Genomic DNA, 144,179 nt, shown 5'->3' with positions numbered 1-144,179 from the left:
ATATTGTGGGCTACCAAGGAAGTCCGTCCAGGACTAACTGAAATGAGGCCTGGGTACTGTTCTAGCAACTGCTCCAACTGTTGTTGTTGTTTTAGAGAGAGCTTAGACCCCATCAGGGGTTGTTCTCCCTTTTACCCATCCCCTAGACCCTTGGGTATTTCCAATGTTTTATGAATTGTTACATAATTTACCGTTTGGACCACACTCTGGCTCTGGGGTGGAGTGCTGGGTTCTTCCCATTTCTTAAGAAGATTGATGTGATAAGTTTGCCCGATTTTATTAGTGTCAGGGACTGTGACCCGATAAGAAACAGGAGTCACTTTTTGAGTCACCGTATATGGCCCTTGCCATGTGGGCAACAACTTCTTATCAGAGATGGGGAGAAGTATTAAAACCTTGTCCCCAACAGCCAATTCTCTCATGTGACAAGTACGGTCATACTGCTCTTTCTGTCTAGCTTGAGCTTTGTCCATGTTCTGGTGGACATTGTCTCATAGGGTGGCTAGCGTCTCCTTTAGTGTCTGCATGTACCCACAAGTGGTTTCCCCTCGCCTTCCTCTTCTATCCATTGTACGGCAGCCATCTCCAATAGAGTGCAGGGTTTCCTTCCCAACAAGAGCACAAAAGGACAGAATCCCGTGGATTTTTGCTCATGTGTTCAAATGGCAAACAGTACCAGAGGCAGTTTCTGATCCCAATCATTCCCTGTCTCTCCTATCAGTTTCTTTAAGATGGTTTTAATAGTCATATTGTACCTTTCCACCAGATCGTCCATCTGGGGGTGATACATGGCCGTCCAAATTTGGTGTACTCCTACAAGCTTACATGTCTCTTTCATAAGCTTAGCCATGAAAGGAGTTCCCTGGTCAGTTAGGAGCTCCAACGGAAAACCTACTCTAGAGAAAAAAAGACACCATTGACTGTGCTACTTCTACTGTGGTCATACTAGTGAGAGGTATAGCTTTGGGGTATCGGGTGGCATAGTCTACTAGAACCAATATGTATTGATGTCCCCGGGCTGACGGAAGTAATGGTCCTACAAGATCCATCCCTACGCATGAAACGGAACATCAATAATCAGCAGGTGTTCTAAGGGTACCTTTTTGTCTTTTGAGGGGTTGACCTTGGCAGTTTCTCGATACACCCCTGGCCAATAGAACCTTTCTAAAAGATACTTCAAAGTCCGTTCCTGTCCATAGCGACCCCCTCCCGCTTGGTAGAGGGCTAACTATGAGGCTTGTTCCCTAAAAGCCATTGGTACTAGTAACTGTTCAGTTCTACCACCCGTCCCTTCACTTGCTACATATAACAGTCCCTTTTGTATGAAAAAATAGGGTCCTACCTTCTCAGGCTCGACTTCCTGCACTTGATTTCAAGCATTCATAAAGGGTCTGTCATCTTTCTGTGCCGCGTGAAAACTCCGAGCTGGGGAAGAGAGCAGACATGAGGCAATAGACTGACAAGGATACGTGTATCTTTCTTTTTCTCTTTTCTTCTCATTTCTGGATTTCTTTTCCCTGTCTCTAGGGCTAGTTATACTCTCACTGGAAAAGAGTGCCTCTCGTAGCCACTCTACTTCAGAACCTTGTTTGGATACCTCTGTCAGGTACTCATGAAAATGGGGTAAATCGGTACCCAGGAGAATGTTTTCTGGGAGCGAAGGGACAACCCCCACCTTTCTCACTTGAGGATATCCGTCTATTTCAAGCAACACTTCTGCTAAGGGATATGACTTAACATCTCCGTGAACACATGAGACTAGAACTGTCTCTCCTTCGCATACAGAGTTTAACGGAACCAGTTCCTGGGCTACCACTGTATGGTTACAACCTTTGTCAAGTAGAGCCTCAATAGGTCGACCATTGAGTCTGATGGCCTTATTGTACCTCTGTCTATGAACTCCGGTTACAAACACCCTACCTCGGGACCAACCCACCTCCATTCGTTCTGAGCCGTCAGTGTTTAAAGGACAATTACGTGATATGTGTCCCTACTCTGTACACCTAAAACACTGGTGTTAGAATTGGGGGTCTTTGGTTGCCGCAGGTATGCACTTGTGACAAACAGGGATCCTTTCCTCTAGTCAGGGCAAGGGACTTACTCTAGTGAATAACCGCTGCTCATCCTCTAGGTTGCGTGGCACGAGCTGACAAGGCTAATCCCCGAGTGTTATAAGTTAAGCATTTATGACAGTACACAATAATCAAATGACCCCCACAAATGGAAACAAGTCTAGGTTTTATAAAAAATACGTATAGTTTATGTAAATATATATATATGCAGGAACAATACAAGACCATAACGTTTTAAAGGCACACAATACTGCTTGGGGTCAAGAGTGCTTGGCAAAATATGCTTAATGTTGAATTCTGTACTTAAGGTTCCGTTCGGTACGTCTCGCGCTACTGGTGTGACTCTCAGATGGTAAAATAAGCAAAACAATGAGTCAAACAACGGTGTGGACTCTCTGGTCCGAGACGTGCACCCTTTGGTGCGCTGCGCACAGTACCTTTGTGGAGGATTCGCTGCGGACAATGCGGGGAGAAGCGGCGTTCCTGGGACTGTGATCAGCAGTGCCTCTGAAGTTGGTCCGGCTCGTGGGGGGCGTCTAGACGTACGGCGCTGGAGCGGGAGCTCAGGGGGGCGCTGCGGAAGGTCTGGGTCGCTGGTGGAGTCCGGGGCGTAGGCGTCCCTTTGTGGCAGTTTGTACGTTTAGAAATGAGTTACCCCAATGTTGCGGATCACGCGGTCCGGTGCACACCAAGACTCAGTACGTGTCGTACTGTACTTTTAAACTTGTTGCCGGTGACACGCGGGATGCGTGGACAGGTGCATGTGGGCCCATGATGTGTCCGCGGCTTCCCTTGCTGGGTACAGCTCGTACAGACCTCAGGGTACGAGGCGTAGGAGCGGAACTCTGGGAGGCGGGGAGGGCAACCAGGGGCTCACGGTGCACTGGGGAGATCTTTACTGTGTGGCGTACAAGCTGATCCTCTCGTTGGGGCTGTAGACGGGCCTGGAGACCGGGCAGCATGTAGCGGCCAGTACGGTGCGTACGGGCACAGTCCTGTCAAGTATCAGGCAACCACCGTGACACTCACGCATTTCAGTGCGGTGTACCGCATCACCGCACTGAAATGCATTGTCACGCATTTTGCAACCCTCAGTTCGTGCCACCAGTGGCGCCTTTCCACAGGCTCTCTACTACTCCGACTAACATGCTGCTGCCTAGGCTGAGTTACTAAAGAGTTAAACAGATCTGCTCTCAGCTCTACGGAGTGGCTGAGAGCGCTACTCTGCCCGGCAGCGGCCTGCTGTGTTGCGTAGAAACAATGAATTCGGCAATTGGCTGTAGCGCCGGCGCGGCGCGCCACTTAACTCAGTCAGACTCACACTGCTCCAATTAGGGGGAGGGGGGCTGCTGCTGTCAATCACTGTGGCACACCATGGGGGCGGGGGGGCGGGATTAATCCGGATGTGCGGTAGAGCCGTCACGTCCGGAGGAAGAGGAACTAGTCAGAAAGCAGCACTCTAGTGCAGCACGAGATTCAACTTTCTCATGGCCGCTGGCAATCTGAAGCAGGGCACTGTCCCTCTCCCAGCAGACGTGATGGAAACCGGACAGCGTGCACCTACGTAACATTCATCAATTTCTCTGGTAGGAGGACCCTGACGTTAGTGCTTCATTTGGTGAAGAGCCTGGTTGAGCTTAAGTAATGGGACAATTTGGTTATTAAGTGAAGAATGGGTGGGTGGGTGTGCGTCTGTCTGATGCGCGAATAATATCCCCTGTCTGACTCACATCACATCATTGGGTTACTTTGACATGATCTCCTATTTACTATTTAGGGAAGAAAGAAAGTAGGACATTCTTATGTGGGGTCCTCGATTTTGAACTCCGTCTGGCTGTGCCGCACATATAATTAAGTGCTTTGTCAGGGACGTAGGAGACACTAAATTTCTGGGGGGACAGGGACAACCTTGTGGACTTTCCAGCGTCCCTATACAAATCGCCCATTGCACGAGACCGTACGCCCCGTAAACCAATATAAACGGATAGTTTTGAAGAAAAATATTGAGAAAGGCAGGAATATAGTCACATTATGCTTTACTGTTATTTGCATTTATAAAGTACTTAGACCAAATGTGGAAAAATCATGTCTATTGTTTATAGTGCTACTCATAGTTCACTCAGTTTTGTGATCTGCATGGTACATGTTCTTTGCAGCAGCCACATTAACCCTCCGCACTTCTTTACGATGAGCCAAAACTTTCACAGACAAAATTTCGAACTCTCACTAGTAAGAACATTAATCACTAGAGTTATCTTGAGATTTTGTTGCCTGAAAACTGCCTAATGCACAAGGAAGTTCATTTGCTTTTAAACCAAAAATTATTTTTAAACTCAGTGTCCCCCACCAAAGTCAACGCGAGGTGCGGCTGCAACAGGTCCCATCACCCTAAAGCCGGTCAAGCTCCCAGCAATAGGGCAGCACAAGCTTTTCCTGAAACGGGGTCAGACCTAACCTTATAGCCATTATATGAGGAAAAACATCCATGTAATTGGTGGGGTGGGATACTTTCCCCAGATTGCAGCAAGCAAAACAATTTACCAAGTTTCTTGTAGAAGATTTAAGGGAGAGTTGACTTCTTCCCTGACAATGTTATGAAATTTGTGGGATCAAATTTCTCAAATGTGGCAGACCCTTATGGGGCATTCTTGAAATATTCCAGTACTTTCAAGGTGCACCAAGGAGGCTTTTTTAGGAGTAAATCTGATTTTTTTCAAATGTCTTATGTCAGAAATACCTTCCACTATGCCAAGGTCCTAATTTTTTCATGGTCGAGCCCCATATGCCAATGAGTAAATTCAATATGACAGTGCCAAAAAGTTACCATGGATACTGCAGCAATAGTCTTGGGTACCTCTAAAAAATCCCTCTGTAGGCATAGCTCACACACACCGACATTCTCTCACACACTTTCTCACTATATCTCTTGCACTCTTGTACCTTTGTACTCCGTCACACTCGCTCACACACACACTGCCACTCACACTTCAATTAGTAAATTTGCTTTTATTGTGTTAGAAAAGCTTGCCCTGCTGCTACTGCTTTACCTGCCTTACCCTTTAGGGAAACTTAATGAAAACAGATTATCTATACATTAGTCAAAATACTAATATATTGCCTTGTCAATGTTTGTTACAAGTATGATATGAATGAAACATGCACTTCCTTAAAATAGCTCTGCAGGGCTTAAATTTGGTTTCACTTGTGGATCAAGCAGTTACAGTATTAACATGTAGTATGACAGCATCCAACTGACCTAATGAAATGCTTGACTTCTTCGACAACCATGGATTTCATCCAGTAACACTTTACATTTTTGTTTTTCTGAGACCCAACTTGCAATGTAAAAACAAACCGGCATGTCTCGGGATGGAGCATTGTAGTAAATGGAAAGCCAGGAATGGCTAAAGCTGTCACACTTTTTTCAATCCAGCACCATATCCCAAAGCCTCCGCCCTAGTCTCCCTCCTCGTGCCATCCCACATTGTCAGCCCACTCTCTGCTCTTGCACCAGCTCCTTTGATGTAGATGGAATTAATTAGGCATGTAGTACCACGGAAAGAGCAGGTATTCTTAAGGGTGCCTTGGTAGAAATATTTGTAGATTCATGAGAGTTGTAAAATTTTGTATATGTGTAGAGTTAGAGGTGTGCTCATGTAAGTGCTGGTTGATGGTGAATAGTGTGAGTGAATGTAGCATGAGTGGCGAGAGTGTAGGGTGAAACATTTGCCACTGTGAGTGTCAGATGAGCTGCATGCATGCAATGTGAGAGGAGGGCCCATGTGAGTGTCGGGTGGGAGGAGTGAGTGCAGTGATAGGAGCAGATGCAAGGTGGTGTGAGTACAGGATAAGTGGTGTGCCTGTGTGTGGTGCAGGGTGAGCGGCAAGGGTGACGGGTGATTTGTGAGAGTGTCTAGTGAGTGCATGTGGAGTGTAGTTAGTGCAGAGTAAGTGATGTGTTCCGGCAGACTATTGTCCCTGTGTGCACAAAGGATGAACAGGGTGCCTTGATGAATGTAGGCTGAGAGATTTGCCTGTGTGAGTGCAGGGTGAGAGGAGGAAGTGCAGGGTAAGTGGTGTGACTCCAGGGTGAGTGCTTTGTTTGTTTGTGTGATATGAGTTCAGGGTGAGTGTTGTGCCCATGGGAGCCAAGATGGGAGTCAAAATGTCATTGAAGATGTGTGTTAAGATGTGAGTAAAGGGTGAGCTGTGTAAGTGACAGGAATGCCTGTGAGTGCACAGTGAGCGATGTGACAGTGGAAGAGTAGGGTGAGAGGAGTGACTGCAGGGTAAGTGTTGTGAGATCTGAGTTTGGGTGCTGGTGAAAGTGCAGAGTGGGAGAAATTAATGCTTAGTGAGAAATGTGCTTGCTTGAGTGAGATTGCAAATTTAGCAGTGAGACTGACAGGTGATTGTGATTTAAGTGGCACATGATTGCAGGAGGAGTGGTGTGCTCATGTAAGTGCAGGGTGAAAAGCGTGAGTGGTGTGAGTGCAGCACGATCACTGTAAGTGCAGGGTAAAAGGGGTGTTCGTGTGACCACAGGGTAAGTGGAGGGAGAACAGCGTGAGGGACATGAGTGCAGTGTGGTCGCTGTGAGTACAAAGTGAGTGGTGTGCTTGTGTGAGCACAGGGTAAGAGGAGGATAAATGTGCGAGTAGACAGTAACAGCGTGAGTTTAGTGTGATGGCTGTGAGTGCAGGGTGAGCAGTGAAAGTGACAAGTGAGTGGAGTGTCATGTGCATGCAGGGTAAGAGGTATGCTTATGTGGGTGCAGGGTAGGAGGAGGGTGAATGGCGTTAGTGCATGGTGAGCAGGGGGATCGCTGTGAGTGCAAGGTGAGAGGTGAAAGTGGCACATGAGTGGAGTGTCATGTGTGTGCAGTGTGTGTGGTGTGCTCATGTGAGTTTAGGGTAGGGGATGGTGAATGGCGTGAGTGCAGGGTGAGCAGTGTGATCGCTGTGAGTGCAGGGTAAGCGTGAAAGTGAAGGGCGAGTGATGAGAATGAGGGGTGAGGTGTCTGAATGCAGGGTGTATACCCAGACACCCGTAGCAACTAAGCATTGTATTGACTTGTGGGTTGTATTTGCACAGTAGAGAGCCTGGCCACAGACTGAAGCCTTTTAGTTACATTTGTGCTAGTAGAAGGAGGGTCCACAAACTGATCTTTGGTGTGGTAATGTATTTAAATTACAGTTACAAAGGTGCTACATCTGTGACAAAAAAACTGTTCAGTTTGCAATTGCAAATTTTTCAGGAATCCCACGGCAATCAGAGGTTACCAGGCTCCGATTTTAACAATGATAGGCTTTTATCACTGATGTCCTGGGGCTTTACCTTTCTGTTGGGAACTAAGTTAACTACGAAAAGAGAGAAAGAGAAAGGGTGGGTTTGGTGTGTGTGTGAGTGTGGGTGGATGTGTGTGTGTGTGTTGGTGGGTGTTTACTTAGAGGAAAAATCACTTTATCTCAACACACAATTCAATACTGTACATAAATGTTAGAGAGCATTAATATGGCATGCAAATAGTAAGACATTTTTTCCATAAGCAGAGGGCAGCCATTACTGACTTGTGCTATTTAAAAGGCACTGGTATCAATTTACTCTTGCAGGAGGGACAGGCTGGTGAGTTGTACTCTTTTGACCCCTCGTGGTTCCCTCTAGACCCTCCCCAATGGATAGTGATATAGAGCGATGTGTTCCAAAGTTATTGCTGCAATGCCTCGCTTTTGCACTGTACCTTGTTTCCGTCTTCGCAGTCATCTGCAGGCCATGTCTGCTGTTTTCAAGCGAGGTTGAGAGCCATGCTGCTTTTAGTGGTGTGTCATCCACACAACACAAGGCAGTCCCACTCGGTGATTGTGCACTGACTTGGCCGAGACAGGCTAGGTTTCTGGTGCGCATACTTGTGCCTCTGAAGGAAGGCTGCCATGGTACTCTGGTAGATGAAGAGGCTCTGCTTCGCTGTATCTTATGATGATCGGGGGGTTTTCAGTGTGAGATATTGCTCAATCCCAAGCAGGAACCCAACACTCAAAGTGAAGATCCCACCTTGCCTCACAGAGGTGATCCAAAAGGGGGTCAAAGCAACCACTGATTGCTGTAAGAAATCTGGGTTTATGGCCAGATTTCTCAAGGTGTTTTGGTTTATTCTGTTGAGACTGACAAATGTTGTCAGACTTTCTAAACATCAAGCCTCCCTTTTGCATCCTGATACACTTCCACTGTCTGGGAAAACAACTTCACCCACGACTTGTGAACAGAAACATGCTTGGGACGTATAAATGGAATACATAGGCCTTCATCACTGCTTTGCATACACTTATACTGTATGTACTACAATAGTTACGCACAACATACACTTGGACGGGATTAGGTGATTAAACAGGGTATAAATATGTTTGCATACTGGAGAGACAATCTCAACCAGTGACAAAAAAATTATTTTTATTGAGTAAGTGAAAAAATCTATTTACAGAAGAGTGAAGAAAGACCTTTACATGAGAACTTCGCTTTTGTCTTTGCCAGCTCCCCTGTGCAGTGTACAGGCCATGTACAAGGTTGGGATACTCCAGACTATGCTTAAAAAGGCTGCCCGGGACTTGGCATTCAGCAGGATTGGACTCTTAATGTTTAAATGATGTCTGCACTCAGAATCGCATGTTTAAGCCGTCTTCCTCAGATATGGAGCGCTATGTATAATGTTGTTTCATGCTACAGCCTACATTCTCTGACTAATTGCTAACCCAGAAAGCCTTCTCCCACTATGTTCCCCAACCCTGCATGAAAAATTGACATTAAATGACTCTTGCTTGATTCCTCTCCTTTCTTTCCCCTGAGTGACCCTCTTCTGGCCGTGCATCCCCTGCATACCTTCTATTTCTGAGAATAGCCTCCTCTGTCTCATGCCCGTCGGTCTCAATCCTTCTTATTGTAATTCAGCAATTGGCGGATACCTCATGTCATCAATTACAACCTCTCCTCCTTAAGACCCTATCCCTGTATTGCAACATTAACTAATCTCTACCAGCCTATCTATCTCACCAACCATTCACCTAAAAGCACAGAGCCTCCTCTAATGAGAACACCACCTGGTATTAATACATCACAAAATAATTGGTGTAAATGCATGCACTTTTCCTTGAGAGCACACTATTAATCACAATAACTAACAATAACTACTGAACTAACCACTAACCTTGTGTTCCAGAGTAGCATTCTACTTGTCTTAAAGAACTCCACGCCTTGCCAGGGGGAGTAAGCGCTACATAAATCCAATTACAGCTACTGGTACGTTGGCTTTTATTGGAGAGGGTAAGGGGCGGAATCACAGGATGAAATGATTTTGTGAGTACTTAGCCGTCACAAACACTTCTGCTTCTGGGCACGTTGCAGGGGCACCAGTGTATCAAAACCTCACAACACAGCCTGAGAGTGGAGGTTGCAGAACTTTCCAGTCTCTGTTCCCAGCACCTAGCAAAGTGGAGTTGTCAGTCAGTGACTCCATACCGTGGAGCACAGAAGAGTTTCTCGTTCTCCACTGGTAAGGGACCTCAGATTCTGGTTCCAGGGAAAGCCTAGCACATTGGCTAGTGGTTTCTGCCCCATACTTTTAGCAAGTCAGAAGAAAAACTCAGCTCTGTGAGCTGTTTCAGACCGTTCCTGTCTTTGTATTCCTTACAGCCATAGTCTTTGCTTCAGTGCCAGCAGGAAGCAGGGTTATGTTGGGTGTTTCATATCAGGGAGGTTTCCTGTCGGAGAGGACCCAAAACTAAGGCTCATAAGATGAGGAGGCTTCTCCATTCAATTTCCATCAACCTGCTGTTGGTAACATTGTTAGGGAAGAATGCAGATGGAGGGGGAAAGGGTTTCTCAACATTACAAAAGGACCTTGGTCTCCTTCATTCCAATCCATAGTCTGGTCCACCTCAGGACTACAGCAATGCATCGATGTTGAGGCTCTCTCCAACCACTACCTTATCCACTTCCCCAGTACAGGACATCAAAATGGATCCCTGAGACCACAGTCTCCTGTAGAATTTAATCTCCACACACATCCTGCTTGACATACATGAGCTACACACTCATAAGTCATCCATGTCAAGGGTCCCAGCATCCTGAGACAATTTTGAGGAATACCTTCACAGGGGGGGACACGCACCTCTAAACGGGAGACCCCCCCAGAATTCCATCACTTGAATTCCTCCTCCATCTCAGCACATCGTCAGCAAAACGGCATCAGATCCAAATAACCCTCCACTCTGATAATGTCATGCTGAGTGCCTCACTGCCTTCGTTTGTTATTGTCTTCAAGCATCCTCTCGCATACCTTTTGCACCATTGGTTGTCTGGAGGTGCTTCTGAACACAATTCCTGAGTTTCAATTGGAGAGCACAGTATGAATCGTCCTAGTAGATTCTCCTTGCTTACTTCTGAATCTACATTTACTATGGATTTGTAATCGCTCTGCAGAGTTGGGGGTGCCTGTACACCATCTTCAGGGACAACGTGTTTTGTAACAGTCATCAACGACAGCACAACACAAAAAAGCTCTTCACTCTAGAGACACCAAAATGATGGGTCTTATCTTATTAATTGTTAGAAGGCTTAAAACAGAGTAAAAATCTCATCTGAATGCAAACCTAATGTGCACAGTGCGTGGAGCACTGCCTTATTGCCATAAGGAAATTACTGAACTTGTATATCTTATGAAAGCCGCTTCAGGTGTGACCTCCAATCCATTTGTCAGGAGTTCTCTCAACATGGCAGTGGATGCCAAAAAGGGAAATCAAAGGGTTCATTTACAACTTTTTTTTCTACTGTCCAGTCCCAACAGAGTCCTCCTTTTACCTGTTTCCTCTGCTCTCTCTGAGGACCATACCCCCGATGTTCAGTTTGGGGTGCCATCCTTTCCTCTCTCTGCTGTATCAGGTGGAGGATGGGACCTTCTCTCCGTTCCGTGCCACAGGAGAGGAGCCTCCATACAACTTCATACATAGACTGCTGACCTTGCACCCTTTCACCAGCAATCCCCCTCCATACTTTGCCTGCATTGAATCAGCAAAATCCTTTACTCTGTTATGCTGAGTGCCATAGAAATAGTCTTCTGGTCTCCCACATGTTACAGGCACTCTTGCCAGCTCCAGACGTTGTAACCCCTGCACTAGAAAACTGCAAAGCCGAACAGGAGTTCAAGCATCAATTGTAAGCTGGTCACCACTGTGGTAAATTACAAAAACATGGTTTCAGGTTCACATTTGCCTGGCTACATCCTGAGAAAATTGTTGGTCAATAAAGTTTTCCCCTTTGAATTTACAAAATGCAAGCCTTGCTAGCAACAGATATCCACTTAAGAACATATGTTGCACATAACTGAAAGTAATCAAACTTGTTTCAATGAAAAATGTACTGCATGTTTATAACTGCTCCACAAAAAAAATTCTGGTTTTGTAGAATCTTTTAACAGTGCTCACACATGCTTGTGGTCACTTCTGAGCAATTATCATCAACAAAGTGTGACTGAAGTCAGAAAAAACAAACCTTAACAGAGGTCAACAATGAGAGAAATTATCCTGATTCTAGCTCGTATTGGTGCAGAAGTTGTCAAGTCCCACCCCTTCCCCCCCACCCCTGGTTTCCACACTTTGAGACTGTAATGTCAAATTATTGGGGTATTACCAGAGTTTCATTAGTCAGGGTATGTACTCCAAGATGAAAATCCCAGAGAGAATGCCTGCACGTCTTTAAACTGCATTGTCTATAAGGCACTGAAAACCAACATAAAATGTGATAGCCCTTTGCATGTGGAAGAGTAAGCACTTCAACGCTGAACACTGATTTTGAGGCTAAGCAATAATGATCACAGTATACAAGTAAAACAAAAGTGTGTAAATTTTTAAAACAGTTAGAATTGCACTCAATGTTTAAAAATGAATGCCCCAATAGAAAAATAGTTTTTCAGGTTGAAAAGATTCCAACAAAGCAGTGTCATAGCTCTGAAAAACCAACATTAAAGACTAAATTACAAAAAAAAAAAAAATTAAGTAACAATATATTCTCAACAAAAATTTCTCTTGCGGACTCTGAAAACAACAAATGGTAGGTATTTTTCTTTTGGAAAGGTCGCATCCCTACTTGTGAGATGCCTTTTCATTAAGTGCATTCTCCTACTGTGACAGTAAAAATAAAATTAAGTAAGTAAGGAATAGAGAATAGGCGGAGTGGGGACACAGGGGGTTCTGGAATAAGTTAACAAAACAACAAAGCCTATTTAACCAGTTCCAAATGAATGTAAATGGTCTTTTAAAGACCTGTGAAAAACGTGTGTGTAGCAGAGACAGAGGCAGACACCAGACACTGTTCCGCCGAGCGCACAGCAACTCGAGCTGCAGCAGCCCCGGCTTGAGACACACAACGAGGGAGAAGGGGGTTGAAGGGAGGGGGGTATGTTAATCCCTTTTAGCCCTATCAGGCATGCAGCTGATCACAGGTAACTTGAGGAAGGTCACAAGTCAAGTGCAGGGCCATTATGCGCTTTAGCGTGCTAATGGCCCTGCGATTCACAGGAGACGGAAATTCCTTTGTCCCCTCGTCCCCCCCACCCTTGTCCCCTGTGTCCCCCCCACTACAAAATCTGGGGGGGATATGTCCCCCGCGTCCCCCACACTTCCTACGCCCATGCTCACACGAGCCCTTGTCACGGGCGGACAGGCCCTGAACATGCCCTCTGTCTCTACTGAACGTGGAATCCATGTGGCTTATTTTAAAATGACACGGCATTCAGGTAGAGCACTATAAACAGATGGGCGGATTTTCCCAACATAGAGATGCTGAGCAGCATGAAAAACTTTCACTAAGATTTGAAGTGTGTGTGGAGAGCAGCAGTTAGGTGAAAGGAAGATTGAGGGTATCGAAGGTGTAAGACCCAACAGTAAACTCCCCTATGGAATTCCCCCTTAGCCTCTCTGACTTCAGATGGGATCCAAGGAGCGCTGGCATTGGTAGAAGGATGGGGCATCGGCCAGTAGGGCATTCTTTGAGAAGATGGGAGGGGAACTCTGCAGTGTTAGTAGGTGAAACAGCATTGTGCTGAAAATTCACGATGCAGACTCCCTCATTGGTGTACAGATCCAAAGGGGTTCAGCGCAACAACAAATGCACTACAGTGCACAGCGTCTATTCTTTTAAACAACCCTGCCCCCAGTCCAAATTACACAAATGGAGCAACACATGGTATTGCAGACTCATCCCCACAGGCCACCCAGGCCTTCTCTCGGATCAGTGGTAATGTACCCACCTATTTTTGGACATTTACTGGCCTTAGTGACCTTGTGTTGTGTCACCTAATATCCCACGCACGCCGATGTGTCTGCCGCATTCCAATGGCACCAGACAGGTTTCCTGCACCCAGCAAGTTTTAGGAAACAATATAACATTTCAAGAGAACTCTGGTGACTAATGGACCTGCTGGGGATCGATTGAGTTTTCTCTAGTGGAAGTTTTGACTTACAAAGTAGCTCAGAGGGTCAATATGCCTGCTGCAAAGCACGTGCACCATGCATATCACAGAAATGCATATAATGTAAATAGTTCAGTGGGTTACTGCTTTTGTCAGAGAGATCCATTTATAATGTTGCAATTTAGAAATGAAAATCTTAATGTTGAACAGTGAACTATTATCCCTCATCAGAGAGCTGTGTGGAAACTCAAAGGTATAGGTTAGAGTTGATTTCTCTCATAGTTTTTTATTATCCTAATAATGCAAAAATGGTTAATCTGAGTAGAAATCAGTTCTTATTAGTAAAGACAACCCACAGCCACAATGGTACAATTTAAATTCTGAGTTTGCGCTTCTTACAATCAAGCACTCAAACTATATCCAGTAATGAATGCCCTATGACTCCTTTCCTACACCTCTTATGTAACATTTGCTATACACTGATTTATACACTTGAGATTCATTGTTTCTGTATGATGTTAAGTGCTCTGCCACCCTACAATGGTAAGAGTAGCGCTATAAAACAAAACAAAAGCATGTAAGAGAGTGGTACTGGAGACTTGAGGGTCACTGTTAAAGGGTGGTAAATCGCACTCGTTTAAATTGCTTGATTTTGTTTGCAAGAAAGTGTCACTCACAGTCGTTGAAATGTCACTCATAATTACACCGAAATTATGAAAATGTCACACATAGCAATCTGAAACCTTGGCAGCTATGCGGGCAGGCTCTACATGCAGCACGGACCCAGGTTACAAAGCGCTGGTGCAGTCCGAGCGTACGGCTGTACGGGACTCGCGGTGGCTGTTGAGTTGACCTCTGGCGGCGGGGGGCTTCAAATGACCACTGCGGCTCGGTGACAAAGGAGGGGGCAGGGTTCAGGCGGCCCAAGCGGGACGGGACAGACACGGCTCGACGGAGCGGAGTAACCCGTGGCGGGGTGTCCAGGCACGAGCTGCGCACTCAGGGGATGAGGCGCAAATGAGGGTCACAACTGCCGTCGGCACTGAGGCAGGTCAACACACGTCTAGGAGCTTTTCAGGAGAGGCAGCGATAGTCCAATGATCCCGGGACTCTGGTCAGGGGGTAAGCTCGATTCCAAGCCGTTGGAGATTGTTTCAGGCACAAGTTCTGCAAAGTATTTTCTAGTGTTTTCCTTTCCTTGTTGCAGCAAGGCACCCACTGCAGGCCAGTCCCCCAGGTCAGGGACAGTCTTCCTCCTTCAGCTTCTCCAGGTCCTTCTAGTTGAGCAGAGGTTCTTCGTGGTCAAAATAGGATCTGATGTTTAGGAGCAGGGCTCCTACTTTTATATGCAAAATCCTTTGTTCTTACAGGCCAGGGGGCCTGAGCCTGGTTCAACCCAGTTTTGGAGCACTTTGTTTTGGAGACTCTTGCTGCTTCTTTCAGGGTGCAGGGCAGAGACATCAGACGCTCCGCAGGAGGTGGAGCCAGCATTGTGGTGGCAGAGCACAGCCCTGTTCAGAGTCAAGGGGCACTCCTCCCACCCATCCTGGTGTAATCTCTCTATTCACCACCTGGCAGCCCAGACTGTCTCCTGGAATCCCCCAGCCCTGTCACTCACAGAAACCAGACAGCAGATACACATCCTAGCAGAGGCGGGCTGAAATAGTTAGGCAAGCAAAGGCTAACTTTCTAAAAGTAGCATTTGCAAACACGGGATATTAAAATAAACTTTACTAAAAGAAGTATTTTATTATTCTGAGTTCAGGCATACTAAACTTGACTTTCTACCATGCTCTCTGAGTCTGTTAGGATTATATAGTGTAATAATTCCAGCAGCCCATTCTGGCCTATTGAGAGCAGGTAGCCTTACAACAGTGAAAAACGAAAATTGCTGTAATTCACTATTAGGACATGCCACGCACACCAGGGCTTGTCCTACCTTATACTTAAAATGCACCCTGCCCTTGGGCCTACAATAGGGGTGACTAATATGAAGTTAAGGGAAGGTTTAGGGACTAGCAAGTAGGTGCACTTGCGCAGTCAGCATGACAGTACCAGACTGCACGCAGGTTCTGCAATGGCAGACCTTAGACATATTTTACTAGGCCGCTTCTGTGGGTGGCACAACCAGTGCTGCAATCCCACCAGCAGCATTCGTATTTACCAGCCCTGGCACTCCAGGTGCACTTTACTGGGGACTGGCAGTAAACTAAATAAGCCAATCATGGAAACCAATCAATGTATACACTTTATAGTAGGGACAGCATATGCACTTTAGCACTGGTCAGCAGTGGGAAAGTGCCCAGAGTCATTAAACCAACAAAAACAGGTCAGTGAGAATATTGGAGGAAGGCGCGGACAAACTCGCCCCACTGAGGACCCCGCCCAGCAGACCCGGCAGCAAGAAGGCCCCATGGTTCACCGACAAACTCAAGAGCTCCAAGAAGAACTGCCGAGCCCTCGAGAAAGCCTTGAGAAGGGAGCCAACACCAGACAACATGACCACCCTCAAGCTCGCCACCCGGAAGCACCATCAACTGATCCGCACCACCAAGAAAACAGCATTCAAGGACCGGCTGGACAACAACGCACACAACTGCAAGGAACTCTTCAACATCGTGAAAGAGCTCTCCAACCCCAACGCCGGAAACAACGACATCACCCCATCGCAAGACCTCTGCAACTCCCTCGCCTCCTACTTCCACAACAAGATCGCGGACATACACAACAGCTTCAGGACTCAACCGACGCACGCCCCGACCGAACCACCGCCCCCCACCACCACCCTCCGCGCCTGGACTCCGATCAGCACCGAAGACACCGTCCGCACGATGAACTCCATCCACTCCGGATCTCCGACCGACCCCTGCCCTCACCACGTCTTCAACAAGGCCGACGCTGTCATCGCACCCCACCTGCGGGACATCATCAACACCTCCTTTAACACCGCCACCTTCCCTAAGAGCTGGAAGCATGCCGAACTCAGCGCTCTACTAAAAAAACCAACAGCGGACCCCACCAAACTCAAGAATTACCGCCCCATCTCGCTCCTCCCGTTTCCAGCCAAAGTCATCGAGAAGACCATCAACAAACAGCTGGCCGCCTTCCTCGAGAAGAATGGATCCCTCGACCCCTCACAGTCTGGCTTCCGAGCCAACCACAGCACCGAGACCGCCCTCATCGCTGCCACCGATGACACCCGAGCCCTGATGGACAACGGAGAAACAGCGGCCCTCATCCTCCTAGACCTCTCCGCGGCATTCAACACTGTCTGCCACCGCACCCTAGTGCAGCGCCTCAGCAACGTCGGAATCCAGGAGAAGGCACTGGAATGGATCATCTCCTTCCTCGACGGAAGAACACAGAGAGTCCGCCTACCACCGTACAAGTCAGAGGCCACCAAAGTCATCTGTGGCGTCCCTCAAGGATCCTCGCTCAGCCCCACCCTCTTCAACGTCTACATGAGCCCCCTCGCGGCCATCGCACGCTAACACAACCTCAACATCATCTCCTACGCTGACGACACCCAGCTGATCCTCTCCCTGACCAACGACCCCGCCGCCGCCAGAGCCAACCTTCACAAAGGGATGAAAGACGTAGCCGAGTGGATGACGACCAGCCGCCTGAAACTGAACTCAGACAAGACGGAAGTCCTCATCCTGGGCTCCTCGCCCTCCGCCTGGGACGACTCCTGGTGGCCCCCCGCCCTGGGCACCGCACCCAAACCGACAGACCACGCACGCAACCTGGGCTTCATCCTGGACTCCTCCCTCTCCATGACCAGACAAGTCAACGCCGTTTCCTCGTCGTGCTTCAACATCCTGCGCATGCTATGGAAGATCTTCCGGTGGATCCCCACCGAGACCAGGAAGACGGTCACCCAGGCCCTCGTCACCAGCCGACTGGACTACGGCAACGCCCTCTACGCCGGAACCACTGCCAAGCTCCAGAAGAGACTCCAGCGGATCCAGAACGCCTCAGCCAGACTCACCCTCGACATCCCACGACACAGCCACATCTCCGGACATCTGAGAGACCTGCATTGGCTCCCCGTCAACAAGAGAATCACCTTCCGTCTCCTCACCCACGCACACAAAGCCCTACACTATCAAGGCCCGAGCTACCTCAACAACCGCCTCAACTTCTACGCTCCCAAACGCCATCTCCGATCAACCAGTCACGCCCTCGCCGCCGTCCCCCGCATCCGAAGAACGACAACAGGAGGAAGGTCCTTCTCCTACCTGGCCGCCAAGACCTGGAACTCCCTCCCTCCCGACCTGCACCTGACCCAAGACCACCTCTCCTTCAGGAAGAAGCTCAAGACCTGGCTGTTCGAGCAGTAGCAGCACCCCCCCCCCCCCCAAGCGCCTTGAGACCCTCCGGGTAAGTAGTGCGCTTTATAAATGTCTTTGATTGATTGATAGGCAAAAAGTTCAGGGATGATCCTGCAGAGAGGGCCAAGTCCAACAACTGGGGTCCCATTTGGGCTGGTTGGGCAATCTTTGGGAACGGTTTAGGCAGCCGGTCTAGGAGTAGAAAAGGATCCTTTTTCCCCTCCTGCTGAGGTTTTTGGGGTAGGTTTGGGGAAAAGAATAGGAGTTCTCCCTGTTGGGGCTTTGAAGTCGGATGATCTATGATATGCACAGGCTAATTCAATGGCGGATTCAGTAGTTACCTGTATACAATAATAATAACTGTGGGTCTAAAGAAACTCAGAACTCTGTGTTCAAAATGTGTCTAGTCCACTACATGATACGCTTGGACCCATCACTCCGTGAAATGGAATCCCATCAGTTACACTATCTGGACCGCCCTGTTTGTCATCATTTGGGCAAGTCTCACCAAGTGGTGTGTCCGCAACGTACAACCAGTACACTCAGACTTAAGTAACTGAAAAGCAGTGCACAAAAAATAATAAGTGAAAGTGAGTGATTAAAAATGGATAGTGGATGCGAAAATGACTTTAATGAAAAGCAAACCACTTCCAAGATTAAAAAACGTGAAGTGCAAAATAACAGTAGTTTTCAACAAATATCTACTGCATGTATAGAAAGGTCGACATGTTTCTGCAGTTGCAGATACTAATTGTATCACCTGCTTCTTCAGGACCAAGGTTATATTTTGCTACTGCTTCAAAAAAGTGCGTATGTGCATAATGAAAATCAAACAAATGTTAGGATATCACCTGAATAGGCCTTCTCAAAGCTCCTGTTTAGTAGAAGCTGATTGCCACAGGCGAGAGAAATCATGTGTAGACGACACATATGAAAGAAAACAGAGAAACAAACGGACAACACATTAGTGAAAGTTATCAATCCTGAGTTTCATCAACTAACATCATTTAAGTACTTGCAAGTTCCAAGTACAATCCCCAACCATTCTTCATTTACATGTGCCTCTCACTCACCTAGAGTTTGAGAGACCGGTGACGCTCCTCGGGCTATAACTGTGAATAGGTCTCTAAATATTTCCCCTGGACCCTACCCTCTCCGTATGTGTTGGATTCAGTAGTTAGCCCGGGATGCTGTTTTAGCCATGCTCATGTGTTGCTGGGTAATGCCTCCAAATATTGCTCTAAAAATATTTGATCGGTGACTTCTTCCATTGAGGAAGAATGAGGCTGAAGCCACCGGTTTCCCAAATCTCGAACCCGATAGAACAAAGCTCAGGAATTATCCCCAGTGACCGATTTTTCTTTCGGAAAACGGGTTCTATAGTACTCATGATCACATCCCAGTCTTTCTAAAATGGCTTTCTTTATGTCTTGATAGGGAGTTACTCCTGCCAGATTGGCAGCTTGGTAGGCCGCTTGTAACTCCCCTGATAACAATGGGGCTATATACTGACCCCATCTCTCAAGAGGCCAAGTAGCGGATCTTCACCTTCTTGAAACTTTTGTAGTACACTGCCTGGGATATTGAGATGCACTCTAGCATTAGAGATGGCATCTGTGAGGCGCAAAATCATTGTAGCTTGCACTTTCTGATTGTTAGTCAAGAGAACCGCTTGCTCCTTCATTGCAGCGTGGAAGGTTTGCCTTTTTTTTTGAGCATTCTGATTCATTTGCGCCAAAACCAATTGTAAATGTCTCTGTCCTTCCGCTAATTGATTATCATATCCTGCACTGTTACGGGTGGAGTCATCCTGTTTCAGATGATTGTATCCCACTTCTGACACCATTGTGATGGTTTTCCCCCTTTCTCACTGATCGGGAACCCTGAACTTAGAGCCTTACTGGGGATAAGACACGTGGTCTTTGGGAAGATTACAATGAATTAATTCATTCAACACCAACAGTCCGACCGTCTATGTGCTCCACCAATAATGTTAATACAATGAGAGGTATATAGGTCCTGAAGCATGGTTGTCTAGTGTAACGCCTTCTTTCTCAAGCCATAGCTCTCCAATACTTCAACCAGGGCCGGCGTCCCACAAAAGGAAAAACAGAAATAACAATACCGCGACTGTCTTGACTGCATTTTTACCACTCTATAATGTGCTCCCCGTCACCATCATTCCTGGGTCACAGATAAGTAGTGAATGAGAGGAATGAACAACTGAAAGGCAAGGGAAGTGACGTTCTGTGAGGGGGTTGCCACTAAGGAACTGCAAGTGCCCTATTTGTGCCAGAGACTCATTAGGGCCCCTCCCCACTAACCTCCTCCTCCAACCTTCCCTACAAGACACTTGCCTGGAGCTACGGTCCTCCAGGACCGTAGCGCCGGGTATCGCTGCGTCTTGTTCCCTCAGTGGACGTCCGGATACTTGCACTGTGTTTGTTGGGGAACTCTCCCTCTTCGGCGCTGGTCCGTCATCTTCCGCCGGTCTTCTCTGTCCTCCGGTCCTCTTCCTCGAACTTTCCACCTCCTCCTGTGTTTCTTCCCTCGCGCTGCTTCTTCGCCTCCACCTCTTAGTCTGTCGCTCTCTCACACCTGCTCTCCCAACCGTCTTTTCTCTCCTCCTTCTCTTTCCACAACGTCATTCCTCCTGCGTCCGGTGTCTCTAGACCGCTCACTTCCCTGTCGTGTCCACTCCGCCACCATCTTGCATTCCTCGGCCGCTCCGGTCTCGCCGCAGTCTATACGACAGTGCTCCTAGCATCTCAATGCCCATTTTGTGTCTGCTCGTGTCCCTCTCAGTTTGAAGACAGAATTGCACTATGATAATCTATGGAAATTCCTCTCCATAGCATTTGCTGAATTTCTTCAGTGGAATTGCTTGTTTGATGCTGCCACCTGTGTCTGTATGGACTTGGACATGAACTCAAAGCAGGTATGGTTACGTATGGATTCTATTGAAATAAAGTTACACTTTTATCTGTGGGGTAATACAATCCCTAAAGACATTGAATCACATACTTGATGTAGTTTTCTGAATAAGTTTTAAACTGCATTCAATATCACTCAGGGTAGGTAATGGATTTTGTTCTTTATGCATATGTCACCACAGCACATAAGTGTTAGATTTTAGACTAACATTTCATATGATATGTTGCAGGCAAATTATTTATGTTTTATAATTCACAGTATTTTAGAGAATCTAAGATAGTTCAGTTCAGAGGACTAAATGTTGATTTTTATACTTTTCAGTACTCAAATGCAAGAGTCAAATTCATAGCAATTACAAGAGAGGGTGCTACACAGTGAGCTGTACCTTTCCCAATTTCCATTTCCCTTGTGTTTTTAGGGATGACCTTATTAGCCTCCTCACAGTACAAAGTGGGTTAGATGGAGCAACATTGAAGTTCCAATATTCCCCCAGTGAAACCATGTGTCTGACACCTTGTCATAAATACAAACACTTCTCTGTTTTCTAAGAACAAGTGAATACATGTGTGGTACACAGATGGAATAACGTATAAGCCCAGCAGAAATGCTGCGAAAAGTCACTATTTATTGTGAAATACTATGCATTTTGTTGTGTATTGTAATGATTGATTTCTAACCACTAATTACATTTAAACGTGAATCTAATTTCAAAACTGAGACTAGGCATAAAGATGACAGCAGAAAGTTCCATTCTAATAAATTTTTCCCCCAAACTAGACTTATGCTTAGTGATGATGTTTAAGAAATCCACCAAGGCCTGACTGCAAAAAATGACTGTAGCACGAAAACACTGGATTTCTCACTCAATGAAGGCCAATATTTCATGAGCTGCATATCTTCAAAACCATTTAGGTGTCCCCTGCGATTATTATAAACCCCAAAGTTTCCTCTTTCTTTAAAATAAAATAGATACTTTTGACATCATGGTCCTGAATAAACATCATTTACGATCAGTGTGAACCAATATAAGACCAGAGGGTCCGATTCACAGAATTAACTTAAGACAAAATCCTAACCGACTACTGACTTTACGTCCGCACTCGGGCTGGAAAATCCGGCCTGAAGGCTGAAATCTCCGCCTCTTGGCTGGAAGCTCCGCTATCTTGGTCGCAAGCTCCGCCTCCAAACCAGAAGCTCCACCTCCGGGCAGGAAGCTCCACCTCCGGGTCGGAATTTCCAGCCCGAGTGCGGACGTAAAGTTAGTATTCGTAAATCCATTCTGTGAATACCAAAAGTAGTAAGTGCATTCTGTGAATACCAAAAGTAGTAAGTTTAGGATTTTGTCTGAAGTTAGTTCGGTGAATTGGGCCCAGAGAGAGGTAACACAAGAAACAGTCAGAACCATTTAAAAATGGAATGTCCATGTATAGAACAAATTACAATGTCATAACATTAAGAGCCAGGAACGACCAAGTAGAATCAGTCTGAACGAGTATAGATGCTGGGGCTACCATGTTGCAGCCATATGCCACCACTTGCAGAAGGCCCTGGGGAAATCATTTCTCATGTTCCTTGGTAGGCAATCATTTTACTTGCTCAGATAGATGAGAAACACACGTGAATGAATGTGCGCCCCAACATATTGACTTAGTGTCAAGTTGCAAACAAGGACTTCAGAGCAATGTGGGACGAGGTTTCTGCCCACCAGTTAAAAAGCAAACACGTGTGATTGGAAGCAAACACTCCATAATTTGCTTTTGCTTGTCAAAAGGAAGGAATCATATTTATCACTGTTGGGCTAACCCAGTGTTCCCTAGATAAATATATTGCAAAACGCAAGGAAGCCACACTGGGGAACAAAGGGAAGGATGCAGATACTCACTCAAGGTTCCTGATCATATTATAGAGATGTTGATGTCTAAGAGTGGTTAATCGGATTAAAGTGCTGTTCGATCCCATTCATATGGCAGAGAGCGGCTACTGGGCACCCACACTGAAGCATGAAGTTTTTTGCTATTAGTTTCTTGCAGTGCATCCTACTATGGCTCTGCAAAGTGGGTCAAGTAGACCATTTCTATAGTTGACTCTCAGGGTATTGAAGATGAACAATCAAAGTTTTCCTGGAGAGGTAGTTTGGTGGGCAGGAGCTCAGAACTCGACAATCAACTAACATACACAATACATTATTGCTCAGGGAAATGATTATCTGTTTCATAAAAAGAAAATACTTTAATTGCACACAAAAATTAAATACTGCACAATTTAAAAGAGAGTTTAGGTACAGGGTTGTAATCTCACCTGCAATCCTCTGCGAGGCACTGTACCCCACTCTTACCACTGTTGGAGCTCAGCAACGTCATAAGTCACTGGGATGAACTGGGTACAAGCTTTAATTAGGCCGAGATGGACAACCCCACGGGTATATTGTGTATTTAAGGTAAATCATTTTTGGCAATTTAAGTTTATCCAGGCAAAAGGCTTTATTTAATTTGCCAGACTTCTCTGGACACTCAGGGCTGATTTACCAAGTTTTGATAGAATATAGTAGAGCAAGACAATTTACTGGCTTCCATCAAATGGGGAAGGTAGGAATGCACCAGGGGCCATATCATAGCAGTGCTCTGGGGGAGCAACATACATTTGCGCCCGCTTTGTGCGCCCCCAGGGCACTTTGGTATTACAGAAGAGGCCACAGATGCTTGTGCGTTCCCATGCACCAGCGCTTCTCCAAGAGGCGTGGCCCCATGCAAATGAGGGAATCCATTTGCCTCTGCGCCTGCTCGGTATTACAGAAACGGCACAGAGGAGGCTAAAAACTCTCAGGAGGCTCACTGACAGTGTGCCACCTAGAAGGCGGTGCTCTGCCAGTGTGCCCCCTAATGGCAGCCCTCTGGTGGGGGTAAAGCTGGTCTCACGGACCCCCAGACATCCCCTTTCAGGCAGGTGCAGTCACTCACTGTACCCGCCTGCAAGGGGATCTCTAATCCCCTTTAAAAGTGCAGGCGGGTTGCCGCCTGCACTGTGAAAACACAGAGTGGCTTTACAGCAGCTTCTCCATTTTCCACATGAATGCACTACCCCCAAGCCAGCGCAAGTTTGCAGCTGGCCTAGGGGCAGCATATTCACCACAATGTGGTGCATTTTTCTAGTTAGTGCTGGGCGCACCTTTTGAAAGGTGCGCCTAGCGCTAACCGGGAAAATGCACAGCATACATAATACGGGCACAGATCTACAGATATGTGGTGCATTCCTGCTCTCTCTCTCTCTGTGCTGGTTCACTGAGTGCAGCTTAGCACCAAATCAGGCACCCTTGTGTAATGGTGCAAAGGTGCCTGTGTTACTGATAGGATTGTTCTGGTGCAGGGCTGGGCCCTTTATTCGACAGAAAAAGTCCTCTGAGGCATTTTCCTCTTTCTATGTGTGCTGCAGAATACAGCACACATAGAAAGAGGACATTTTCAGGAGAAATTAAGATATTTCTCCTTGCTATGCCTCAGCTGGGAAGGCATAACATTTTAACGGATTTCCACATTTACTAGTATGAGTAAATCTGGGAAAACACCAAAAAACATGAGTGAATGTATGGGAACCACTAAACTCCATCCAGGGAATGCCTTCCTGGCACAGAGTAATGCAAGGCAATAATTTGTGCTGCCTTGCATTACTCCTTATGTCATGCAGAGCCAGGCAAGGTGGATCTGTGTGGCATAGAACATCTGATTGAAAGGCTTGCGTCGCCTTGTGTAATGCACGTCAAATGCAAGCCCTTCATAAATCTGGCCCTCCGTCTTTTGTGCCAGTCACAGTAGGCCCACTTTAAACTACTAGGTGGAGCTGCAGTTTCAGTGGAACTGGCAGGGGCATGCACGGCAGGCATTCAACTTCAGTAGTTGTAGTCTCTCGGGCTGCCTGCATATGGGTACTCAGTGACAGTGGCTACAATCTCTGCTCCAAGTTCAGGCAGTGGTAACACCAGTCTCTTGATCCCTTTGCAGGATGCCGAATGGTCTGGTTCTAAAAGTCTTTGGGTAGTTCAGAATGGGAGCACAGATCACTCCTGACTTTGTTCTTGGTACATCTCACAACTGGACCAACTCAAGAGACATGGGAAACCTCTCACAACATGGGCGACTCTTGGTTTATCCTCCTGTCCCTGTCATCCTCCTCTTAGAACTTCTCATGCCAGGAACACACTGGGCTTCTCCTCCTGCAAGTCTCCTCCTGCTTGACCAATCCCAGTCTTTTCCTCTTTGAGGAGGCAGGTTTCTAGGCCTTTGGCAGAACCTCAGCTCCTCCAGCACTGTGTGCAGACTTCAGGTGATGCCCCTAACCTCTGAGAGGCTGACTGTCCTGCAGACACCAATACTGGTTTGCATGATTGGTCCTTTGAGCACTCTGTGGAGCACTGACTTCCCTGACCATGAGGAACATGTAACTGGAACAATGTAGAGGAGTTTGGATTCCACTTTGGACCCCACTTCCATCTTCATTTTCCAGACAGTGGATGTGATCCACTGTCTAAAGCTTCAGGACCAGTTTGGGTTGGATCTCGTTAAATTTCATCTTCAGGCTGCATTTTAGACAAGACCTTTGTGCAAGGTAGCAATGATGCTGTCTCCAAGCAGGTGAATCCAAAACAAGGACACAATGGAGTATGAGGTCTCTGCACATGACTGCTGCAATAGTCAGGGACAGACAAAAGAGCAGGCACAGCCGAGAAACTTTCTCCTTTTGATAAACACATACTGCAATCCAACCCCTCCACTCTACCATTGATCACATAGCAGTGCTCAGAATGAACTGATCAGAAAACCTCAGCAACAATAACCTAATTTGATTCCTATGGGTAGCTTATCTTCACTACTCTCTCACTACAGTGTTTGTGTCTCCATCCTCTAACTGTATGAATGCAGTCAGTACATTTTCTCTGCATGGGTTTGCTGAACCCACCCACCAGCTTGTGTCAGGCTAAGCCATGAGCCATTCAACATTCATCCCATTGGTCCTTGTACTCTGACTCTCACCGCACACAAAAGTCTTATTGCCACAGATGTGCTGCAGATCCACTACACATACACGCCTCCATCATGCAAACCGAATGTCAATGCAAGGGTCTGGGGTGTACATAAAAGTGGAGTCTGTAGACTACGTTCTCCTCTCACACAGGAATAAAGGCCTGGTACTGATTCACAAAAGCTCAGTAAGCCGCCAACATAGCTTTATGTGACCTATACTTGGCTTGGGCAGCAGTTCTATACTTGTTATGGAGGTATCCTGGCCCTCTCCTCACAGAACAGTTTCTGGGTGAAGACTCAAGTTGAGCGGCATGGGCAGTACAACTCCCATCTGGTGGCGGAAATGCTGGCTGGCTGATCACACTTTAAGGCACACTTCCCTCCACTTCCAGGATGCCGGCAGAGACGCTGTAATGCTACCTGTTCGACCGGAATGGCTGCAGCCGATTTTTTGAACAGGAGCAGGAGTCAGTGAGGCTCTGGTGCCTGCTACAAACTGAACATCGCTGGACGGCAGGAAGCGGCTGCAGGAGGAGAAGAAAACGGCAGTTCAGGGACAAAGCGAACAGCTGGAAAGCATTTTCATTTCATAATCGGTATTTAAAAACAGGCTAGTGAGAGCCTTACCACCAACCTAGCTCCCAATTGTTCCTGATCCCTGCTAGGCTGGTCTGGGACAAATTTGGAGGATATAAAGGACATTAAGGATGCATTGTTAAAAGAAAAATCATTTTGGAGCAGACAGTGGTACCTCCCAGTATTCAAGCAGGCTACCTCAGAGACTTGCTTTTATTGCGCCATCAGGGATCACCAGGTTTCTCTCCAAGGGGTAAGTGCATGTGCATGCTGCCTGTTAGTGCATGGGGATTTTGTGGTACTTGATAGAGGGTCGCTGGGGGAGTTCGATGGGCTAAGCCTTCTTTCTCCTTTCCTGGTATTTTCCAGTAATCCATCACTGTAAAGTAGTAAAAAAACTTTCGGGACTCTCAATATGCGAAAGGTCTCCAGAAATACAGCAGCATCCCATCTTGATTCTTGAAAAAGTGCACCGGACAAGCCGCAGCTCGTACTAGTCGCGCAGCAACTTTGAGAAAAGATCTGGGACTGCCCAGTAAAAACTCTGAGATGGCCACCTCAGAGCTCTCCCAGAAACACTATCTGAGGGGTCTCCGCTGATCTGGACATGAGTATCAGCCCAGTCCCTATTGTTTCTCCTGTGTCCGGTCCCTTAGCTGCGCAAAGCTTGGAGGATCCAGACGCAATGACTCCCGGGGGTGACGCTGTGGCTGGGAAACCTGAGGAACTTGGAAAATACCCTCTATTTTCCAGAGCTAAATCTGGGTTAACATCTGGCATAGAGGGAGAGGAAAGTGCTCCACCAACAGCTGAACAACTTGCAGATTCCATTAAGGTGTTGTCTCTCTGTAGTGGTAGCGTTATTTTTTTACAACCTCAAGTTCAATTCTCCTCTGGACGGAGCTTTTCAGATTTACCCACTCTTGAAGACAATGGGCAGGCAGTTCCTGATAATACTGTATCTTCTGTAGCATCTGCTGTAACATCTGCAGCGCAATCTAAAGCTGGGACTGAATCATTTCAGGAAATTTCTTCACAGGATGATAGATCTTTTTCTTTGCAATGTGATGCTAGAGCTTCCTCAACTTAAATCTGGAGGAGATTAGAGAGCTCAAAACCTCTCAATCCACAGAAATTGCGGCTATCCATGCTCGCCTCTCTAGAATCGAAGATAACATGGCTCGGGTTCCAGCGTGACTTCATGAACCGGAGACTGGAATCTTGCAGTTGGAGGACCAGGTCATTAATATGAATGACAATGTCGCTGCTTATCAGAGCCAAAAATCCACAATTGAGTTCAAATTGGAGGAATTGGAGAATCCTTCTAGGTACTCAATCTTTGTATTCTTGGTATCCCAGAAGGCCTCGAGGGGCAGCAGACACTACAATGGGTCGACACGTTCATTAAGTAAAATGTTCATGTGGAATTTAATGGGGACCTGACTATTATGAGGGCCCACCATGCGCATCTCCCTTTAACGCTAAATTCCCGTGAACAATCCTTGTTAACTTTGGGGATTACAGGGTCAAGGAACAAATTATATCTAAGGCCATGAAGCAACGATAGTTCACCTCCTCGGATGTCCCATTATGTTGCATTTTCTCTGACATGTCTGCCTCCGCAGCTAAAAGGCTGAAAGAATGTATCAAAATGCTGCAGTTATTTAAAGAACAGGGGGCACAGGCAATGATTGCACAACAAAGCAAACTAAGAGTGCTTGTTGAGGGTAGATTTCATGTATTTTACGATATCCCCAAAGCAGAGGAACTACTGCAACAAATCTCTTCAAGCAAGTCTTAGATTTCTTAGCTTAGGGCCTTTATAGCTGCTGTTATAATCAGTTTCTTTTCTTCCTTTTTTCTCTTCACGTCCTGGATGGGGAGGGGGAGTTTTAGGCCGGCAGCTCCTGGCGCAAGGTCAAGGTGCCAGTTTTGGAGAATTGGGAAAGCCTGTCAGGCGTAAGCAGGGGCGGTGCACTGCTCACTGCGGCTTTTCGAGGAGGGGGTCCACAGGGGTGGAATGGGCAGCTAGAGGGGAAAAAGAGATCCATTTGTAAATTCTAGGTTCATCCAAATTTTACCTATAAATGTATATCTTGTTAGGGCGAGTGGGGGAGTAATGACAGATCTTGTGTCCTTCCAGCTCACTTCAGCCCATCTTGCGTCCCCTTTAGGACCAGACCATGCAGTGTGTTAATGGATAGAAAGGAAATCATTAAGGTGGTCTCTTTTAATGTAAACATACTCAATAATAAAAAGAAAATGCAGGGCATTGAATCATGGATAAAGACAGAAAATCTGGCAGTTATTTTAATTCTAGAATCTCAAATGCCAGAGGGGAATCTAGCAGATTTGTCAATGTTTAGGTTCTGGGCAGCATGCCGGGGCGTCTCCTCCTCATCCGCATCACAGCACTGTACGGCGATTTTTTCTTAGGCAAAAAACCTTAAGCTGAGGTAGCTAATCTTGTAAGTGATCGTAGAGGTAGGTGGTGTTGGGCGACCTGAAATTGGGGAATAGATTTTTACCTTTACTAGCATCTATGCCCCAGTAGAGCATAATCCAGCATCATATCAATTACAAACTCCTGGGGAGATTTTAATTCCTAGAGAATCCAAAAATGGATTCCTCAACCATTTCTAAAAAAACAAATAAAACCTAAAACCTGTAGAATTATTCAAAATTATAGGAAAACTCTGGATATAAACTGAGGTTGCAAGATTTCGCACCTCCTCATGCACTGGTTTCTTTCTTATGTCTAAATCCTTGATTTTTAGTCAGCAGAAAATCCTCCCAAACGGATTTTCAGATCATGCAATGCTCATTTTAGAGTTTGAGTTAGGTAAAATCTCAGCTCATGCTAAGAGATGGACTCTAAATAGGCAATTTCTTTCAGAAGAAAGTTGGGTACTGCTCTGTAAAACAGAGATTAAGGAAGAAATCTTTAGACGGCTCCTCCCAACATTATCTGGGACGCTCTGAAGGCTTATATTAGAGGCCTAGCTATTGAGAAGGCCGCCGAAAGTTCTAGAAAAAAGAAGGGAAAAAGCTAAATTTAGAACAGGAGGCACAGAGGTGCTATGGTATTTTTCTCAGTAACCCCTCGGCCCCCAATCAACCAAAAATCGATAAGGCCAAAGAGGATCTTACCAAATCTTTATGATTTGTCGAGCCCTGCATGGATTGTTAAACAGTACATAGTAATCATAGGTAAAAGGTATATGTAGAGAGCAATTTCACCGGGAGATTCCTTGCATGGCAGGCCTGGGAGCAGGCAGCAAGTAACTAGATTAATACTTTGAGATGCCTTGTAACTGCTCCCAAAGTGAAGATCTTGCGGTTATAGGGGACATAATGCTTCAACACTATAAGAATATTTATGGTCACAGCAACTCATTGATAAGGCATCCCTTGAAAATATTTTCCAGGAACAGGAAATTCTGGTACTTTCCAAGCCGATAAAAGTAGAGTTATGTGCCCTTTCTCCAGAGAAGAGTTGGGAAATACCATAAAAACCTCCCGAATGGCAAAGCCTGTGGACCGGACGGTCTCTCGAATGAGTTTTTGAAAACATTTTCAGATGTTGTTTTAGAATATTTTTTGCTGGTTGCTAATTCAATCTTGGAGGAAGGCCTGATTCCGCCTTCATTCCTAAAAGGGAATGTAGTTAGATTTTTTTTTAAAGGGAAAAGACTGCAAAGATCCCAATTCATATCACCCAATCACACATTTAAACTCATACCATAAGATCATCACCAAACTTTTAGTTAACAGATTTAATGTTATAGCCCCAAATTTGATACACTCAGACAAAAATGGGTTTATAGCAGGGAGACAGCTTGGGACTAACACTCATTACCTAGCAGAAGCATTGGATTATTATGAGACCAAGAAAATACTAGCCTTGGTCCTTCTGTTAGATGCCGGTAAGGAGTTCAACCTCATGTTCTGGGAGGCTTTATTCCACATTCTCTCCAGTTTTGGTATACCTCCTAAGATCACAGGGTTGATTCAGAGAATATATCTTAATGCAGAAGCCAATATTGTTGTGAATGCTTCTGAGGCTGGACAAATCAGTGTAAAATGAAGGACCAGACAAGGTTGTCCATTGTCCCCCATTTTATTGCTTTTTGTATTGAACCTTTGTCTATCACTATTTGAAACAATGCAGATATTCACCCCCACTTACCTACTATGGGAAAACTAAAGTTATATGCGGACAATATCATGCTTATAATCAAAGGTGATAAGGGTAACCAAGCAAACTCATCGAGGTTTTTGAGCAGTTTGAATTGCTCAGAGGGTATGAAATCAACAAACAGAAAACTGAAGTGATCCAGTGTGGATGCATGCGCGATGTGTTACATTCTGACTTTTTGTCCTGTCTAAATACTAAACCAAAAAGATATCTGGGGGTTTATTTCTTGTCTCGAATCATTGACTTGTTTGATATAAATTTACTGCTTAAATGGAACTTGCTCCCGTTATCCATTATAGGAAGGGTCTCACTGATTAAGATGTCTATTCTCTCTCTATTTAATTTTTTTCCCGGCAATTCCGTGGGTTTTAACAGTACCTTTTTTTTGCCAAATTAGAGTCTATGTTTAAATCATTTCTTTGGTGAAAGAATACACCCAGAATTCCACTAAGCACTTTATATGACACAGTGGAGAATGGTGATTTAGCTCTCCCTAATCTCAGGGATTATAATTTTGCAAATTTTGCAAAATATATGTCCAGGTTTATGTCAGATTTGAATACAGGACTACATTATTTTATGAATTTAATCTGTAAAGAGCATCAAATATGCTGTCCATTAAAAAGTTAAAAAATCCCCTAAATTGGTTCATTATAAGTGCATGCAGTGGTTCTTTTATAAATGCCAGGACATTTATAGAAGATATACAATTCCAGTTATTAACTCTTCATCCCTTTAATGAACTCACTTCAGTATTTGGGGCTAGAGATTCGAACGAAATCATTTAAAAATGGGCTAAGGCCGATTCCCGGAAGATCTCAGATTTTATAAGGATCGATAGGGGGCTTAACTTTCTGAAATGTGAGACCCAGTTCCGAATGATTTCCTTCTTGTCGGGTCATTTAATATTCTTATCAGGTTCCCTTAACAATCTGGATCTGATACAGATTAATGAACATAAAAATCTGGTATATGCTCTTTTTGAGGAAATCACAGTCAGGAAACCAGGGGAGTGGAAAATATTTTAGCCCCTATCAGGGGTTTGGATCTATCTGAGAAAGCAATTACAAAATTGGAAAAACATGAAGTCTTAGAGGTTACAGCGAATATGTGGTCCGAATTAAATAAACGTAACGTTACAACATTCAGTGGAGCAAATTGGCGCTGGATGCTATTTTTCAGCAAATGGCTTCTATATAAATCCCACATTTAAGGTTTACCCTATCCAATACAGTCAGTGTTTTTCTCCATCTGGAGGCTGAATGTTTTATAATAATAGACTCCAATAATTGGCTGAAAGTCCTTGGCTATGACCCTTCTTTACATCTCTCTGATAACTAATTATTATATATTTCAATGGCAGTCACCAGGTCATTCTTGCTTCAGAGATGGCGATATGACCTGGTACCAACAAAATGTGATTGGGCCCATAAAATGAAACAGGTCAGGAATGGCGAGCACTTGTATGCATTACGAATTGGAGGGATTAAGAACTTTGAAAAAGTCTGGACGGCTCATTACAACTGAATTTTAAATAAGGGCTTAAATCTTTAAAGGTTGCCTTAATATGCAGACATTTTAACTATTGCTGTAAGTGTTGATATATTTGTATACTCGTTAGCACTTTATTGCACTATAGACACCTATTTTACAGCACTTTATTAAAAAAGTGGTTTAAGGCAACAGGAGAAACAAAAAAAGGAAACAAACATTAAATATGACCTATATGTTGATATTTAGCCTAATTTATTGGACCTAATGCACTATAGACACCTTAGCTCATTTTAGATATGGCAGGCGACGTTGGATTTGATCTTTAGTATGCCAAATCACCATTAGTAGCCTTAATTTCCGCAATATTTTAAGCTTTATCCAAACTTATATTTTCCTGCTTTATGGACACTCTAGTGATTATCTAGTTATTGATGAAAGAACACTGTATCTGATCTCTAATGTTTTGTCTAATCCAATGTTATTCTTTTATTTTCTTCTGACTATGAAACCTGATTTCAACTTACTTTTTATGATCAATATGGCTATTGTGTAGGGTTTTATTATTAGATATTTGTATTGTGTTATTTTTATGAATGTTTAAACTCTTGATGGATCCCACAAAAAAAAAATAATAATAAAAAAGAACAGTATCTGGGCATAGCATTACCAGCTACAAGCAGAGGCCTTTGCACACACATTAGATTAGCATTATGGCAAGACCAAAATAAACGCCAGTACATGCCCATTTAACATCCAGTGGCCATTTCCATCAAAACACGTGCAAACAAGCATTAGGGTGAACCCAAAAAAAAAACTGTCTACAACAAACACATTTGTTGAAAGGAAATAAAAATCAGCATTGCTATTTATGAGAATCTTTTGTATTATATTAGAACCACAATACACAGATTAATGGATATGCTTTTGATTGTACATGAATATAAAAGCAACACAACTAATTAATAAGAATCATACTTGCTTGTTGTTACGAATAATTACACAATTGATGCAGGAAACCAGAAGACAAAACAAGACACGGTAAGGCATATAGGGGATACAAAGCTAGAGAAGTATTTGTTAATGATGGTTTGATATTAGATAAAACCGCAAAACTGTTTTAAACAAGTACTTTCTGTTTTCAGGTGGGAGCATGTTTTTTGTCACGTAATACTTTTAATGTATTACTTGTTACCTCCATTCCACTGTCTTCTACCCATCATAGCCTGCTCTCCATAAGGTGGGGTGCTACCCCCATGCTTCCTCACAAGAGGTGGTAATGGATGTATGACGTTACAACGCATACTTTTACAACGCCTACCTTTACAACACATTTTTTACACCGCAACATCCATTACAATGCATACCATTACAACGCATGCCATTACAACGAATTCTTTGAAACTACCTTTACAATGCATTCCACTACAACGCATACTACATTTACAAAGCATACCATTACAACGCATTACATTACATTGCATGTAAGGTAAGTATTGGATGGTGTAGGGGTAAAAATTACTATTCTAACTCCAGGGGATGCAACAGTAGGGTAAGTGTTGGATAGTGTAGGGGTTAAAATGACTATTCTAACTCCAGGGGGTGCAACGGTAGGGTAAGTGTTGGATAGTAATGCTATGCATTGTAATGGTATGCGTTGTAATGGCATGCATTGTAGTGGTGTGCGTTGTAGTGTCATGCGTTGTAGTGTCATGCGTTGTAATGACTGCATTGTAAAAGCATGCGTTGTAATGGATGTTGCGTTGTAAAAGTTTTGTTGTAATGGTAGTGCGTTGTAAAAGTTGCGTTGTAAAGGTTGTTCCCCGGTGGTAAATCAGTCAGTCGGTCAAATAGCTTTATTTCAATATCAAGTATCATAAAAGCATCATCATTCTGACAATCCATCAATAAAAGATACAAGCTATCATAAAGACATTAATAAAAGCTAGCTATGAAAATTCCATGTGGGCATAGTATAATAGCATTTATTCATTTTGTTAATGATTATGAACAATAACAGGCTAATTCCAAATTCAAGATAGAAAATTAATTCATACTTCCAATAAATAGTAAAATCTGATCGATATATAAATAAAGTAAAAATGCATTTAATTTTATTTAACCTATTTGAAGACAATTATGAAATATAATAAAAAGACCACAATGTAATATCAGACCTCCCTGCATAAGAATTTGGACCTGACAAGCCAAATGTAACTAAGGCACTTTGCCACACCACAAGCAAAGAGGGTTCTTGGGTCTGAATTCAGAATTCGCAGAGCAGCATAATGATCAGAAGTGCCCTTCTGTTTACAGATGGGTTTTAGCCATCTGGATCTAGCTCGGGTATATGCTGGGCATGCACACATAAGGTGGGCCACACTCTCTTTTGGTGCCTCACAACAGGGGCAGCCGGCAATTATCTGATAAGGAAGGGGCTCCTCTTTGCAGGTAGTTTGCGAACCAAGAGGGAGCCAAACCTAAACTGTATATAGAGCGCCCAATCTCTTGGTCTCTGGATAAAATCTAAATATGGTTCCAGAAGTATGTGCTGCTTATGCTGATAAAAATCTTCTGTCAGCCTTCCTGCTTTGGGATTACTGAGTTCCTGTGTGTCAACCCATGCCCAATATGTTTTTTAAGTTCAACCTTACTCGGTGGGTTCTGGCTTTCCCAGGATTCCTTAAGGCCTAGGGCGAATACTAATTTCTTAACATTGTTTATCCAGATGACCCTGTGATTACCGTCAAAATTATTTCCCTCTGTAAATGCGGCAGCCTATTTGGTGAGTTCAGCAGTCCGCAGTAGACGTCCCCATAAAAATCAGAGGTCATAGTCTAGCAATATCTCTATAAGAGCGTCTGCCCATATCACTCATCCGGGGCGTGAGTGGTGCGTTTCGAGGACGGATCTCTAATTCTCTAAGAAACTTGTGTTCGGATCTACAGATCTCTTCTACGTTGTTGAAACCCCACAGTTCGACATCATAACGGGCCAAACTAACTGCCTTTGCAGCATAGATCGTGAGCGCCAGGGCAACAGGTATGCTCTGCGATGTTCTCTACTTATTGCCCCAGCCACACGTTTATGGTTCAGTAGCATCTTGTTAATGTGGGATTTCCAGTGCATTGTTTCGGAGAGTCGAATACCCAGGTAATCGAATGTGCGGACTCTCTCCAACTGTGTTCCACCCAGGGTAAAATTGTGCCTAAAAGGCTTATAGAGGTTGAATGTCATCAATTTGCTCTTAGTGGTATTGATAATCAGCCCCCTGGAGTTGCAGAAGAGCTGAAACCTATCCAGGAGTCTTTGTAACCCTCCGGGGTCTTAGAAATCAACAGTGTATCGTCTGCAAACATGAGGATAGGTACCCTATCTACTGCCAGAGCAGGGGCATCAGCTGGAATTTCCTGAAGAAAGCTAACCACCCCATTCACATATAAGGAGAACATGATGGGTGCCATAACACAGCGCTGGCATACTCCCCTATTCACAGGAATCCTCTTAGTTTATTTTCCTATTGTGACCCCCATCTCACTTGTGCATAATTACCCTCGTGCAATTGAATCAGGAAGTTAAGAATAAACTGAGGGATGCCCATCTCACCCAGGACTTGCCACAACCAGTCTCAGGGGAACAGGTCAAAAGCAGTCTTCAGATCAATAAAAGCGAGGTAAAGACTGCCTCTACCTATCATGACTACCTTCCAATGGAGGAGAAGCAACCTGAATGCCTGGTCAACTGTCCCCGTATTGGCCCTAAATCCCACCTGATAATAGGAGAGGACGTTCTCGCCCTCAGCCCAAAGTTAGATTCTCTACAACACCCTGCCAACTACTTTTTGGATAGCATCAATCAAACTGATAAGGTGGTAGTTGGCAGGGTCTTCCCTAGCTCCCGTTTCGAAAATTGGCACCACCTCGGCACCCTTCCACGAGTCGGGTCTAGGGCATCCATTAGGGATGGAATTAATTAGGAGCGTGATATATCTTGACCAATTGCAAGGATCCGCAAGAAATAGGTCCCCTAGGAGACCATCAGGTCCAGTGACTTTTGCTGGTACTGTACTTTTAATAGCCACTTCTACTTCATTTGGCGTAAAGGGATCGCAAGTATTTGGGGTGAGGCAGGTGGTAAGCTGATCATAATGCCCTTCTTGGCAGATTGTATCTGTCCCTGTGTAGAGTTTCCTAAAATGATCAAACCAATCCTGGCTTGAAATATGGTTGGGAATTAGGTCAGGGTCTTTTCTGTTTGCCCCTGATAAGATTCCAAAATAAATTAGCATCCTTTGCTTCGGATCCTGCTAGTGGGATTCTTCCCACTTCAATTTAGCACAGAGCAAAGCTGCTTTGTACTCCTTCCTAGCGAATTGGTCCAGAGGACAGTTTTTACTTTTAATGGCAAAGGCTAGAGGTTTCCTTTTTTGTCTACAGACCTTAGAGAAGCATGTCTGCCCACTTTTTGGACGCACATTATGGGAGTTGCGACTAGCTGCTATTTGGATGAAGGCCCCATCTGCTATACAGTTCTCATATAGATGCCCAAAACCTTCTCTGGAGCGTCCAGTTTGCAAGATATCTCCTGTAAAACAACATTATTTTCTTCCAGAACTCCATTGATACCAGCCATTTTTAATTCATTAGCAACAACTTTGGGCCATTTAAGATATCTTCTACAGTTAGATGGGGCCACTTCCTTAGTCGCCATAGTAGTGCTAACACCAGAGGCAGGACGAGAGGAAGACCAGGGACCTTCATGATCAGACAAAGTGGATTGTGGTCACTGTCGATAGTAGGGACTATTTCCATGTCAATCATTCTTCTCCAAAGTCTTCCATCTATTAAGATGTAGTCAATGTGAGAAGGGCAACTCACTCTATTATATGTGCAGGCCCCTACAGCATCTGACAGTGCTCTGCCATTGGCAGCCCTCAACTCAAATTCCAAAGTAAGTGTGTTCAACTGAATTGCAACCCAAGATCATATTTTAATGGGGGATATACTTAGGGGTGGGATACCCCACCTTGCATCATCTTCCTCTAGCCCCAGCATGTTCTCTGGGCTAAGAGGCTCAAACATACAATTAAAGTCTCCCACGATCACAAGATGTGAGTCAGGTGGGCAACTAGATAGATCCTGCTCCAAAGATGAAACAATAGATGAGGACACTCCCCCTCTTGTCCCCCGTACACATACATTAAACAACTCAAGAATTACACCTCTTCTGTTTCCGTTAATAGTGAACCTCATTATGTCTGGGCTCGCACAACGATGTTCAGTGATTCTGCAGTCCAGAGCAATATTAAACCAAATAATAAGGCCTCCCGAGGGGGGCCCTTTTCCAATGGTAACAGCTGGTGTAAAAAAAAAAGTATAACCGGACTTATAGAGAGAAACTAAACTCCAGGTTTTGTGGAAAAAGCAAATGTCTTGACCTTCTGTTAGTTTGTTCCAGGTGGGCAATAACAGTTTACTATAAAGCCCAGCTACATTCCAGGAAGTGATCTTAAGCTGGGAGTAAGAAGCCGGAATAAGGGCTGGTTCGCATAGGAGAGTTTCTTGGGTCTGGGACAATGAAAGAGGGGGAGCATCAGGAGTATCCACTTGGGTATCCATATATATAACCGCCCTCTGATCCCTCGCCTTGTTGGCATGGTAGCTAGTATTGTCAGCGAGACTCGAGCTAGTAAATGATTGGTCAAGAGCAGTTGGTCGCTTTATACTCGGGAGGGTACTTGAACTGCTGTTGAAAAGAATAGGTTGCGATTCAAGGTGTGAGATAGGATCGGTTCTCAGTCAATCAATAGCTTCTAGTGAGGAACCCCCTTCTGGGGTCAGCTCTGATGTGCTATCCTGTACTGTACCAGCAGCAGTTACTGGGAAACGTCTAAACAGAATAGCCGAAGAGCCTAGAGGGCAAGTCAGGTATTCTAATGCCAAAAGATTTTCAGTCAGATTGGGCATAGCCAGGGTAAGTTCGATGAAGTCCAAGGATTGATTATAGGACGCGCGTCTCCGTGCTATGACTATGGCTTCCCATATCAATGATGGGCAACCTCTTCTATGGTGGATCCAATGAAAGGCCTTGTTTTTTAAAGAGTCTTCATTTACGTGGCCACCAAGCAAATTGAGCTTGGGGACATTGAACATGAAGACTGTTCACGTTTATGTAAGGGGAAAAATAGATAGTTTACCTGATTGGCAAGAATCTTTGGGGCAAGGGCTTAAGTTTGCTGATATGGTATTAGGTCCAATGTGTTTAGTATTAGCTTGAAAAAGAGGTTGTTTTGACTGGCTGATAGGTGTGATGGCTTGGAAGGGACCCACCTGTCTATGAATGGGTGCCTGATGGGTGGGTGCTGTGGAAGGAGAAGAGGGACCTTTGTATGTTATAACTCCTTATTTATGTGTATTATGAGTGCCCTTTGGAAATGGGAATTAGATGCCAGTCTAGCTGCTGATTTATGCAAAATATTTTCAGTGGCCATTAATTTAACTATGGCTACTAACTCGTTAATCATCAGTCTCATTGCGCCAATTTCCATCCTAAGTGAGTTGACAGGATCTTGAGGTTTGGAGGCACCAGTTTCAACTATCTCAGTAGAACTCTCAATAGGGTTAGACATTGAGGTGCTGACTCCCCAAAACAATCATGTGCATCAGCCAATGCTGCAAATCGATTAGAACAGATGGTAACAGAAGGATCCAAATGACATTCAGAATCATGGGCCACTGAATTTGTATGCTGGGGGAAATATCTTCCCGCTGCCTTGCCTTTGAGTGAGTACCTTCACTACTGCATGAGGTGTGATTACAGGGGGTTTCTGGAACATGGAAGGTATTATAGCTTGGTGCAGTTGGCTATTAAATGGGAGATTAAGCAGACACGGGCAACTCAGCTTCTAATATCCCTTCACATTCTGTGATTAGAGACTGAATACTATCAATCACACAATTGCTGGCAAGGTTCTTAAGGGCTTTCCTCACCTTTTTCTTCTTACCTGCCCCACCTGGAGCTCCACTTGCCCCCATTCCTTCCATGGCTTTCCTTTTTCCCATTGTTACGCAGTCAATCTTCTAGGTCAACTAAAACAAAAGTCAAAGGCAGTAACACAACATCAGCTTTCTCCAAAGTAGCAAGTATTAGACGTCTGTAAACTGCACAGGTTTTCTCCAAGTGGAAAGAGGATTATCACAAGTCAACACAGTACCTTGTTCAGCAATGAGTAGCTCTTCTCTTTGGTCGAATAATAGATGAAAGGGGGGTAGCCCTGCCCTGCCTCTTCCTTGAAATGACGTGCACCCCCTTGGCCCGCGTGCGTCCCGCGCCGTGGGGAGAGGGGCTGCGCTTTATGCACAGAGACAGTAAAGTGCCTCCCCCTCGTTAGCAGCACCTGGGGACACCTGACTAGTCTTGTGTTGCACCCTGGGACGTGATGTTCCCACTAGGGTGATGCTGATGCTGAAGGGAAGATGCGACGTGGCTTGACAAAGGAAGATGAGCCCCCAGCAGAGCCCAACACGCACCGGCACAACACCAGAAGCAGAAGCGTCCTGCGCCATGGGGGGAGAGGTGGCACTTTGTGCGCAGTAATGGTAAAGTGCCTCCCCCCCCCCTTAGCGGCACCTGGCGACACCTGGCTAGTCTTGCGTTGCACCCTGGGACTTGATGTTCCCACCAGGGTGATGTTGATGCTTAAGGGAAGATGCGGGCTGGCTTTAGCAATGAAGATGAGTCCCCCAGAAGAGCCCAACATGCACCGGCACAACACCAGAAGCAGAAGAGCCCCGCTCTGTGGGGGGAGAGGAGGCGCTTTGTGCTCAGAGATGGTGAAGTGCTTCCCCCTCATTAGCGGCACCTGTCGACACCTGGCTAGTCTCGCGTTGACTCTGGGACTTGATGTTCCCACCAGGGTGATGTGGATGCTGAAGGGAAGATGTGGAGTGGCTTGAGTATTGAAGATGAGCCCCCCAGCTGAGCCCAACACGTACTGGCACAACACCAGAAGCAGAATCATCCCGCGCCGTAGGGGGAGAGGCGGCGCTTTGTACGCAGAGATGGTCAAGTGCCTCCCCCTCGTTAGCAGCGCATGGCGATACCTGGTTAGTCCCCCGTTGCACCCTGGGACTTGATGTTCCAACCAGGGTGATGTTGATGCTGAAGGGAAGATGCTGTGTGGCTTGAGCAATGAAGATGAGCCCCTTAGCAGACCCCAACACTCACTGGCATACCACCATAAGCAGAAGCTTTAGTGTAGGATACATTAATAATTGTACTTTTGATACCTCGAGTGAGCTCTGAAATCCGGCTTAGTGTGAAAAACAATGGAATTTTGGTGCAACATTTGCAGTAATGTTGTAGTTTGCGTGTCACGTTCACTGGCTGCAGTCACAATTAACAGATCATTTATGTAGAGAATGACAAATAGACAATAAACTATCTGAAGTCTTGGTGTCTAAAACATGCAAAATCAGTCAGGATCATTGTATACCTTAAAGTAAAAGCCAAATATTCGTGAAGGCCTGTTTGGCAAAGTGGCATTTTCTGCTCATCTCCACTCTCTGATATCATCCCACTCTTCCCAAAGATGGAGCTTGGTGTATCTAATATGCTCTCAGATCAGATCCAGCAAGACAGGAAAGTAAGTCAGAATACATTGTACATTGACTAGTATGTGTTTAGTGCTACAGAATCAATGCAGAGCCATAGCTCCCTATTTTTTGGGGGATGGATAACATTGCAGATGAGAAAGTAGCAAGGCCATGATCAGGAGAGAGTGACACTAGTTATTTTCCCGGGTCCTGTGCTCTCTGGGGACTACTGTTGCAACATGTATTCGAGCAATCAAAAGAGATCTGACATGTTTCTTCATAATGTAGCTAATGTGACAGCACCATTAAATGGCATCAAATGCAGTGTTTTTCTTTTCCCCGACTACATGTTGCCCGAATTACGAGCTGCACCTTGGATCAGAAACAAAGAGGAGCAAAATTTTTGGCTCCTGGGACAACAAAGCTTCTGACAATCAATCAATCAATCAGTGACATTTGTAAAGCGCGCAACATACCCGTAGGGTCTCAAGGCGCTGGGGGGGGGGGGGGGTGCCGCTACTGCTCGAACAGCCAGGTCTTCAGCTTCTTCCTGAAGGAGAGGTGGTCTTGGGTCAGGCGCAGGTCGGACGGGAGGGAGTTCCAGGTCTTGGCGGCCAGGTAGGAGAAGGACCGTCCTCCTGTAGTCGCTCTTCGGATGCGGGGGACGGTGGCGAGGGCGTGGTTGGCTGATCGGAGGTGGCGTTTGGGAGCGTAGAAGTTGACTCGGCTGTTGAGGTAGCTCGGGCCTTGGTCGTGTAGGGCTTTGTGTGCGTGGGTGAGGAGGCGGAAGGTGATTCTCTTGTTGATGGGGAGCCAGTGAAGGTCTCTCAGATGTCCGGAGATGTGGCTGGATCGTGGGATGTCGAGGATGAGTCTGGCTGAGGCGTTTTGGATCCGCTGGAGTCTCTTCTGGAGCTTGGCGGTGGTCCCGGCGTAGAGGGCGTTGCCGTAGTCCAGTCGGCTGGTGACGAGGGCCTGGGTGACGGTCTTCCTGGTCTCTGTGGGGATCCACCAGAAGATCTTCCGTAGCATGCGTAGGATGTTGAAGCACGCCGAGGAGACGCTGCTGACTTGCCTGGTCATGGAGAGGGAGGAGTCCAGGATGAAGCCCAGGTTTCGTGCATGGTCTGTCGGTTTGGGTGCGGTGCCCAGGGCGGGAGGCCACCAGGAGTCGTCCCAGGCGGAGGGAGAGGAGCCCAGGATGAGGACCTCCGTCTTGTCCGAGTTCAGTTTCAGGCGGCTGGTCGTCATCCACTCGGCTACCTCTTTCATCCCTTCGTGTAGGTTGGCTCTGGCGGCGGCGGGGTTGTTGGTCAGGGAGAGGATCAGCTGGGTGTCGTCGGCGTAGGAGATGATGCTGAGGTGGTGTTTGCGTACGATGGCCGCGAGGGGGCTCATGTAGACGTTGAAGAGGGTGGGGCTCAGGGATGATCCTTGGGGGACGCCGCAGATGACTTCGGAGGCCTCTGACTTGTACGGTGGTAGGCGGACTCGCTGTGTTCTTCCGTCGAGGAAGGAGATGATCCATTCCAGCGCCTTGTCCTGGATTCCGATGTTGCTGAGGCGCCGTATTAGGGTGCGGTGGCAGACCGTGTCGAATGCCGCGGAGAGGTCTAGGAGGATGAGGGCCGCTGTTTCTCCATTGTCCATCAGGGCTCGGATGTCATCGGTGGCGGCGATGAGGGCGGTCTCGGTGCTGTGTTTGGCTCGGAAGCCGGACTGTGAGGGGTCGAGGGATCCGTTCGTCTCGAGGAAGGCGGCCATCTGCTTGTTGACGGTCTTCTCGATGACTTTGGCTGGAAACGGGAGAAGCGAGATGGGGCGGTAATTCTTGAGGTCGGTGGGGTCCGCTGTTGGTTTCTTGAGTAGAGCGCTGAGTTCGGTGTGTTTCCAGCTCTCGGGGAAGATGGCGGTGTCGAAGGATGTGTTGATGATGTCTCGCAGGTGGGGTGCGATGACAGCGTCGGCTTTGTTGAAGATGTGGTGGGGGCAGGGGTCGGTTGGTGATCCGGAGTGGATTGAGTTCATCGTGCGGATGGTGTCTTCTGTGCTGATCGGGGTCCAGGCGTGGAGGGTGGTGGTGGGCGGGGGTGGCTGGTCGGTCGTGGTGTGCGTTGGTTGGTTGTTGAAACCGCTGTGTATGTCTGTGATCTTGTTGTGGAAGTAGGAGGCGAGGGAGTTGCAGAGGTCTTGCGATGGGGTGATGTCGTTGTTTTCTGCGTTGGGGTTGGAAAGCTCTTTCACGATGTTGAAGAGTTCCTTGCTGTTGTGTGCGTTGTTGTCCAACCGGTCCTTGAATGCTGTTCTCTTGGCGGCGCGGATCAGCTGGTGGTGTTTCCGGGTGGCAAGTTTGTAGGAGGTCCTGTTGTCCGGTGTCGGATCCCTTTTCCAGACTTTCTCGAGGGCTCGGCAGTTCTTCTTGGAGCTCTTGAGTTCGTCGGTGAACCATGGGGCATTCTTGCTGCCGGGTCTGCTAGGTGGGGTCCTCAGCGGGGCGAGTTCGTCCGCGCAGTTGCTGATCCACTTCGTGAGGTTGTCGGCGGCCTGGCTGGGGTTCGCTGAGCTGGCAGGAGGGTGTTGGCTCAGGGAGGTGGCGAGCTGGTCTGCTGTGATCTTGTTCCAGCTTCTGCGGGCGGTGTGTTGCTGGTGGTGGTGGGTCGTTGTTCTCTTGAAGGTGAAGTGGACGCAGCTGTGGTCCGTCCATTGAAGCTCTGTGGCGTGGCTGAAGTCGATGTCTGTGCTGGCTGAGAAGACGGCGTCGAGTGTGTGTCCGGCGAGGTGGGTGGGGGTGGACACCAGTTGCTTGAGTCCCAGGTTGGCGAGGTTGTCGAGCAGGGTGCTGGTGTTGCGGTCGTTGTTGTTCTCCAGGTGGAAGTTGAGGTCCCCCAGGAGGATGTAGTCAGCGGAGGGGAGGGCGTGCGGGCTGACGAAGTCGGCGATGTCCTCGCTGAATTGCGTGCGTGGTCCAGGGGGTCGGTAGATCAGGGTGCCTCTGAGGGTGGTGTTCGGGTTGGTGTGGATCTGGAAATGCAGGTGTTCGGCGCTGGTCAGGGTGTTGTCGGTGCTGGTCGTGAGACGGATGGTGTTCCTGTGGATGATGGCGATGCCTCCTCCCATCTGGTTGGCGTTTCGGTCCCTCCGGACGATCTTGTAGCCCTCTGGGATAGCGATGGCGATGTCGGGAGCTGAAGAGGCGTTCATCCAGGTCTCCGTGAGGAAGGCAACGTCAGGGGCTGTGGTGTCTAGAAGGTTCCAGAGTTCGATGGCGTGTCTGTGGACGGAGCGGGTGTTGAGCAGGATGCACTTGAGGTGGGTGCTGCTGGTGTTCGACTTGGCGGGTGCTGGTGCGGGGCTGGTCCGGATGCAGGAGAACTTGCAGGCGTGGCAGCTGAACGGTCCGTGGGTGCGTCTTGGAGTGGCTAGGTGGCAATCTGGGAGTCGGCCGGTGTTGAGAGCGATGAGGGTGGCGGCTGAGTACGTCAGGCGGGTCGGTCGGGCTCTTCGGGGACCAGGGGTCCTGGCGCTGGGCGCGATCCGGTCGCGGACGGGCGCAGACGGGCTTACCTTTGGCGCGCCTTCGGCGCACAAACGGCGCGCCCGCTGCGCGTGACCGCTGCGCGTTCGCACGGTCGCCATGGATTAGATTTACATTGAATTGTAAACTTATATTCAAGTTTTTTCCAAAGTAAACTTTCAGTTGAATATTTTCCATGTCTGTGACTGTAGAAAAAGAAACACAGCCCCCAGTATCGATGGGGAGTCAGTAGTTCTGACTTCTCACCGAAAACATCCTGGAATACTAGGTCTCTTGATATTAGACCCGTTATATTCAGAGCAATGTCGCCAATTGACCAACAAACCCATTGCACTTAAGCAACCTAATGCTGTAATGGATGTTGTTTTGTGACTGCAATCCCTCAAAAAAATATAAGGCTACATTCTCCTTTCTGTGCTCGAGCTAACCACGCCGGGGCTTTGTGATTTCTAAGAAGTCGGAGTTGCTTTAAGGTTACTAAAATGTTCTGTAGTGCAAGTTAACTGGTGTATCAGACAGCCTATGAGATTTAGTAACAAACCCAAAAAATGCCCGTAATTGGAGGAAATGAAATGCTGATTTCTAAGTCGCAGTTGTAGTTAATGCCAGTCAAGCATTTGTATTTTTAGCTTTAAGTTTATTAGATATATATTTACCTGTGGTGAAAAGGAGCTTCATTACATTCTTCTGTAAGGTTGATGACTAACTTAATCTAAAGCCAAACAATTTTTGGTGGGCGGCCCATTGCCTTTAGCTTGAAACCTATCTCCTGAGGCGGAAGCCGGGAGGAACTCTCGTTTAAAAAAAAATAATTGAAACCTGATTGAATTGTTTTTACCTGTGTGTATCACCTTCCCCTGGGCACTCCCCCTCCTCAACTTGCTCAGTTCTCCCCGCGCAGCCGATCTAAACGCTGCTGCGGGTCAGAGAACAAATTTGCCGCCATTACACAGGAAGCCAGGCCACGCCCACTGCCCTGAGGCCACGCCCCTTTTCTCTCGCCACTTAAGCCGCGCTGAAGAAAAAGCCTGCATTAGCTTGAAACCTATCTCCTGAGGCGAAAGCCGGGAGGAACGCTCGTTTTTAAAAAAAAAAATTAAATCTGATTGAATTGTTTTTACCTGTGTGTATCACCTTCCCCTGGGCACTCCCCCTCCTCAACTTGCTCAGTTCTCCCCGCGCAGCCGATCTAAACGCTGCCGCGGGTCAGAGAACAAATTTGCCGCCATTACACGGGAAGCCAGGCCACGCCCACTGCCCTGAGGTCATGCCCCTTTTCTCTCGCTACTTAAGCTGCACTGAAGCAAAAGCCCGCATTAGCTTGAAACCTATCTCCTGAGGCGGAAGCAGGGAGGAACGCTTGTTTTTAAAAAAAAAATTGAAATCTGATTGAATTGTTTTTACCTGTGTGTATCACCTTCTCCTGGGCACTCCCCCTCCTCAACTTGCTCAGTTCTCCCCGCGCAGCCGATCTAAACGCTTCTGCGGGTCAGAGAACAAATTTGCCGCCATTACACGGGAAGCCAGGCCACGCCCACTACCCTGAGGCCACACCCCTTTTCTCTCTCTACTTAAGCCGCGCTGAAGCAAAAGCCCGCATTAGCTTGAAACCTATCTCCTGAGGCGGAAGCAGGGAGGAACGCTCGTTTTTAAAAAAAAAATTGAAATCTGATTGAATTGTTTTTACCTGTGTGTATCACCTTCCCCTGGGCACTCCCCCTCCTCAATTTGCTCAGTTCTCCCCGTGCAGCCGATCTAAACGCTGCTGCGGGTCAGAGAACAAATTTGCCGCCATTAAACGGGAAGCCAGGCCACGCCCACTGCCCTGAGGCCACGCCCCTTTTCTCTCGCTACTTAAGCCGCGCTGAAGCAAAAGCCCGCATTAGCTTGAAACCTATCTCCTGAGGCGGAAGCCGGGAGGGAACGCTCGTTTTTTAAAAAAAATTGAAATCTGATTGAATTGTTTTTACTTGTGTGTATCACCTTCCCCTGGGCACTCCCCCTCCTCAACTTTTTCAGTTCTCCCCGCGCAGCCGATCTAAACGCTGCTGCGGTTCAGAGAACAAATTTGCTGCCATTACACGGGAAGCCAGGCCACGCCCACTGCCCTGAGGCCACGCCCCTCCCCCCCCTTTAAAACAATGTGCCTCTCCCGGACACGCAGCGGACGCGCGCTGTGGGCGCGCCGCCAGCGCACCGAAGGTGCGCCTAAGGTAAGCCCGTCTGCGCCAGGACGGGCCATGGGCCCAGTCCCCCTGCACCCCCCAGCTCGACACCCATCAGTTACTCTGCAGGCACACTTCTGCAACTCAGGAATAGTACCCCTTACCTCTGTCTCCATACAACCTCACTTGAGGGGCGTCAAAATAAATGCAGCCATTGCTCATACAGACTCACTCCTCACTCCTCCCCAAAAACCCGCACAATCAAAATGGCCTTGCTTAACTGCAGATCCCTCCCCAAACACAGTACCGAGATCAACCTTCTCATACTGAACAACGATATTGAGGTGCTGTTCCTTACGGAAACCTGGATCAACTCAGCCTCAGACCCAGACATAGTCCAAGTTTTACCCCGGGTTACCTAATTAAACACCTTGACAGACCATTAGGGCCAGGAGGTGGCATAGCAATTATCACCAAAGCCCACCTCTCCTGCCAGCTCAAGGACAGCCCAATCCTCGACTGTGAAAACATCCACTTCTCCATACACCTCTCCCCGGAGAAAACTCTGTCGGGACTGTTGGTCTATCGACCCCTGGGCCCACTTGGACAGTTTCCTAACTCACTAGTGGATACAGCTACCTCACGAGCCCGTCTCTCCTTCAACTTCACAGTGTTAGGAGATCTCAATATTCATTTCGACGACCCAGGGAACAAAATAGCTGTAGACCTCAAAGAAGATCTAGCCAACTCAGCCTCTCCTTGAAAATTCTCCACCCCACCCACATCAAGGGCCATCTCTTGGACCCAATCTTCTTAAATATTCCGGAACTCACTACATCAATACCCCTCCCTATCCCCTGGTCAGATCACCACCTGATTCTTCTAAATCACCCGATCACCACCGAAGCCACTCACAGCCCTCCACCCCAGGCACCTTCCCGCCCGTGGCACAAACTTGACACAGGTGCATGGATCAGCCAGCTGACAGCCTCCACTCCCACTCTGGATCCGCACCCCTCGCTAGCAGACATCCAAATTCGAACTTGGATAGAAACATCCCTAGACTCGGTCCTCCCCTATAAACACCTCCCCAGCAAGAGGGGATCATTCAAATCACTTTTGTTCACCCCAGAATTGCGCGAATTGCGGAAAAAATGCAAAAAATTAGAACGCCTCTGGAGGAAAGATTGGGCCTCAAACAGCAGAGAAAAATATAAATCATCCATGAAACAGTATAAAACCCGTATAAAAGATACGCAAGCTGCCTATTTTAAAGGAAAAATTCTAGCTGCAGCTAACTCTTCCAAGGAGACCTACCGCATTGTACGGTCACTTATGAAAGTCCCCGAACCTCAGCCCGTCGCCGACCCTACCGGCGCTAGATGCACCCAACTTGCCGTGTTTTTTTCCTCTAAAATCCTCAAAATCCTAAAGACCTTCGCCCATCTCCACCCCCCGCCAGACCCACCAGCTAGGCCCACCGACCGAGACGCCCCCTTCCTGGACGCCTTCTCCCTCATATCCACTGAGACGATGGTGGCCACCCTCAACCAAGTTAAGAGTGGCTCCCCGGCCGATCCAGCGCCCATGAGCAAGCTGAAACTAGTCGCCCCTACAATATCCCCCCTCCTAACCAGGCCTCACTCTCCCAAGGGATAGTTCCCACCAACTGGAAAAGTGCGATAGTACGCGCCCTCCTCAAGAAACCCCACCTCGACCCCACAGACCCCTCCAACATTAGACCTATTTCCCTCCTCCCAGGAATCAGCAAAGCGGCGGAAAAAATCGTGAATGAACAGCTATCCACCTTTTTAGAGACCCACAACCTCCTTCGCCACTCCCAGACAGGGTTCAGACCAGGACAGGGGACCGACACCACCCTCCTGGCCATAACAGAGGAGACTAGATCCATCTTGGACGCAGGGGGATCAGTGGCAGTGATCCTCCTGGACCTGAGCGCCGCCTTTGACACGGTGGACCATACCATCCTCCTCCACTGTCTTCACAAAACTGGAGTCACTGGGACCGCCCTGGCCTGGTTGAAATCGTTCTTAGAGCATAGGACCTTCCAAGTGGCCGATAGTCACGGTCATTCCAAAGCCCTTCCCCTTCAGTGTGGGGTTCCCCAGGGATCGTCCCTTTTTAACGTTTACATGGCCCCTTTACATGACATAGTCTCACCATTCGGCATAAAGGTGGTCATGTACGCCGACGACACCCAACTAGTCGTCTCCATCAATCAGTCCGACCAGTCCATGGAGAATCTGGTCTCCTGCCTGCAGAGCATATCTAAATGGATGGGCGACTCCCGCCTCAAACTCAATGGAGAGTAGTCGGAGATTATGCTCCAAGGTGACCCGCACAAAATCCCCAAGTCTCTCGCCTGGCCACCCAGCATGCCCCCCCCCCCCCCCTATACCAAAAAATGAAATCAAGAGCCTAGGCATCTGGCTTGACCAGGACCTTAGCTTCAGAGCCCAAGCGAGAAAGACAGCCTTCACATGGCTTGGTCTCATACGAGCTGCCTGGAAGATCCTCCCTCTTATCCCCCCGTCTAGAAAAATTCTTATCCAGGGCCTCATCATCTCTAGATTGGATTACGGGAACGCCCTGTACCTGGGCGCCCCAGTAGCTGTCATCAAAAAACTCCAGCACGTTCAGAATGCCGCAGCAAGACTACTCACGGGGACGAAATCCAGATGCTCTGCTAAACTCTCCCTCAAAGCTCTCCACTGGCTCCCCATTCAGGAGCGCATCGCCTTTAAAACCCTGTGCATCTCTCACAAAATCCTCCAGGGTAAAGGCCCCTCCATACTAAAACCACTCATCAAACCCCACAAATCCACCAGACAGCTTAGGTCAGATTCCCTTTTCCTTGCCAGCATCCCCAGAATAAAAAGAGCGCGTACGGGTGGGCGCTGCTTCGCATACAACGCCCCAAAGCACTGGAAAAGCCTCCCCCTCAGCATCCGTAAAGAAACCAACCTGCTGCCATTCCGCAGGCTACTGAAGACCTGGCTCTTCCCCCAATAATTCCCCCCCAGGAGCATTTCAAGCTGACACAACAGCACTGGGACGCCCTTGGGTAGCTGCGCACTTTACAAATCCAAAATCAAATCAATTGCCACGCCAGGGTGATGGAGTAAATTACTTTCGCCCTGATGGAATACCACCTGGTAAATTTAGAGATGACTGCCAAGCAGACAGTCATTCCTAAAGCATCACAGTGGTTCCTGTTAATGCTTTTTGCAGTTTGGTGCAGAGCTTTGTCAATATAATGGAGCCTTGCACTAAACGTTTTTTTTTCCAAAAAGAAAATCTGAAGCAAGATTTTATTTTTGAAAATAAAAAGATAATGCCCCCCTCGCCATCAGAGACATATCCTATGGTGACAGTGGCATTTAGGGCCTGATTTATATGCTGGCAGAGAGGGAATTCCATTGTATGTTCAGAAAGGTTTTATTAAGTTTTAAGACAAAATGAAAAGAACAAATACAGTACAAAAAAGAGGAAGGAATTTACAAGCGTAAGCGATCAATAATCAATATGAAATGCATTAAACCAAAATACGCAATATAAATATATAATAATAAAAGAGAATCGCAATTAAAGAACAAGGGAAAGGAGGAAGGGAGGGAGAGGGGAAGGAAAGCACATGTCATAGGGTCATAAAGTCAAAAACTACAGAGTTACAATTCAACTGTAATATAAAAATAGAACATAAGAAAATATTTAACAATATCATTGCAAAACATATAAATCAATAGAGACCAAAACGACTGAAATGATTGTGAATTATGAGTAACGCCTTTAAGAGATAGCTGTGCACCTCTTCTCGTAAAGGTAATCCACGACCACCAAGCATGGACTGAAAGAGAAGAAGCATCTTTCCAACAGAAGGTAATGGATTTTAAGGCAGCTGTTATCAGAAAATTAAACAATTTTGCCTCTGACTCAGAAAGGGGATAAGTTAGGGCAATCGATTTGCAAATTAATAAATTAAAGGAAATATCATCTTGTAAAGGTAACATTTTTAAAATTACACTCCAGACTTCCAACCAAAATTTCATAATAACTGGACAATCAAATAACATATGGCGAAGTGAACCAGGGCTAGCATTGCAGTGCCAACAAACATCAGAAAGCAACAGTTTAGCATGAAATAGACGTGATAGAGTCCACAAAGTATTAAATAATATGTAGTGTCCCGGCACTTAAGATCCTCACAGGCAAGAGAATGGAGGGCGAGAGAGGCACCTACTGATCAAAAAGCAGAGTTTTAAGATTTTTCCTAAAAGCCAGCAAATTGCCGTTAGTTCTAAGTGATAGAGGTAGAGCGTTCCATAACTGCGGTGCAAGGCGTTTAAAAGAGCGTCAACCGCACCGAGCGCGCCGAATTGCAGGAACAATGGCCAGGGCCTGAGTGGAAGATCTGAGTGATCTGGAAGGAAGATAGAACATCATCCGTTTCCGGAGATACCTGGCACCCACCCCATGCAATGCTTTGAAAGCCATCGTTAGCGTTTTGAACACAATACGCTTTCTGATAGGGAGCCAGTAAAGAGTTTTGAGCAGATCACTGGCGCTGGCTCTCCTATTAAGGCCGAAAATGGCACGTGCCGCCATGTGCTCCTAGCATGGAGTTTACCTTATTAACTGCAAAAAATGCTTTGTCTAGCACTGTGATTACAGTTGGCATTTAAGGTGATAACGGAAAAAGTATACATTGTATATTTGTCATTTTGGTCTTGTTTTGTTCATAATACAACAACCTTTTTTTATGAACTTGGTGAAGTCTTTTTGTCTTTTTGCAGTGTATTCATTTTGTTACTGTGTGTGTGTGTGTGTGTGTGTGTGTGGGTGTGTGTGGGTGTGTGTGTGTGTATGTGTGCTGCACAAATACTTTACCTTTTGCCCACTTAGAAATGCCTGATTGCTCTGTGGATAGCAATCAGATGGTGAGCAGAGGTCATTTTAGTTTTGTATCTAAGATTTCCCTGACTACATTTGAACACTAACACATTTATAGGACTCATATTACACACACCAAACTGGTGGCTTTCTTCAAAGAACCTAGTTTAACAGGAACCTTTTCTGAGACTGGATTCGTAATTTGTTTATTTGAAACTCCTACAACTTGGATCTTCTTTCCCGAGAAAGATAGGCCAGGGATTTCCACAATTGTAACAGTGGATCTGGTAGCAGCTGTATCTAAACGGAAAGATACGAGGGGGCCATTCACCTCAGCTTCTATAAATGGACCACTCTGGTTTACCTCTAAGACTGCATGAAGTAAACAATATTCCAACCCCTTCAGGCACTGTTATTGAGAAATATCAGAACCTCAAATTTCATTATTGAAATCAGGAAATTGCTGAAATGTATTTTAATTTTGGAAAGGGTTTAAATTGGCTTTTTGCATTTGATGCAGATTAAATCTTGGGTTTCCCATATTTTGTGGGCTCATGTGGGCTTGTGGGACCTGTATCTGTGGAGTTTGTTTTTGTATGACATTTGCATCCATTGGACTGACATGCTTTGCACTCCTTTCTGCATCTACACATTTATTAATAATAATACATCTTTATTGCGTGATTACTTAAAATCACTGCAATCAAAACATGTTTACATTACGCAATATCTAAAAACTGTACCACACACAATATTTAAAAATTTCCAATAGAATCATAATTATGTCAAAAGACCAGACCAATTCACCATACGTTGTGCATATGAAGATAGGATGTAAAATCAATCAAACATGGGCTTCAATCATGTATAGATAATTACATTGGTAGCATATATAGAAAAACATCACTAATTAATATAACAGGTTTTTGCACAAATTGCATTTTAAAGTGCCAAACATATAAAGACAAGAATAAAATGCAATAAAAATACATCAATAGTTGCTATAACAAGATATTGAACATATTGCATTTTAAAGTGCCAATTTGCAATAATTCATAATTCCGTTGTATAAAAATAATAACAAAGTACATCAATACTTACTGTAACAGGGCTTATATTGTTACAATTGTAATTATCACCCTAGCAGCAAACAAAGTATAAAAAAATACATAAATTAGCCCATAGGTTCCAGAGACATAAATACGATACCTCTCAAACTTCCAATATCAAAGATTTTTCGGCTGCATTTAAAACTGTTATATGTTGTCATAATAACGAGATCGATTCACCAGATAGTGACCTCATTAGTGCCTGGCTAACCGAACTAACACCGATCCTCAAGAATAGTGGTTTCAAAAATGTACGTCGAATGTTAACCAATTTAGGACACACGTAAACTATATGTTCCAATATCTCCTGTGGCCAACCGCACAGTCTACAATTAGAATCTAGCCACTGCTGAATCCATGACTGCGTGCTCTCTTTTGTAGGATTTATCCCCATTTGCAATTTTATCGCTTAACTGTGGGCTAATTTCCCCGCTGCGCTGGGGGGAGGGTGGGCGCACGAAGCACCCCGCTGCACATGACGAGCTCAGCTCGTCATGAGCCACGGTGGCCGTGTGCTTACAGCAGGGGAATTAGCCCCGCGTGGGCGCGGCGCAACGTCATGAGCATGGGAGGGGTTAAAAAGTATTTTTTATTTTTGCTGAGAAATAAGCAGTCAATTATGGCTGGGTGTGTAAAAGTTGGAATTAGTTCATCACATGCCATGCATAATTTTTCCCTGCTAGTTCATTTTCATCCAACTTTTTTTTTTAAATTAACATATAGTTGGGCATTTTCAAGTCATGGAGAGCTACTTGTAGACCAATATCCCTTAGGGAGGTTAAGATATGGGATCTCCATTTGACAGCTATGCAGAATTATCTATTTCTAGCCAGAAAATGCTCCATAGGGGTTCAGGGGCTGATGAAAAAGTAGAGTACATACATTTCAAAAATGCTCCTTCTGATACCAAGCACTGCTCTGGAGACCAAACTCTAATCTTAGTCCTGCTTGCTGACTGATCTGGAAATCCCAAAGGTTGTTTTGAAGGCCTTAACTACCAATAAATCTAGGAGCTTTGCATCTTTCCATCGGGTAATGGATGAGCCATATTGGAGGGTTGGCTGTAACTTGGCTTTCATAACTTTAACCCTTTCCATGCTCATGACGAGCTCAGCTCGTCATGATGCACGGTTGAGCTGTGCTGATGACGAGCTGAGCTCGTCATGATCAGTAAGAATGACGATAATTCAGCATAGGAGGGGAAAACACCTAGCAGCCAAGGTGTTAACAATATAGTCATATGATTGACAAGTCAACAATTTGTTAAGCATTTAAAAGCATGAATTAAAATCACTGTTTTTGCCCTTACCTCTTTAAAATGGTATTGAAAAGAAACTTTATCATCAAACACCACCCCTAAATATCGATACATTTTAACAACTTCAAATGTACCTACTCTGGGCCTCCATTTATTGAACTTCTGCTTTACAATTCCAATGTTCATAATTTTCGTTTTTTTAGCATTCAGTTCAAGTCTGTTTATTTGTATGTAATCTTCAAAGGCATGTATAAGTCTTTAGAGGCCAATTCGAGAGTGGCTTAGGAGGATAGTATCGTCCGCATATTGAAAATAGCTGATTTGCACTCCTCCCAACCTTGGGGCATGAGAATTAATAGAATATAGATCTGATAAAAAAACATTAAAAAGGCAAGGGGTAAGAACACAACCTTGCTTTAGGCCATTCTATGGTATGAATTTCCTTGATAAGGAACTACCATCATCCAACCTGACTTGAACCCAGGTATCTGTATACCAACGGATAATTGCCTCCAATAGTTTCCCTGGGATGCCCCAAACAAGCAATTTTTCCCATAGCAAATTTTGAGGCACTGTATAACTTTAGTTTTTTCAAGACTTTAGTTTTTTCAAGACAGCCCGCTCAGCCGATAAAGTGAGTGAAAGCAGGTTGGTGGTGGTGGACTGGCCCTTCCGTAAACCAGTTTCGTTAATTGGAATGATGCTCTCCTGCGTTGCCCACATTTTAAATTCTTTCAACAAAATGGAGGCAAAGACTTTTGCATCAACATCAGTCAATGAAATTTGACGATAATTAGTGGGATTATCTACAGAACCACTTTTATAAATAGGCTGCAGTATGCTACCTTGCCATGGCACTGGCACAATTTCAAAAGTCAATGCATCCATGAACAATTTATACAAAATACCAGCCCACATATCAATGTCAGCATGGAACAGGGCATTAAGAAGCTCATTAGGTCCAGCGGCACCATTTGCGCGAAGGCCACAAAACAAAGCCAATATTTGATAACAATTTATGCATTCTAAATTAAAATTCAAGTCAAGGCTAGAATTGCTAAGATTGGCTATGGTATTATACCCTGGCACTCACCACTCTCCATATCTATAGTTGGAATACTATTTTCCCCATGACCAAGGCCGATATTTGTTTGATTTACTGCCTGAGCCGCTGTGCCATACAAATTTGTAATAAAAGTTACCCAACTGGTTTCCAATATATTTACAGAAAATGCCATACAGCCTCTCCTTTCAAGCTTGTTAATTACTGCCCAGAATCTTTTTGCATTGTTTTGTTTGGAAGCAGATAATACACTATTCCAAACGCCTATTTGATAGTTACATTTAGCCTTCCAGACTTCTTGCTTGTAAACTTTTCTAAATTCCTCCAAATTTTCTTTATAAACAGAGTAGGACTGATGGAAACTATGTGCATACGCCTCATGAATAGCTCTCTTAAGCAATTTCTTTATCCTAAATAACTTTGAAGTAAACCATATGTTCGAAGACTTTAACAGCTTGTATACTTTTCTAACCTGTTGGGCTGAAAATTTCCCAACAGAGACATTGTAATAACGTTCCATTTATTAATCATATTGACATCTCCTGGTCACCTTCCATTATTAATGTTTTAGCAGCTTGTGTGATTTTATCTTCTTCAGCAACACGCCTGACTAGCCTCTTCAGATTATATGATGAATGGGCCATGTTGGGAAGTTGGTTCAGTCTGGGATAGCACATCACTAAAAAGTTAAATGTAACGATCTGGGGGTTATGTTCTCTTTCGAGCCGATGGATTGCGGTATATTTAGACAGTTTCAACCTTTAATTATCTGAAATAAATGTGTAGTCAATAATTGATCCTTTTTTAGAATTTTTAAACGTGGGGATAAACCTAGATTTTTCTTTTAGCTGAGTAAGCCCGTCCTCGAACATAATATCACGCCACTCTTTTGCAATTCCGTTAATCTTACCATTTACTGAGTAAAACGGAATCAAATGCAAGTTAATATCTCCAGAGACTATAAGGCTGCTTCAGGGTGCTGGATTGATAATGTATTAAGAATATCTTGCAAGATATACAGCTGCGTCAACTTATTTTTTCCAGCACTTAGGTACACATTGAGTATAATTAGACTAGATTCAGTGTTATTTAACACAAGACATTGTAACCAGCCTAGATAAAAATTCACCACTTCCACTACAAGATTTATGTCAGCTGCAATGTAGCACGACAGTCCACACTTTGCACAGCCTGGTTTATTAGTTCGGACTGCTAGGAGACTATATTCATTAAACCCAAGCAAGGGAGACATTTGTTCGCTCAATGTTTCTTGAAATAATAAAATTGAGAAAGAGTTTAAAAATAATATTGTCTTGGGGTAAGACAATAGATGGTTCAGCCCATGAACATTCCAGGAGCATAGTCGTATTTGCATAGCATTAAGACCTGTTGCTAAGGACATTACATTTCTATCTCCTCGGGCACCTTCAACAGAGTAGCTGGAAGCCAGGACCAATCTTCCATTTGTACAATCGTTTTTAGGTAGTGTTAGAAATGGGATTTCTGGTTGGCTAAGGCTTGCTCCAAAGCCAGACAGAAACCACCACTCCAGTCAGGACAATGGAGTTACACGCCAAAGGTAACCCCTGCTCACCCCCTTGGTAGCTTGGCACGTGCAGTCAGGCTTATCCCAGAGGCAATGTGTAAAGCATTTGTGCAACACACACAGTAACAACATACTAGGCACACCTCAAAAGGAACTCCACTCCGGGTAATATCAAAAATAGCCTTTGTATTATCATGAAACACATTAGAATAGTAATCACACAACATACACTGTGCCAACCGGCACTGGGCAATATTCACAGGGGAATATATACACATGACAGGGCCACTTGGACCACTGTCAGCACCATCACTTAGTAAAGATAGTAAATGTAGAACATATAATAAGTATAGGACACAACCAGTAATTACTGGCAACCACTGTACCCAGCCTCCTCCTGTAACATAAATCATATTACACACAGTATCCCATTTAGACGTGAAATATATTCTGCGCCAACTTCATAAACCTAAACATATTAGACCATAATCAGGGTGCGTAAATCATAATACATGTATCACATTTCCTAATCCCACATACATCACACTAGAGCCTGGCACCCTATTAAACCAACAGTCCCAGCTGGCCTTCTGAAAGGGGCTCAAATGCCCTGTGTCCAAAATGTCAGGGGGCGCTGCCAATTCAGCAGACCTAACATTGCAGCTGGCACTAAGTGCTGGGCAGCTGTGACAGTACGGGGGCAGAGGCGTGCATCTCACTCCTCTCTCTCAAAACCTGTCCCCAAAGAACTGTAGCCTAAATGTTGCAGGTGGCACTAAGTGCTGCGCAGCTGTGAAAGTACGGGGGCAGCGGAGTGCATCTCACTCCTCTCTCTCAAAACCTGCCCCTAAACGTTGCAGCTGACGCTAATTGCTGTGCAGCTGTGGACATCACATAAAGGTCTGGTACTAATGGTGCCTTCTGACAAAGGTCCAAAGGCGCTGCAGCTGCCCGCGCTGGTGCGGTGCAGCTGTGGACAAAAAACATAAGGGGCCCTGGCATATCTGCGCCTCTTCTGTCCCCCCTCAGGGACTTCTGACAATGAGTCCCAACTCACTGTAGCTGCCCGCGCCGGTGTGGCGCAGCTGTAGCACTCACATGTGGGAATTGGCACCTCTGTGCCCTTGGGGTCCCCACTGCGACTCCTTAGCAAAGGAATGCAGGCCAAATGTGGCAGCTGCCCACTGGCAAGCGGGGCAGGTGGAGATCATGTAAAGGGGGTCCCGGCACTTCCGTGCCCTCGCTCCTTCACCCAGTCCCTCTCCGGGGACACAGGACTTAGCAGGGGAGCCCGCGAGGCTCCACACGACTCCTTCCTTCTTGGCGGCGCTGCCACACGCAGGGCTCCCTCAGTTCACGGGTGCCCCGGTCACTTCCGGCTGTGCGCTCCACGCCCCGCCAATGTCTCAGCCAAGGTTGCCTGACTTCCGAATTGCGCTGAGAGTGACCCTGAGAGGATTTCCACATCAGCTCGGGCTGCGGCGGTGAAACGCGGGGTGAGCACCCGCATATGGAGAAGAAACCCAAAGCGGACAATGAGGGGTAGGCTCCCTCTCAATGTAAAATATAAAGCGGGGTGGGCACCCTAAAAGGCATAAAGCAGCAGGGTGAGCTTCAGCTGCCAAAAATAAGCAGAAGTGCGGAGGGAGCAAAACAAGCCCAACATACACATAAAGCCCGCTCCCAAGATATCACAGAGGTGGGGATTCCCTCTCCATAGGGCTGCAGCTCAGCGCTGCGCAGCCCACGCTCTTCCTCTTCAGGGGAAAAAAAAATTAAAGCGCTCACAAGGCGCTAGATGGAGTCAAAAGTCCTGGAGGCTGAAAAGAAGCAAAATGGTCCCTGCGGCATAGCTGGACCAAGGGAGGCCAGCACACAGGTCCTTCCAGCAGGGAGGTAAGCCCCCACAGCGGGTCCTCCTGGTCCCCAGCAGCAGCAAGTCCCCCAGCAAGTCAGGAACAGCACAGCATCCTGGAACTGAACAAAACATGGGGCCACAGCCCCTACATTTATATCACCAAAAGTCTTTGTTCTCAAAAGTCATAGGTCACTTAACCCACCCAGAACCATTTCTGTGTGGCCCTTGTGCATCTTTTTTTCTAAATTCAAATCATTTTTTTGAGAGAAGAAAAAGAAAAAGAAAGAAGGAAAACGAAAAGAAAGTAAAAAGCAAACCATACAGGTACGTTGAATCATAAAATGAATGACATACATATTTTCAGCAAAATCATACCAAATAAAGGCAAGGTAATACATAATTACATAGTCTACATAGTGACGCATATCAAAACTCCAAATGTGACAGCCAAATCAGCAGATGTTACACAAACATGTACTGAACCTGTCCAAAGCCCTGGGTCTACATTCTCTATACGTGTCCCACAGTTCGAGTGTCAATTGAGAGTAGTGTCGTTAAAGGTGATGATTTGCCCTCGAACCCCAACATAATCTATGGCAAGTTAACACGAAGTATACAATGACGAGTGGACTATACCTCACAATCAAGTGTTTACAGTTACCTACAGTGTCTCACGGAGGATCAAATGAAAAGGAGGAAGCATCAAGAGATTTCCAAAGCTTCTTATGGGAAGCACGCCATGGGGAGGAATGCAGAGCAGGATTATCCGCTCCTCTTAAAAAGGATAGCCATTCTTGCCACATCTTGAAGGATACCTCAGAAGCATTCTTCCACTTACATAACACTACTTTACAGGCCAGGGTGAGCAGCAGATCAAGCAGTTGGCGGTCATTATCATTGACTAGATTCGGGTCTAGTACTCCCAGTAGGACATGCACAAATTCCCTTGCAGGCTTGATGTTGAAAATATATTCTATGCAATCAAAAATTCTTCCCCAGTATTTTTCCAGGGATGGGCAGTTAAAAATCATGTGGGCCAGATCCCCTATATCTGAGTCACAATTCCAGCATTTAGGGCTATCTCTTAGGTGAAGTCTAAAAAGCTTATCCGGCGTCCTGTATGTTCTGTTGAGTAACATATATTTGGTTTGTTATAATATTGGAGAGACTTTGTTCAAGAAAGCAGTAGTATGAATTGTGTCCCACTCGAATGTTAGACCCGGTGAATTGGGTTCTGCCTCCCATCGTGTCTCATTGCGTCTTTGAGTTTTCCCGGGTAGAGGGAGGAGAAGTTTATATATTCTCGAGACAAAATGTCCTGCTGCTCTGATTCGTGTTATTAGGGTCCTAAGCCATGGCTCGGAGGGTTTCAAAGAGCGAGTGGACAGGAGTGCTTTTAGCTTCAGGAAGTCATAGAAGTCTATTGGTGCGAGATGGCATATGGCCTGGAGCGAGGACAACGGTAGAGGGTACAACCCATCACAGAGGTCACTCACCAAATTAATACCTTTTTTAGACCAATATTCCCAATGGAGGGGTTCCCCGTTGATTTTAAGGGCAGGGTTATGCCACAAGGCTACTAAGGTGGTGTTTTTAAACCAGTTTTGTGGGATTGATCAAGTCTTAAAAGGGCACGTCTTGTGTTCAATAAGATGTATTTCGAATGGGGAAGGTGTGTAAGGTCCATGGTGAGTAGAGCAGGGAGGGGAACATTGCCAATGAGGGATCTCTCAACATCTAACCACAGTGGGGTGTATGCCGAATCTTCAACCAACCATTGTGCACCTTGCTTACATAGGAACGCAGTTTGGAAATTTCTGAAGTTGGGGAGGCCCAGGCCGCCTTTTTCTTTAGCTAGTTGTAGCTTCTTCATTGATATCCTGGGCTTCTTCCCTTGCCACAAGAATGTACCAAAGAGCTTATCGACCGTGTGTAAGAAGTCACCTGAAAAGGTCATTGGTAGCATACTTGATAATAGTTTACCAGTGGAGTCACCATAATTTTCAGGGTTTCAGCCCTACCCCACCATGATAGGTATTTAGGAGACCAGCCATCGAGTAATTTGGAAATTTTCTTTAGGAGTATGTTTTCGTTAATTCGTAATGTAGATATCAGGTCCTTGTCAAAGTCCAACCCCAAGTATTTGACACAACCTGGCTGCCAAGTTAGGCCAGAGTCCCCCAGCACTTCCTTATTCCCTTGATTATTTATTAGTTTAACTTCTGTTTTGTCCTTCTTTAATTTATAACCGGACACCTTTGAGAACTCCTCAATAGTAGTCATGAAGGCCGGTATAGCCTCCTCCGCTTTTTCCGAAACGACTAAAACGTCATCCGCATAGGCTGTTAGTTTTATTGTGTAATCCTTAAAGGGGATTCCCGAAATCTCCTTATTCCTCCGTATGTGGTGAAGAAATGGTTCTATATCTAATAAGAATAATAAAGGGGAGAGGGGGCACCCCCTGCCTGGTTCCCTGCTGTAATCGGAATGATGAGGAGAATGACCCTCCAGCTCTGACTCTAGCTGAGGGGCAAAAATAAAGGGACATACCATCTTCCTAAAGGACGATCCTAGATTGAATTTATTTAGTACAGCCTCCAAATATGTCCAGTACACTTTATCGAACGCCTTTTCGGCATCAAGTGTGATTGCTGCAGTAGGGGTGGTAAGAAGCTTCGCTTTCTCAAGTACGTGTGCTAAGCTCCTAGTATTGTGAGTGGACAGCCTGTATTTCAAAAAGCCTGCCTGTGAGGGGTGGATAAGTTTGGGCAGAACTTTCTGTAAGCGGTTGGCTAAAATCGAGGCTAAGAGCTTACAATCCAGATTTATAAGCGAGATAGGCCTATAGTTTTTGGGGAGAATTGGGTCTTTCCCATCTTTGGGCAGCACAGCGATGATGGCCTCCGATAGTGTGCCCTTCATCTCCCCTGTTTCATTGATTTCCTGAAACAGGTGGAGGAGTGGATTTGATAACAGAGAGGAGAAGCATTTAAAGAACCTAGCAGTAAACCCGTCGGGTCCGGGGGCCTTCCCACACTTTAGTGACTTTATGGCCTTCTCAACTTCTACGATCGTGATCGGGCTATTAAGATCAGCTTGTTCTTCGAGGGAGAGGGACAGTAGCACACATTCCCCTAAGTCAGAGGTCTTCCCACACTTTAGTGACTTTATGGCCTTCTCAACTTCTACGATCGTGATCGGGCTATTAAGATCAGCTTGTTCTTCGAGGGAGAGGGACAGTAGCACACATTCCCCTAAGTCAGAGGTCTTCAAACTTTTGGATGCCGAGATCCCCTGTCAACATTTTCAAGCGTAAGGACCCCCTCCTGACAAAAATGTCTAAACCTCTAAGCACGGCTACTGGAATTATGAGGAAGGTGAGGACCAAATCATGCGACAGGCTTGACTAAATTGTGTGAGTAGAAAATGTAAATAATGTTCTGTTATGCTGCGTATTTTGGGGTAGCATTGCTTTATTATTTAGTTTTTTAAACACAGTAACACTGAGGAAAGATTTCACCCCATCAGTACCAGTTTATAACCAAAATACAGCAATTACCATCAGAAGGATGTCTAGTCAACCTCTGTGAAGGGCCTCCCACTCTGCAGGAATATGCGCTGCCACGTTAGAATCTCACCTGGCCATGGCCGGGAGCAGCAAGGGTCCCTTCAAACCGTGGAGGTCTTGTGCAGCAGTTTACCCATGCCCCTTTTCTCTCACCCCCTTTATTCCATCCCTCTCTTCTCTCCTCTCCCAACCCCGGATCCCTCTCTCACATTGCAGGCAGATGGTATGGTTATTAGCCCCAGGACACCTTTTGGTAACAGTAGCGCTCTACAAATGTAAATAATAATAGGCAGAAGCAGGGGATCCACTAGACCCGAACTTTGGGGGCTGGAGGGGGTTAATACTCCCACCCAGGGCTGGCCCAAGCACTGGTCGCACGCGGTGTAACAGTCTTTCCACCTTCTCCATGAATTCCCTCACTACCACTCACCAACAATACTCCTCATCTCTCTATAGCACCTGTCTGACAAACATTTCATTTTTTTATAGCGCTACTCATAGTTTACTCACACTCAGTTCTAAGATGTGCAAGGTACATCTGCTTTGTACCGGGCACTTTAACCTTCTGCACTGTGTGGGTGACAAGAGTGCCCATGTGACTGCACGGTGAGCAATGCAACAGTGTGAGAGTAGGGTAAAAGGAGTGACTACAGGGTGAGTGAGGTGACCATATGAATTTGGGTTCGGCTGTAAGTGCAGAGTGGGACGAATTAGTGCATGGTTAGTGATGGCCTTGTTTGAGTGAGCTACAGATTGAGCAGTGAGGGGGGGGGGCAGGTGAGTGCAGGCTGAGAAGTGTGCTTGAGTGACTCCAGGGTGAGGTACAGAGTGAACAATGCAAGCACATTTTTAGTGCAGAGTAATCACTGTGAGAGCAGGGTGAGCGGGTGGATGTTGTGAGTACATTGTGATCACTGTGAGTGCATTGTGATCACTGTGACTGCATGATGATCACTGTGAGTGCAGGGTGAGCGGGTGAATGTTGTGCATGGTGATCAGTGTGAGTGCATGGTGATCAGTGTGAGTGCATGGTGATCAGTGTGAATGCATGGTGATCAGTGTGAATGCATGGTGATCAGTGTGAATGCATGGTGATCAGTGTGAATGCATTGTGATTACTGTAAGTGCTGGGTGAGCCGGTAAATGGTGAGAGTGCATGGTGATCAGTGTGAGTGCATTGTTATTAGTGTAAGTGCAGGGTGAGTGGGTGAATGGTGTGAGTGCATGGTGATCAGTGTGAGTGCAGGGTGAGCAGGGGAATGATGTGAGTGCATTGTGATCAGTGTGAGTGGATTGTGATCAGTGCGAGTGCATTGTGTTCACTGTGAGTGCATGGTGAACGGGTGAATGGTGTGAGTGCATGGTGATTTGTGTGTGTGCATGGTGATTTGTGTGAGTGCATGGTGATTGGTGTGAGTGCATGGTGATTGGTGTGAGTGCATGGTGATCGGTGTGAGTGCATGGTGATCAGTGTGAGTGCAGGGTGAGCGGGTGAATGATGTGAGTGCATTGTGATCAGTGTGAGTGCATTGTGATCACTGTGAGTGCAGGGTGAGTGGGTGAATGTTGTGAGTGCATGGTGATCAGTGCAAGTGCATTGTGATCAGTGTGAGTGCATTGTGATCACTGTGAGGGCATGGTGAGCGGGTGAATGGTGTGAGTGCATGGTGATTTGTGTGAGTGCATGGTGATTTGTGTGAGTGCATTGTGATTTAAGTGAGTGCATGGTGATTGGTGTGAGTGCATGGTGATTGGTGTGAGTGAATGGTGATTGGTGTGAGTGCAGGGTGATTGGTGTGAGTGCATGGTGATTGGTGTGAGTGCATGGTGATTGGTGTGAGTGCATGGCGATCGCTGTGAGTGCATGGCGATCGCTGTGAGTGCATGGTGATCGCTGTGAGTGCATGGTGATCGCAGTGAGTGCATGGCGATCGCTGTGAGTGCATGGTGATTGCTGTGAGTGCATGGTGATCAGTGTGAGTGCATTGTGATCAGTGTGAGTGCATTGTGATCACTGTGAGTGCAGGGTGAGTGGGTGAATGTTGTGAGTGCATGGTGATCAGTGCGAGTGCATTGTGATCAGTGCATATGCATTGTGATCACTGTGAGTGCATGGTGAGCGGGTGAATGGTGTGAGTGCATGGTGATTTGTGTGAGTTCATGGTGATTTGAGTGAGTGCATGGTGATAGGTGTGAGTGCATGGTGATTGGTGTGAGCGCATGGTGATTGGTGTTAGTGCATGGTGATCGGTGTGAGTGCATGGTGATCGGTGTGAGTGCATAATGATCAGTGTGAGTGCAGGGTGAGTGGGTGAATGATGTGAGTGCATGGTGATCAATGTGAGTGCATTGTGATCAAAGCTAGTGCAGGGTGAGTGGGTGAATGTTGTGAGTGCATGGTGATCAGTGCAAGTGCATTGTGATCAGTGTGAGTGCATTGTGATCACTGTGAGTGCATGGTGTGCGGGTGAATGGTGTGAGTGCATGGTGATTTGTGTGAGTGCATGGTGATTTGTGTGAGTGCATTGTGATTTGTGTGAGTGCATGGTGATTTGTGTGAGTGCATGGTGATTGGTGTGAGTGCATGACCATCGCTGTGAGTGCATGGCGATCGCTGTGAGTGCATGGTGATCGCTGTGAGTGCATGGTGAGTGGGTGAATGTTGTGAGTGCATGGTGATCAGTGCGTGTGCATTGTGATCACTGTGAGTGCATGGTGAGTGGGTGAATGTTGTGAGTGCATGGTGATCAGTGCAAGTGCATTATGATCAGTGCATGTGCATTGTGATCACTGTGAGTGCATGGTGAGCGGGTGAATGGTGTGAGTGCATGGTGATTTGTTTGAGTTCATGGTGATTTGTGTGAGTGCATGGTGATAGGTGTGAGTGCATGGTGATAGGTGTGAGTGCATGGTGATTGGTGTTAGTGCATGGTGATTGGTGTGAGTGCATGGTGATCGGTGTGAGTGCATGGTGATCGGTGTGAGTGCATGGTGATCAGTGTGAGTGCAGGGTGAGCGGGTGAATGATGGGAGTGCATGGTGATCAGTGTGAGTGCATTGTGATCACTGCGAGTGCAGGGTGAGTTGGTGAATGTTGTGCATGCATGGTGATCAGTGCGAGTGCATTGTGATCAGTTCGAGTGCATTGTGATCACTGTGAGTGCATGGTGTGTGGGTGAATGGTGTGAGTGCATGGTGATTTGTGTGAGTGCATTGTGATTTGTGTGAGTGCATGGTGATTTGTGTGAGTCCATGGTGATTGGTGTGAGTGCATGTCGATCGCTGTGAGTGCATGGCGATCGCTTTGAGTGCATGGTGATTGCTGTGAGTGCATGGTGATCGCTCTGAGTGCATGGTGACCGCTGTGAGTGCATGGTGATCAGTGTGAGTGCATTGTGATCACTGTGAGTGCAGGGTGAGTGGGTGAATGTTGTGAGTGCATGGTGATCAGTGAGAGTGCAGGGTGAGCGGGTGAATGATGGGAGTGCATGGTGATCAGTGTGAGTGCATTGTGATCACTGCGAGTGCAGGGTGAGTTGGTGAATGTTGTGCATGCATGGTGATCAGTGCGAGTGCATTGTGATCAGTTCGAGTGCATTGTGATCACTGTGAGTGCATGGTGTGTGGGTGAATGGTGTGAGTGCATGGTGATTTGTGTGAGTGCATTGTGATTTGTGTGAGTGCATGGTGATTTGTGTGAGTCCATGGTGATTGGTGTGAGTGCATGTCGATCGCTGTGATTGCATGGCGATCGCTTTGAGTGCATGGTGATTGCTGTGAGTGCATGGTGATCGCTCTGAGTGCATGGTGACCGCTGTGAGTGCATGGTGATCAGTGTGAGTGCATTGTGATCACTGTGAGTGCAGGGTGAGTGGGTGAATGTTGTGAGTGCATGGTGATCAGTGAGAGTGCACTGTGATCAGTGCGAGTGCATTGTGATCAATGTGAGTGCATGGTGAGCCGGTGAATGGTTTGAGTGCATGGTGATTGTTGTGAGTGCATGGTGATTGGTGTGAGTGCATGGTGATCAGTGTGAGTGCATTGTGATCACTGTGAGTGCAGGGTGAGTGGGTGAATGTTGTGAGTGCATGGTGATCAATGCGAGTGCATTGTGATCAGTGCGAGTGCATTGTGATCACTGTGAGTGCATGGTGAGCGGGTGAATGGTGTGAGTGCATGGTGATTGGTGTGAGTGCATGGTGATTGGTGTGAGTGCATGGTGATTAGTGTGAGTGCATGGTGATTGGTGTGAGTGCATGGTGATTGGTGTAAGTGCATGGCGATCGCTGTGAGTGCATGGCGATCGCTGTGAGTGCATGGTGATCACTGTGAGTGCATGGTGATCGCTGTGAGTGCATGGTGATCAGTGTGAGTGCATTGTGATCACTGTGAGTGCATTGTGATCACTGTGAGTGCAGGGTGAGTGGGTGAATGTTGTGAGTGCATGGTGATCAGTGTGAGTGCATTGTGATCAGGGTGAGTGCATTGTGATCACTGTGAGTGCAGGGTGAGTGGGTGAATGTTGTGAGTGCATGGTGATCAGTTTGAGTGCATTGTGATCAGTGCATGTGCATTGTGATCACTGTGAGTGCATGGTGAGCGGGTGATGGTGTGAGTGCATGGTGATTTGTGTGAGTTCATGGTGATTTGAGTGAGTGCATGGTGATAGGTGTGAGTGCATGGTGATTGGTGTGAGTGCATGGTGATTGGTGTTAGTACATGGTGATCGGTGTGAGTGCATGGTGATCGGTGTGAGTGCATAATGATCAGTGTGAGTGCAGGGTGAGTGGGTGAATGATGTGAGTGCATGGTGATCAATGTGAGTGCATTGTGGTCACTGCTAGTGCAGGGTGAGTGGGTGAATGTTGTGAGTGCATGGTGATCAGTGCAAGTGCATTGTGATCAGTGTGAGTGCATTGTGATCACTGTGAGTGCATGGTGTGCGGGTGAATGGTGTGAGTGCATGGTGATTTGTGTGAGTGCATTGTGATTTGTGTGAGTGCATGGTGATTTGTGTGAGTGCATGGTGATTTGTGTGAGTGCATGACCATCGCTGTGAGTGCATGGCGATCGCTGTGAGTGCATGGCAATCGCTGTGAGTGCATGGTGATCGCTGTAAGTGCATGGTGAGTGGGTGAATGTTGTGAGTGCATGGTGATCAGTGCGAGTGCATTGTGATCACTGTGAGTGCATGGTGAGTGGGTGAATGTTGTGAGTGCATGGTGATCAGTGCGAGTGCATTGTGATCAGTGCATGTGCATTGTGATCACTGTGAGTGCATGGTGAGCGGGTGAATGGTGTGAGTGCATGGTGATTTGTTTGAGTTCATGGTGATTTGTGTGAGTGCATGGTGATAGGTGTGAGTGCATGGTGATAGGTGTGAGTGCATGGTGATTGGTGTGAGTGCATGGTGATCGGTGTGAGTGCATGGTGATCAGAGTGAGTGCAGGGTGAGCGGGAGAATGATGTGAGTGCATGGTGATCAGTGTGAGTGCATTGTGATCACTGCGAGTGCAGGGTGAGTGGGTGAATGTTGTGCGTGCATGGTGATCAGTGTGAGTGCATTGTGATCAGTTCAAATGCATTGTGATCACTGTGAGTGCATGGTGTGCGGGTGAATGGTGTGAGTGCATGGTGATTTGTGTGAGTGCATTGTGATTTGTGTGAGTGCATGGTGATTTGTGTGAGTGCATGGTGATTGGTGTGAGTGCATGGCGATCACTGTAAGAGCATGGCGGTCACTGTGAGTGAATGGTGATCGCTGTGAGTGCATGGTGATCGCTCTGAAGGCATGGTGACCGCTGTGAGTGCATGGTGATCAGTGTGAGTGCATTGTGATCACTGTGAGTGCAGGGTGAGTGGGTGAATGTTTTGAGTGCATGGTGATCAGTGAGAGTGCATTGTGATCAGTGCGAGTGCATTGTGATCAATGTGAGTGCATGGTGAGCGGGTGAATGATGTGAGTGCATGGTGATTGGTGTGAGTGCATGGTGATTGGTGTGAGTGCATGGTGATTGGTGTCAGTGCATGGTGATCAGTGTGAGTGCATTGTGATCACTGTGAGTGCAGGGTGAGCGGGTGAATGTTGTGCATGGTGATCAGTGTGAGTGCATGGTGATCAGTGTGAGTGCATGGTGATCAGTGTGAATGCATGGTGATCAGTGTGAATGCATGGTGATCAGTGTGAATGCATGGTGATCAGTGTGAATGCATTGTGATTACTGTAAGTGCTGGGTGAGCGGGTAAATGGTGAGAGTGCATGGTGATCAGTGTGAGTGCATTGTTATTAGTGTAAGTGCAGGGTGAGTGGGTGAATGGTGTGAGTGCATGGTGATCAGTGTGAGTGCAGGGTGAGCAGGGGAATGATGTGAGTGCATTGTGATCAGTGTGAGTGGATTGTGATCACTGTGAGTGCAGGGTGAGTGGGTGAATGTTGTGAGTGCATGATGATCAGTGTGAGTGCATTGTGATCAGTGCGAGTGCATTGTGTTCACTGTGAGTGCATGGTGAACGGGTGAATGGTGTGAGTGCATGGTGATTTGTGTGCGTGCATGGTGATTTGTGTGAGTGCATGGTGATTGGTGTGAGTGCATGGTGATTGGTGTGAGTGCATGGTGATCGGTGTGAGTGCATGGTGATCAGTGTGAGTGCAGGGTGAGCGGGTGAATGATGTGAGTGCATTGTGATCAGTGTGAGTGCATTGTGATCACTGTGAGTGCAGGGTGAGTGGGTGAATGTTGTGAGTGCATGGTGATCAGTGCAAGTGCATTGTGATCAGTGTGAGTGCATTGTGATCACTGTGAGGGCATGGTGAGCGGGTGAATGGTGTGAGTGCATGGTGATTTGTGTGAGTGCATGGTGATTTGTGTGAGTGCAATGTGATTTAAGTGAGTGCATGGTGATTGGTGTGAGTGCATGGTGATTGGTGTGAGTGAATGGTGATTGGTGTGAGTGCAGGGTGATTGGTGTGAGTGCATGGTGATTGGTGTGAGTGCATGGTGATTGGTGTGAGTGCATGGCGATCGCTGTGAGTGCATGGCGATCGCTGTGAGTGCATGGTGATCGCTGTGAGTGCATGGTGATCGCTGTGAGTGCATGGCGATCGCTGTGAGTGCATGGTGATCGCTGTGAGTGCATGGTGATCAGTGTGAGTGCATTGTGATCAGTGTGAGTGCATTGTGATCACTGTGAGTGCAGGGTGAGTGGGTGAATGTTGTGAGTGCATGGTGATCAGTGCGAGTGCATTGTGATCAGTGCATATGCATTGTGATCACTGTGAGTGCATGGTGAGCGGGTGAATGGTGTGAGTGCATGGTGATTTGTGTGAGTTCATGTTGATTTGAGTGAGTGCATGGTGATACGTGTGAGTGCATGGTGATTGGTGTGAGCGCATGGTGATTGGTGTTAGTGCATGGTGATCGGTGTGAGTGCATGGTGATCGGTGTGAGTGCATAATGATCAGTGTGAGTGCAGGGTGAGTGGGTGAATGATGTGAGTGCATGGTGATCAATGTGAGTGCATTGTGATCAAAGCTAGTGCAGGGTGAGTGGGTGAATGTTGTGAGTGCATGGTGATCAGTGCAAGTGCATTGTGATCAGTGTGAGTGCATTGTGATCACTGTGAGTGCATGGTGTGCGGGTGAATGGTGTGAGTGCATGGTGATTTGTGTGAGTGCATGGTGATTTGTGTGAGTGCATTGTGATTTGTGTGAGTGCATGGTGATTTGTGTGAGTGCATGGTGATTGGTGTGAGTGCATGACCATCGCTGTGAGTGCATGGCGATCGCTGTGAGTGCATGGCGATCGCTGTGAGTGCATGGTGATCGCTGTGAGTGCATGGTGAGTGGGTGAATGTTGTGAGTGCATGGTGATCAGTGCGTGTGCATTGTGATCACTGTGAGTGCATGGTGAGTGGGTGAATGTTGTGAGTGCATGGTGATCAGTGCAAGTGCATTATGATCAGTGCATGTGCATTGTGATCACTGTGAGTGCATGGTGAGCGGGTGAATGGTGTGAGTGCATGGTGATTTGTTTGAGTTCATGGTGATTTGTGTGAGTGCATGGTGATAGCTGTGAGTGCATGGTGATAGGTGTGAGTGCATGTTGATTGGTGTTAGTGCATGGTGATTGGTGTGAGTGCATGGTGATCGGTGTGAGTGCATGGTGATCGGTGTGAGTGCATGGTGATCGGTGTGAGTGCATGGTGATCAGTGTGAGTGCAGGGTGAGCGGGTGAATGATGGGAGTGCATGGTGATCAGTGTGAGTGCATTGTGATCACTGCGAGTGCAGGGTGAGTTGGTGAATGTTGTGCATGCATGGTGATCAGTGCGAGTGCATTGTGATCAGTTCGAGTGCATTGTGATCACTGTGAGTGCATGGTGTGTGGGTGAATGGTGTGAGTGCATGGTGATTTGTGTGAGTGCATTGTGATTTGTGTGAGTGCATGGTGATTTGTGTGAGTGCATGGTGATTGGTGTGAGTGCATGTCGATCGCTGTGAGTGCATGGTGATTGCTGTGAGTGCATGGTGATCGCTCTGAGGGCATGGTGACCGCTGTGAGTGCATGGTGATCAGTGTGAGTGCATTGTGATCACTGTGAGTGCAGGGTGAGTGGGTGAATGTTGTGAGTGCATGGTGATCAGTGAGCGTGCACTGTGATCAGTTCGAGTGCATTGTGATCACTGTGAGTGCATGGTGTGTGGGTGAATGGTGTGAGTGCATGGTGATTTGTGTGAGTGCATTGTGATTTGTGTGAGTGCATGGTGATTTGTGTGAGTGCATGGTGATTGGTGTGAGTGCATGTCGATCGCTGTGAGTGCATGGCGATCGCTTTGAGTGCATGGTGATTGCTGTGAGTGCATGGTGATCGCTCTGAGTGCATGGTGACCGCTGTGAGTGCATGGTGATCAGTGTGAGTGCATTGTGCTCACTGTGAGTGCAGGGTGAGTGGGTGAATGTTGTGAGTGCATGGTGATCAGTGAGAGTGCACTGTGATCAGTGCGAGTGCATTGTGATCAATGTGAGTGCATGGTGAGCCGATGAATGGTGTGAGTGCATGGTGATTGTTGTGAGTGCATGGTGATTGGTGTGAGTGCATGGTGATCAGTGTGAGTGCATTGTGATCACTGTGAGTGCAGGGTGAGTGGGTGAATGTTGTGAGTGCATGGTGATCAATGCGAGTGCATTGTGATCAGTGCGAGTGCATTGTGATCACTGTGAGTGCATGGTGAGCGGGTGAATGGTGTGAGTGCATGGTGATTGGTGTGAGTGCATGGTGATTGGTGTGAGTGCATGGTGATTAGTGTGAGTGCATGGTGATTGGTGTGAGTGCATGGTGATTGGTGTAAGTGCATGGCGATCGCTGTGAGTGCATGGCGATCGCTGTGAGTGCATGGTGATCGCTGTGAGTGCATGGTGATCGCTGTGAGTGCATGGTGATCAGTGTGAGTGCATTGTGATCACTGTGAGTGCATTGTGATCACTGTGAGTGCAGGGTGAGTGGGTGAATGTTGTGAGTGCATGGTGATCAGTGTGAGTGCATTGTGATCAGGGTGAGTGCATTGTGATCACTGTGAGTGCAGGGTGAGTGGGTGAATGTTGTGAGTGCATGGTGATCAGTTTGAGTGCATTGTGATCAGTGCATGTGCATTGTGATCACTGTGAGTGCATGGTGAGCGGGTGATGGTGTGAGTGCATGGTGATTTGTGTGAGTTCATGGTGATTTGAGTGAGTGCATGGTGATAGGTGTGAGTGCATGGTGATTGGTGTGAGTGCATGGTGATTGGTGTTAGTACATGGTGATCGGTGTGAGTGCATGGTGATCGGTGTGAGTGCATAATGATCAGTGTGAGTGCAGGGTGAGTGGGTGAATGATGTGAGTGCATGGTGATCAATGTGAGTGCATTGTGGTCACTGCTAGTGCAGGGTGAGTGGGTGAATGTTGTAAGTGCATGGTGATCAGTGCAAGTGCATTGTGATCAGTGTGAGTGCATTGTGATCACTGTGAGTGCATGGTGTGCGGGTGAATGGTGTGAGTTCATGGTGATTTGTGTGAGTGCATTGTGATTTGTGTGAGTGCATGGTGATTTGTGTGAGTGCATGGTGATTTGTGTGAGTGCATGACCATCGCTGTGAGTGCATGGCGATCGCTGTGAGTGCATGGCAATCGCTGTGAGTGCATGGTGATCGCTGTAAGTGCATGGTGAGTGGGTGAATGTTGTGAGTGCATGGTGATCAGTGCGAGTGCATTGTGATCACTGTGAGTGCATGGTGAGTGGGTGAATGTTGTGAGTGCATGGTGATCAGTGCGAGTGCATTGTGATCAGTGCATGTGCATTGTGATCACTGTGAGTGCATGGTGAGCGGGTGAATGGTGTGAGTGCATGGTGATTTGTTTGAGTTCATGGTGATTTGTGTGAGTGCATGGTGATAGGTGTGAGTGCATGGTGATAGGTGTGAGTGCATGGTGATTGGTGTGAGTGCATGGTGATCGGTGTGAGTGCATGGTGATCAGTGTGAGTGCAGGGTGAGCGGGAGAATGATGTGAGTGCATGGTGATCAGTGTGAGTGCATTGTGATCACTGCGAGTGCAGGGTGAGTGGGTGAATGTTGTGCGTGCATGGTGATCAGTGTGAGTGCATTGTGATCAGTTCAAATGCATTGTGATCACTGTGAGTGCATGGTGTGCGGGTGAATGGTGTGAGTGCATGGTGATTTGTGTGAGTGCATTGTGATTTGTGTGAGTGCATGGTGATTTGTGTGAGTGCATGGTGATTGGTGTGAGTGCATGGCGATCACTGTAAGAGCATGGCGGTCGCTGTGAGTGCATGGTGATCGCTGTGAGTGCATGGTGATCGCTCTGAAGGCATGGTGACCGCTGTGAGTGCATGGTGATCAGTGTGAGTGCATTGTGATCACTGTGAGTGCAGGGTGAGTGGGTGAATGTTTTGAGTGCATGGTGATCAGTGAGAGTGCATTGTGATCAGTGCGAGTGCATTGTGATCAATGTGAGTGCATGGTGAGCGGGTGAATGATGTGAGTGCATGGTGATTGGTGTGAGTGCATGGTGATTGGTGTGAGTGCATGGTGATTGGTGTCAGTGCATGGTGATCAGTGTGAGTGCATTGTGATCACTGTGAGTGCAGGGTGAGTGGGTGAATGTTGTGAATGCATGGTGATCAATGCGAGTGCATTGTGATCAGTGCGAGTGCATTGTGATCACTGTGAGTGCATGGTGAGCGGGTGAATGATGTGAGTGCATGGTGATTGGTGTGAGTGCATGGTGATTGGTGTGAGTGCATGGTGATTGGTGTGAGTGCATGGTGATCGGTGTGAGTGCATGGTGATCAGTGTGAGTGCAGGGTGATCGGGAGAATGATGTGAGTGCATGGTGATCAGTGTGAGTGCATTGTGATCACTGCGAGTGCAGGGTGAGTGGGTGAATGTTGTGCGTGCATGGTGATCAGTGTGAGTGCATTGTGATCAGTTCAAATGCATTGTGATCACTGTGAGTGCATGGTGTGCGGGTGAATGGTGTGAGTGCATGGTGATTTGTGTGAGTGCATTGTGATTTGTGTGAGTGCATGGTGATCACTGTGAGTGCATGGTGAGCGGGTGAATGATGTGAGTTCATGGTGATTTGTGTGAGTGCATGGTGATAGGTGTGAGTGCATGGTGATAGGTGTGAGTGCATGGTGATTGGTGTGAGTGCATGGTGATCGGTGTGAGTGCATGGTGATCAGTGTGAGTGCAGGGTGAGCGGGAGAATGATGTGAGTGCATGGTGATCAGTGTGAGTGCATTGTGATCACTGCGAGTGCAGGGTGAGTGGGTGAATGTTGTGCGTGCATGGTGATCAGTGTGAGTGCATTGTGATCAGTTCAAATGCATTGTGATCACTGTGAGTGCATGGTGTGCGGGTGAATGGTGTGAGTGCATGGTGATTTGTGTGAGTGCATTGTGATTTGTGTGAGTGCATGGTGATTTGTGTGAGTGCATGGTGATTGGTGTGAGTGCATGGCGATCACTGTAAGAGCATGGCGGTCGCTGTGAGTGCATGGTGATCGCTGTGAGTGCATGGTGATCGCTCTGAAGGCATGGTGACCGCTGTGAGTGCATGGTGATCAGTGTGAGTGCATTGTGATCACTGTGAGTGCAGGGTGAGTGGGTGAATGTTTTGAGTGCATGGTGATCAGTGAGAGTGCATTGTGATCAGTGCGAGTGCATTGTGATCAATGTGAGTGCATGGTGAGCGGGTGAATGATGTGAGTGCATGGTGATTGGTGTGAGTGCATGGTGATTGGTGTGAGTGCATGGTGATTGGTGTCAGTGCATGGTGATCAGTGTGAGTGCATTGTGATCACTGTGAGTGCAGGGTGAGTGGGTGAATGTTGTGAATGCATGGTGATCAATGCGAGTGCATTGTGATCAGTGCGAGTGCATTGTGATCACTGTGAGTGCATGGTGAGCGGGTGAATGATGTGAGTGCATGGTGATTGGTGTGAGTGCATGGTGATTGGTGTGAGTGCATGGTGATTGGTGTGAGTGCATGGTGATCGGTGTGAGTGCATGGTGATCAGTGTGAGTGCAGGGTGAGCGGGAGAATGATGTGAGTGCATGGTGATCAGTGTGAGTGCATTGTGATCACTGCGAGTGCAGGGTGAGTGGGTGAATGTTGTGCGTGCATGGTGATCAGTGTGAGTGCATTGTGATCAGTTCAAATGCATTGTGATCACTGTGAGTGCATGGTGTGCGGGTGAATGGTGTGAGTGCATGGTGATTTGTGTGAGTGCATTGTGATTTGTGTGAGTGCATGGTGATTTGTGTGAGTGCATGGTGATTGGTGTGAGTGCATGGCGATCACTGTAAGAGCATGGCGGTCACTGTGAGTGAATGGTGATCGCTGTGAGTGCATGGTGATCGCTCTGAAGGCATGGTGACCGCTGTGAGTGCATGGTGATCAGTGTGAGTGCATTGTGATCACTGTGAGTGCAGGGTGAGTGGGTGAATGTTTTGAGTGCATGGTGATCAGTGAGAGTGCATTGTGATCAGTGCGAGTGCATTGTGATCAATGTGAGTGCATGGTGAGCGGGTGAATGATGTGAGTGCATGGTGATTGGTGTGAGTGCATGGTGATTGGTGTGAGTGCATGGTGATTGGTGTCAGTGCATGGTGATCAGTGTGAGTGCATTGTGATCACTGTGAGTGCAGGGTGAGCGGGTGAATGTTGTGCATGGTGATCAGTGTGAGTGCATGGTGATCAGTGTGAGTGCATGGTGATCAGTGTGAATGCATGGTGATCAGTGTGAATGCATGGTGATCAGTGTGAATGCATGGTGATCAGTGTGAATGCATTGTGATTACTGTAAGTGCTGGGTGAGCGGGTAAATGGTGAGAGTGCATGGTGATCAGTGTGAGTGCATTGTTATTAGTGTAAGTGCAGGGTGAGTGGGTGAATGGTGTGAGTGCATGGTGATCAGTGTGAGTGCAGGGTGAGCAGGGGAATGATGTGAGTGCATTGTGATCAGTGTGAGTGGATTGTGATCACTGTGAGTGCAGGGTGAGTGGGTGAATGTTGTGAGTGCATGATGATCAGTGTGAGTGCATTGTGATCAGTGCGAGTGCATTGTGTTCACTGTGAGTGCATGGTGAACGGGTGAATGGTGTGAGTGCATGGTGATTTGTGTGCGTGCATGGTGATTTGTGTGAGTGCATGGTGATTGGTGTGAGTGCATGGTGATTGGTGTGAGTGCATGGTGAACGGTGTGAGTGCATGGTGATCAGTGTGAGTGCAGGGTGAGCGGGTGAATGTTGTGAGTGCATGGTGATCAGTGAGAGTGCACTGTGATCAGTGCGAGTGCATTGTGATCAATGTGAGTGCATGGTGAGCCGATGAATGGTGTGAGTGCATGGTGATTGTTGTGAGTGCATGGTGATTGGTGTGAGTGCATGGTGATCAGTGTGAGTGCATTGTGATCACTGTGAGTGCAGGGTGAGTGGGTGAATGTTGTGAGTGCATGGTGATCAATGCGAGTGCATTGTGATCAGTGCGAGTGCATTGTGATCACTGTGAGTGCATGGTGAGCGGGTGAATGGTGTGAGTGCATGGTGATTGGTGTGAGTGCATGGTGATTGGTGTGAGTGCATGGTGATTAGTGTGAGTGCATGGTGATTGGTGTGAGTGCATGGTGATTGGTGTAAGTGCATGGCGATCGCTGTGAGTGCATGGCGATCGCTGTGAGTGCATGGTGATCGCTGTGAGTGCATGGTGATCGCTGTGAGTGCATGGTGATCAGTGTGAGTGCATTGTGATCACTGTGAGTGCATTGTGATCACTGTGAGTGCAGGGTGAGTGGGTGAATGTTGTGAGTGCATGGTGATCAGTGTGAGTGCATTGTGATCAGGGTGAGTGCATTGTGATCACTGTGAGTGCAGGGTGAGTGGGTGAATGTTGTGAGTGCATGGTGATCAGTTTGAGTGCATTGTGATCAGTGCATGTGCATTGTGATCACTGTGAGTGCATGTTGAGCGGGTGATGGTGTGAGTGCATGGTGATTTGTGTGAGTTCATGGTGATTTGAGTGAGTGCATGGTGATAGGTGTGAGTGCATGGTGATTGGTGTGAGTGCATGGTGATTGGTGTTAGTACATGGTGATCGGTTTGAGTGCATGGTGATCGGTGTGAGTGCATAATGATCAGTGTGAGTGCAGGGTGAATGGGTGAATGATGTGAGTGCATGGTGATCAATGTGAGTGCATTGTGGTCACTGCTAGTGCAGGGTGAGTGGGTGAATGTTGTGAGTGCATGGTGATCAGTGCAAGTGCATTGTGATCAGTGTGAGTGCATTGTGATCACTGTGAGTGCATGGTGTGCGGGTGAATGGTGTGAGTTCATGGTGATTTGTGTGAGTGCATTGTGATTTGTGTGAGTGCATGGTGATTTGTGTGAGTGCATGGTGATTTGTGTGAGTGCATGACCATCGCTGTGAGTGCATGGCGATCGCTGTGAGTGCATGGCAATCGCTGTGAGTGCATGGTGATCGCTGTAAGTGCATGGTGAGTGGGTGAATGTTGTGAGTGCATGGTGATCAGTGCGAGTGCATTGTGATCACTGTGAGTGCATGGTGAGTGGGTGAATGTTGTGAGTGCATGGTGATCAGTGCGAGTGCATTGTGATCAGTGCATGTGCATTGTGATCACTGTGAGTGCATGGTGAGCGGGTGAATGGTGTGAGTGCATGGTGATTTGTTTGAGTTCATGGTGATTTGTGTGAGTGCATGGTGATAGGTGTGAGTGCATGGTGATAGGTGTGAGTGCATGGTGATTGGTGTGAGTGCATGGTGATCGGTGTGAGTGCATGGTGATCAGTGTGAGTGCAGGGTGAGCGGGAGAATGATGTGAGTGCATGGTGATCAGTGTGAGTGCATTGTGATCACTGCGAGTGCAGGGTGAGTGGGTGAATGTTGTGCGTGCATGGTGATCAGTGTGAGTGCATTGTGATCAGTTCAAATGCATTGTGATCACTGTGAGTGCATGGTGTGCGGGTGAATGGTGTGAGTGCATGGTGATTTGTGTGAGTGCATTGTGATTTGTGTGAGTGCATGGTGATTTGTGTGAGTGCATGGTGATTGGTGTGAGTGCATGGCGATCACTGTAAGAGCATGGCGGTCGCTGTGAGTGCATGGTGATCGCTGTGAGTGCATGGTGATCGCTCTGAAGGCATGGTGACCGCTGTGAGTGCATGGTGATCAGTGTGAGTGCATTGTGATCACTGTGAGTGCAGGGTGAGTGGGTGAATGTTTTGAGTGCATGGTGATCAGTGAGAGTGCATTGTGATCAGTGCGAGTGCATTGTGATCAATGTGAGTGCATGGTGAGCGGGTGAATGATGTGAGTGCATGGTGATTGGTGTGACTGCATGGTGATTGGTGTCAGTGCATGGTGATCAGTGTGAGTGCATTGTGATCACTGTGAGTGCAGGGTGAGTGGGTGAATGTTGTGAATGCATGGTGATCAATGCGAGTGCATTGTGATCAGTGCGAGTGCATTGTGATCACTGTGAGTGCATGGTGAGCGGGTGAATGATGTGAGTGCATGGTGATTGGTGTGAGTGCATGGTGATTGGTGTGAGTGCATGGTGATTGGTGTGAGTGCATGGTGATCGGTGTGAGTGCATGGTGATCAGTGTGAGTGCAGGGTGAGCGGGAGAATGATGTGAGTGCATGGTGATCAGTGTGAGTGCATTGTGATCACTGCGAGTGCAGGGTGAGTGGGTGAATGTTGTGCGTGCATGGTGATCAGTGTGAGTGCATTGTGATCAGTTCAAATGCATTGTGATCACTGTGAGTGCATGGTGTGCGGGTGAATGGTGTGAGTGCATGGTGATTTGTGTGAGTGCATTGTGATTTGTGTGAGTGCATGGTGATTTGTGTGAGTGCATGGTGATTGGTGTGAGTGCATGGCGATCACTGTAAGAGCATGGCGGTCACTGTGAGTGAATGGTGATCGCTGTGAGTGCATGGTGATCGCTCTGAAGGCATGGTGACCGCTGTGAGTGCATGGTGATCAGTGTGAGTGCATTGTGATCACTGTGAGTGCAGGGTGAGTGGGTGAATGTTTTGAGTGCATGGTGATCAGTGAGAGTGCATTGTGATCAGTGCGAGTGCATTGTGATCAATGTGAGTGCATGGTGAGCGGGTGAATGATGTGAGTGCATGGTGATTGGTGTGAGTGCATGGTGATTGGTGTGAGTGCATGGTGATTGGTGTCAGTGCATGGTGATCAGTGTGAGTGCATTGTGATCACTGTGAGTGCAGGGTGAGCGGGTGAATGTTGTACATGGTGATCAGTGTGAGTGCATGGTGATCAGTGTGAGTGCATGGTGATCAGTGTGAATGCATGGTGATCAGTGTGAATGCATGGTGATCAGTGTGAATGCATGGTGATCAGTGTGAATGCATTGTGATTACTGTAAGTGCTGGGTGAGCGGGTAAATGGTGAGAGTGCATGGTGATCAGTGTGAGTGCATTGTTATTAGTGTAAGTGCAGGGTGAGTGGGTGAATGGTGTGAGTGCATGGTGATCAGTGTGAGTGCAGGGTGAGCAGGGGAATGATGTGAGTGCATTGTGATCAGTGTGAGTGGATTGTGATCACTGTGAGTGCAGGGTGAGTGGGTGAATGTTGTGAGTGCATGATGATCAGTGTGAGTGCATTGTGATCAGTGCGAGTGCATTGTGTTCACTGTGAGTGCATGGTGAACGGGTGAATGGTGTGAGTGCATGGTGATTTGTGTGCGTGCATGGTGATTTGTGTGAGTGCATGGTGATTGGTGTGAGTGCATGGTGATTGGTGTGAGTGCATGGTGATCGGTGTGAGTGCATGGTGATCAGTGTGAGTGCAGGGTGAGCGGGTGAATGATGTGAGTGCATTGTGATCAGTGTGAGTGCATTGTGATCACTGTGAGTGCAGGGTGAGTGGGTGAATGTTGTGAGTGCATGGTGATCAGTGCAAGTGCATTGTGATCAGTGTGAGTGCATTGTGATCACTGTGAGGGCATGGTGAGCGGGTGAATGGTGTGAGTGCATGGTGATTTGTGTGAGTGCATGGTGATTTGTGTGAGTGCAATGTGATTTAAGAGAGTGCATGGTGATTGGTGTGAGTGCATGGTGATTGGTGTGAGTGAATGGTGATTGGTGTGAGTGCAGGGTGATTGGTGTGAGTGCATGGTGATTGGTGTGAGTGCATGGTGATTGGTGTGAGTGCATGGCGATCGCTGTGAGTGCATGGCGATCGCTGTGAGTGCATGGTGATCGCTGTGAGTGCATGGTGATCGCTGTGAGTGCATGGCGATCGCTGTGAGTGCATGGTGATCGCTGTGAGTGCATGGTGATCAGTGTGAGTGCATTGTGATCAGTGCGAGTGCATTGTGATCACTGTGAGTGCATGGTGAGCGGGTGAATGGTGTGAGGGCATGGGGATTGGTGTGAGTGCATGGTGATTGGTGTGAGTGCATGGTGATTAGTGTGAGTGCATGGTGATTGGTGTGAGTGCATGGTGATTGGTGTAAGTGCATGGCGATCGCTGTGAGTGCATGGCGATCGCTGTGAGTGCATGGTGATCGCTGTGAGTGCATGGTGATCGCTGTGAGTGCATGGTGATCAGTGTGAGTGCATTGTGATCACTGTGAGTGCATTGTGATCACTGTGAGTGCAGGGTGAGTGGGTGAATGTTGTGAGTGCATGGTGATCAGTGTGAGTGCATTGTGATCAGGGTGAGTGCATTGTGATCACTGTGAGTGCAGGGTGAGTGGGTGAATGTTGTGAGTGCATGGTGATCAGTTTGAGTGCATTGTGATCAGTGCATGTGCATTGTGATCACTGTGAGTGCATGGTGAGCGGGTGATGGTGTGAGTGCATGGTGATTTGTGTGAGTTCATGGTGATTTGAGTGAGTGCATGGTGATAGGTGTGAGTGCATGGTGATTGGTGTGAGTGCATGGTGATTGGTGTTAGTACATGGTGATCGGTGTGAGTGCATGGTGATCGGTGTGAGTGCATAATGATCAGTGTGAGTGCAGGGTGAGTGGGTGAATGATGTGAGTGCATGGTGATCAATGTGAGTGCATTGTGGTCACTGCTAGTGCAGGGTGAGTGGGTGAGTGTTGTGAGTGCATGGTGATCAGTGCAAGTGCATTGTGATCAGTGTGAGTGCATTGTGATCACTGTGAGTGCATGGTGTGCGGGTGAATGGTGTGAGTTCATGGTGATTTGTGTGAGTGCATTGTGATTTGTGTGAGTGCATGGTGATTTGTGTGAGTGCATGGTGATTTGTGTGAGTGCATGACCATCGCTGTGAGTGCATGGCGATCGCTGTGAGTGCATGGCAATCGCTGTGAGTGCATGGTGATCGCTGTAAGTGCATGGTGAGTGGGTGAATGTTGTGAGTGCATGGTGATCAGTGCGAGTGCATTGTGATCACTGTGAGTGCATGGTGAGTGGGTGAATGTTGTGAGTGCATGGTGATCAGTGCGAGTGCATTGTGATCAGTGCATGTGCATTGTGATCACTGTGAGTGCATGGTGAGCAGGTGAATGGTGTGAGTGCATGGTGATTTGTTTGAGTTCATGGTGATTTGTGTGAGTGCATGGTGATAGGTGTGAGTGCATGGTGATAGGTGTGAGTGCATGGTGATTGGTGTGAGTGCATGGTGATCGGTGTGAGTGCATGGTGATCAGTGTGAGTGCAGGGTGAGCGGGAGAATGATGTGAGTGCATGGTGATCAGTGTGAGTGCATTGTGATCACTGCGAGTGCAGGGTGAGTGGGTGAATGTTGTGCGTGCATGGTGATCAGTGTGAGTGCATTGTGATCAGTTCAAATGCATTGTGATCACTGTGAGTGCATGGTGTGCGGGTGAATGGTGTGAGTGCATGGTGATTTGTGTGAGTGCATTGTGATTTGTGTGAGTGCATGGTGATTTGTGTGAGTGCATGGTGATTGGTGTGAGTGCATGGCGATCACTGTAAGAGCATGGCGGTCGCTGTGAGTGCATGGTGATCGCTGTGAGTGCATGGTGATCGCTCTGAAGGCATGGTGACCGCTGTGAGTGCATGGTGATCAGTGTGAGTGCATTGTGATCACTGTGAGTGCAGGGTGAGTGGGTGAATGTTTTGAGTGCATGGTGATCAGTGAGAGTGCATTGTGATCAGTGCGAGTGCATTGTGATCAATGTGAGTGCATGGTGAGCGGGTGAATGATGTGAGTGCATGGTGATTGGTGTGAGTGCATGGTGATTGGTGTGAGTGCATGGTGATTGGTGTCAGTGCATGGTGATCAGTGTGAGTGCATTGTGATCACTGTGAGTGCAGGGTGAGTGGGTGAATGTTGTGAATGCATGGTGATCAATGCGAGTGCATTGTGATCAGTGCGAGTGCATTGTGATCACTGTGAGTGCATGGTGAGCGGGTGAATGATGTGAGTGCATGGTGATTGGTGTGAGTGCATGGTGATTGGTGTGAGTGCATGGTGATTGGTGTGAGTGCATGGTGATCGGTGTGAGTGCATGGTGATCAGTGTGAGTGCAGGGTGAGCGGGAGAATGATGTGAGTGCATGGTGATCAGTGTGAGTGCATTGTGATCACTGCGAGTGCAGGGTGAGTGGGTGAATGTTGTGCGTGCATGGTGATCAGTGTGAGTGCATTGTGATCAGTTCAAATGCATTGTGATCACTGTGAGTGCATGGTGTGCGGGTGAATGGTGTGAGTGCATGGTGATTTGTGTGAGTGCATTGTGATTTGTGTGAGTGCATGGTGATTTGTGTGAGTGCATGGTGATTGGTGTGAGTGCATGGCGATCACTGTAAGAGCATGGCGGTCACTGTGAGTGAATGGTGATCGCTGTAAGTGCATGGTGATCGCTCTGAAGGCATGGTGACCGCTGTGAGTGCATGGTGATCAGTGTGAGTGCATTGTGATCACTGTGAGTGCAGGGTGAGTGGGTGAATGTTTTGAGTGCATGGTGATCAGTGAGAGTGCATTGTGATCAGTGCGAGTGCATTGTGATCAATGTGAGTGCATGGTGAGCGGGTGAATGATGTGAGTGCATGGTGATTGGTGTGAGTGCATGGTGATTGGTGTGAGTGCATGGTGATTGGTGTCAGTGCATGGTGATCAGTGTGAGTGCATTGTGATCACTGTGAGTGCAGGGTGAGCGGGTGAATGTTGTGCATGGTGATCAGTGTGAGTGCATGGTGATCAGTGTGAGTGCATGGTGATCAGTGTGAATGCATGGTGATCAGTGTGAATGCATGGTGATCAGTGTGAATGCATGGTGATCAGTGTGAATGCATTGTGATTACTGTAAGTGCTGGGTGAGCGGGTAAATGGTGAGAGTGCATGGTGATCAGTGTGAGTGCATTGTTATTAGTGTAAGTGCAGGGTGAGTGGGTGAATGGTGTGAGTGCATGGTGATCAGTGTGAGTGCAGGGTGAGCAGGGGAATGATGTGAGTGCATTGTGATCAGTGTGAGTGGATTGTGATCACTGTGAGTGCAGGGTGAGTGGGTGAATGTTGTGAGTGCATGATGATCAGTGTGAGTGCATTGTGATCAGTGCGAGTGCATTGTGTTCACTGTGAGTGCATGGTGAACGGGTGAATGGTGTGAGTGCATGGTGATTTGTGTGCGTGCATGGTGATTTGTGTGAGTGCATGGTGATTGGTGTGAGTGCATGGTGATTGGTGTGAGTGCATGGTGATCGGTGTGAGTGCATGGTGATCAGTGTGAGTGCAGGGTGAGCGGGTGAATGATGTGAGTGCATTGTGATCAGTGTGAGTGCATTGTGATCACTGTGAGTGCAGGGTGAGTGGGTGAATGTTGTGAGTGCATGGTGATCAGTGCAAGTGCATTGTGATCAGTGTGAGTGCATTGTGATCACTGTGAGGGCATGGTGAGCGGGTGAATGGTGTGAGTGCATGGTGATTTGTGTGAGTGCATGGTGATTTGTGTGAGTGCAATGTGATTTAAGTGAGTGCATGGTGATTGGTGTGAGTGCATGGTGATTGGTGTGAGTGAATGGTGATTGGTGTGAGTGCAGGGTGATTGGTGTGAGTGCATGGTGATTGGTGTGAGTGCATGGTGATTGGTGTGAGTGCATGGCGATCGCTGTGAGTGCATGGCGATCGCTGTGAGTGCATGGTGATCGCTGTGAGTGCATGGTGATCGCTGTGAGTGCATGGCGATCGCTGTGAGTGCATGGTGATCGCTGTGAGTGCATGGTGATCAGTGTGAGTGCATTGTAATCAGTGCGAGTGCATTGTGATCACTGTGAGTGCATGGTGAGCGGGTGAATGGTGTGAGGGCATGGGGATTGGTGTGAGTGCATGGTGATTGGTGTGAGTGCATGGTGATTAGTGTGAGTGCATGGTGATTGGTGTGAGTGCATGGTGATTGGTGTAAGTGCATGGCGATCGCTGTGAGTGCATGGCGATCGCTGTGAGTGCATGGTGATCGCTGTGAGTGCATGGTGATCGCTGTGAGTGCATGGTGATCAGTGTGAGTGCATTGTGATCACTGTGAGTGCATTGTGATCACTGTGAGTGCAGGGTGAGTGGGTGAATGTTGTGAGTGCATGGTGATCAGTGTGAGTGCATTGTGATCAGGGTGAGTGCATTGTGATCACTGTGAGTGCAGGGTGAGTGGGTGAATGTTGTGAGTGCATGGTGATCAGTTTGAGTGCATTGTGATCAGTGCATGTGCATTGTGATCACTGTGAGTGCATGGTGAGCGGGTGATGGTGTGAGTGCATGGTGATTTGTGTGAGTTCATGGTGATTTGAGTGAGTGCATGGTGATAGGTGTGAGTGCATGGTGATTGGTGTGAGTGCATGGTGATTGGTGTTAGTACATGGTGATCGGTGTGAGTGCATGGTGATCGGTGTGAGTGCATAATGATCAGTGTGAGTGCAGGGTGAGTGGGTGAATGATGTGAGTGCATGGTGATCAATGTGAGTGCATTGTGGTCACTGCTAGTGCAGGGTGAGTGGGTGAGTGTTGTGAGTGCATGGTGATCAGTGCAAGTGCATTGTGATCAGTGTGAGTGCATTGTGATCACTGTGAGTGCATGGTGTGCGGGTGAATGGTGTGAGTTCATGGTGATTTGTGTGAGTGCATTGTGATTTGTGTGAGTGCATGGTGATTTGTGTGAGTGCATGGTGATTTGTGTGAGTGCATGACCATCGCTGTGAGTGCATGGCGATCGCTGTGAGTGCATGGCAATCGCTGTGAGTGCATGGTGATCGCTGTAAGTGCATGGTGAGTGGGTGAATGTTGTGAGTGCATGGTGATCAGTGCGAGTGCATTGTGATCACTGTGAGTGCATGGTGAGTGGGTGAATGTTGTGAGTGCATGGTGATCAGTGCGAGTGCATTGTGATCAGTGCATGTGCATTGTGATCACTGTGAGTGCATGGTGAGCGGGTGAATGGTGTGAGTGCATGGTGATTTGTTTGAGTTCATGGTGATTTGTGTGAGTGCATGGTGATAGGTGTGAGTGCATGGTGATAGGTGTGAGTGCATGGTGATTGGTGTGAGTGCATGGTGATCGGTGTGAGTGCATGGTGATCAGTGTGAGTGCAGGGTGAGCGGGAGAATGATGTGAGTGCATGGTGATCAGTGTGAGTGCATTGTGATCACTGCGAGTGCAGGGTGAGTGGGTGAATGTTGTGCGTGCATGGTGATCAGTGTGAGTGCATTGTGATCAGTTCAAATGCATTGTGATCACTGTGAGTGCATGGTGTGCGGGTGAATGGTGTGAGTGCATGGTGATTTGTGTGAGTGCATTGTGATTTGTGTGAGTGCATGGTGATTTGTGTGAGTGCATGGTGATAGGTGTGAGTGCATGGCGATCACTGTAAGAGCATGGCGGTCGCTGTGAGTGCATGGTGATCGCTGTGAGTGCATGGTGATCGCTCTGAAGGCATGGTGACCGCTGTGAGTGCATGGTGATCAGTGTGAGTGCATTGTGATCACTGTGAGTGCAGGGTGAGTGGGTGAATGTTTTGAGTGCATGGTGATCAGTGAGAGTGCATTGTGATCAGTGCGAGTGCATTGTGATCAATGTGAGTGCATGGTGAGCGGGTGAATGATGTGAGTGCATGGTGATTGGTGTGAGTGCATGGTGATTGGTGTGAGTGCATGGTGATTGGTGTCAGTGCATGGTGATCAGTGTGAGTGCATTGTGATCACTGTGAGTGCAGGGTGAGTGGGTGAATGTTGTGAATGCATGGTGATCAATGCGAGTGCATTGTGATCAGTGCGAGTGCATTGTGATCACTGTGAGTGCATGGTGAGCGGGTGAATGATGTGAGTGCATGGTGATTGGTGTGAGTGCATGGTGATTGGTGTGAGTGCATGGTGATTGGTGTGAGTGCATGGTGATCGGTGTGAGTGCATGGTGATCAGTGTGAGTGCAGGGTGAGCGGGAGAATGATGTGAGTGCATGGTGATCAGTGTGAGTGCATTGTGATCACTGCGAGTGCAGGGTGAGTGGGTGAATGTTGTGCGTGCATGGTGATCAGTGTGAGTGCATTGTGATCAGTTCAAATGCATTGTGATCACTGTGAGTGCATGGTGTGCGGGTGAATGGTGTGAGTGCATGGTGATTTGTGTGAGTGCATTGTGATTTGTGTGAGTGCATGGTGATTTGTGTGAGTGCATGGTGATTGGTGTGAGTGCATGGCGATCACTGTAAGAGCATGGCGGTCACTGTGAGTGAATGGTGATCGCTGTAAGTGCATGGTGATCGCTCTGAAGGCATGGTGACCGCTGTGAGTGCATGGTGATCAGTGTGAGTGCATTGTGATCACTGTGAGTGCAGGGTGAGTGGGTGAATGTTTTGAGTGCATGGTGATCAGTGAGAGTGCATTGTGATCAGTGCGAGTGCATTGTGATCAATGTGAGTGCATGGTGAGCGGGTGAATGATGTGAGTGCATGGTGATTGGTGTGAGTGCATGGTGATTGGTGTGAGTGCATGGTGATTGGTGTCAGTGCATGGTGATCAGTGTGAGTGCATTGTGATCACTGTGAGTGCAGGGTGAGCGGGTGAATGTTGTGCATGGTGATCAGTGTGAGTGCATGGTGATCAGTGTGAGTGCATGGTGATCAGTGTGAATGCATGGTGATCAGTGTGAATGCATGGTGATCAGTGTGAATGCATGGTGATCAGTGTGAATGCATTGTGATTACTGTAAGTGCTGGGTGAGCGGGTAAATGGTGAGAGTGCATGGTGATCAGTGTGAGTGCATTGTTATTAGTGTAAGTGCAGGGTGAGTGGGTGAATGGTGTGAGTGCATGGTGATCAGTGTGAGTGCAGGGTGAGCAGGGGAATGATGTGAGTGCATTGTGATCAGTGTGAGTGGATTGTGATCACTGTGAGTGCAGGGTGAGTGGGTGAATGTTGTGAGTGCATGATGATCAGTGTGAGTGCATTGTGATCAGTGCGAGTGCATTGTGTTCACTGTGAGTGCATGGTGAACGGGTGAATGGTGTGAGTGCATGGTGATTTGTGTGCGTGCATGGTGATTTGTGTGAGTGCATGGTGATTGGTGTGAGTGCATGGTGATTGGTGTGAGTGCATGGTGATCGGTGTGAGTGCATGGTGATCAGTGTGAGTGCAGGGTGAGCGGGTGAATGATGTGAGTGCATTGTGATCAGTGTGAGTGCATTGTGATCACTGTGAGTGCAGGGTGAGTGGGTGAATGTTGAGAGTGCATGGTGATCAGTGCAAGTGCATTGTGATCAGTGTGAGTGCATTGTGATCACTGTGAGGGCATGGTGAGCGGGTGAATGGTGTGAGTGCATGGTGATTTGTGTGAGTGCATGGTGATTTGTGTGAGTGCAATGTGATTTAAGTGAGTGCATGGTGATTGGTGTGAGTGCATGGTGATTGGTGTGAGTGAATGGTGATTGGTGTGAGTGCAGGGTGATTGGTGTGAGTGCATGGTGATTGGTGTGAGTGCATGGTGATTGGTGTGAGTGCATGGCGATCGCTGTGAGTGCATGGCGATCGCTGTGAGTGCATGGTGATCGCTGTGAGTGCATGGTGATCGCTGTGAGTGCATGGCGATCGCTGTGAGTGCATGGTGATCGCTGTGAGTGCATGGTGATCAGTGTGAGTGCATTGTGATCAGTGTGAGTGCATTGTGATCACTGTGAGTGCAGGGTGAGTGGGTGAATGTTGTGAGTGCATGGTGATCAGTGCGAGTGCATTGTGATCAGTGCATATGCATTGTGATCACTGTGAGTGCATGGTGAGCGGGTGAATGGTGTGAGTGCATGGTGATTTGTGTGAGTTCATGTTGATTTGAGTGAGTGCATGGTGATAGGTGTGAGTGCATGGTGATTGGTGTGAGCGCATGGTGATTGGTGTTAGTGCATGGTGATCGGTGTGAGTGCATGGTGATCGGTGTGAGTGCATAATGATCAGTGTGAGTGCAGGGTGAGTGGGTGAATGATGTGAGTGCATGGTGATCAATGTGAGTGCATTGTGATCAAAGCTAGTGCAGGGTGAGTGGGTGAATGTTGTGAGTGCATGGTGATCAGTGCAAGTGCATTGTGATCAGTGTGAGTGCATTGTGATCACTGTGAGTGCATGGTGTGCGGGTGAATGGTGTGAGTGCATGGTGATTTGTGTGAGTGCATGGTGATTTGTGTGAGTGCATTGTGATTTGTGTGAGTGCATGGTGATTTGTGTGAGTGCATGGTGATTGGTGTGAGTGCATGACCATCGCTGTGAGTGCATGGCGATCGCTGTGAGTGCATGGCGATCGCTGTGAGTGCATGGTGATCGCTGTGAGTGCATGGTGAGTGGGTGAATGTTGTGAGTGCATGGTGATCAGTGCATGTGCATTGTGATCACTGTGAGTGCATGGTGAGTGGGTGAATGTTGTGAGTGCATGGTGATCAGTGCAAGTGCATTATGATCAGTGCATGTGCATTGTGATCACTGTGAGTGCATGGTGAGCGGGTGAATGGTGTGAGTGCATGGTGATTTGTTTGAGTTCATGGTGATTTGTGTGAGTGCATGGTGATAGGTGTGAGTGCATGGTGATAGGTGTGAGTGCATGTTGATTGGTGTTAGTGCATGGTGATTGGTGTGAGTGCATGGTGATCGGTGTGAGTGCATGGTGATCGGTGTGAGTGCATGGTGATCGGTGTGAGTGCATGGTGATCAGTGTGAGTGCAGGGTGAGCGGGTGAATGATGGGAGTGCATGGTGATCAGTGTGAGTGCATTGTGATCACTGCGAGTGCAGGGTGAGTTGGTGAATGTTGTGCATGCATGGTGATCAGTGCGAGTGCATTGTGATCAGTTCGAGTGCATTGTGATCACTGTGAGTGCATGGTGTGTGGGTGAATGGTGTGAGTGCATGGTGATTTGTGTGAGTGCATTGTGATTTGTGTGAGTGCATGGTGATTTGTGTGAGTGCATGGTGATTGGTGTGAGTGCATGTCGATCGCTGTGAGTGCATGGTGATTGCTGTGAGTGCATGGTGATCGCTCTGAGGGCATGGTGACCGCTGTGAGTGCATGGTGATCAGTGTGAGTGCATTGTGATCACTGTGAGTGCAGGGTGAGTGGGTGAATGTTGTGAGTGCATGGTGATCAGTGAGCGTGCACTGTGATCAGTTCGAGTGCATTGTGATCACTGTGAGTGCATGGTGTGTGGGTGAATGGTGTGAGTGCATGGTGATTTGTGTGAGTGCATTGTGATTTGTGTGAGTGCATGGTGATTTGTGTGAGTGCATGGTGATTGGTGTGAGTGCATGTCGATCGCTGTGAGTGCATGGCGATCGCTTTGAGTGCATGGTGATTGCTGTGAGTGCATGGTGATCGCTCTGAGTGCATGGTGACCGCTGTGAGTGCATGGTGATCAGTGTGAGTGCATTGTGATCACTGTGAGTGCAGGGTGAGTGGGTGAATGTTGTGAGTGCATGGTGATCAGTGAGAGTGCACTGTGATCAGTGCGAGTGCATTGTGATCAATGTGAGTGCATGGTGAGCCGATGAATGGTGTGAGTGCATGGTGATTGTTGTGAGTGCATGGTGATTGGTGTGAGTGCATGGTGATCAGTGTGAGTGCATTGTGATCACTGTGAGTGCAGGGTGAGTGGGTGAATATTGTGAGTGCATGGTGATCAATGCGAGTGCATTGTGATCAGTGCGAGTGCATTGTGATCACTGTGAGTGCATGGTGAGCGGGTGAATGGTGTGAGTGCATGGTGATTGGTGTGAGTGCATGGTGATTGGTGTGAGTGCATGGTGATTAGTGTGAGTGCATGGTGATTGGTGTGAGTGCATGGTGATTGGTGTAAGTGCATGGCGATCGCTGTGAGTGCATGGCGATCGCTGTGAGTGCATGGTGATCGCTGTGAGTGCATGGTGATCGCTGTGAGTGCATGGTGATCAGTGTGAGTGCATTGTGATCACTGTGAGTGCATTGTGATCACTGTGAGTGCAGGGTGAGTGGGTGAATGTTGTGAGTGCATGGTGATCAGTGTGAGTGCATTGTGATCAGGGTGAGTGCATTGTGATCACTGTGAGTGCAGGGTGAGTGGGTGAATGTTGTGAGTGCATGGTGATCAGTTTGAGTGCATTGTGATCAGTGCATGTGCATTGTGATCACTGTGAGTGCATGGTGAGCGGGTGATGGTGTGAGTGCATGGTGATTTGTGTGAGTTCATGGTGATTTGAGTAAGTGCATGGTGATAGGTGTGAGTGCATGGTGATTGGTGTGAGTGCATGGTGATTGGTGTTAGTACATGGTGATCGGTGTGAGTGCATGGTGATCGGTGTGAGTGCATAATGATCAGTGTGAGTGCAGGGTGAGTGGGTGAATGATGTGAGTGCATGGTGATCAATGTGAGTGCATTGTGGTCACTGCTAGTGCAGGGTGAGTGGGTGAATGTTGTGAGTGCATGGTGATCAGTGCAAGTGCATTGTGATCAGTGTGAGTGCATTGTGATCACTGTGAGTGCATGGTGTGCGGGTGAATGGTGTGAGTTCATGGTGATTTGTGTGAGTGCATTGTGATTTGTGTGAGTGCATGGTGATTTGTGTGAGTGCATGGTGATTTGTGTGAGTGCATGACCATCGCTGTGAGTGCATGGCGATCGCTGTGAGTGCATGGCAATCGCTGTGAGTGCATGGTGATCGCTGTAAGTGCATGGTGAGTGGGTGAATGTTGTGAGTGCATGGTGATCAGTGCGAGTGCATTGTGATCACTGTGAGTGCATGGTGAGTGGGTGAATGTTGTGAGTGCATGGTGATCAGTGCGAGTGCATTGTGATCAGTGCATGTGCATTGTGATCACTGTGAGTGCATGGTGAGCGGGTGAATGGTGTGAATGCATGGTGATTTGTTTGAGTTCATGGTGATTTGTGTGAGTGCATGGTGATAGGTGTGAGTGCATGGTGATAGGTGTGAGTGCATGGTGATTGGTGTGAGTGCATGGTGATCGGTGTGAGTGCATGGTGATCAGTGTGAGTGCAGGGTGAGCGGGAGAATGATGTGAGTGCATGGTGATCAGTGTGAGTGCATTGTGATCACTGCGAGTGCAGGGTGAGTGGGTGAATGTTGTGCGTGCATGGTGATCAGTGTGAGTGCATTGTGATCAGTTCAAATGCATTGTGATCACTGTGAGTGCATGGTGTGCGGGTGAATGGTGTGAGTGCATGGTGATTTGTGTGAGTGCATTGTGATTTGTGTGAGTGCATGGTGATTTGTGTGAGTGCATGGTGATTGGTGTGAGTGCATGGCGATCACTGTAAGAGCATGGCGGTCGCTGTGAGTGCATGGTGATCGCTGTGAGTGCATGGTGATCGCTCTGAAGGCATGGTGACCGCTGTGAGTGCATGGTGATCAGTGTGAGTGCATTGTGATCACTGTGAGTGCAGGGTGAGTGGGTGAATGTTTTGAGTGCATGGTGATCAGTGAGAGTGCATTGTGATCAGTGCGAGTGCATTGTGATCAATGTGAGTGCATGGTGAGCGGGTGAATGATGTGAGTGCATGGTGATTGGTGTGAGTGCATGGTGATTGGTGTGAGTGCATGGTGATTGGTGTCAGTGCATGGTGATCAGTGTGAGTGCATTGTGATCACTGTGAGTGCAGGGTGAGTGGGTGAATGTTGTGAATGCATGGTGATCAATGCGAGTGCATTGTGATCAGTGCGAGTGCATTGTGATCACTGTGAGTGCATGGTGAGCGGGTGAATGATGTGAGTGCATGGTGATTGGTGTGAGTGCATGGTGATTGGTGTGAGTGCATGGTGATTGGTGTGAGTGCATGGTGATTGGTGTGAGTGCATGGTGATTCGTGTAAGTGCATGGCGATCGCTGTTAGTGGTTGGCGATCGCTGTGAGTGCATGGCGATCGCTGTGAGTGCATGGCGATCGCTGTGAGTGCATGGCGATCACTGTGAGTGCATGGTGATCGCTGTGAGTACATGGTGATCGCTGTGAGTGCATGGTGATTGCTGTGAGTGCATGGTGATCAGTGTGAGTGCATTGTGATCACTGTGAATGCAGGGTGAGATGGTGAATGTTGTGAGTGCATGGTGATCAGTGCGAGTGCATTGTGATCAGTGTGAGTGCATTTTAATCACTGTGAGTGCATGTTGAGCAGGTGAATGGTGTGAGTGCATGGTGATTTGTGTGAGTGCATGGTAATTGGTGTGTGTGCATGGTGATTGGTGTGAGTGCTTGGTGATCGGTGTGAGTGCATGGTGATCAGTGTGAGTGCAGGGTGAGCGGGAGAATGATGTGAGTGCATGGTGATCAGTGTGAGTGTATTGTGATCACTGCGAGTGCAGGGTGAGTGGGTGAATGTTGTGAGTGCATGATGATCAGTGTGAGTGCATTGTGATCAGTGCAAGTGCATTGTGATCACTGTGAGTGCATAGTGAGCGGGTGAATGGTGTGAGTGCATGGTGATTTGTGTGAGTGCATAGTGATTTGTGTGAGTGCATTGTGATCTGTGTGACTGCATGGTGATTTGTGTGAGTCCATGGTGATTTGTCTGAGTGCATGGTGACTGGTGTGAGTGCATGATGATCGCTGTGAGTGCATGCCGATCGCTATGAGTGCATGGTGATCGCTGTGAGTGCATGGTGATCACTGTGAGTGCATGGTGATTGCTGTGAGTGCATGGTGATCGCTGTGAGTGCATGGTGATCAGTGTGAGTCTATTGTGATCACTGTGAGTGCAGGGTGAGTGGGTGAATGTTGTGAGTGCATGGTGATCAGTGCAAGTACATTGTGATCAGTGAGAGTGCATTGTGATCACTGTGAGTGCATGGTGAGCGGGTGAATGGTGTGAGTGCATGGTGATTTGTGTGAGTGCATGGTGATTTGTGTGAGTGCATGGTGATTGGTTTGAGTGCATGGTGATTAGTGTGAGTGCATGGTGATCGGTGTGAGTGCATGGTGATCAGTGTGAGTACAGGGTGAGCGGATGAATGATGTGAGTGCATGGTGATCAGTGTGAGTGCATTGTGATCACTGTGAGTGCAGGGTGAGTGGGTGAATGTTGTGAGTGCATGGTGATCAGTGCGAGTGCATTGTGATCACTGTGAGTGCATGGTGAGCGGGTGAATGGTGTGAGTGCATGGTGATTTGTGTGAGTGCCTGTTGATTTGTGTGAGTGCATGGTGAGTGGTGTGAGTGCATGGTGATTGGTGTGAGTGCATGGTTATTGGTGCGAGTGCATGGCGATCGGTGTGAGTGCATGGCGATCGCTGTGAGTGCATGGTGATCACTGTGAGTGCATGGTGATCGCTGTGAGTGCATGGTGATCACTGTGAGTGCATGGTGATCAGTATGAGTGCATGGTGATCAGTGTGAGTGCATGGTGATCAGTTTGAGTGCATGGTGATCAGTGTGAGTGCATGGTGATCAGTGTGAGTGCATGGCGATCGCTGTGAGTGCATTGTAATCGCTATGAGTGCATGGTGACCAGTGTGAGTACATTGTGATCAGTGTGAGTACATTGTGATCGCTGGGAGTGCAGGGTAAACGTGAAAGTGAAGGCGAGAATGAGATGTGAGTAGTCTGAAAGCAGGGTGCATTCCCAGAAACTTGAAGCGTAGGGTTTCAGATATAAGTTAAACTATTGCTATAATGGCATTAATCAGGGATCGAGGGTGAAGGAAATAAATAATGTGCTGATCCTGCAACAAACTTCCAGTCTAATGATTAGGGTTAACCACATCGCTGCTTGGTAGTTTCCCCTCCTGTGCTGGACAGCAATAAAAACGGGTTTGGTCATGACGAGCTCAGCTCGACATGAGCATAGGAGCACTGTACTGCATGACGAGCTGAGCTTGTCATGAGCATGGAAGGGGTTAACAGCTCATTATTTTGATGGCCCAGAAATAAGCAGTCACCTAAAGCTGTATTGTTTGCACTTATCTTTGAATACTTAGAACAGCAAATATAAATAGAAAGCACTTTTAATTGTGTTCTAGGGATGCCTCAATGATCCATGACTGATAATTAAAGACAGAAAAGTCACATAACTAAATAATACATACTTTTTTATTTATAACTCTATTTAGTGTTAAGAGCAGGTCTCTGCGGGCTCTTGAAACAACACAATGCAGGCCTATTTCTTTTGGCAACCCATTGTTATATTCCTTTTCATTAAATGCATTCTCACACTACAGCAGTAAGTGTAAAAATACAAATGTAAGGAATAGGCAGAGTGGGGGCCCAGGGAGTACTGGAAACATAAAAAAACGAATCTTTGGTAACCAGTTAACTAAAGGCATGTAAATATGCTAATGGTCTTTAAAGACCTGTGAAAAACGTGGGCGATGCCAGAGATAAGACTCCAGACACTGCCCAGCCGAGCCCCCAGGAGTGCAAGCTGCACTGCAGCAGCCCGGGCTGAGACACAGGATGGGGGAAGAGGGAAGCTGAAGCCCTGGAAGCCAGGGCAGAAGTGTGACTGTGAATGCGTGACCCCCTTCACATCACTCACGGCCCCCCTGGGGGTCGCGCCCCACAGTTTGAGGACCCCTGCCCTAAGTAATCTTTAATCTTGGTTCCTTCAACTTCCACGTTTTTGGCATATAGATGCTCATAAATGTCTTTAAATATATCCGCGATCTTGATAGGATCTGAATATGTTACTCCAGACTGATCTGTAATGGAGTTTATCGTATTTTTCTGTACTTTGAATTTGAGATAAGCTGCCAAACTTTTCCCAGCCTTAATTGACTCACATAGTTTAAATCGTTTCCTCCTGTTCAACCACACCCCTGCTCTCTCACTTACTATTTTGTTGTACTCATACTTTTTATTGGCCAGCCTATTCAGTGTCTCTTCTTTCCTGTCACGCAGGTGCCTAGTCTCCAGAGTAGATATTTCCTTTTCTAGGTTTTCTAGGGCATTGTTGTGGTGCTTGATCATGGCAGATTTAATTTTAATAATAACCCCTCTGATAGTACTTTTCAATGCTTCCCAGCGAGTCAAATCAGTGGTGTCCCCTCTATTGTTGTGTTCCAAATATTCTTTAATAGCAGCTTCAATGGTGGACCGATGATGCTCCTTTTCAAGTACCTCCACATTGAGGCGCCAAAGAGATTGGCGGATAGATGGTTTCACATTGGAGACGGAGAGTGATATACAGGAGTGGTCTGACAAGATCCTCAGTTCTATTGTCGTCTCTTCTATTCTAGGGATGGCATTTTTTGTGATAAATAGGTAGTCAATTCGGGAGAATGAATCGTGTGGGGAAGAGTAAAATGTGTATTCCCACCCATCAGGGTTTTGCAACCGCCATGAATCTACTAGGTGAAACCGATTACAGAGATTAGTGAAGGCTTTGTGCGACCTGTTGCTACGGAAGGTGCATCGGGAGTCTCTGTCAAGAGTCGGGTCAAAGGGCTGGTTAAAATCCCCTGCAAGGATATGTACAGCTGAGTCAGGGATAGTGTCTATTTGCTTCGTGAGGTCTGACCAAAATTTTAAATCACATATGTTCGGAGCATAAACGTTTGTGACATAGAATTCGGTGTCGTCTTTGAGTAGCTTGGTTGTGACCCACCGCCCCTTAGTGCCAGCCGTAGAGGAAAGTAAGTCAATATTGGACTTTTTGGCTATCAATGTTAAAACGCCATTTTTCTTTCCAACTGCTTCCGATCCTGTTACTTCAGTGTAGAATTTGTTCCTAAGTGTATTAAATTGTTTAGCATCTAGTTTGGATTCCTGCAGTAGAACCATATCTCCTTTTTGCCTGCGTAAATAGTCTAGGATTTTCTGGCGTTTGACAGGCTGATTAAGTCCTTTAACATTAAGGGAGAGTATTTTAAGGGTACCTACTCTTGTTACCCCAAGGGGGGTATCAATTGTGGATGTTGGCATGTGTATATAGTGAGAGATCAAATACAATCAGGTAAACCGAATACCCGTAGAGACTGCAGCCCTTCCAGACTAAAGTGTGACAGTGTGTGCATAGTGTAAATAGTGTAAGTGTGGAAAGCAACAGCTGCACCAGCAAGACTGGAAGAACAATCGGGATGAGGACAGCACTTACTGCAGAGCAACACATAGCGGCTTCAGAATATTGACAGTGTGAACACCCTGGCATGGATATGCAACAAATAATAAATACGTAGACAAAAAATAAAATAAATTTCAAACTCTTACCCCGCCCGCCTCCCTCCTCCCCTTCCCAACCCACCCAACCCTCCCCAAGTGTAGGTGATAGGCATGGTGACTAGGAAAAACAACAACGTTGTCCCTCCCATGGCCTTATACCGAAACCACATTGAGAATTGGAAACTGAATCAACAATTGAACATCTTAGAATAAAAGTTATTAGATGCACTACATTCCGAAACCATTGTGCTTCATACATCTATGTAACATAGGTATAACAAAACATGACTCTCCTGGGCAGTCTGTCAGCTTATAACAATCCTTTTTGCTTCAAAAACTCTACTCCATGCCTCCGTGTTACAATCCTGAATAGTCCACCTTCCAAGAGTAGTACCACATACACAGGGTGTGGAGTGAACACCATTATCTATGTAGGTTGTGCCTCACTTGTTAGAGCAATTGTAGAACAGGTGCAATGTATTAACATTGGTTTGAAACCGGCTGAGTTACTAGGACCAAGCTTCTCTTTTGTCCTCAACATCGACAACCGTCAAAGACCATCCGTGCTATAGAACAGCATGGCGTCAATAGGACAACATGGTGTCAGTGAATAAGATATCAACAGAACCACATGGCGTCAAAGCAGTGTACCCAACAATTGCGCTGGATGCAATGCAAACATTAACATTTAGTGCATAGAGAGCTTACTAAAGATACATGGCAACATGAAAAGACAGTTCTACGCAGGTAAAGGATACTCATTTATAGCCAGAAGCAGCTGCAGAGTTCACAGTTGTTGTATCCATATTTAGCACATCTGGGCCATCTAGAACCCTTTTGAGTCTTTGCGGGTCCGTGAAAATCTGAGGAGATCCCTGAATAAGCACCCGGAACTTTGCTGGGCCTATGAATCCGAATTGGTGTCCCCGTTATCGTAGCTGCAGGCGAAGAGCAAGAAAGGCCTACCTCACGTCAACAGTCTCCTTACTATAATCCTGCGAGATGTAGACTTTGTTCGATTTCCATAATATATGACAATTTTTCCGCACAAAGGATAGTATTTGCTCCACATACTGGTATCTCAGGGGTTTGCAGACGATGGGTCTGGGGCCTTTTTGTTTTTTGTTATCCTGCCTGGAACTCTGTGCACCCTGTCAAACTCAAGCGGTTGATGGAAGGTGAAGTTGGTTGCTTGTGAGAACCATGTCTCCAGAAAGGAAACACATGAGCTGTGAGCTTCCCCTGATCCTTCCGGTATGCCAAATATGCGGAGATTCCCCCTTCGTTTCCTATCTTCCAACTCGGACAGTCTCCTTGTTGTTTGATCTGAGGCTATAGTAAGGGGTTTAAGAGCTCCACAGGTCTTGACCTCTGTGTCTTCTAGTCGACCGATCCTCGATTCCGTTTCAGTAAGTCTAGAGGTAGTGTCTCGTATATCCTGTCTGATGGCCACAATTTCTTCCTTTGTGGACTTTGCTAGGTCACGCACTTCCTCAAGCTTGTTTAATATAATATCCATAGTGTCGCTAACATCTTTCTTGCCCTTGATGGGCCATACTGGGTTCGGTGGCTCAGCCTTAAGTCTCTTTAGATTTTTCCGCGTTTCTTTGTCACCCATGGTGACACTTGTCGCGGATGTGTGACAGATGAAGACTCGGTTTTGGGAAGTTATTGTGTCACTAGGCGCAGCCCGTTTGCACCGATCAATTGCGCCAGTAGATACCGTCTGGAACTTTGAAGGAGCAGATGCAAGACAGATGCAAGACTCGCCGCAGCAGTATAACCAGGTTCCTTACTTAGTGATGATAAGCATCGCCATGTATCAGGAATCGGGAATCGTCAGTGGCATTATTCCAGCGATCCGGCTGCACCAGGATAAAGTACGTTACAGCAAGCTCCTTGCACCACTATAAGCTGCGCCGTGGGTCATTTTAACCTGAGTGTATTTCTCATTCCGATTTGTCTTGCCGTGCTGTGCTTGTGCCGGTCAACGCGCTCCTTTTGTAGGATTGTATATTTTGTATTTTGTTCACTGCTGTGCCCAGTCCTTATATATGCCTTCTGCGCTTGATCCGTCTGCCTTCCTGTGGTAGTAGCCGCGCTTGCACACCATCCTATTTGTTCGCTTACAGACTCATTCTGTTCAGTATCCCCTTCTTGGCTCAGTAGTTTAACTTCTTGTTTGCCTTTTCTTTTGTCTGCTTGCCTGCTGCCTAAAAATCTATAGCTTGTTGTGCAGTAAACTGCCGCACATTGTATTACGCTGCCTTAAGATCAAGTTTCCTTTCAATTCAGGCACCCAATTAGCCTCACCACAGTCTCATGTGTGCATTGATTTGATGCTTGTTCTTTTTGCGCACACTGTTCGAAGGGGCGACCTCAGGGGTCAGGGTTGCTCTCCTAACCACCCGAGACCCTCCTCTCCCACAATTCCTGCCGAGTCTTTTTGAGGGAGGGTCCCCACCTGGGAGGACTGATCGTACACACTGTCGGCACACCACACTCACGAACGGACACCACACCGTGGATCTTTATCAAGTATGAACTTTATCAAAGGTAAAAAGGTAGCATTATACAGCGATCGAGGGATCGTGAAAGTCTCGTAACACAAGGGAACGGGGAAGCGGGACAGTCTCAAGGGCCGGCCAGTACTTAGCGTACCCTGCACACAGTACGCAATCCTCGAACTGGGGGGTGGCGATGGTACTTGCTGTCCTACTCGCTTCAGTTCGAGGTAGTCGTGATGGTAGCGTCGATGGTCCAGCCGGACCAGAGGGCTCCCTCCTCAAGCAGCGACGAGGTCAGCAGGGCTCGATCCGGAAGGCACCGTAGTGCTCGTAGTTCAGGAGGAGCCGCAACAGCGTCAGCAGGGCTCAGGATGGTAGCAAAAGTCTCTTGTTCTCAAGAGTGGGCCGCGACGAGGTCAGCAGGGCTCTGATGGTTCAAGCCTTTCTCTTCGAGGAAGAGCCGTGACAGCGTCAGCAGGGCTCGGTGGTTCAGTTCCGTAGCTTCGAGGACAAGCCGCGACAGCATCAGCAGGGCTCGGTGGGTCAGAGTCTGTTCTCCTCAAGGTCAGCCGCGATCAGATCAGCAGGGCTGTCTTGTCCAGGATACAACTGCCGGCTGGATGTGAGGCAGGCTGTCTTATAGTTCAGGGGCCCCTTGATGTCCGGACCCTCATAGGCAGGGGGCCGGTGGTCCGAGGGCCAGGTGGCGGATTGTCTGGGCGGCTGGTTCTTTGATGCTTTGGACCGTGCGTCCAGGGATTCCCAGACGCCCATCAAGGTTTGGAGCCAGCTCGCTAGGAGGCCAAAGGTGTGATCGGAACCAGCTCCCAGGGATAGTTCAGAGGTGTGAGGGGAACCAGTTTCTCGGGAGGAGGCCGGAGGTGTGATTGAAGTCTTGGTTTCGGGTACTTGGTGGGTCTTTCACCCCCGGGCGGGTCCGGGCGCGCCGGACGCGCACGCCTGTCTGCAGCCAGGGTCGGCCAAGAGCTGCCGAAAGTGAAGAAGGCGGCTGGCCGGCCGGTGTGGCCAAACATGAAGTCAGATGGTCACATGCACGGGTGCAGGCACGCGGTCTGGAGATCGGCTCAGGTCCGGTGTAGAGGGGTCGTGTACAGTTCTGGGTGGGCTGGGGTCAGGTCCACCAGTAGTTCTTGGGTTGCGGGGATCAGAGAGGACCACGCCACGAGGCCGGGTCCAACATGCGTCCCCTCCAGCTGAAAGACGAGGAGAACTACCCATCCTCTTGGGGGTTCTTTTCGCTAAGGCGGAAGAAGCGGGACAGGCCGTCGGCGTTGGCGTGGTCGGCACTAGGCCTATGTTCATCAGTAAAATCCATCCCCTGGAGGGAGATAGCCCAGCGTAGCAGTTTGGGGTTCTCTCCTCTCATCTGCATGAGCCACCGGAGAAGACGGTGGTCGGTCTGGACCAGGAAGTAGGTACCGAACAGGTAGGGCCTCAGCTTCTTCAAGGCCAAACCACTGCGAAGGCTTCGCGCTCGATGGTGCTCCATCTTTGCTCTCGGGGTAGTAGCCTCCGGCTGATAAAGGCTACTGGGTAATCAATCCCCTTGTCGTCCACCTGGGAGAGCACGGCTCCAATGCCATGTTCGGAGGCGTCTGTCTGGACCACGAACTCTCGGGAGTAATCGGGGGCCTGCAGTACTGGGGCGGTGCACATGGCATTTTTCAGTTCCTCAAATGCCTTCTGGCAGGCGAGGGTCCAACTAACCTTCTTGGGGTTTGCCTTGGCTGTCAATTCTGTGAGGGGGCCTACAATACTCCCGTAGCCCTTGATGAATCTACAATTATACCCTGTGAGTCCTAGGAAAGCCCGCACCTCGGTTTGGGTCGTGGGGGTTTCCCAGGCATTGATAGCGTCTATTTTGGGTTGGAGGGGGGCTACGAGGCCGCTTCCGACCTGGTGCCCGAGGTATACCATGGAGCTCTGTCCTATCTGGCATTTGCTAGCTTTAATGGTGAGGCCTGCGCGGCGCAGGGCTTCCAATACCTCCCAGAGGTGTTGCTGGTGCTCGGGCCAGTGGGCACTGAACACGGCAATGTCGTTGAGGTATGCAGCGCTGAAACTTTCCAACCCTGCCAGGAGCTGGTTGACCAGTCTCTGGAAGGTGGCGGGGGCGTTTTTCATGCCAAAGGGCATTACTCTGAAGTGGAAGTGGTCATCCGGAGTGGAGAAAGCGGATCTTTCTTGGGCCCTCTCCGTGAGGCCGATCTGCCAGTAGCCACTGGTGAGATCGAAGGTACTGAGGTACTGAGCCGACCCTAGGCGGTCAATGAGTTCGTCGGCTCGGGGAATGGGGTGTGCGTCGGTTCGGGTGACTGCATTGAGTCCGCGGTAGTCTACGTAGAACCTCAGCACAGGAACAGTGCCGGGGGCGGCGGCCTTCGGAACCAGGACCACGGCACTAGCCCATGGGCTGTCGGAGGCTTCTACCACTCCTAGGGCCAACATCTTGTCAACTTCGGCCTTGATGCAGGCTCGAACTCGGTCAGGGACCCGGTAGGCTCTGTGCTGTACCGGAGGGCTGTCCGCGGTGTCCACGTCGTGGATGCACCAATTGGTGATACCGGGGGTGAGGGAGAAGAGGTCCGAGAACTGTCCCAACAACACGTGACAGTCTTCGCGCTGCACGGGGTGAGGGAGGAGGAGAGACTCACTCCCTCTACGGAGCCATCTTGGTCCTTCGCACACAGGAGATCCGGTAGAGGGTCCGTTTCCTCTTTACTAACTCGGTACGCACAAAGTGGGGTTTGAGCCGGTTCACGTGGAGAACCTTCAAGGCATTCCTGGCCGATTTGCATATCGACGAGGTAGGTGACCTGGCTCTTGCGCTCTATTGTTGCGTGTTTATCTAGGCTCCTGATCGATACTGTGACCTTATGCCCCTATCCGGCTATAAATCCATTTATTCCCTATATTGGCATAACCGTTCAAGTGCGATTTTCAGAAAAGTCATCTCTGGCCTCACACGAACAGAGCCACATTCCAGCATAGTTCTCTGCTACTTCCTTTGCGACCAATTAGTGCAATGACAGAGCAGAAGTCACTATCTGATATTCCTAGATTAACACTCCGAGTTCTTCAACAAGATAAAAACTTAGCAAACCTGGAAATCCCCGCTTGCTGTGTTTTGATTAGTAGTGGAACTCTAATGAGCAACTGATAACTATCACTTCCTAGTGACATCTTTAATTGACGTCTTATGTCCAGCAAACTTGCGTCAAACCAGGCACCTGTCAGGTATAAATATTACCAACGTTGCCTTAAGCAATGAGCTACTGTTGCTGTTGCCAGCTGTCTGCAAGACCCCGTGTTGGTGAAGCTAGCACCCTGTCGCTGCAGCCTGCTGTCCCCTTGGTGGTGAAGCTACTGATACCATTATCGCTGCTAAAGCGCGAACGATGGTGCAGTACGCTTAGGAGCTGAACAGCCGTCCCTCTGCGAAGAGCCCAGCAGATTCCAGCTGCCCGCGGACGCTGTCCCCCCTCCTTCCTCGACGCGCTGAAGAAAGCCGCTGCCTTTCTCGTGCAGAGAAATCCAGCTCCGGCGTTTCCGGTCTACCCTCGCGGGTGACTGGGATATCGAGAGTGACCCCTGAAGGAGATACCAATCCTCCATCATTCTATTCAGAGGTATGGTGTTGACTAAACCCTTAGACGAGAATTCTTGAAGCAAACCTTGGCAAAACCAACTTAACTTAAAGCTACTTACTTACTCCCCTTCCACGTGTTAGGCTTAGGTCAGGCACACTGGGGTAGGCGTAGTTAGAAGCACCAGTTGAGTATGTTAGCCTAATGTATATATGAATGTATATATGTTTTATTACTTTTAAACCATTGTATGGCTAAGAAACCATATCAATGCTTTTACAGTTCTATTTCGCAATCCTTATCTTACTGTACGTACTTTTTATAATAACAAGTCTTGCAATTGTGGCAATACATTTCTCTTGTACGAGAAGAAAGACTGTTCAATAAATGTTAACCCTTTATTGACAAACGCCCGTCTCTCTATTCTCTACCGTACATCTCGTGAAAGTAAACTGCACTAGACTGACTGAGTGAAATACCTGTCCATGAAAACCATGTTGCACGGTTGTTGGAAAGCTGAATCCCTTCTTGTCTGTGCCAAGGAAGCTGATCACTTCCCATGCAGAGAAGAACGTTTCCAGTGACCTCTGAGCTAGTTGGTAACACACCCAATTAAGTTTAGCATAGTCAGTGGAGGCCTGGAATATCTGCAGTTCCACGTCGATACTACTGTTTATGGGCCCGATTCACAGAATGAACTTAAGACTCAATCCTAAATTTACTACTATTTTGGTATTCACAGAATGCACTTACTACTTTTGGCATTCACAGAATGCACTTACTACTTTTGGCATTCACAGAATGAACTTACTACTTTTGGTATTCACAGAAGTTAGGATTTTGTCTTAAGTTTGTCTTAAGACAGACTTAAGACAGACTTAAGACAAACTTAAGACAGACTTAAGACAGACTTAAGACAAAATCCTAACTTCTGTGAATACCAAAAGTAGTAAGTTCATTCTGTGAATACCAAAAGTAGTAAGTGCATTCTGTGAATGCCAAAAGTAGTAAGTGCATTCTGTGAATACCAAAATAGTAGTAAGTTTAGGATTGAGTCTTAAGTTCATTCTGTGAATCGGGCCCTATGTTATTCCAATGCGCAGGGCCTAGTGGGAAACTAGGAACTACACTACATGGCGCCCAACGTTTGGTAAGGCGATAAACTAACGCAAGACGTTAGAGTAACTCAGTCGTGCATATTTCATACCCCTTTCTCCCGTAAATACTCCAATAGACGTCTGGAGTGGGTGAAAGGTTAAAATCCGCCCGACCTTAGTAGGAAGAGATTCCTATGTAAAGCTCTGGTTTATTCAACGTTGAAGGATACAGTGTTCCAAAATATTGTGCACCTAATCTTTGTCTCCTTGGAGACCTACTCTGCAAACCTTGCATTTTTTACAATGCCAGAAAATAACGGAACCACTGGGGCCGCAGTAAATGCAACTCAGCAGGATTCCGACGATATGGTACCGGGTGCAATAATCATCCGGGCACACTTAAGAAGATCTATAACGTTAAAACTTATAGAGAACGGACTGACACCTCAAGGTGGTACAGTAATTTTCGTGATAGAGGCTCACGAGTATCGGCAGACAGAGGTATTCTATTCATGGATAAACTTTCCAGCGGTAAACGCTACAACAAAAGAGTTTCACTATTACAAAATAGAGAAACCTCCGGAAGAGTACGCTCCTTTCGAGGAGATTGAAATTCCACTTAAATTTCAAGAGCACCTGCTCTGGTTTAATGGCGCCCTAAAACATAATGATCACATAACTAGGCTCAGTCCACTAGGTAGACCAGGAGCAACGTGGCCGGTTCTAGCCAGCTACACACCACATCCTGACATTGTAAAAATGTCAAAGGAAGAGCTGTTAGTACAGCTAAAAACACTTATAAAAATACATAGGCAATTAGTCCAATATGTGATGCGGACTGCAACAGTCCAACCAGCTGTTAATACACCACAGCTGACCCCTCATCAGGGGAACACTAATAAAATTACACCACAGAACATACAGTCATGTCTTGGTAAAACACCCGTAAAACGGGAACAAATTCCTTTCTGGTTAGCACAGAAAATCACTCAAATAGAGGCAGTATTTCCTGATACTACCCCTATTGAGAAACACAGAATCCTGACCATCTGCCTTCCTATGGGAATCGCACCACACGTGGAGGACTGTGACACTTGGGGTACAGTCTTTGCTTCCATTTATACAAAAACACACGGTGTTCCGTCTATGGCGGTAGTACCAGAAGTGCTAAAACAAATTCAAAATGAATTCGGTCCAGAGCCCGCTTTAAATCTAGGTATGAAATTACTGAAAGACTTCAAGCAGGTCTCGGCTATATTATTAGCCAACATAAAAGGAGAAGCAGCATCTGTGGTGATTCGCCAGAAGTTGAAGGAAACAGTTATAGAAGATCCTGTTGAGCTTGCAAAAATCATAGAAAAGTGCTATGAAGAATTAGGTAGAGACAGCTTGGGTGGGAAACCAGTAAAGCCCCAACTGCTCGAAAATCCTGAAAAATTATTTATTAAAAATAATTTAAACACTCCTAAAAAGAGCTGGGATGGAAATAAACAATCCACTCCCAAGGAAAAAGTTTTCCAGTCCAGAGGAAGGTCTCTTCGACGGAGGGAAAGAACTCCGACTCGAGAACGCCAGTCTCCCCAGAGGGAGCCCTCTGAGAAAAGATATAACCTTAGAAATAGGGATAATCTGAAAAAAAAACTGATAGATATCAAAGTATTGATACACGTCCCTCTCGATCTTTTCCACAGAATTCGGAAAGAAGAGGACGGTCAGACCCAGGAGAGCACACCAAGTCCAAAGACAAGGAACCTGCTCAAAATAAAAAATCTCAATTTCAGAAAAAGAAGGTAGCCAGTATTAGAGTAATCAACCATGCCGAGAATACTGAGGACATAGTTGAAAAATGGGGAGTGGGCATTGACAATGTTGGACAGTGCAGCAGAAATCAGTATAGCGCGCAAGATCTTGATGAGTCATCTGGAGACAGTGGACACGAATGAATTCATTCAGGTTGAAACTGCCGACGCCAGACTTAGCGAGCCCCATAAAATATACGAAATAACATTGCGTATAGAGGGTGATAAGACTAGGAAAATAAGAGGTCTATTTTGGGATAAGCTCTCAAAAGGCTATGATATTCTGTTAGCTGAAAAAGATTGGCCCCCAGAGTTTGTCAGGGAGTGCCCTCGTGGCGAAGAAGTGATTATGCCTGCCTTCTCGAATCACATTCCGATTCACAAAAAATATACATATGCAAGGAAATGGGTAGTGGCCCAGGCACCTGCATTATATAAAAATCATGTAGGATGGGATGAGGATTCACCTCCTCACAAAATCCAATTAAAAAGTGAACCAACTGCCCAACGGCAGTATCCCATAAAGCAAGAAGCTAAAAAACAGGTCAGGGAGATCTTAGATCAACTTGAATACCAGGGGGTGATTGAAACATGCACCTCTCAAATGAACAATCCTTTGTTTCCAGTCTCCAAGCCAGACAATTCATATAGTCTAGTTTTGGACTACAGACATCTTAATACATGTTGCAAAACTTTTGCAGTACAAAATTCGCATAGTGCAGCCCTAATGAATAATATAGTTAGGAAAAAATATAAAACGACATTAGACATATCTAATGGTTTCTTTTGTCAAAACATTGCACCAGAAAGCAGATATTTGACCGCTTTCTCTGCATTTGGGTCGCAGAAAAAATTCTGTCGACTCCCACAGGGGTTCAAGAACAGCCCAGGACTATTCTCAGCTAGGGTAACAGAGTTACTACAAATATATGATGATGAGGCATTATCTTACGTAGATGATATCTATCTCACAGACGACGACTTGGATACTCACTTGAAAAGAGTGAACACCATTATACTTGGGTTCGCAGCAGAGGGTTACAAATTCAACTTTAAAAAGTCCCGAATTGCCCATCTGACAGTACTATTTTTAGGGTACGAATTATCAAGTGAAGGGAAAAGCCTAGCGGACAACTTCTTAGAGAAGTGCGCTGTACTCCAAGCTCCAAAAACGCTGAAGAATTTACAATCCATACTAGGTTTTCTGAATTTCGGAAGAACTTACATCCTAAATTACGCAGAGAGGGTTAAACCTCTCTACGAACTAATTAAACCTGATTTTAAACAAATCAATTGGACTCAAAAACACACAGAAATTTTGAGATCACTGCAAACAGACATGTTAGCAAAAACAAAATTAGATACACGTGACAACAAAACACGCGATCTTGTAATCCGAGTCATCCCAGGAAGATGCGGATTCACGTACCTAACCTCTAATGAAGGAGAAAAGGTACCTATTTCAATTAAATCTCACTTGTACACACAAGCAGAAAAAACATTCAGTCACACAGAAAGAACTGTGAAAGCAGTGCAAATCGCATTAGCAAATGAACGAGAACTAGCACACGGCAAACGGATTAATATCCTTACAGCGGAATCCGCCTTCGAAGCGCTATTCAGCCCAGTAAACCTGCCTACAGTGTCACTGGATCTGAAATGGATACAGTGTATAGATTATCTAGGAGCGGAAGATGTGAAATACTATTTCGCCCCGCAATACGAAGACCTGAATGATTTAGAATATGAAGAAGAATATCCTCTGCCAATCGAAATTCTGCCTCTCCCACAATACGCATGTATAATCTATACAGATAGCTTTGTACAGCATTTCAACGTAGAGAGAAAATCCTACGATGCAGCATGTGCGATCATTAAAGGTCGTTGGCTGTGTGGTAAATTCAGACCGAAAGTAACAAAAACTGAATCTGTAAGAAACTGTTCGGTTCAGAGAACTGAAATCAGATCTTTAAAGATGGCGCTCGAAAATGCAGAACGTGAATTCCCGACACTTATCGTGTGCGATTCTCATTTTTGCGTCAACTCTTACAACAATAAACTGCAGAGTTGGATCGAAAACGACTACAAAGATGACACAGGTGCCACAATAAAGCATAAATTGCTATGGAAACAGGTTGCTCTTTTACACAAAGAACTACAAAAGACTCACGTGATTCACGCACAGAGTCTTCAACGTGATGGCGTTCACGTTGCAGGGAATTCATTGGCTAATTCAGCCACCGCGGAAGCAACTAAACCGGCTTCCGTAGCCACAAAAAAGCGTACAGATAAATACATAGACGGGGAAGCCATGCTGGCAGTAAAAACGACCGTAAAAGGCGACTGTGCAGCACTGCCCGTAAACTATCCACTCAATTATGCATACATAATCGATGCAAACTCCGTTCCTTTTGCTCGAATCCCTGGAGTGGGGGACAGAGTAATTCCAAACAGGAGCAGGAGGGGCTTCCTCTTACTGGAAGCACACATGGGGTTGGGTCTGAAACACCAAACAATCAAAGCCTCTCTGAAAGAATTACAATCAGAGTACTGGTGGCCAGGAATGAGCATAGATATTCAATGTTTTGCTCAAAATTGTGAAAACTGCAACAGAGATCGCAGTAATGAACAGGCCAGTGTAGTTTCAGGATCCCTTCTAGACAGCATAAGGCGGTCTATCTGCGCAATCAAAGAAGAGAAGCGCGTCCCATTGTACACAGTTAAGGCTAAACACACTTAAAAAATGAGGCCTCCAGCGCTCGGCTGACGCTAGAACGGTTATAAAAGATTTGCGAGTCTTTATCGGCACATACGCAATTACCACGTTCCATTCTGACCAGGGTCCTGCTTTCAGCTCTCGAGCTTATAAGGAGGCCATGGCTAGCATGGGAATTGGGTTGCGGTATTCTTGTCCGTCGCACCCCGAAGGGAACAGTGTGGTAGAAAGAAAAAACCGGGACATAAAGCAATCTATAACAGCGAAGGTATTAGGTTCAGGCGCTGGGTGGGTCAAACATTTAATAAGTGTCCAGACTAGTCTTAACAACATGCCAAGAAATTCTCTAAAAGGTTTCAGCCCATACGAACTATTGTTCGGAATTAGAATGCGTATTCAGGACCTCGATAGTCAGATGTCAGTGATACAAGAAGAAACAACAAACTTTGACATCAAAGATCGTTTGGCTGTTTTACAGGAACTGAATGAAACAAGAAAATCCTTAAGCAACATAAAGTTAAAGCAACAGCCAAGTACCACTGACGAGGCACCACCAGCAACAGCCCCAGCAAGGCCTGTCTGGATTCCAAAGATTGGGGATCTAGTCAGAGAAAAGATCGCGGTTAAGAAGGAATTTGGGCCTTCTTACAGAAAAGCAGTACCTGTCTTGGCAGTCACCGGAACAAGATCAGTTGTGCTACCGCCCCTTGCTAGTAAAAAGGAGAACAGAGTCGTGTCCATCGACCTGGTAAAACCACAAGCATGTGGCCTATAATCAACAGTAGGCCCAGTGGACTCCCAAGAAACAACAGAATACCCAAACTTACAACAATCCAAGAGGTTCAAACTGAAAGACTCATCACATTCGATCAGCCTGCAGTGCACAATGAAGGACTATGCAATAATGCCATGGAACTCGTGCCTCTTGAAACACAGATTGAAACAGTTTGTCAAGAAACAACACCAGTCTACACTAATGTGGCATCTGAAAGTGCTACCGAAAGACAGATTGAAAGAACAATCCCATCAATTGACAGAACTGCCTCCGGTTATTTCATCAACTTCGACAACTTCTCTGAAGATCAAAACGACCCCGAAGTGATGCCAGAAACAAAAAAGTATTCTAAAGAAAATACAGCAGGACTCCTTCAACAAATCAAAGAATTATATCTGGATTCACCGTTGATTGAGCATTGAATTATCTCAGGGGTATTCATACTCCTACTATGCCTAATTTTAGTTTTAATTTTAGGAAAGTTTATTACAATTGAATGGACACAGCAAGTCAGAACATCAACTTAGTCCTGAAACCACACAGATCATCACACGTGAAGAAAAGAGAACTGTCAACAGTAAATGTCACAGCAATTCCAATACCTGGTGGGGTAGTATGGGAGAAAACTGACTATGAGATATATGGTCCGGTCGAAATCCTGAAGTATCCTCATCAACTGAAGGTTTCCTTAAGTGACTTTGTAACACCTAGTACATTCTCTGATGATTGGGACTTTAACAGTATTAATGACATGATATCTGATTTAGTAATGTCAGCTAAATTCACAGATCATGATTATTTACAAGGTTCATCTAGTTATGAGCAGTTATTCTGTTACACACACTATGGTGATCACTACTTGCATAAATCTGCACAGCCTAGAAATGTTTTTATGTATAATCAATGGGAACATTGTTCTACACCACCTAAAAGCAGTTCTAAAGCATTTTTTGAGAAATTCAAATACTTCTCAGGGTTTAACACCAGTAATGCAGAAACGTTTTATTACAAACTGTTAGATAAAACAGGAATGAAAACAATGCTGACAAATTCTAAATTGATATATTCAGAAGCATTTTATGACAAAATGATGACATTTGGTTTTGATTATTGGAAAAATAATATTGAAACGAAAACAATTTGGGGTACAAAAGATTGGCAGGTGCAAGGCATTGAAGCACTATTTAGAACCTGCATGATACCAGAACAAATGTTGTTTTTAAATGACACAATACACCAAACATCTTGTCTTGGCCTAGCTAAGAACAAGGACCTTAAAACACCGTCTATACCAAAGCCAATACCTGAAAATGCAACTGCAGACATTGAGTTAGACGTGTCACAAATCTTACATTTCAACAGAACACATCCTGATTGGAAAAAGTGGTTAATCTGGCCTACAGACACAAACAGCTGTCAAGATAGATTCCTGAATAAAACACAGGGTTTAAAAATGACCAAATTAGACTCAAGATATTCCCAGAGACAACATCCAGGAATAATAACAACATACAGTGTAGGGAAACTCTGCCTTGAATGGCTAACTACATCCACACTGGCTGAAATTAAGCAACACTTGTCTTTACTAAAAGATGGTGCTGATTTGCGCGATTTCATTCTTGGACCACGCAAACAGCGTCAGAAGCGTTTCATAGCGACCAGTATCTATGCTGCTTACAACGAGGCTTGGAAAGTCAAACAAATTGAAACTGCTGAAAAAATACGAAAAATTGATCGTATTAATTTGGAGAAATCACTTTCTGTGGTAGACAATGGGTTAATGACTCTGTCTTCCAGAATATATTCGTTGGACAATATTGTATCATCTGCCTTTGATGTGATAGACAGAGACTTGCTAATGTTACAACATGGCCAGTCGCATTTACGCTCTATTATAGAACTAGGCTGGACGCTGCAAAATCTTCGTTCAGGCTATGTGCCTTGGCGTTTAATCAACACAACGTCATTATTTTCCATTTTTAACCTTACTGATAAACAAATCAGTTTGGCACAGAAAGGAGCAGACTATACAATCCTGAGCATCGAAAAACTTGAGAGATTACCATTGACAATGTCAGAGAGTCCTGTCATTGAATGGATAATACACGGAATTATCACAATTCCAATAACAACTTTCCGATTTAAAAAGTGCCTTGAGTACATACCTGCTGGCCAGTATGAACAATTGGGTAAAGGATATGTAAAATCTGAATGGAAATTACCATACACTCATTCTTGCTATAGTGACAGCGACAAAAATGTATTTCTTTGTGGTGACAACTGTAAACATTCACTAAGCGGTATACTTTTGTGTCAGGGTATTAATTTACACGGAGCATGTGATGGAAATTCTAACAACCTTTCATGCCACCAGCTAGTCACACCTGCAACTCAGATAGAGCCCTTCTTTATGCAACTTTCGAACGGGAGTTACATTCTTAGAACGGATCACAGATGTTGTGGCCTCGTGCCAGGGAAAAGTTATCTAGTAAGAGTAACATCCATGGTCAAATGCTGTATGCAAGCATTGTTCCCGAGTGGGCCTGCAGACACAGTGACTCCCATCTGGCCTCGTCTGAATCTCTATTCTATACGAATTGATACATTAAGCAAAATGAAATCTGTACTTTTACAGACAACAGTGCCTATAACGTCATCAAAAGAGACGTATGATCTTCTAGTTGCAAGGACAGCTACTGAAGTTCATGACCTTTTATCAACAAATTGCCCGTTGCATTTCGTAGAAATGTTGAGCCAACTCCTTAACATGTCTAGTGCCACAAGCATCCCAGGCATATTTAAGACAGTCTTTACGGGACTCCTAACACCCTTCCAGGCAATTTTGGGAATCGTTCCTAATTTTGTACACTCTGTTTTTGGCGGCATACCATTATTTTTGGGACTTGTAGCAGGGATTTTATTTTTGAACCTCCTGCTTCGTTATGGCAAGCCTCGGCTCAGACATAGCTCCCATGGGAATGGAAGAGACAATCCTAGCAATGCGCTACCGGGACAGGATAACTAACGTCCTTGGATTGGCCAGGCTGAGAGATCTAAACATGACCTGGTTCCTTTCATTCAGACCTATATGGCAGAACTGTATCTTACCGGTACTAAGATGTATGCTTTGCGGAGATGAATGCGTGTTGGACATCTGTCTTTCACTTCCATCAGCAGTACCAATGGACGTCGATACTTTGCTCAGTCCAATAACGGCTCACGCATTGTGTTGTCCCCAGCGGCTACCAATCCTGATGACGGCATTTGTGGAGACTCCTGTACTACGACTAGGTGGTAACAGTGGAGCAAGCGACAAAAGCAGCATCACCCAGGTATGGCCATCTGTGAGCATTGCTGCTCCTGAATACGATGACAGCAATCATTCTCACACCTGCCAAGTTACAACGCTATCTAATTTGGTTGAACTGTCACCTGATTTTGTAGACCAATTCTTTGAGAGCCTGTCTGATACGATGTTCTCACCCGTACAGAAACAATAACTTTTAAGAAGCTTTCCGACACACAGCGTTCCCATGAACTCTGAATTCGGCCTTCAGTTTTAATCAACAAAAACTGCTAACAGCGTTGGAACTCTATTTCCCCGTTCAAGCAATAATTCTTTTGAATTGGATATTTTTTTTTAATATTCACCTTTTTTTTGGCACGAACAATTCTTTGCTTAACGTAAAAACTATTCTTAGAGTACAGAATCTTCACACTTCTATTTCTAAACACATCTAGAGACATAACAACATTACATCAGCCTCTAGCACATGTTATTACAATGCATTTATATGTGATGATTTATCTCGCCCTTCTTCTGTCAGAGATACTTCATGTGTAATTCTTTTTGCATAATCGTTCATTGATTTCATATGCAATAATTTTTGAATGATTTCTATGCTTCAAAAACGTACAGTACCTAAATTTCAGGTATTACAAGTACGCCTATTTCGAATGCATTTATGTATTTTGGGGTGGGCAATGTTACACATGCATCTAATTGCTTTAGTTTTAGTAATTTGATCGACATGAACCCGTGGAGTGGGTGTTGCGTGTTTATCTAGGCTCCTGATCGATACTGTGACCTTATGCCCCTATCCGGCTATAAATCCATTTATTCCCTATATTGGCATAACCGTTCAAGTGCGATTTTCAGAAAAGTCATCTCTGGCCTCACACGAACAGAGCCACATTCCAGCATAGTTCTCTGCTACTTCCTTTGCGACCAATTAGTGCAATGACAGAGCAGAAGTCACTATCTGATATTCCTAGATTAACACTCCGAGTTCTTCAACAAGATAAAAACTCAGCAAACCTGGAAATCCCCGCTTGCTGTGTTTTGATTAGTAATGGAACTCTAATGAGCAACTGATAACTATCACTTCCTAGTGACATCTTTAATTGACGTCTTATGTCCAGCAAACTTGCGTCAAACCCGGCACCTGTCAGGTATAAATATTACCAACGTTGCCTTAAGCAATGAGCTACTGTTGCTGTTGCCAGCTGTCTGCAAGACCCCGTGTTGGTGAAGCTAGCACCCTGTCGCTACAGCCTGCTGTCCCCTTGGTGGTGAAGCTACTGATACCATTATCGCTGCTAAAGCGCGAACGATGGTGCAGTACGCTTAGGAGCTGAACAGCCGTCCCTCTGCGAAGAGCCCAGCAGATTCCAGCTGCCCGCGGACGCTGTCCCCCCTCCTTCCTCGACGCGCTGAAGAAAGCTGCTGCCTTTCTCGTGCAGAGAAATCCAGCTCCGGCGTTTCCGGTCTACCCTCGCGGGTGACTGGGATATCGAGAGTGACCCCTGAAGGAGATACCAATCCTCCATCATTCTATTCAGAGGTATGGTGTTGACTAAACCCTTAGACGAGAATTCTTGAAGCAAACCTTGGCAAAACCAACTTAACTTAAAGCTACTTACTTACTCCCCTTCCACGTGTTAGGCTTAGGTCAGGCACACTGGGGTAGGCGTAGTTAGAAGCACCAGTTGAGTATGTTAGCCTAATGTATATATGAATGTATATATGTTTTATTACTTTTAAACCATTGTATGGCTAAGAAACCATATCAATGCTTTTACAGTTCTATTTCGCAATCCTTATCTTACTGTACGTACTTTTTATAACAACAAGTCTTGCAATTGTGGCAATACATTTCTCTTGTACGAGAAGAAAGACTGTTCAATAAATGTTAACCCTTTATTGACAAACGCCAGTCTCTCTATTCTCTACATCTCGTGAAAGTAAACTGCACTAGACTGACTGAGTGAAATACCTGTCTATTGTTTCACAGGACCCTAGAGATTGACTCTTGATCTGAGGAGCAAAGTTGTCATGTTGCACGGTTGTTGGAAAGCTGAATCCCTTCTTGTCTGTGCCAAGGAAGCTGATCACTTCCCATGCAGAGAAGAAAGTTTCCATTGACCTCTGAGCTAGTTGGTAACACACCCAATTAAGTTTAGCATAGTCAGTGGAGGCCTGGAATATCTGCAGTTCCACGTCGATACTACTGTTTATGTTATTCCAATGCGCAGGGCCTAGTGGGAAACTAGGAACTACACTACACTATCACTTTAAAGGGTCCGGTCCACTTGTCCTGAAGGGCACAAGGTTCCACCGGGGACATGACCCAAACCTGTTGGCCGGGTTGAAACTCGACCAGAGTGGCATTCTGGTCGTACCAGCCTTTCATCTCTTCTTGGCTGGCCTCCAGGTTGGCCTCCGGCAGCTCGTGAAACTGTCGCGTCTGGTTCCGGAGGGCCAAGACGTAGGAGAACACATCGGGGGGTGTACTTGGGGGGGCTGTCTCCCAGGCTTCCTTGACCCGGCTGAGGGGACCCTGGACGGGGTGCCCGTAGAGCAGCTCGAAGGGGCTGAACCCCAAGGACTTCTGAGGAACTTCTCGGTATGCGAACAGGAGGCAGGGAAGGAGGACGTCCCACTAGTGTCGCAGGGGCTCCTCGAGACTCATGATCATTCCTTTCAGGGTGCGGTTGAACCGCTCAACCAGGCCGTTACCTTGAGGGTGGTATGGGGTGGTGAACTTGTACGTCACCCCACACTGTTGCCAAAGGGACTTCATGTACCGGGAAATAAAGTTTGTGCCTCGGTCGCTCACCACTTCCCATGGGAATCCCACCCGGGAGAAGATCCCCATGAGAGCCCGGCCCACGACAGGGGCCATCACCGTCCGGAGGGGAATGGCTTCGGGGTATCGGGTGGTGTGATCTACCAAGACAAGAATGAACCGGTGACCTAAGGAGGTCCGGGGGTCCAGGGGTCCGACAATGTCGATTCCCATCCTCTCAAAGGGGGTACTGACAACTGGGAAGGGTTGGAGGGGAGCCTTGCGCTTTCCTCCGCTTTTGCTGCTAGCCTGGCACGTGGGGCAGGTCTTACAGTGGGTTTCCACATCGGCCCGCATACGGGGCCAGTAGAAATGGGTCACTAGTCGTTGGTAGGTTTTATCCTGGCCCAAGTGGCCCGCCAGGGGAACATCATGGGCCAGGTTGAGGAGGAGGCCGTGGAAACGTAGGGGTACCGCCAGCACTCGTGCTGACCCTAGTTCGGCGGTCTTCTGTTCGCTGTAGAGTAGGCCATTTCCCCAGTAAAGGTAGTGGGAGCCGGACTGGTCTCCGGCGGCCTGGGCCCCGGCCTGTTGCCGGGGCCCCTCAAGGGCAGGGCAGGAGGTCTGCTCCTGGCAGAACTCTTCTCGGGATGGTCCTCCCACCTGGCGCCACTGGGCCAGCTCGGCGCGATCGGTCAGGGTTGAGATCGGGTCGACGGAGGGTCCGTGGGGACCGTCGTCGGACTCGCTTTCTTCACTGGAGGGCCGGTCGGGGACCGCGGGTCGCTCGCCTTCCTCCGGGGCATCAGGGGCTGTACTGGGGACCTCGGACTCTTCGTCCCCGGGGTTGGTCATTCTGGCTGTCATGGCTCGGGTGCTCACACAGGCCCAGTGGGGCAGACCCAACATCTCTAGATGGGTCTTCCTTTCTACATCTTTCCACTTCGAGCTCTCTAGGTCATTCCCTATCAGGCAGTCCACGGGCATGTCCGTGCGGACTGCTACCCGTAGGTCGCCCGAGACTCCCTCCCACTCAAACGGAACCTGGGCTATTTTGCATGTGCGGACGGAGTTGTCGGCTGCTATCACTCTGCAGGAGGCGTGAGGGATGATCAGGGACTCAGGGACTAGCGTGTATCTGACTGACGTGATGCTGGCTCCTGTGTCTCTAAGGGCTCCTATGCTGCGCCCGTTAACCTTAACTGTCTGGCGATACTTTTCTGTGTTGTCGGGCAGGTAGTCTCCCGTAACCATCTCGCTATTCCCCAGGGAGGCTAAGACCATGGCTGCGGGCTCCCACTCCCCCTGCTCTTATACCTCTTCCTCTTCTAGGGCTACCAAGGCTATCTGCCTGGTGGAGGAGCCAGTGGGAGTGGATTTCTGGAACATGGGGCACCGAGGATCACTGGCATAGTGCCCTGGCTGCTGACACTTAAAACATGCTGTGCTGGGGCGGGGCCCCGGTGTACTCACGACCGGGGCCGTTCTCGTCGAGGGAGGAAAACGGGGTGTCTGGTTTCTGGGGGGGCTACGCTGGGGCCCTGACTGAGATCCTCCCCCACCCCTCTGGCGGGAAGATCCTTGGTCGTTCCGTGGGTAGTCTCCCCCGGGCCCCTTCTGGACTCGGGTGGCCACCCAGCAATCGGCTTCGACAGCCAGTTTACGTGGATTGGCGAGCTTGCTGTCCAGGAGATGCAGCCTCAGCTCCACAAAGCAATTCGCGGACAGGTCATGCGATGAGGTCAACCAGGCCTTCGAAGGTGGTCACATTATTGCCCTTAATCCCCGCATCTAAGGCCCGGGTGTAGTAGTTTACATAGTCCACCCATGTGGTGCCAGGGATCTTCTTGCACTCCCTAAACTGCTGGCGATACATCTCAGGCGTGAGCCCGTAGCGGAATAGGAGAGCATCTTTCATGTGGGTGTAGGCGTTCATGTGCTCGGTCGGCAGGTCCAGCAGGGTGTCTCTTCCCTCGCTGAGAAAGCGGCTCCACAGGCCGGCCCCCCAGTCCTTCTCGGGGACTCGGTGGGCGGACATGGCGACCTCGTAGGCCTTGAACCACAGCTGGATGTCGTCTCCTTTGTAAAACTCCTTCACGAGGTCTTTGGGGATGTGGACCTTTGTTTCCCGAGGGATCACCGGTTCCCCTAGTCCCGGTGGTCTGGTTGCATCTGTTCTGGCTTTTAACTCTAGTTCTTTGAGGCCGCGCTCGTGCTCGAGCTGGAGTTTCCGGCCCTCATGCTCCCTCTGGAGCTTCTTCTCTTAGAGCTCCCCTTTCAGCCGTAACTGCTCGACTGCCAACTTCTTCTCTGCAAGTTTGAGTTCTCCCTCCATCTTGAGGCATGCTAGTTCTAGTTCATGGCTTCGGTCACGTTCTCAGTCGGCCATCTCTTCCGACGACCGATCCCTCCCGGTTGCTGGGCTCTGGGTTTGTTGCTGGTTTCTCTCACCGGTCGGTGTACTGGGTTCGGTCTGTGGTCTCCCTTCCACGTTGTCTCCGGGCAGGGGAAGGGATGACCCGGACTCCACCCAAGCCGTTAGCGCTTTTTGGAAATCCTCCTTGGTATTTAGTCCGGTACTAGCGATACTCAGTTCTTTGCAGAACTGCTTGAGCTCTCTATGGGTGTAGTCTCCCAACAGGTCTTCATCGAATGGCGTCTTCTTACTGGATTCTGCGGACAACATCGTTGCTCTTTCTTTCTAGTTCGCCGCTGTGTGTGGATTCAGGTAGTGCGTCAGTGGTACGATCTCCAGACGTAGGTTCGTATCGCGTCGCTGTCACCAATGTTGGAAGAGGGCGACCTCAGGGGTCAGGGTTGCTCTCCTAACCACCCGAGACCCTCCTCTCCCACAATTCCTGCTGAGTCTTATCGAGGGAGGGTCCCCACCGGGGAGGACTGATCGTACACACTGTCGGCACACCACACTCACGAACGGACACCACACCGTGGATCTTTATCAAGTATGAACTTTATCAAAGGTAAAAAGGTAGCATTATACAGCGATCGAGGGATCGTGAAAGTCTCGTAACACAAGGGAACGGGGAGCGGGACAGTATCAAGGGCTGGCCAGTAGGTAGCGTACCCTGCGCACAGTTCGCAATCCTCAAACTGGGGGGTGGCGATGGTACTTGCTGTCCTACTCGCTTCAGTTCGAGGTAGTCGTGATGGTAGCGTCGATGGTCCAGCCGGACCAGATGGCTCCTCAAGCCGCGACGAGGTCAGCAGGGCTCGATCCAGAAGGCACCGTAGTGCTCGTAGTTCAGTAGGAGCCGCAACAGCGTCAGCAGGGCTCAGGATGGTAGCAAAAGTCTCTTGTTCTCAAGAGTGGGCCGCGACGAGGTCAGCAGGGCTCCGATGGTTCAGTTCCGTAGCTTCGAGGATGAGCCAAGACAGCGTCAGCAGGGCTCGGTGGGTCAGAGTCTGTTCTCCTCAAGGTCAGCCGCGATCAGATCAGCAGGGCTGTCTTGTCCAGGATACAACTGCCGGCTGGATGTGAGGCAGGCTGTCTTATAGTTCAGGGGCCCCTTGATGTCCGGACCCTCATAGGCAGAGGGCCGGTGGTCTGAGGGCCAGGCGGCCGATTGTCTGGGCGGCTGGTTCTTTGATTCTTTGGACCGTGCGTCCAGGGATTCCCAGACGCCCATCAAGGTTTGGAGCCAGCTCACTAGGAGGCAAAAGGTGTGATCGAAACCAGCTCCCAGGGATAGTTCAGAGGTGTGAGGGAAACCAGTTTCTCGGGAGGAGGCCGGAGGTGTGATTGAAGTCTTGGTTTCGGGTACTTGGTGGGTCTTTCACCCCCCGGGCGGGTCCGGGCGCGCCGGACGCGCACGCCTGTCTGCAGCCAGGGTCGCCCAAGAGCTGCCAAAAGGGAAAAAGGCGGCCGGCCGGCCGGTGTGGCCAAACATGGAGTCTGATGGTCACGTGCACAGGTGCAGGAACGCTGTCTGGAGACCGGCTCAGGTCCGGTGTAGAGGGGTCATGTACAGTTCTGGGTGGGCTGGGGTCAGGTCCACCAGTAGTTCTTGGGTTGCGGGGATCAGAGAGGACCACGCCACGAGGCCGGGTCCAACACACACGTTTCAGTAGGCGTCACTTTATCAACCGGAAAGTTGCCAGAGAGTCTTCTGGAGATTGCTGGTCTTTCGCTGCATCCCTTTCGCGTGCTTAATACAGGCAGAAATCGATGACAGCGTGACTAGTAGACCCTGTTCTGTTCTACCCACTTATGCAGACACATTATCTGGTGAGTCGATTTTATTCTGGTGCTCTAGCCGCTCCTTCTGCAATAATTGGGTCATTAACACTTAAGAGCGAGTTGAGATTATGCGCCCGCCCGCCATTTTGAAGAAGAAGCTTCCTCACACTTGATGATTATGGTGCACCAGGGGTATCGAAATTATACAGCGTTAGTGCGATGGCAGCGCTAGATCTGAACGCTTCAGCAGAGTCAATTGTCCGTTTGGAGACAGAGTGGGGTAGCCAGTGCTTAGTTTGTGTGACACATTGTCCGATATTTGGATAAGTTTGGTCGTGCCTGCCATTTTGTAAGCCCCGTATGGGTGTCCAGGACTCCAGCAGTCAACACTGAAAGGCAGTGGGCAGCGCGTACCACTATGTACTTACTCAGGGACCTCGGAAGCCCAGTTGTGTGATAACGCTTCGGATGCGAAATATAGACAGCAGCCTCGTTTTCAGCCACTGCGGGAGCCGCTGGAGCTCCGCGCTTCCTCCATTATCGGCTGCGGTCGGAGGTCTGGGCTCTCACATAATCTGCTGTGTAGAGACCTCGCAGTTGTCCAGGAGTCAGCCACAAGTAGGACTCCCACTTCTGATCCACAGATCTGTCTTCAGGGCCGTTTTCGAGGTGATGTAAGGGTTTCCAAAATTGCATATTAGGGAGAGGGGAGAGGGGGTCTGCTATCAGACGCATAGTGGAAGGTGGAGCCATCATTTACTTTGCCAGGCACAGCCCTGTTCAGATCAAAGAGTCACCTCACCTCATGCTCTGAATGCCGGTCTCTCTCTCCAGCCAGGCCTGGCCCAGCTGCTCCAAAACCAGACGGCTAATACACATACTAGCAAAGCTTACTGGAAAGCTTAGGCATGAAAATACCTAATTTCTAGAAGAGGTATTTTCGAGCAAAGGATATTAAAATAATCTTTACTAAAAGATGTATCTCAATATCCTGAGCTCAGACATAACAAATTCGAATTTCCTATCATGGTCTGGGGGTCAGTAAGGATTATAGAATGTAATCCTCAGACTGCCCATTCTGGCCTATGAGAATGGATAGCCTCACAACAATAAACAGTGAAATGGAGGGGAACTCGCTATTAGAAAATGCTACACAAACCTAAGCATGTTGTTCTTTTCACATACAACGCACCCTGCCATAGGGGTGTCTTACATGGTGCAAAGGGAAGGTGTAGGGACTGGGAAGTGGGTGCACTTCACAGTTACAAAGGCAGTCCTGGACTGCTTATAGACTCTGCATTGGCAGGTCCGAAACATACTTTAAAAGCTGCTTCTGTGGGTGGCGCAAATCAGCCCTGCAGGCCCACCAGCAGTATTTGTTCTACCAGCCCTGGGCACACACAGTGCACTTATACTAGGGACTAACAGGTAAACCAAATGAGCCAATTATGGTTATCCCAATTCATATCAGGCAGGCAGACACATAGCACACAGAAATGCCAACTTCTAAAAGTGGCATTTCTCACATAGTCATATTAAATGTGCGCACACCATTGCACAGCATTTATTCTCACAATTTCCTACATACCAGACTTGACCATAATGCTCCTCTCATAACAGGGATTACTACTGATACACACGTAGCAGAGAATCCCCCATGCAATCCTATGGGAGGGCAGGCCACTTCTCACTACATGTAGCACAGAGCGCACACACTTTACACTGGACTACAGTGCTAAAGTGCCCAGAGGCCTAAAATTACTAACACTACACAGAGAAAAAGGCTGGGAGAAATGCAAAAAGTTTAGGGGTGAACCTGCAAAAAGGGCCAGGTCCAACAGGTAGCCACTCACAAAGTCAATCTCCTGTTTGTGAGTTGGTAATCAACAGGCCAGAACTGCAAGATTGATTAGCTGATGGACCTGATGCGCCCCTAAGTACTGGATTTGGCTTCTTACTATCGGCTGTTATTCTTTCCTTTTACACCTTAAGGGCCAATACTTCCAGGATTGGGGGATAATGTAGACAGGTCCTATTCTTAACCTTAATGCCACATTCCATTCACAAAATCATTTGGGGACAAGTTTGTATTAGTGGACTCTCGAAGAGTGTTCTGCTGTATTTGTTTAAACTGTACTGACACCAAGTCCGTGGTTTTAATAAATGATAATTCAGGAATTGTTGAGGTTATTTTCAGTATTAGGCTATGGTTGAGACTGTCATGGGAACCCTGAGATTCATACAGGGGATGCATTACTAGTTTATTTTCCCGATTATTGGTACTATTATCCTGTGTGCAACATAGGATGTTTGATGGGCCTGGTTTACTATCTGTAGCTAAAGTGATATTTGAAAATATTTTTGGTGAAGTTAGACTCTGGGTGATAACGGGCTCTAACATTTCTGCAGAACCTGTCCTATTCGGGGTACTAATTGCTTGATCTTCTGACGGGAGCCTAATATCCGGGGGCTTACTGTCACACCTAGTCTCCTCTCCCTTACTAATGCTTACTATACCCTGCTTCATTATACCACTAGCTATAAAATTTCATTTTTTCTACCATCTGCAGGTGCCTGGACCTTACACCTCGAAAGCATCAATAAATCTGGGGAAGATTCCTCAGCTTTTTGGACACTGTCCTGAGTTGGACATTTCCTTCTAACCCTTTCAATGCTCATGACGGAACGGTTCCGTCATGAACATCGGTCGAGCTGTGCTCATGACGGAACAGTCCCGTCATGGCCACGCCCATTTTCATTAGGGCCCAGCTCCGGCGGTAAATCGGGGCACCACGGATGAGGTTAACATGTTTAAAAAAGGGTTAACAATCCTTAGGTTCAGATGCTGTGACTACTGAAGCCACTGATTTCTTAGCCTTATTCCAAGATTTCCACAGCATTTTTAGGGCCCTTTTAGATAGTGGGGGGCAATCATTGAAACCATTGAACCTATCCAAGGAGCTTAAGCAAGGGGATTTGGCAGTCAGCACTAACTTGATTATCTTGATTCCCTGGGGATCATGACCTTCATCAAGTTGTTTTATCTAAACCCCAACAGACCTCAACCTCCCCACCTGGCTCCTCTGGTACCCTAGAATTATCATGACACACATTTGCCTGGAGTTGTTGCTGCTTCATGTTAACACTAGGTACACTACCTCCCAATTTCTTATGATAAACTGGAGATCCATCCAGGAGTGGGTTCCTAGCTGTTTTTTTTTTACTTCATCAACAGGTGATCCTACTATTTTGGGGAGATCAGACATTGTATCTAAAATATGAGAACATGTGCATCTTATTAATTGATCATTAACCTCAGTCTGGGCCTTAACCACCAATCCTGTCAAACTTTGTAATTTTGTGTCGATACCGGCCACATAGACTGCTAGTGTGTTTAGCAGGTCCAGCTGTTTTTCGAGCTTATTTGAATGAAAATCAAGTGCAGAAGATATAGCATTCACTGTATTTAGCAGACTTTTCCACACACCAATATTATCAGTGCTTATATACATTGTAGGGCACTCATCAGGAATAGGTGAAACATCATATTTATCTAGAAACAAGAGCTCTGCAGAAGTCAGTGAATTATCTACTTGACCAATGGTCTGAACACCATGTTGACTATACATGGTTTTACTTTTTGACGGGATTAAAATTGATTGATCATCCAATATCTGATCATCACCACTTATCCCTGGACCAAATGGGCTTAAAATACGTTTATTGTTTTCTCCAGAACTGGCTATCCTAGACTCTCTCACATCTTCTCAGTCCCAAGCTTAGGCAACTGAGGTGTCAAAGAATTTTGACTCACTTGATTCACATGCAGTTCCCCCAAACAGATAACAGAAGATCACTCTCATTTGGGGGCTTATTACACTTAGATATGTCCCAAGGTGAATCATCTGCCTGGTGTGCACAGTTCAGTCCAGGCTGCGTCGTCATTTGGGTAGACATCATGTTTACCTGCTCAGTAGTAGGAACATTATTAACTTGAGCTTTCAATACTACTTTATTAAGGGGAGTTGTTACCACAGGTGCATCTAGGTTTAGAGGCATGACATCTGCCGACCGTTTTCCACTATGTCTCAGCTCATCCCAACAGGTATAGCATCCTCACAAACTGTCTGGGCTGTAGATAATCACACATTATTCGGAACAGGCGGTGCCAGAGGCAATTCATAATCACAGTTACCTTCACGTTGGGCAACGCCTTTCTGTTTGAAGAATTCCTTAATACTTGCTGGGAAAAAGCACCCGACAAGGGATTGATTGTGGGTTTGCCCCACCGCACTTTATTAGCTTCCCGGACTTGAAGTTGGACCAAATATGGTTGGCAAACTCTAAAGTGCGTTTTCATTTGCCTGCGAGGTATCCTTTTGGGAATTTGTTGGAGTTTTCCTTGCAGCTATGTGCCTTTTTTGTAGTTGTTCTTGAAATGAAAGTTGTACTTGGCCCCGTATATGACCTGACCTCATGATGTGGGCCTAATTACTCCAAGGGTGGCGCAGGGTAAACACAAGTATAGCACTGAGAGCCTTATATCACAGCAGAAAACAGATACAAATGAGTCTTTGTTCCCTGTGCTTTCAAAAATCTTTTCACCTGCAAGCCCCCACAGATTTGGGGTGTGAATTTCTGGTTGCCATCTCCCTGCAAAGCCTCCACGGATCCTTCAAGGATACTCCAAGGTTCCAGCCCTTAGTAGAGCAGTGTGGGAACTGATGCAACTAGACCACAAGCGAATGGGGCTCAATCGTTTAGGCAGCAGGCTGCACCCAGGCCTAGCCTGGCCGCCTCTGCTGCTTACTGGGTCTCACTCTCTTCTAGAGCCGAGTACAGCTCTTGCACTCGCAGTTCAGTGCTCTTAGGATTGAGAGCACATAGTCTAGGAACACCTGGAGGCACTCTGAGGCTGTTGCCCTAGCCGCCTAGGAGTAATTGGTAGCAAGTGGCAGGGCAATATAGAACAGGAATAGCAACAAAACAAAAACAGACCAAAAAAATAAAAAAAACTAGATTGGGACTAGGAGGGGGCACAGGCCAGGCAAACAAAGCATAACAGGCCAGAACTTGCCCTGGTTGTTAGGAGATTGATTCCCTAATGGGCCCTGAGCACAGCACAGCACAGCACGCCAGAGAGAGGGTTGATCTAATCTCAATGCTGATCCTGACAGCTCCTGGCCACTTCTGTTCCTTTGAAGCACACTCCTCAACAACTACTCGGCTGCCCCACAACACACCAGTATCGGTGATGCACCAATTTCGCTGCCCGCACCATTAACCCCAAAATACAGTGGTTGTGCTGGGTCTGCCTTCTCTGTCAGCCCCCGCACGCCAGAGCCGCCGGTCTCGGAGCACAGAGTAACGCTCTACGCTCTGCAGCCTCGCTACATGCTCTGACGCTCCACTCTTGCGATCATGCTCCTCTGACACTCTGCACTCTAACTCAGGCCCAACGCCTCTTACACATTTGCATTAGCATTATCAAGATTAAACCTACACCCCATTTGTCCAATGACTGACCCTGTTACAAATGTGACAAGGCGTAATTTACTGAAGTTTTGCAACATCCATTCTTCAAACTGGATCAATTAGAATACCCCGGCCTCTACCTTGTGAAACACACAAACCTCCTCCTTGATTACCCTGAAAACCTGCTTGTGGAACAACAACTCCTCCTTTATTTTCTCTAAAAGAAGAATACTGAAGCCCTTTCTGAGCGAGTTTTGTCTGAGCCAGCATGAATTTCTCCTAAATCTTTTTCTGCTTCATCTCTTGTTCATCACTGCAATATTTTGCATACCTTAGGATCTCATAAGGTGGTTTATTCTGCCAGCAGAGTACACTTTGTTGTATATACTCACTAATCTCTGGTCTCAAATCTAGTATGAACTGAGATACAAAAATCCCCATAACACTCTCATTAGGATATTCGCTTAACTTTGCTTCTGACACACATGCAACAACCGCTCATGGAACTCATGTATTGATTCTTTTGTTTCTTGTGTGGTGTGTGATTTTTAACCGATCAAGATCTTTCAGGGGCACTTTGCATTTCAGGAGAGTAATCACTGTTTAATATTTCTCCATAACTACAGGAGATGGTGCATTAGTGAGTGCCATTTGCGTTGGCTCTTCACATGGCCACTGTACAGAAATCTTATAATCACCCCACAACTCACTTGGCACTACATTGTAGAAAAACGTATTCAAATCAATCCACAGCACCTTTGAAATCTTAACAAATTGATCAACATATGTGTACCACTGCATAGGCTTGCCTCTTAATTTTGTAAAATTGTTTGTAAAAACTGCAAGATCACCTCTACTCCATGGTACAAGAACATGCACTCCTCCCACTATTTCTCTAAGTGGATAAGCTGAAGCTCCCTCCTCATCTTGTTCATTATTTTCCCCTGCTAACTCATGCTGTTTCTTTTTCTTGTCATGCTTTCTTACCCATTTGTTCTCCAATTTTTCCAAATAACTCCATTTATGAATGCCTTTTATTAATTCTGTAATGTGTAACCACATTTCTGAAGAGCGCATTGTTCCAATTGCTTCACCATCTAATTGAACCCTGTAACTTCTCTGCAAATGATAACTTTTAGAAAGATCAACCTCATATTTCCGGGCCAACTAGGTCAATTTATCATGTGTAATTGCTGCTTGTCTTGTAATTTCTTTACACAGGTAACTCAATATTTTCTCTTGATATAGATTCAAATGATCCCCTAATGATCTCTTCAAGTTAAATTTTTACTTTGGAAATATTTAGTGGCCTAGATTTCTAAGGTTCAGTGCAAGCCATCTGCACAGTGTTCTCTGTCTTTTTAATCCCGGCAGCTTCCTCAAACCACAGTGGACAAATGTCATCTTCCCCAGGGCTATTGATTGCAAAATCAGCTTATTACCATATCTTAATGCTTGGACTTTCTGAGGTGGTTTCCGTGCAACAATCTGTGAATTTTGAGAAGTCAGAATAAATCCTGATATTGGTAAACCTCCTACCACTCCTTGAGCCTCTGAAGTCAGATTAATGTTTACTGGGGCATTTGTAATTAGTTTAGGCTCTGTATGCACAGTTGCTGGTTGTGGTATTTACCTAGGACCAGTCATAACAGACTGATATAGTCATCTGTGGTTGAGCAACATGTGGTGGAGCAATCTGAGGTAAATGAAGGGGTCTTTCAACTTGCACTATACTGGCTTCTACAGCTGGTAATGTAATCGTTTGCAACACTAATATTTCGGGTTGCATAAGGCAGGGGCCGTTGTAGCTGACATTTCCTCTTAAATACCTTCCCCTGATTCACCATCTATCTCATTTTCTTTTTCCTTTTTCGTTTTCCTGAGTCTCTGTCTTCTTCTCTTTCTCTGTTATTTCTGTAGAACTAGCTGGATACAACCTAGTTCCATTCAACTATGGATTTCCTCCTTCCCCTGCTTTCTTCACCTCACCTAGCTCCTTCTCAATAATGTTGCACCTTTGATGAAGGCTAATTGGTAGGGGGTTCTCATCAGGACCTCATAGCTTGAGACTGGAGTCTGCCCTACTTTATGCAAGACCCGGCGTGGAGAAATGGATTCTGAGTGCTCTTGCATTGTGTAGGAAATGTGATAATTATTCGTGTTCCTACGAGAATTCGAGGTGCCGAGAGTTGATTCTGGGACCTCAGTTTTTCAAGCACTCTCTGTAACGCAGTTCCTTTCCTTCACAGGCTGATTGAATGACTGCGTTTTTAGGGGTTCGAAACGCGTAGACCACCCTTCTACACCATAAGATTCCCCCCTTAAAAAATAATCACCTATGTGTTAAGAATTCTCAAATTAATCAAAGAATCATCTTTGGTGTGAATAACTAGTGTTTTGTTATATTCAAGTGTAAATAATGATATGTATGTTTGTGTAATGAGGTGGGGGCGCCTGCCTCGCGTGACTGGTGGAACCCTCACCCTGCTGACCATCCACCGACTCCTTCTTTTCAGTCCGAACGATGGAACGAAGGACGACGCGAGCCGGACGACGACAACAACAACAGCGGCTCCTTTAACTGTGCGTTCTCCACTGAAGAGGAGGACACGCCCCGAAGGACGTCAGAGCGACCGGATTGGTGAAAAGCAGGGAAGTGATGTTCGTTGGGTGTGCGAGCACCCCGGAGGAGGAGAGACAGGCGGAAGCAAGCGGAACGGAGGACAGAGGCGAAACCGAAGAGAGCGTGGAGAGAGTCAGCCCCGAGGAACATCACGGAGGAGACGGAGAGACGGAAGTCAGAGGGAAGCCAGGAGGCCAACGACCCTGCGGACCGCCGTGCCACGCTCAAGAGGGAGGAGTGTGGCTGTCACAGGTACGGCGGCGTTGGGCAGCCTGGTTGGAGAGGCGAAGCAATAGCGTGTGAATAGTGCAGATAGTCCCTGTTCGTTCCTACCCTGTGTTGTTCTCCCGTCCCATCCACTCTCCTATTCCCTTCCCTGTTCCTACCTTTTTGCCCTGCCCCACCTCACTTGCACACCAAGCACTGTATATATACGAAGGCACGATTCACTGGGTTTCCCTCACTTACCCCGGACCCCCTTGTGCAACCCCATTGAGGACTGGACACTAACGGCTCCCTTTCTGTTGGTCTCTTGCATGCACCTGAGCCTGAGGCAGCGGAGAGAACACCCTATCCAGGAGGCACCTGAGAGACCAACCTTCTACACCCATTTAAAGGAAGCAGAAGACCACCGCCACGGACCCCAGCGTGTTCGCCCGAGAGAGACTGACACTTCGAAATAGAAAGACGTTGATGTCTAAACCTGCTAGAGCCATAAAAAATAAAACCGTCTTTAACCCCACTACTTGGTGTCATGGTCGTCCCTACTCCCACGCCCACACTGGTATCAGAAGTGGGATTTACCCCTTCAGAAACGACCATGGCCATGGTACAAGTGATCCAAACCCTAATAGACGGGCAACAAAAGTTAGAATGGGCGATCAGCCAGCAGATCAACACTGCGGATGCCGACAGAGAACTATTCCGAACCTCCATGACTCAGCAGATGGATAATCTCCACAAAGTCGTGCAGGCCCCAAGTGCAACAATCCCGAGACTAGTCGGACCACACCCCTCGGGAGTGGCCCTGCAGAAATATGTGATAGGGGAAGATCCCGACGCATTCCTGTTGAACTTTGAACGGGCAGCTAGGGCTTGTGGGTGGCCTGAGGACAAATGTCCCTTCTTCCTAGCTCCCTTATTGACAGGAGAAGCCCAGGCTGCCTATCAGGTGGCCAACCATTCTGGTACATCCTCCTATGCCGACATCAAAGCGGTGATACTGGACCATCTGGGAATGGATGCGGAGGTATACAGACTTCCTTTCCGAAAGGAGAAGGGTATCACGGGTGAGAACCCCAAAACCATGTACCTAAGAGTCAAGATGGCCGCCGAGAAATGGCTAGGACCGGACATACGTAACAAGGAGGACATCATGTCCAGCATCATCCTGGAACAGTTCATGGATGTCTTGCCCTATGGCACTCAGAGATGGTTGAAGCAACATCCAGGACTAACTGCAGCACAAGCCATTGAGATGGCCTCTAATTACAACAGGGCAGCTCCCAGGACTTTCACATGGGATACAGACAAGAGTGGCAAGCCAATCCCGACTCCTTCCAAACAGGATAAAAAGAAACCGGTCCCCGAGCCACACAAACCACGACCATATCGACCGGAAGGACCCCCCATTATGAAGGGGCCCCAATGCTTTGAGTGCGGACACATAGCCAGAATGTGCCCCCACCGAAGAACCACCGAGGAACCCATGGAGGTTGGCTACATCCCTAAAGCTGTGATGTACACCGCAGAAATGGGCCCTTCATTCTATGTAAGGGTACGAGTAAATTGCAAGCCAGTAAAAGCCCTCCTAGATTCTGGGTGTAGGCAATCTGTCATACAGGGGAAACTGTTGCACCCCGACCAGATAGGCCATGATGGCAACGTTCACATCAGATGCGTTCACGGTGATGTTAAAACATACCCTCTAGCACGCATAACCTTACATCCAATAGGTAGAGAGCCATGTTTGGTGAAAGTGGGGGTGGTGGAGTCCTTACCAGAAGAGCTTATAATAGGAGTTGATAACCCTGATATCCTGTCCCTTTTTAAAAGGGAACTAAAAGACCTCCCGGCAGGGGCATACCTGTCGGTCGAACCATGGGTATTGGATAGGGGTTTTAAATTTGCCCAATCCAATGACCCGTCACTACTGAATGCTTGGGAAGCGGCTCACATCGCGCAAAACACACCTACGGGTACCCCAGATTCAGGATAGTGAACGAGTTGCTGTATAGAGAAGGGAAAGCAGGGGATCCATCCCAGCTAGTGGTACCAAAAGATTTCAGGGAGCAGATCCTTATCTAAGCCCACACCCACCTAACTGCAGGACACAGTGGGGCCGAGAAAACGACACAGAATATAGTACGGCTATTCTTTTGGCCTGGTATTTATAAGGAGGCAGAGATGTATTGCAGACAATGCGAAGTGTGTAAAAAAAAGAACCTGACACGACCCCCTGCAGTTCCCCTACAACCTCTGCCAATCATAGGCAACCCATGGGATAGGGTGGGAATGGATCTCATCGGTCCACTACCTCGGACCTCCAGAGGACATACATACGCCCTCGTGGTGGTTGACTACAACACAAGGTTCCCGGAGGCCTTCGCCCTCAACGCCCCGACTACCAAGAATGTAGCGGAAAAGCTGGTGGAGCTGTTTTCCAGGGTGGAGTTTCCTCGGGAGATCCTAACGGATCAGGGAACTCCCTATGCCGACATCAAAGCGGTGATACTGGACCATCTGGGAATGGATGCGGAGGTATACAGACTTCCTTTCCGAAAGGAGAAGGGTATCACGGGTGAGAACCCCAAAACCATGTACCTAAGAGTCAAGATGGCCGCCGAGAAATGGCTAGGACCGGACATACGTAACAAGGAGGACATCATGTCCAGCATCATCCTGGAACAGTTCATGGATGTCTTGCCCTATGGCACTCAGAGATGGTTGAAGCAACATCCAGGACTAACTGCAGCACAAGCCATTGAGATGGCCTCTAATTACAACAGGGCAGCTCCCAGGACTTTCACATGGGATACAGACAAGAGTGGCAAGCCAATCCCGACTCCTTCCAAACAGGATAAAAAGAAACCGGTCCCCGAGCCACACAAACCACGACCATATCGACCGGAAGGACCCCCCATTATGAAGGGGCCCCAATGCTTTGAGTGCGGACACATAGCCAGAATGTGCCCCCACCGAAGAACCACCGAGGAACCCATGGAGGTTGGCTACATCCCTAAAGCTGTGATGTACACCGCAGAAATGGGCCCTTCATTCTATGTAAGGGTACGAGTAAATTGCAAGCCAGTAAAAGCCCTCCTAGATTCTGGGTGTAGGCAATCTGTCATACAGGGGAAACTGTTGCACCCCGACCAGATAGGCCATGATGGCAACGTTCACATCAGATGCGTTCACGGTGATGTTAAAACATACCCTCTAGCACGCATAACCTTACATCCAATAGGTAGAGAGCCATGTTTGGTGAAAGTGGGGGTGGTGGAGTCCTTACCAGAAGAGCTTATAATAGGAGTTGATAACCCTGATATCCTGTCCCTTTTTAAAAGGGAACTAAAAGACCTCCCGGCAGGGGCATACCTGTCGGTCGAACCATGGGTATTGGATAGGGGTTTTAAATTTGCCCAATCCAATGACCCGTCACTACTGAATGCTTGGGAAGCGGCTCACATCGCGCAAAACACACCTACGGGTACCCCAGATTCAGGATAGTGAACGAGTTGCTGTATAGAGAAGGGAAAGCAGGGGATCCATCCCAGCTAGTGGTACCAAAAGATTTCAGGGAGCAGATCCTTATCTACGCCCACACCCACCTAACTGCAGGACACAGTGGGGCCGAGAAAACGACACAGAATATAGTACGGCTATTCTTTTGGCCTGGTATTTATAAGGAGGCAGAGATGTATTGCAGACAATGCGAAGTGTGTAAAAAAAAGAACCTGACACGACCCCCTGCAGTTCCCCTACAACCTCTGCCAATCATAGGCAACCCATGGGATAGGGTGGGAATGGATCTCATCGGTCCACTACCTCGGACCTCCAGAGGACATACATACGCCCTCGTGGTGGTTGACTACAACACAAGGTTCCCGGAGGCCTTCGCCCTCAACGCCCCGACTACCAAGAATGTAGCGGAAAAGCTGGTGGAGCTGTTTTCCAGGGTGGAGTTTCCTCGGGAGATCCTAACGGATCAGGGAACTCCCTTTGTTTCTAGGATGATGGTAGAGGTATGTAAGTTGCTGGACCTCCGCCACATCCGAACGTCCGCATACCATCCCCAAACGGACGACCTCGTAGAGAGGTACAACCGGACGTTAAAGGCGACCCTAAAAAAATTGCTGAGCGCGGAAAATAAGGATTGGGATAGGATGTTACCCCTAGCCCTATACGTAGTAAGAGCACAAGTACAGAGCAGTTTAGGGTTTTCACCGTTTGAGCTCCTCTACGGACGGCAACCAAGATCTCTCCTTGAGATCACAAGAGAAGCCTGGGAGAGGGAGGAGGCAGCGGAACAAAGAAATCTCCTAGAATACACCCAACAGCTACAATCTAGACTGGGGAAGCTAAGGGACTTGGCATACTCGAACCTGGAAAAAATGCAACGAATCCAAAAACAATACTACGATAAGGGCAAGAAGTGGAGGACCCTTGAAATAGGGGATTGGGCCCTTGTACTCCTTCCATCTTCATCCCAAAAGTTCAAGAGTGAGTGGAAGGGGCCCTATAAGGTTCTAGACTCATTTGGGAGAACAACCTACCGGCTACAAATGTCTCCTACCCGGAGGCAGACCTTCCACATTAATCTCCTCAAACGGTGGATAGGACAGCCTCCTCGCTCCGCCCATCTGGTGTTACCATCCAGCGTCACTACCTCCACCTTGGTGGACCTTCCAGTGAATGCCGAGCTGACTGACTCCGCAAGAAAGGAGTTGTTCAAAACCCTACACCCTTTCTCCACGATATTTTCAGACACCCCGGGGTGTACACATTTGGCAGAGCACCAGATCAAAACAAAGGAAGGTCAGGTCGTAAAACAGAGGGCATATCGCATACCAGCAGCAAAAAGGGCCGATGTGAGGAAGGAGGTACATGACATGCTAAGACTGGGGGTGATAAGACCTTCCAAGAGCAACTGGGCATCGCCCATAGTTATGGTTCCGAAGCCCGACGGGTCTACCCGTTTTCGTATGGACTTCCGTGCCTTGAATGCTATTTTATCCTTCGACACGTTCCCCATACCCAGGGTGGACGAATTGATTGAACGGATTGGGGAAGCTCGTTACATCACTACCCTCGACCTCACCAAGGGTTATTGGCAGGTCCCCCTGAGGGAGGAGGACCGGCACAAAACCGCCTTTGCAACAGAGGATGGGCTCTTTGAGTTTAATGTACTCCCTTTTGGACTCCACGGAGCCCCGGCCACTTTTCAAAGACTAATGAACACTGTGTTAGCACCCGATATAGTTTGGTATATCTGGACGATATAGTCATTTTCAGCACCACCTGGGAGAACCACATAGGACATTTGGCCAATGTCTTAACTGCTCTACAGGAAGCAGGGTTGCATGTGAACGCAAAGAAATCAAGAGCAGCATTCCCAAAAGTGAAGTACCTGGGGTTCATGCTTGGGGAGGGAGTGATAGCCCCGCAAGAGGAGAAAATCAAAGCCATCACGCAGACTCCCTTTCCATCGACAAAAAGGGAACTGAGAGCGTTTCTAGGCCTCATTGGTTATTACAGGCGCTTCGTTATGGATTTTGCTGATCTGTCCAGTCCCCTTCCCGACCTACTCGAGAAAAATATCAAAAACACCCTTCCAATGCCTCCCTCCGAAAAGGCCCAAGCCGCCTTTCAGGCACTGAAGACTGCAATCACCACAAGTCCGGTCCTCATACCTCCAAACTTTGAGAAGACATTTTCCCTGGCTACTGATGCCTCAGATACTGGTATTGGTGCGGTATTGTCCCAGGAAGGGGAGGATGGTGTGGAACATCCTGTACTTTACGTGAGTAGGAAACTCCACCCGAGGGAACGTAAGTATCCCACGGTGGAGAAAGAGTGCCTGGCCATTCGCTGGGCAGTAGACAAACTGCGATACTACTTGGAGGGTAAGGCCTTCATACTCTTCTCGGATCATGCCCCACTGCAATGGATGCAGAGAAACCGGTCCCAGAATGTGCGAATCCTACGGTGGTTTCTCTTCCTGCAACCATTTTCCTTCACAGTGATACACAGGAAGGGAAGGGACAATGGGAACGCAGACTTCCTTTCCAGGATGCCAGTTCTCCCCGAACGGGCGAATCCAGGGGGGGAGGGGTGTAACGAGGTGGGGGCGCCTACCTCGCGTGACTGGTGGAACCCTCACCCTGCTGACCATCCACCGACTCCTTCTTTTCAGTCCGAACGATGGAACGAAGGACGACGCGAGCCGGACGACGACGACAACAACAGCGGCTCCTTTAACTGGGCGTTCTCCACTGAAGAGGAGGACACGCCCCCGAAGGACGTCAGAGCGACCGGATTGGTGAAAAGCAGGGAAGTGATGTTCGTTGGATGTGCGAGCACCCCGGAGGAGGAGAGACAGGCGGAAGCAAGCGGAACGGAGGACGGAGGCGAAACCGAAGAGAGCGTGGCGAGAGTCAGCCCGGAGGAACATAATAATAATAATGATAATAAAGGGGATCTTATCATGCGCAAACTTAGCCCAGTGGGCATCAAGGCGCCTAATTCCAAATCCAGCTCATAACAGAGAACTCTGCAGCTCAGCCTGAGTAGGCTCTAGAGAAGCACCACGTTTTTAGGGCCTTTTTAAACAGCGCCAGAGAGGGTAGCTTCTTCATCTCCATCGGCAAGATGTTCCAGAGCTGTGGGGCAACGACGGAGAAGGCTCTCGCTCCCCATCTGGTGAACTTAAAGCGAGGGACGACGAGTTGGAATTGTCCCAAAGAGCGCAAACACCTTGTAGGGTGATAGCGGGTAAGCAGGGAGCTGATAGCGCCTTTAGGTCCATCCTCAAGAGCTCTGTAAGTCAGACACAGAATTTTGAAGTGAATTCTGTGCTGGATAGGCAGCCAGTGAAGGTCTCTCCTCGCAGCAGTAGCAGAGGAAGACCTGGGAAGATCCAGGACGAAACGTGCATTAGCGTTCTGCACTACTTGCAGTCGATGTATGAGGCCCTTGTTGGATTCCATGTAGAGAGAGTTGCAATAATCTAACCTGGAACCAACAAGGGCGACTGCAATCTGCTTGCGTGCTTGAAGAGACAGGTAGCTGCGAATTCTATTAAGTGTCCTGATCACACCCCAGCAAGTCGCAATGGTCCGATTCACCTGTAGAGACATTGAGAGTGAAGTATCGAACACCACACCCAGATTTTTGGCGGATTGAGAGGGAGTGGGGCAAGTGCCAAGGGAGGAAGGCCACAACTCACTCGACCAGATATCTTGGTCCTTCCCGAAGACCAGGACCTCAGTCTTGTCGCCATTTAGCTTCAGGGAGTTGGTAACCATCCAATCTGCAACATGGTGCATGCAGGACCTGAAGCTGGAGGCAGATGTTATGACAGAGGACTGAGTGAGTGAGATCATGATCTGGGTGTCGTCGGCGTATGATACCACCTCCATCCCCAGCGATCTTACAAGCCTAGCAAGGGGGGCCACGTAGATGTTGAATAGGGTCGGACTTAATGCCGACCCCTGTGGCAATCCCACATTGCAAAGACTTTGCTGGGGAGAGGTGGTTGCCGAGCATCACTCTCTGTTCCCTATCTAGGAGAAAGGAGTTGAGGAGACTCAGGGCCGAACCAGTGACACCTGCCTCCCTAAGCCTAGATGTTAGAATGGCAGGAGACAGGGTGTCGAATGCAGCCGTGAGGTCCAATAGCACAAGAACAGTTGTTTGTCCAACATCAACCTTGCGTCGGATGTTATCGACTACAACGGTGAGGGCAGATTCTGTGCTGTGATGTTTTCGGAATCCATGCTGGGTAATGTCCAGGTACTGTGAGGTTTCGAGGAAAGAAGATAAATGGCGATTCAAGTGTGCTTCTAAGATTTTAGCGGGTGCAGGGAGCAGGGAAATGGGTCTGAAATTTTTCAATAGGCCAGGATCAAGTGAAGGCTTCTTGAGGAGCGGCTTCACAATGGCCTTCTTCCATATTGATGGAAAAGTGCCTTGGGCAATTACCTTATTCATCACCTCAAGTAAGAGGGGAAGGAGGCTGTTCCTGCACTCTTTTAACTTTTTAAGAGGCAGTGGGTCAAGTGGGGAGGAGGATTTGGTCTTGTCTAAAAGAAGATTCAACCCCTCCAGAGACATAGGCGGAAAATCGGAAAGAAGGCTGGAAGGGGCTATATCCAGTGACTCCAAAAAGCTTATGCCTGGGGAGTTATTTTCAGTCAAGGAGAGACGTTGTGCTTCTAAGGAAGTATGAATATCAAAGATTTTTTTATGAAAAAAGTCAGCAATATCGTCACAAAGACGTTGAGAGCTGACTACGGGATCTGGAAGTTGAAGGGAGCATAGCGAGTCCGCAATTTTAAAGAGCTCCCTAGAGGAAGGGAGTGAGCTAGTGAGGTTGGAAAAGTATTCCTGCTTCTCCAATATCACTTTCTGCTTATAATCCCGTAGAGCAGACGTATGGGCCTCCCTACCCGCAGGATCCCAAGATTTCCTCCATCTCCTCTCACTGCTTCTGCAACCCTGTCTTAATAATCTAAGATGGTCCGAGAACCATGGAGCTGATGGTTTCCTCCGGGCTACATACCGCAGGGAAGCAGGGGCAAGTTTTTCTACTGCATTAATGATGGAGTCCTGCAGAACTTGTGCTGCCTCATCCGCGTCTTTTAGGGAGAGAGCCTCAGGTGTAAGGACGAAAGGGGCAAAAGCGTCATTGGTAAGATTTCTAAGATTTCTCCTAGGAATAAAAGAGGTAGTCCCCTTCTTAGTAGAATTAGAAGTGGAGAAGGCTAGATGAAGAGGAACCGCAAAATGATCGGTCCACACCAACGGTAGAGGTGTGCCGCTGGAAAGTCTTGGATCATTAGAAAAAACCACATCAAGGATGTGACCTGCTGAGTGGGTAGCACTAGTGACAAGCTGACTAAGATCACAGGCTCCAAGAGAATCAACCAATGATTGAGTATCCTTAGAGTGAAGCTCATCAAGATGGAAATTAAGGTCACCTAAAATGGTGATAGAAGGCCTTCCAAAATAGGGTTCGAGGATTCTCAGAATGTCCGAAACAAAATTAGCTCTAGAACCAGGCGGCCTATAAATCAATTTACCCGTGAAAGAGACTGAAGGGGCACAGGTAATACAGAAGTATAAGGCTTCAAAGCGATCTTGGGGCAAAGAGAGAGGGTTAACCGAACATACAAAGGTGGATTTAAAGAGAATGGCAATACCTCCTCCTCTCCGTTTAGGTCTATCAAGCTTTTGAAGAGAATAGCCCTCAGGGATGGCGAGGAGAAGGTCATGACCAGAGGAGTCAGTGGCCCAGGTCTCTGTGATGAATACCCAGTCCGGCTGCCTTTCATCCACAAAATCATGGAAGGCAAGATTGTGTTTAATTAGCGAGCGTGCATTTAATAGAAACCCGGTATTATGAGATACAATAGGCAGTGGGGAGGAGGGACAGAGGCTAATAGAACAGGTGCCAAGGGGATGGAATGAGGAAGAACAGGCGGTACAACAGCGAGAGTGTAATAGCCCTAGCGGAGTAAAACAGTGCATAGCAGAGCATGCGGGAGGTCTAAGAGCCAGAAGCATAGAAGGAGTATACCGCAGAGATGTTTTACCTAAGTACAAGGTTGAAGAGACCAGGTCCAGCCTGGCCTGCAGCCCGTCCTCAGCGCGGACGGGCGCAGACGGGCTGAACTCTGGCGTAACTCCGGCGTCATTCTGGCGTCTCCGCAGCGCGTGACCGCTGCGCGTGAGCATGGCTCAATTTATGTACTGCTCGCCTCCTAAAGAGAGGACTAGAGCGTGCAAGCTACCCCCCAAACCAAGATGGCCGCCAACGAGACGTAGGCAAAGGACCCGCCAAGTGTGGTGATTCACCGATTAGAGTGTGGGTGAGAGGGGCAGAGATGCGAGTATGCGTGGCCGGCAATTAAGAGCAAGGTAAACGTTTTTAAAAATAAGTTTAACAAAAGTGACCAAAAACGGGAATTTTAAAATTCAAGGAATCTGCTTGCAGGTCGCGCTGAGAGTAGAGCGCTGCTGGTAGTGCGCTAGGCTGTTGAGGGCGAACTGCCGAGATTTGCCTCAATTTATGCACTGCTCGCCTCCTAAAGAGAGGACTAGAGCGTGCAAGCTACCCCCCAAACCAAGATGGCCGCCAACGAGACGTGGGCAAAGGACCCGCCAAGTGCGGTGATTCACCGATTACAGTGTGGGTGAGAGGGGCAAAGATGCGAGTATGCGTGGCCGGCAATTAAGAGCAAGGTAAACGTTTTTAAAAATAAGTTTAACAAAAGTGACCAAAAACGGGAATTTTAAAATTCAAGGTATCTGCTTGCAGGTCGCGCTGAGAGTAGAGCGCTGCTGGTAGTGCTCTAGGCTGTTGAGGGCGAACTGCCGAGATTTGCCTCAATTTATGCACTGCTCGCCTCCTAAAGAGAGGACTAGAGCGTGCAAGCTACCCCCCAAACCAAGATGGCCGCCAACGAGACGTGGGCAAAGGACCCGCCAAGTGCGGTGATTCACCGATTAGAGTGTGGGTGGGAGGGGCAGAGATGCGAGTATGCGTGGCCGGCAATTAAGAGAAGAGTTAACGTTTTTAAAAATAAGTTTAACAAAAGTGACCAAAAACGGGAATTTTAAAATTCAAGGTATCTGCTTGCAGGTCGCGCTGAGAGTAGAGCGCTGCTGGTAGTGCGCTAGGCTGTTGAGGGCGAACTGCCGAGATTTGCCTCAATTTATGCACTGCTCGCCTCCTAAAGAGAGGACTAGAGCGTGCAAGCTACCCCCAAACCAAGATGGCCGCCAACGAGACGTGGGCAAAGGACCCGCCAAGTGCGGTGATTCACCGATTAGAGTGTGGGTGAGAGGAGGAGACGGAGAGACGGAAGTTGGAGGGAAGCCAGGAGGCCAACGACCCTGCGGACCACCGTGCCACGCTCCCGAGGGAGGAGTGTGGCTGTCACAGGTACGGCGGCGTTGGGCAGCCTGGTTGGGGAGGCGAAGCGATAGCGTGTGAATAGTGCAGATAGTCCCTGTTCGTTCCTACCCTGTGTTGTTCTCCCGTCCCATCCACTCTCCTATTCCCTTCCCTGTTCCTACCTTTTTGCCCCACCCCACCTCACTTGCACACCAAGCACTGTATATATACGAAGGCACGATTCACTGGGTTTCCCTCACTTACCCCGGACCCCCTTGTGCAACCCCATTGAGGACTGGACACTAACGGCTCCCTTTCTGTTGGTCTCTTGCATGCACCTGAGCCTGAGGCAGCGGAGAGAACACCCTATCCAGGAGGCACCTGAGAGACCAACCTTCTACACCCATTTAAAGGAAGGAGAAGACCACCGCCACGGACCCCAGCGTGTTCGCCCGAGAGAGACTGACACTTCAAAATAGAAAGACGTTGATGTCTAAACCTGCTAGAGCCATAAAAAATAAAACCGTCTTTAACCCCACTACTTGGTGTCACGGTCGTCCCTACTCCCACACCCACACTGGTATCAGAAGTGGGATTTACCCCTTCAGAAACGACCATGGCCATGGTACAAGTGATCCAAACCCTAATAGATGGGCATAAAAAGTTAGAATGGGCGATCAGCCAGCAGATCAACACTGCGGATGCCGACAGAGAACTATTCCGAACCTCCATGACTCAGCAGATGGATAATCTCCACAAAGTCGTGCAGGCCCCAAGTGCAACAATCTACACCCATTTAAAGGAAGGAGAAGACCACCGCCACGGACCCCAGCGTGTTCGCCCGAGAGAGACTGACACTTCGAAATAGAAAGACGTTGATGTCTAAACCTGCTAGAGCCATACAAAATAAAACCGTCTTTAACCCCACTACTTGGTGTCACGGTCGTCCCTACTCCCACGCCCACAGTTTGGTATGTGTGAGAATGTGAGATTGGAATGTTAATGTTGATCAACGATGTATGAAAGTCAATGTGCTAGTATGTTTTTTATGAAATTGTCTTTTTATGAAATTGTGTTTTTGTATTGTTTCTTCTATATGAATTGTGAAATTTGGTGAATTGTAACCAACATAAAATTGCAAAAAAACATGAAAAATAAAAGTGATTCATTCAGACTGATCTTCAAGTCTAAGACTCACATTAAGTGTGATTCTTTTTGTGTAGAAACCCAAGGTTTGTGAATTAGGAATAACAGTATTGGCACTTGTTTAGTTGTTCTCTCTCTCTCAAGGCATGATTCCTGATTAATTAAAGATAGGACAGGTCACTCCAATTCTAAAAAAAAAAAAAAATGCGGAGCCATCTGACCTCAACAATTTCCGCCCAACTACCAACATGCCAACAATAGCAAAGCTACCACAGAAATGCATACATCTGCAACCACACTGAGTAATTTCAATTCCTACACCATTGCCAATCTGGCTTCAGAATGGGACAAAGCACTGAAACGACTCTACCACACATTGTTAAAGATGCCCTCAGATTGCCAGATCAGAATGAAACCTGCCTGCGCATACTTCTTGATCTCTATTTTGCATTCGATACGGTCAAACATGACAGAATGATTGACCTCTTTAGAGAAGGATGGAGTTATCCAGTCACGTTTTAAACTGTTTTGCTTCATTCCTTTACAAAAGAGATCAAAAAATCAAAGTCACTCAAACCCTATCTAAAAATACACTAGTCATGATAGGAGTTCCTCAAGGTTTCAGGCTCACACCCACTTTATTCAACTTGTTAATTGAACCTCTTAATAAAATTCTGAAGCTCTGAAACATCCATTACCCCTTGTATGCTGATTATACATACTTGTATTTGAAAAGGTCCTCACCCAAAGATATCAACGCACTCAACTGCACCTTACTGAAAACCCAACAATGTTTGACCCGCAATCACCTCATGCTTAAAACACTTGAAACAGAATTCCTCTTGATTGTCCCTCACAGTCACTTTGACCCATTGAAGAATGTCTCAAACAACTCACAGCTCTCAACTGCTCTCTTCACATCATTGACTCTACCAGATTGTTAGGTATAATGTTGGACAAGTACGTGAATAGGCAAGATCATATCAGTGCAACCACCAGGGGAGCCATTTTCCAAATGAACACACTAAGGAAAATCAAACCCTTCCTCCCCTTAATGACTTTCAGTTAGCAGTCCAATTACTAGTCATCTCAAAATTGGCTTATGTGAGTGATTCTCTTGCAGGCTTACCCAAAGTAAAGCTGGCTCCATTAGGGGCCTCATTAAACTCAGCTGCTAGGCTCATCATGGGATCTGGAAGATTCTACCACATTACACCTGCCCAAAAACATCTAAAATGGCTCCCGTTTCAATGAAGAATCCCTTTGAAGATAGCTTGCATGCCCCAAAAGGCCCTTCACCGTAACACTCCCATCTTTCTAGCCAAAAAAATCAAACTATCTGGTGGAAGTTTTTTCTCCTTCTCCGGGCTAGCCCCCAAAAAATAGAAAGCACTGCGTTCTGAAACTAAGAAAAAAACATTGAATTTCTCCTTAAAAAAAGAAGTAAAAATTCTTTGATAAATATATTCCTTTGCTAGTAGTCCTGACGTCACTCAGCTTGACTATTTCCTATGGAAACCTCCGCATCTTTGATCTGCCAGGCTGATTAGTATATTGTATTTGTAATACTCCTTGCTTGTTATTTGCTCTTTTCCCCCTGTATTTATGACTTGACTGCTATATGTACAGCGCTCTTAAACCCTGATGGGTCATGTTCTTGCTATATAAAGCTTCTCAGATAAATGAGTCATTATTTGGCAGATTTCATAGCCACAGACTGTCATCTAGGACCAGTTTCTTTCTCTCTTTAACCTCATTCCTCTTTTGCCATTAAGGGTGTGAATGCATCTCACTGTTTCAGTCAATAATCAGTTCCACATCTTCGAGAGCAAGGTCAAAAGTCATCAGAAGACACAGCTTTCACCATCTGTCACAAATATTGACCGAGAGGCTGTTGTTTTAATTTCTTATAGTCAAACATTGGTAATCCCTTCCTGTTCGCTCACAGGAAAACTACTTGGACTCTCATTACAAGTTCAGGGCTAAATTCCAATTTCTGGGCAAACACTTGTTAGCACAGTGATCACACTTAGGAAATATGGGATAATTATTACACTCTCACAGTTTTTGCTGATAGATTCTGGCAGGACAAACCTACTGAAATTTATCAGTGGAAATAGGGCCATGAAAAAGGCGAAACATGAAGAATTTAGTGTGCTATATACTTATTCTGCATGTTATGCCTCAGAGTTAGAAGTCTGAATAGGAGATAATTACAAAATGTGGTAAATACCTCAACATGGCGTAGTGGTATTTACCACATGTGGTAAATATCTCATCCTATTCCGCCTAATTTGTATTGAGTGCTGTTGTTTCTGGTAAGATGTTAATTACGTGTCTGTTTACAGTTCCAGTGAAACTTTATGGTTAAATTCTCTTTGTAGGTATTTGGATCACATACACCCTCCTACAGCATTCGGCCGTTGTGGGGTGGGGAAGTGTGGAAGGATGAAATAGCGGATCAGTATTGGGAAAGAATTTTAAAAAAGTGGATGTCTGAACAACAAGCGGAAACAAGCACTGGAAATGCAAAAGGTCTCACGTTTGCTTGATTTGGAGCTATTGGCATTGTAAAGGGCAATGCCATTTACCCATGTGTTATGGGGTGTATGTATGTGGTGTGTAGTAGAATTATGTGGTTTGGATTGGAATTATTTGTGGAATTATGTGGCGCAGAATTGTATGGAGTGAATTTGTGTAGTGGAAGTGTGTGACATGGTGTGCAGTGAAATTATGTGGATAGTAATTATATGGCATTGAGTATATTGGAATTATGTGTAGTGGTATTGTGTGTTATGGAGAGTAATTATGTGGAATGATATTTGGTGTTGCGGAGTGGTATGCATTGGAGTTCAAATATGTGTTGTGCTGTGTAATTCTGTTGTTGAGTTGAATTATGTGGTTTGGTGCTGAATTGTTTGGTGTGGCTTGTAAATGTGTGGAGATGAATTGTTTGGTATAGAACTGTGTGGATAGCTTTGCCTTTTTGGTGACAAAAAACCAAATAGGAAGGAGCTAAGCTCCAAATCTGTGGCTTTAGGTGTTAAAAAAACTGAAAAACTGATGTCGGGACACATAACTGGTCCCTTTATGGGGCTCCTTCTCATCATGTTTTTGGGCAGGATGGAGTATCGTGAGAGGCAAAGGGTGCCACCTACAAGAGGAGAGAAGGTATCACAAGAACTACCACAGAAAGATTGGTGCCTGCGGAGATTCACAAGCAAAATCCTCCAAAAACAGAATTAAAGACTGCAGCAAAATGACGTCATGTGCAAATCAAATTGAAAGTGAAATTGATTACCATCCCATCTGCCAGAAGGTATACGATATGCACTATCAAACACGGAGGGAGTAGGGTCCAAGGGAATATTTAAAGACCAAATGCACAGTTATAACCCCTTATAGCATCCTGTATCAACAAACAATAACTGTGGGTCTATGTGAAAGTAAGGTCTCTGTATGCAAACAGTGTCAGTCTTATTGTTATATTGCATAGGGACTGACACTGTTTGCATACAGAGACCTTAGTTTCACATAGACCCACAGTTATTGTTTGTTGACACGGTATACGATATGCACCATTTTTGGAATTTTTTGTTTGAAACTTAGTGATGTGCACAGAATTTACACAAACTGAACATCGTGAATATAGGATTAAAATCAAGATCTATAGGTTTAGAAGTCCATAGGTTATATATAGTACTGGATCTTTTACTTCAGAGGCAAGTGATTTGCCTGATCGAAAATCAATTTATCATCCTGGACCAAGTTTAATTTATCGATGGCAGTTTACTAATATACTTAAGTTATGAGTGCATGGGCTTATTTTTTTTTTACTAATTAATATTTCCCAAATACCAACAAACAAAGACCTGAAGGCCTTCAGCAGCAAGATATTGCTTTAACAACTGCCACAAAATACATTTCAAAGCAACTATAGTACTCAGCTTCTCTAAAAACTTGATGAGCCAGAGCAACTTCAACTTTTGTTCTACCTGCTCACTAGTAAATTCGCTTTTTTTTCACTGCAGGAGTCAGATATCAGTATCAAGTAAAAGTCAATACTTCATGACATATTACGTGCTAGTATTAAAAATGAAATAAAACACACACAACAATGCTACACACAAGTATTTCTCAATCCAACATTTATATGAATTGGAAATATAATAAAAACAGACCTTACAGAGCACGACCCAAACAACTGTCTCTTGCTGTCCGATTAATCGGTGCTATTACAAAACTCGGAGGTGCACTGCAGAAATACTAACACAACACTTAAAAATTATAGACACCTCTACATTGGGCGTTTAACCAACTGAGCTACGATATTAGCATTTAAGAGAGAATTAAACGTATGAATACTCTATTATTACTTTTTTTGATTACGTTAGTGCTGGCAACAACAATCCAGTGGTTTACTATCTTGGGGAAAAGGGAGATACTGCACCATTTAAAATCACAAATATTTAAAAAATCTGTTTTAAAATAGATAAGAAAATTAAAGACGACTCAAACGGGCCACTTAGCACACACAAATACATACACAGCAGCAGAAAGTATATTAACACATTGAAATACTGTTTGCCAGGTGTTACAATCTCTTGAGGCTGTTCGTTTTTTTGGGGTGGTCTCTCGGCTGCACTGCAGGACTGGTGTAGCCAAAAAAGGAAGGGCCCCATTTATGAGAAATGACGCATCGTTGCGTGAAAGCAGTGATGCGTCACTTCTCAGTGAGCACTCCTTTCGACATACCTGATGCATCATATTTAATGTATGACGCATCATGTTGCAAGGAGTTACAGATACGTCAGTATTTCTGACGTATCTGTAAGCGCAAAAGTGACGAATTGCTGGAGTGTGTCACAAAAGTGACGCAACTCCAGCAATGCGTCCTTTCACATGGGACAAGCACCATGTGAAAGGGCCTGTGTCAGTCTTACGCCTACTGTGAGGCAAGCACAAGATATTGACGCATCAGCGTCCTAGAAGTGACGCAGTGAAATCTCATAGATTTCACTACGTCACTTCTACAAGGCTTTTTGCGGGGAACACCCCCCCTGCATACATTATACTTGACGCAGGTATAATGTAGCGCAGAGGTTTACAAAGTGAGCTTAGATGCGTCACTCTGTAAATAGTGCGCAACAGGAGGCATGTTTTACGCCGCTGATGCACCACAAAAAGTGACGCATCGGAAACGCAAAACTGACGCAAGGCC

Source organism: Lissotriton vulgaris, chromosome 4_1 (assembly GCF_964263255.1).
Source record: "Lissotriton vulgaris chromosome 4_1, aLisVul1.2, whole genome shotgun sequence".
NCBI classification, from domain to species: Eukaryota; Metazoa; Chordata; class Amphibia; order Caudata; family Salamandridae; genus Lissotriton; species Lissotriton vulgaris.
Note: the sequence above shows the minus strand (reverse complement) of the source record.